Source organism: Chelon labrosus (genome assembly GCF_963514085.1).
Source record: "Chelon labrosus genome assembly, chromosome: 6".
In the NCBI taxonomy this organism is placed as follows: Eukaryota; Metazoa; Chordata; class Actinopteri; order Mugiliformes; family Mugilidae; genus Chelon; species Chelon labrosus.
In genome coordinates this window covers 28,472,800-28,616,978 of record NC_140342.1, presented here as the reverse complement: position 1 = coordinate 28,616,978, position 144,179 = coordinate 28,472,800, and the positions used below count along the sequence as shown (strand labels likewise).

Below are 144,179 nucleotides of genomic sequence, written 5' to 3'. Positions count from 1 at the left end.
TTCTATGAACTGAAGTGCCATCCCATTCCTAACTCATAGAATTCAATATGATGTCGGTCCACCTTTTGCAGCTATTACAGCTTCAACTCTTCTGGGAAGACTGTCCACAAGGTTGAGGAGAGTGTTTATAGGAATTTTTGACCATTCTTCCAAAAGCGCATTGGTGAGGTCACACACTGATGTTGGTCGAGAAGGCCTGGCTCTCAGTCTCCGCTCTAATTCATCCCAAAGGTGTTCTATCGGGTTCAGGTCAGGACTCTGTGCAGGCCAGTCAAGTTCATCCACACCAGACTCTGTCATCCACGTCTTTATGGACCTTGCTTTGTGCACTGGTGCACAGTCATGTTGGAAGAGGAAGGGGCCCGCTCCAAACTGTTCCCACAAGGTTGGGAGCATGGAATTGTCCAAAATGTTTTGGTATCCTGAAGCATTCAATGTTCCTTTCACTGGAACTAAGGGGCCAAGCCCAGCTCCTGAAAAACAACCCCATACCATAATTCCTCCTCCACCAAATTTCACAGTTGGCACAATGCAATCTGAAATGTACCGTTCTCCTGGCAACCTCCAAACCCAGACTCGTCCATCAGATTGCCAGATGGTAAAGCGTGATTCATCACTCCAGAGAACGCGTCTCCACTGCTCTAGAGGCCAGTGGCGGCGTGCTTTACACCATTGCATCCGACGCCTTGCATTGCACTTGGTGATGTGTGGCTTGGCTGCAGCTGCTCGGCCATGGAAACCCATTCCATGAAGCTCTCTGCGTACTGTACTTGGGCTAATCTGAAGGTCACATGAAGTTTGTAGCTCTGTAGCAATTGACTGTGCAGAAAGTCGGCGACCTCTTTGCACTATGCGCTTCAGCATCCGCTGACCCCTCTCCGTCACTTTACGTGGCCTACCACTTCGTGGCTGAGTTGCTGTTTTTCCCAAACGCTTCCATTTTGTTATAATAGAGCTGACAGTTGACTGTGGAATATTTAGGAGCGAGGAAATTTCACGACTGGATTTGTTGCACAAGTGGCATCCTATGACAGTTCCACGCTGGAATTCACTGAGCTCCTGAGAGCGGCCCATTCTTTCACAAATGTCTTGTTTCACAGTCTGCATGCCTGAGTGCTTGAATTTATACACCTGGGGCCAGGCCAAGTGATTAGAACACCTGATTCTGATCATTTGAATGGGTGAGCGAATACTTTTGGTAATATAGTGTATGTTCTGCTATTTCTTTGGGATTAGTATTTAGATTATTGTTTATTCTCAGCGTCGAAATGTTAGATCTTTTTTGATTACGTTTTTCAAGAGCGAAAAAATAACTTGAGTTCCTTTCACCATGTTCTAACCATTTTGCCCTAGAGCGAATGAATGCGCCTTTAGCAGCTTCAGTATATAAATTATCGATTTCATTTTGGAGTTGCAATAATCTAATGTGTTCCTCTTCTGATAGATTTTCCTTATTTAGAAAAGTTTTTAATTCATCCATAATTTCCATTTCTTTTTTGTCTTTATCTTTTTTGATATTTTTGCTGCAAAGGATGGCCATTTCTCTAATTTTAAATTTAAAGTATTCCCATTTCTGGATGTTGTTCATATCATTTTTAGGAAAGATATCTAAAGCTATTAGTTTAACAGAGTTTTGAAAAGTTTTATTTTTAAGTAGGTTATTGTTTAGTTTCCAATATCCCCTCAGTTTTTTGTTATTTTCTTTAGAACCCGTAAAATGTACTGAGATAAGTTTATGGTCAGATAACGGGGCGTATGAGTGATTAATTTCTGAAATATATTGTAAACTTGAAGAGGAGGTTAACCATAAATCAATCCTGGACTGTAATGTTCCTCTTGTATTAGACCAAGTAAACTCTTTACAATCTGGACTATAAAAACGCCATGCATCTATTACTGATAATTCTTGGCTCATAAATTGTGTGGCTTTGAAATGTGAACTTTGAGAAACTCTCCCTGGAATTCTGTCTATTATATCATTAGGAGCATCATTAAAGTCTCCCCCTATAATCAGGAGTGCCTCTTTATTTTTACTTTGCAATTCCCTTATTTTGGACAAGACTTCTGTAAACATAGTTCGGGCTTGTGTTGTTCCATTGTGGCCATATACATTACATATTATGAAAAAAATATTGTCCAGTTTGCATAACATAATACACCATCTACCACTATCAGAGTTGTGGGTTTCTAAGATATCACCTGTAAATTTATTAAATAGTAATGCAACACCTGCAGAATTATGTGTAGCATGACAAAAGTAGGCTTGATCTCCCCATTGACTTTTCCAAAACTTATTGTCTGAGTCGCAGGAGTGTGTTTCTTGTAAGAGGATAATATTTGCATTTGTTTTTCGAAGAAAGAGGAACAATGCTTTTCTTTTTATGTTATTTCTTAATCCTCTAACATTAAGAGAGACCATCTTCAATGAGTTAAACTTGAAATCATTCATTTTCACTGAAAAAAATAAAATATAAAAATATAAGAGCACAATGTCTGGAGAACAGAAACAAATGAGAAAATGTAAGCCTTAAAAAATAGGCTTGTTTGTGCAAATGCCTCGAAAGTGCGAACGATTACAAGTTTAGGCACCGTAATAATCAATATAGGTAACCATAACTGGAATGTATTAAGTAACAAAGTAGTCTAGCAGTCTAACAAGTGGTTTATAACAATCTTTTCTATTAACTTATTTTTATTTTTATTTTTTTTTTCCCCCCTTCATGGAAGAACAATCAGCTCTCTGAAGCTGGAGAGATAGGGACAAACCTATGTGTGTCTTAAAGGGTATCTTTCACTGAAGCAGCGGTGATTCTCTTTCCTTCGATGATCACATCTGGACCACGCCATGCAGTCTTCTTTCCATCTTTGCGGGCTTTTTCAACCAGTGGCCAAAGTTTCTTTCGGCATTGTCTTTCCCCGTATGTCAGATCCTCTGCAAGTCGAAGCCTTTTCTCCCTCATCACGGCGGCGGTCATCGAAGTTTTCTATATTTTCTGCCTGAAGGTGCGCATGGTGAATTGGATTATCACCGGACGAGGGCTCCTGTCATCTCTGGGGCGTCCAACTCGGTGAATCGTGTCGACGAGAAAGCCAAGCTTGTTTTTTTCTTCTGGAGCCATTTGTCCAAAAATCTGAAAGATCTGTTTTCTTAGATCTTCCGTGGACTCATTGGTGGATTCCGGCAGGTTGAAAAGCTTCAGATTCCAGCGTCGGCTGTAACGCTCTGCTTCTTCAATTTTTTCATCCTGTTCATTGAGCTGGCGACTCATCAGTTGCATCTTGTCATTGTTTGTCTTCGCCATGTGTTCGATACCGTCGATGTTTTCTTTGATAGCCGCAATTTCTTCTGTGTTTCGGCTTATCTTTTGTTCGAGAGATGTGAACCTGCTCGTTAAGTGTTGGACAGCTTTTAGTATGTCTGCATTGGATACCTCCTCGTCATCTCTTGAGCAAGTTTTCTTGGAGATAGGGCTTGAGAGAGGAGTATCAGGTAAAGGAGAGCATAAGCTGAGCGGAGAATCATCATTCAAGTCCATCAAAATATTCCCGTTTTTTCCTTTCACTCGTTTTGTCATGTTGTTGTCTCAGCGTTTGGCTAATTAGCCCGTTTGCGTTAGCTCAAAAAAGAGGGAGAAGAAAAAGTCCGTGTATCTTCCCTAAATCGTTAACAAGTTAGACTTTAGCTCTTAAATTGTCTTTTTCATCACATACCAGTTCTTGAAAGTGATGTTCCGTTAAGTTCACCTTAGTTTATGGAGCAAATGGTGCCCAAATTTGGAGGAGTTCACAGCGAAGCATGTGCGCTGGCTGCCATCTTGCTCAGCCTCTACTCTATTTGTCTTGTAAGCGCGACTTGCAACTCGGGAGTGACGTCACATCCGTGTCGGAAAACAAGTTACAGCGGGTTTTTGCGTTCTGTTTTGTACACAACACGACAGGCCGGAGAAAAGATGTTTATAGTGTTTATCTCGTTTACAGTGCAACCACGGCGGATTTCACATGTTCACTACATATTACACAAACATATTTCCCAGTTTGATATCTGAATATTCCGTTTTGATTAACGTTAACGATGCTCCGCTTTCTGCTCAAGACTCGGCATTGTTGTCATAGCAACATGGAGCGTCTCTAGCCAATTTAAACTGCACAAGCTACAAAATAACTTATTAAGCGGTATTTAGCTGTAGCGACATGCCTATTAGGTAACCGTATACACTGCTATGTGCACGACTTCTACATTTGGTTACAACAAAGACAAAAGTGATTAAAATAGTAGAAAACCACAATGTTTACTACGTGTGATGCTCGTGGTAGCCATCTTGGAAACTGAACTCGGGGTCCTCTGAGCCTCGACGAGTTGACGACTTGATTCCGATTGGCCCAGAGAAATGTCAATTAGAATGATCCAATGTTTTCGCAATTCTAGCCCGCATGGTATGCAGATGAAGGGCAGCCCCAGACCCCCCCCCCGAAAAAAAAAACTCTCCGGTTCTACGCGATTCACGTGAATGACCCAATTCACCAAGAAAACGGCGATTGTCGCCGAAAAGCGACAAGTTTGCAGGTATGAGTTTTACAAGTCAGTGATATGTAATATTGGCTCATTTTCCTGATAAATAAATACTCAAGTCTAATATTTCTGTTTCATGTGTCTGACTGGGTTCTCAAGGTTCTCTTTGTCTATTTTCAGAACTTGTGTGAAAATCTGAAGTTTTGAGTTATTTTTATGCAGAAACTTCAGACGGATGCATAATGTTTTGTGTGTATCAGAAGAGAACAGGTAGAAACACAGAGACTTGGTAGTTTAATGTGAAAGAAGCCAGACATTTCAGACGTTGTATGGTGATGATTTTAATTCCCTTCATTGACAGATGCCTTTTAAACACTTCTGAACAAGAACGAAACAAATTCTCTCCTTTTTGCTCTTCTACACATTTTTACATTTTTTCCCACAGTTTCTGAGCATGAAAGCTGAGGCAAAACAAAACACACACAAATGAAACAGCGTTGTACATGAAAGTACACACAGTATAACACTGCACATGAAGCATACACAGTAAGCAAACAACCTGTGAGGCAACCTTGTTATTTGACCTAAACGTCAGAGCAGCCGCAGTAACAAAGAAATCTACGAAAGAAGTCTGGTCCGCTGGGAGACGGCCGACTGTAACAAAGACTAACAGACTCTTTAAATACGTTTTCTCTTCAGCTGCCACAGTAATAATGAAATAACGACGAATAAAAAAAGTATTAAAAACACAAGCTGCTGCAGTTTTCTTTTTTCCATTTGACATGTCACAGAGACGTCGGAGGTAGTGGCGCTGCTGAGGGCCCACAGTGGAGTTCAGGTCGATGGATTGTCAGACTTCAAAAATGGTTAACCAAAAAAAAAATAACAACAAACAAAAAAACAGAATACTTTTTTAGGTAGTTGTACAGAACTCAGTTTGACCCAACTCGAAACCAAACAGACTTCTTGGTCTGGAGTCTCGTTGATGATGAACGTTTATGCTCCGACAAAGCTTTAGTAACAGTGACGTATAAAATCACGTGCAGACCAGCTCAAACATTTGCGTGTCTTGTCTTCGTTGAAAGTTTGAGTCGACGCAGCGCCCTCTAGTGTTTGGGTGGTGTTGTTTCAGAACGAGCCAGACTCACGAGGTATTAACGGCTCTCACCGGCGTAGGCTACGTACGTAGGTTACGGCGTCTATGTCCCACAGCACTCTAAAAGAGCCTTTACTTTTCCTGTCCATCACCATGTAAAGCCCCGCCCACACGATCTGATTGGCCCGGCTGATCTTCTGATCTGGGCGTAATGAATTCTGAACGGAGCGACTCCGCGGCTAAAATTTGGTCGATTAGTTAGTTATTCACAGGAAACATTTCTATGCTTTAAAGAGTGTCTGGCTGGTGTCTGATATGAAATGATGATCCTTACTGATTAGTTTTTACCCCAGGAATGAAACTTATTAAAGATAGAAATGTGTTCAATGAGCATAATTAAAGTTATTTCAGAGATGAAAGAAGGAAACGCTGCTTATTTCAACATGTTCAATCAGACGGCTGCAGACTACAACACCCAGCTCCCTAAATATTCCTAAACATAGTAAAGTAAGTGCAGAAGTTTCTCAAGTTTCAACTAAAACACAGTCCCGTGGCCACAGCTGAAGAGATCTAGCAGCCAGACGGACTGATGCCGTGGTTAATGTCGACTCTGGGAACACGAGAGTCAAAGACGTAAACAGAAAAAGAAAAGCGTCTCCAGACGGTTTGGGGGAGTTTCCTGCCTTCATTTACTTGCTGTAAACATTACATATATAACATTTATCTTTTTAAGTTGTGAGATGGGTTCTTAATAAGGAAAGATGGCACGAAGCACTTTGGAGGACGAGAGCGTGACACGCCAGAGGAGACGAGCTGCTGAGGATTCAGATTCCAGCTCATTCGCTCTGAGTGACTTGGTTAAAGAAGAACAGGAGGAGTTTCAGCCTCGTCAGACTGAGATCAGCTGGGTTTAATGGACGGACGTCCTGCCAACGTGGGAACAAGCGAGACCGTGATCAGGAAACACAACCTCCTCGCGGCCACCGTGACAGAGTTTCAATTAAACGAAGAGAAGGTTTGTGTTTCCATTCCATCAAACTGGAAGAACCTCAGCCTGCACTGGAGCGACCACAACCAGAGCTGAAAACACGAGAAAATGGAACAACTCTGATAATTTTTAAGGAAAAGTACCTAAAACTTCCTGGTTGGGATCTTTTGTCCTGATTATCTTTTGACTACGATCAGTTTCTCTGCATTTACCAAAGCAAACAACCAACAGACGGGTTGAAAAAGACAATTTTCCGATTCAAAGTGCTCTTGATTTGACTTAGTTTGTTTTAGGACAAATCTCACGAGAGCGCGCAGCGAGATGAGTGGACGTGAGAGGACTGGATTTAAAAAGACAGAGAAGAGGTGGACAAACGCATGTGAAAGATGTGAAGCTAGAGGGAGGAGATGGAGGAGACGCCACAAACCTCTGGAACCAATGAGGTCGTTGGTTTTAGTTTGAAGTTAAATACTTTAGAAACTGAAATCTCTTCAAATAAATGAACTGAATCAAATCAAACCTGGAAATCAGCAGCGACACTGAGCCCTGACAGATGAACTTATAACCAGCATCAGTCCCAAACTGTAACAACTGTCATTCTTCATTTAGGATTTAAGGGTCGTTTCATGTCAAGTGCTTAAAGAAGGGACTCAAGATCAAGATCAATAAAAACAATGATGAAAAAACTAAAGCAGACATAACGGTGGAAATAAATCCAATACCATTCTGAATCCTGTTTCTCACTAATGTGACCCCTGGCCTGGGATGGACTCTCAGATATTTGTGCTCCCGCGTTTGTCTACGTAAGAAAAATAAGCTGCACTAGAAAATAAAAGAACTACTGCATGAGACGATTCACATCTAACCTCAGACCTGTGGACGCCTCAGAGGACACCGAGCACACAGCTTCTGCTTCTGTCAGCTACACCGACAGAGGCGGGTGTCCCAAACTAAATCAAGGTGACTGGAGTCCGCCAACAGCAACTTAAAAACACGACACATCCGACAGAGACGCTGGAATGCACATGGAGTTCGGGGCGGAGCAGCTTCCCCTCAGTATCCCAGGTCCAGCTGGATTTTGTGCTCAAATATGGCGATCAGCAGCATGATACAGAAGCCCAGCAGGATGCCGGCGTTCTGCAGGAGGAAGAAGCCGCAGTGGCTGAAGCCGTGGTCTCCGGCGTCGTTGTGCAACATCTCAGGCACCTGGACAGGAGGAGAAGGATGAAACGTTGAAGCACTGTGCAGGTGGAGTAACATCTGCAGCAGGGGGAGGGGGTCAAACATACGGCCCAAAAACCGTCCCACCGGAGGGTCCAATGTGGCCCAAAGTAGAAGACATTAACTGCCAACTTCCAATAAATGAACAGCTAATCCTAATCTGTCCACTAGGGGTCGCACTGCTTTAGTCAGAGTTGCGGACACAACACAACGCTGAGGCCAGAACTAAACAGAAATTTAACTTATTTCTTTTAAGAAATTTGAGTTTATTCATGATATTTTTTTGTTAAAAGATCATTCAAGCTCATTTAAGTAAAAGTAAACATTTAAACATTTAGATATTTGTACTTTTTTTGCACCAAAATGAAGGGAAACAACTGGAGTTGCTGTTATTTATAAGTTATCATGCTTTAAAGGTACGGGTTCGGCCCCGTTGAGATAAAATTGAGCTGTATGTGGCCCCCTGAACTAAAACGAGTTTGACTCTCCTGATCTACAGTAATATTACAGTTGTCTTTGCTCTTTGAGGCCAACGCTACAGAAGTTATTATTAGTTTATTTCCTCTCATTGAGCTGGAAGACGAGCGGCTGAGCTTCATTCAGAGACAGCAGCTCCACAAACTTAAACCACTGCATTATTATGTGTTATTATATTTGGAATTATAAGTAACTAAAAGAAAAATGGCTTCATCCTCAGTATTTCATTCACTGTCAGATCAATTTGTAAAGTGCAATTGGCGTCTGGAAACACTTTGTCGCCATCTAGTGGTCGACAAACACGTCCTTCGATATCAAAGCCGTGTTTCAGCCTCAGCAGCTTCAGTAAAGGAATCTACTAAAGTATGATTACGCTCAGTTATGTCTGACTTTATATCTACTGAATGTGCACAAGTGATTCTGGCAGTCTGGGGTCATTTGTGGACATAAAACAGATCTACAGATCTCAGTTTAAACAGCTGGAGACAGAACGGGGAGATGTCGGCATGAAGTCGGTGTGAACGCTGGATTTCTAGATTTGGAAAGTTACAGAAATACTCGGCTGCAGCTGCTCCTCTCGACTCTCTGATGGAACGTCCTGCAGGTTTAACTTCTACTGACGACTAAACCTCAGACTGGTCAGCCTCTGGCAGATTTAAGAGCGCAGTGCAGACAGCAGCCTCTAGAGGTCAGTAGAAGCTCTGTGATGTTGAGTTGTTCCAGGAAGCAGCTGACGGAGACAGCTCCCCTCTCCTGTGTTTGTGTTTGATAAACCTGAGGAGGAGGAGGAGGCGGAGGAGGAGGAGGCGGAGGAGGAGGAGGAGGGAGGCCATCTGGTCCTGGCAGCCGCTGCTCTCAGGCTGATCTGAAGCACCGGTGAGAGTCGGACTTGAACGTGAACACCTGCTGCTGACTGGACGACAACTTCAGCTCTGACTGACTCACACCACGTAGAGACGACTTCACTGCTTCACTGGATTCATGTCCATCAATCAGTCAGTCGACAGGAAGAGACAGAAACGTCTTCTCTATTCTACTGACTTCAGCTCAGACTGTATTTTCTGTCCAGGTCGTGATGAAGGACGTTGAGTTGACCCCTGATCTGATACTGATCTTTTAATATTTACTATTGGTCATTCTGAGTCCTGATGTCAAAGCTTCTGTCCTTGTCTTCTCCTAGAGTTGGTCTCCTGTGTCTTCCTAAAGTCTGTCCTTGTCTTCTCCTAGAGTTGGTCTCCTGTAGCTTCCTGAAGTCTGTCCTTGTCTTCCTTGTCTTCTCCTAGAGTTGGTCTCCTGTAGCGTCCTAAAGTCTGTCCTTGTCTTCCTTGTCTTCTCCTAGAGTTGGTCTCCTGTGTCGTCCTAAAGTCTGTCCTTGTCTTCCTTGTCTTCTCCTAGAGTTGGTCTCCTGTAGCTTCCTAAAGTCTGTCCTTGTCTTCCTTGTCTTCTCCTAGAGTTGGTCTCCTGTGTCTTCCTAAAGTCTGTCCTTGTCTTCCTTGTCTTCTCCTAGAGTTGGTCTCCTGTGTCTTCCTAAAGTCTGTCCTTGTCTTCCTTGTCTTCTCCTAGAGTTGGTCTCCTGTAGCTTCCTAAAGTTTGTCCTTGTCTTCCTTGTCTTCTCCTAGAGTGGACTGGATTCAGTCCAATAAATCTTTCAGTCAAAGTTAATGTAGTGTGGAGAGGGTAGCTGGTACCTTGTGTTCTCTACTCCAGAAATGTTCTGGTCATCCAACGCTGCCATAAACTCCCTAACCCTCTCTGGATTAAGATGTTTCTCCTTGACGCTGTCTCCAGGAAACTTTTCTCTTCTTTTAAACGTTCAGTGTTTGTTGTTGTTGTTTGGGTGCAGCCTTTGACTGAGTGGACTCCATGGATTCTGTTTAGATGATCAACTACTACCACCTCACCACACATCTACATTACACTAGTTACTGATCAAGAACTTCAACGCTGGAGACTTCTCCTTCTTCTTCTTTGCTGGATTTTTTGCAGCTTTGTAGCTGGCTAACCAAGAAGAAGCTCTGACGCTACAGGGATGTAGTTTTGTTTATGGCAGACCTTAAAGACTTGGCTGAAGCCTCTTTGTGAAAGTTTTTTTTGTTCTTTCACTGTGTGTGTTTCGTATCATTTTGTGGTCATTTAAAGTTATTTGTTGTGTCTTTCTTGTTGTTTTCATTGTCTCATGGTCAAATCTCACCAAACATCCACGTTGCATAATCTATAGATTTCTTTTCTTCCTCTTCTGAGATGTTTTTGCAGCTTTGACGCCAGCAAACCACCGTTAAAACACAGGAGAGGCAGGAGTTATGATGCTACAGCGACGTGGTTTTGATTTATAGCAGACATAAAATAAATAACTACAAAAGATCAGGTTTGGTTGAAGCCTAATATCGATCTGATCATTTTAAACATTGTGTGTTCCTTAGATCTTTTTTTTTTTTTTTCTAACTTATTCTTGAATCCTATGCCAAAAAACTATCACCATGTTTTTTGGCCGCTTTTGTCTTTTTAAGCTGCTTTTTTTCGTTTTTTCTGGACTTTCAGTGCTGAGCTGTAGCGCTCAGCAGAGTGGCCGTCCTTTCGTATACACACGAGAGCAACTGCTAGCGCTGTCCATACCCCCTGCGCTGTTCGGAGCGAGGCCTGAGATTCCCGAGGAACTTAGGAAGAAGCGCCGGAGATGCCGTGCTGGCGCGAAAGTGAAAGAGCGGAGACGGAAATTCAAACCAGCGGTACCATCTGTCCTTATGGGGAACGTGAGGTCTCTGGTTAATAAGATGGACGAACTGTGTGCGCTTGTTAGGACCCAGAGGGAGTACGCCGTGAGCAGTATTTTGTGTTTTACGGAGACCTGGCTGCACGCGAACTTCCCGGACCACAGTGCATCTTTACCCGGCTTCAAGACTCTACGGGCGGATAGAGACACGGTCCTGAGCGGTAAGAAGAACGGCGGCGGGATTGCTGTTTTTGTGAATGAGAGATGGTGCAACCCTGCTCATTTGACTGTGAAGGAGCGTGTCTGTACGCCGGACATTGAACTTTTAGCTGTGGGAATGCGTCCATATTATTTACCGAGGGAATTCACGTCTGTCATCTTTGTGGGAGTTTACATCCCTCCCTCAGCGGACAAGGCAGCAGCGAGTGACACCATCCACGCCACTGTTGCCAGGCAACAGTCCAAACACCCGGAGGCCCTCGTTGTCATTTCTGGGGATTTTAACCACATCACCTTGGACACTGTTTTACCCACTTTCCACCAGTTTGTTCATTGTGCGACCCGGGAAAATAGAACTCTGGACCTACTGTATGCTAATTCAAAGGATGCATACAGTGCCACTGCCCTGCCCCCACTGGGACGGTCTGATCACAACTTGGTGTTGTTAACACCTGAGTATGTCCCTGCAGCGAAGAGACAGCCTGTCTCCACGAGGACAGTTAGGAGGTGGAGTGAGGAGGCTAGCGACGCTCTGCAGGACTGCTTTGATACCACCAACTGGGACGTGCTCTGCCAGCCCCATGGGAATGACATTGACAGCATGACAGACTGCATCACGGACTATATAAACTTCTGTGAGGATACAGTAATCCCTACAAGGACTGTCCGCTGTTATCCTAACAACAAGCCCTGGATCACCAGCCAGCTGAAGGATCTGCTGAACAAGAAGAAGCAGGCCTTCAGATCTGGAGATAAGGACGAGTTGAAGAGGATACAGTGGCAACTCAAGGTCCAGCTGAAGGAGTGTAAGGACGCCTACAGGAGGAAGTTGGAGGTCAAGCTCCAGCAGAACAACACCCGGGACGTGTGGAGGGGCATGAAGCTGATCACTGGCTTCAACATCAAAGCCAAACAACAGGACGGTGGCCCAGACAGTGCCAACGAGCTTAATGTCTTCTTCAATAGATTCACCACTGGACCCCCTGCTGGCCCTCCACCCCCCACCACTCCAGTCTTTACACCCCCCCAGACGGCCAATCAACCACTCACCACTGATCCCTTCCTGCCTATCACCTCTGCTCTCCCCCCTACTCCCACCCCCACTGAGAAGACCAGCCCTATGACTGTGACGCCTGGCCAGGTGAGAAGACAGCTGGAGAGAGTCAAACAAGGCAAGACAGCAGGCCCCGATCGTGTCAACCCCCGGGTCCTGAGGACTTGCGCTTCACAGCTGTCTGGCATCCTGCACTTCATCTTCAACCTGAGTCTGAAGCTGGAAAGGATACCGGTGCTGTGGAAAACATCCTGCATAGTGCCGGTGCCCAAGAAGCCCATCCCATCTGGCCTCAACGACTTCAGACCGGTTGCACTGACGTCACATGTCATGAAGGTCCTGGAGAGACTCGTCCTGGCTCAGCTGAGACCCCTGGTGACCCCTGTCTTGGACCCTCTTCAGTTTGCGTATCAGCCTCATGTTGGTGTGGATGATGCTGTCATCTACCTGCTGCACCGTGCTCACTCTCACCTGGATGGTGGAAAGGGCTCTGTGAGGATCATGTTCTTTGATTTCTCCAGTGCTTTTAACACCATTCAGCCCTTTCTGATGAGTGAGAAGCTGCTCAGGATGGGTGTCAGCTCTTCCATTGTTTCCTGGATTACTGATTACTTGTCTGACAGGCCCCAGTTTGTGCGGCTGGGGGGCTCCCTGTCTGATACTGTTGTCAGTAATGTGGGGGCACCACAGGGGACTGTCCTGTCTCCATTTCTGTTCACTCTCTACACCTCTGATTTCCAGTACAGCTCTGGGTCCTGCCACCTGCAGAAGTTCTCTGATGACTCTGCAGTGGTTGGGTGTATTAGAGATGGACGGGAGGTGGAGTACAGGACACTGATCGCAGACTTTGTGGAGTGGTCCCAGACAAACCACCTACTCCTGAATGTGGACAAGACCAAGGAGCTGGTCATTGACTTCAGGAAGAAGAGGACACCAGTGGAGCCCATCTCCATCCAGGGTCTGGAGGTGGAAGTAGTGGACCATTATAAGTACCTGGGAGTCCACATGAACAGCAGACTGGACTGGAGGGACAACAGTGATGCTGTGTACAAGAAAGGACTGAGTAGACTCTACTTCCTGAGGAAGCTTAGGTCTTTTAACGTGTGCAGCAAGTTGCTGGAGATGTTCTACCAGTCTGTTGTTGAGAGTGCCCTGTACTTTGCTGTGGTTTGTTGGGGGAGCAGCACCAGCAAAAAGGACATAAGTAGGATCGACAAACTGATCCGAAAGGCTGGTCATGTGATTGGCAGTAAGTTGGAGACGTTTGTCTCAGTGAGGGACAGGAGGACACTGGACAAACTGCTCTCCATCATGGACAATCCGTCACATCCACTACACCAGACAATAGAGGGGCAGCGGAGCTCATTCTCCAACAGGCTGATCCAGCTCCGCTCCCACACTGAACGCTACAGGACTACTTTCATACCATTCTCTGTCCAGTTGTACAACAACTCACCTTTCTGTGACAGATAACTCATTGTTATTAATGTTAATGGATACTACTGCACCTTACACCTTACCCTGTATATATAATTTATATTTATATTCTTCCATTTCTTGTACATTTGTTCATATTCTAATATGATAATTTGTACATTTTGGCTTATACTATTTCTATTTTATGTTACTAGATCTTATTCTACTTATTTTTTATTTCTATTTTATTTAACTTAATCTTTTCTTTTTATCTGAGGTTCTTAAGAGTGTGTTTTTTATGACAACTAAGCTACTGTAACCAAGCAATTTCCCTTGTGGATCAATAAAGTTTATCTAAGTCTAAGTCTAAGTCTAAGTCTAAAAATGTCTGAATCGACATGTGGAGACATCCCTAGTGATGATTATCGACAGAAGTTCCTCCTCCAACTTTCCCCAACATTCATGCTGCTCAGATGAAACTGCAACGCGATGACTGATCTAACGATCACTGCGGTACTCACCATGTCCACCAGGGCCACGTACATGAAGAGCCCGGCTGTGAGGGCGAATATCCACATGGAGATGTTTTCCGCGTAGTGTCCGATCAGAATACCGGTCACCATGCCGAAGTAGGCCATCAAGGCCGACAGCGCGTTATAAAGGATGGCCTGACGCACCGTCATCCCCGCCTTCAGGAGCACCGCAAAGTCACCTGGGAAACACAGCAGACAGTCACTTTAACGGTCTGACGGACGTTTGACTGAAGGGAGCAGTCAGGACATTAACACTTTAAAACTGAATCGTAAATATTCATCATTGCTACCAGGTCATTTAAATCCTCATAGGCCCCTCCCACTGCAGCATACATCACTAAAGCATTGTGGGAGATGCAGGAGACGGACAACGAGAGGATGTCTACCAGTCGTTCTGACAACCGTGTCCATTCTGAGGCTTAAGGCTGTTACACACTCCGTGAGAAGTATGTTCTTGCTTCTGTGATGTAATTTTGTTCTTGCAGCTTGTTCTCGACACACATCAACCAGGCAGAACTTTTTTTCTTGTGTGGTGTCCGACAACTTTTGTGCGATTGGTCAGAAATTGGAAGTGGGCTCGATTAATGTGGAAAAGCGGAAATGCTAGCTTGAGTTTCTCGTGAAGTTTAAATGACCTGACCAGAAGGAACTTTTTTTTCTAGTTCTCACAGCCCTAAGAGCAAGAACAAATTTCTCACTTCTTGTGGAGTATGTAACAAGCTGAAGGTGTTATAGGGTTAATAGTTGTCTCAGAGCATTGTAGAGTATGCGGTGGTCTAGTAACTGGACCCTAGACTACTCATTAAATCTTAATCTGTGTATAAATTAGAGTCAATAGATTAAAATATTTAATCGCGATTAATCGTATGATGTTCGTAGTTAACTCGCTTTTTTTAAGGTCTGTTTTTTAGTTCTTCCTGAGGGAAATGAAAACTTTTTCAAAGGTTTTTATACCAGTGAGGGGATTTTAACCAACTTGGGTTTGATTTCACAAAATTCCTTCATAAAACTAAAATTGATTTTGATATTAAATGTTTAGAGAGAAATCTACCGCCGACGGATTGAGGTCTTACCTAATTCATGAGGCAGCTCGTGGCAGAAAACAGCCACAGATGTGCTGAGACCACTGGACAGACCCTCAGAGAAGGCAGCTCCTGCAAAAAGACAAAGAGGACTCATGGCCGACGACTCCTGCTAGCATGCTCACGGTTAGCATGCTCATATGCTTCTTACATTTTGCGTGTTAGAGTCGTTACATGGTAGTACCATCATGGTGCATGTCAAGGCGCTGGCATGGTAAATGTTAGCATATTAGCATGCTAATGAATGCAGTTAATATTCATATGAACCAGAATAAGTATTAAAATGTTTAGTTTAACCCTCAGAGATAATTCTCATCCCTTCAGTTTCTGTTTAGCAGCCAGTTTACTCTCTCACAGTAAACTGGCTTTTCTTGTATTACAGCCTGACGATAACTGGTTGTCTGAGGCGTTTTAGGATACAACGACACAGACACTCCCTGAGTGTTTGTTAGCTTGTTGATCTAGCTCTCTAACATTTCAGGTTGATCCACTTGTCTTCGTGGTCTCTTGGTCTCTAGCTAGTCAGGTTAGAAACAGTCCCTGTGACCAAGTGGATGGTTAAAGCAACTTATTGACAGGACACTAAAGACTCTGAGGAAGTGAAATCAGGGTTTTACCGACCAGGCTGGCGTCTGTATTTCAGCTGAACATCAGCAGCTACTCACCGATAGCGAGGCCATCGCTGAAGTTGTGCAGCCCGTCTCCCATGATGACCATCCAGGCGAGCGTGGCCACGCCGGCCTGCTGGAAGTGCTGCTCCGAGTAGGAGTGGGAGTGGCTGTGCGGGTGGTGGTTCTGGGAGTGGTGGTGGTGCAGGATGTGGTGGTAGTCGTGGTGGTGGTGGTGCTTGCTGTCCGTCTGGCCCACCGTGTCGTGGAAGTGGGAGTGGCACTTGTTCTCGCAGTCCTCCGCGGTGTAGGCGTCGGCGCCTCCCGACGCTCGGCTGTAACCCTGCGGCGACACGACCGACACCTGCGGCGCCAGCATCACCTGCTCCTCCTCGGCCACGCCGCTGCCATGCAGGCCGCCCGAGTGGTCGCCGAACGCGCCGGCGCCGTTAGTCTCAACATCTGGAGACGGAGAAGAGGATCAGGGGTGTCAAACATACGGAACGCCAGAGGATCTGATTTGAAGGCCGTTACATTGTTTTTGCTTATCGGGCTTGTTCTTGACACATCAACCAGGCAGAACTTTTTTCTCGTGTGGTGTCAGACAAATATTCTGCGACTGGTAAGTGGGCGTGGCTAATGCAGTAAAGTTGAAATGCTACTCTGTTAGCTCCCACATGCTAATATTAGCAGTGTGACTGCTAATCTCTCCTGGGTAGAGACTAGACTGTGTGTGGGTGGGGCCTATGACGACGTCCGCGGAGTTCTGCACTTCAGTTTTTCATGAAGTTCAAATGACCTAACCAGAACGAACTTTGTTCTTGTTCTCACAGCCCTAGAAACAAGAACGAATTTCTCTCTTCTCATGGAGAAAGTCAGAGCTGCAGAAATAACAACACAACAAAACAAAGGTAAACATGACATTATCATTATCTATAGGTTATCATGCCGTTGTGTTACTGGCCCCGCCCCCTTCAGATCAAACTGGGCTGAATGTGACCCCTGAACTAAAATGAGCTCTACTGCTCGTGATTCACTTCTTGAGCTCCACTCTCAGACTGAGCTGAAGATTTCCAGGTTCAAATCCCTCAAATCATCGCCTCACCTTCGCTTGGCTTCAGGTCGTTCTCCTCCAGCGCCGGCTGCTTCTCCGGATCTGCTTTGTCGTTCTGATCCCACTTCTTCTGGACCTGTGAAGACGGCAGAGACAAACCCATCAACCTCACCGCCTCAGGAGACCTGCATGTGTCTTATTATTAAACTGTAAAAGCACCAAACATTTTTAATGTCATGCGTTAGACGATGCATCTTTAACCTTCTGTTTCTTGTCCTTGTACATCTTCCCCAGCGTCAGGAAGTGTTCGATGAGAAACATTAAGTAGACTCCACTCAGAGCCGTCAGGCCTTTCCACACGCCGTCCAGGTTTTCCCCCTCCTCACCGTGGAGGTGGGGTCCGTCCATATTCATCCCAGCGTCCTCGTGGTGGTGATGGTGGCCTCCCTGAGACTGATGAGACATGACACATGAGAAGGCTGATTTACGCTAGCGCCTTAAATGTCTTGACCCGACACGAGCGAGGTGTTATCAGTAGGGATGTCCTGATCGGTATCGGCATTTTTAATATTACCGGATTACTTTTCAGCCAAGCCTGATCTTTTGTAGTTATTTATTTTAGGTCTGCCATGAACCAAAACCACGTCCCTGTAGCATTTCAATCCTTCTGTTTTAATGGTGGGTGGCTAGTGTCAAAGCTGCCAAAAAAACAAGGAGGAAGACGCCAACGAGTTTATGGCAGCGTTGGAGAAGACAAGGAAGACAAGGACAGACTTTAGGAAGCTACAGGAGACCAACTCTAGGAGAAGACAAGGAGGACAAGGACAGACTTTAGGAAGCTACAGGAGACCAACTCTAGGAGAAGACAAGGAAGACAAGGAAAGACTGTAGGAAGCTACAGGAGACCAACTCTAGGAGAAGACAAGGAAGACAAGGACAGACTTTAGGACGCTACAGGAGACCAACTCTAGGAGAAGACAAGGAAGACAAGGACAGACTTTAGGAAGACACAGGAGACCAACTCTAGGAGAAGACAAGGAAGACAAGGACAGACTTTAGGAAGCTACAGGAGACCAACTCTAGGAGAAGACAAGGAAGACAAGGACAGACTTTAGGAAGCTACAGGAGACCAACTCTAGGAGAAGACAAGGAAGACAAGGACAGACTTTAGGAAGACACAGGAGACCAACTCTAGGAGAAGACAAGGAGGACAAGGACAGACTTTAGTAAGACACAGGAGACCAACTCTAGGAGAAGACAAGGAAGACAAGGACAGACTTTAGGAAGACACAGGAGACCAACTCTAGGAGAAGACAAGGAGGACAAGGACAGACTTTAGGAAGCTACAGGAGACCAACTCTAGGAGAAGACAAGGAAGACAAGGACAGACTTTAGGAAGCTACAGGAGACCAACTCTAGGAGAAGACAAGGAAGACAAGGACAGACTTTAGGAAGCTACAGGAGACCAACTCTAGGAGAAGACAAGGAAGACAAGGACAGACTTTAGGAAGCTACAGGAGACCAACTCTAGGAGAAGACAAGGAAGACAAGGACAGACTTTAGGAAGCTACAGGAGACCAAGTCTAGGAGAAGACAAGGAAGACAAGGACAGACTTTAGGAAGCTACAGGAGACCAACTCTAGGAGAAGACAAGGAAGACAAGGACAGACTTTAGGAAGACACAGGAGACCAACTCTAGGAGAAGACAAGGAAGACAAGGACAGACTTTAGGAAGACACAGGAGACCAACTCTAGGATGTTTAGGATCAGATCAGCTGATGCTCAAAATTAAAAGATCAGGATCAGATAGATCCACAACAACTTGATCGGGACATCCCAGGTCGTGAGGTAACCAGTGTGAGGGGCCAGTCGTGACTCACGTGGGGGAGGAGGTGCAGGAAGGCGTCCCCGCTCAGAGTGCCCACAGCCAGCGCCACCAGGAAGCTGAGGAGGAACTTGAAGAAGACTCTGTTCATGAGCGGGATGAGGACGACGCCGAGCAGGGAGAGGAGGCTGATGATGGTGATGGAGAGGAACCCGCCGATCCACGCTGCAACACACAAGCCACCAGAGCAAGGAACAGCATTTAAAAGCCTCTGTCAGCAAGACGCACAGATTCAGGATCTGCAACCAGCTTTAGCTGGACAATTTTATGTCACATCCTGTTTCTACAGCATCAACAAACTGAAAGGAAACTTATCCAACTGACACTTGAACATTCATCAACATTATATTAACTACCTAAAATGACAGAAACCATCCTTGAAAAACAAATTATTTGAAGTGTATTTTGTTTTATTTTTTGGCCCAAGCCCCGCCCATTAACATGGAGGGGGTGGAGCTTATGACCTATACTGCAGCCAGCCACCAGGGGGAGCTCTACATGATTTGTCTTCACTTTAGAGGAGCTGTTCCGCCGTTTATATTTATACAGTCTGAGCACTAACCTCAATGCGTGGTCTCGTGAGATTTCTAACAAGAAGACGCAGGAAATGATTTACATTTAAAAAACAATAAGTAAAAGTGGAGGTGTGTGTGTTGCGTGGATTCATTTCAACCCGATGGAGAATTTGTTTCTCCACGGGATAAAAACGAAGCATCTAAACCGATGACGTGATCCCAGAACCTCTGACTCGTACCTGTTGTGAAGTTTTTGCCGATCTCTCCACCGGTCCCCTCACCGTGGTCGTGGTCCGAGTGGTTGTGGTCTCCATGGTGACCGTGATCATGTTTGTGATGTTTATGTTCTGTTAAAAAAAAATAATAAAGAAAGACGTGTTATTACACCGATCAAGACCAAGAACCAAAAAGGATTTGAGCTGATAAACGACGCATCCCTTCCAGGAGCAGAACTACAAAAAAAAAATAAATAGACTTCAAACATTCTTCAGATGATGAACATCTATGTAGACACAGAACGAGGAGACGGTTCATACCTGTCTCCGCATACTCTGAGGCGTCTCCATGGTGGATGCACGCTCCTCCATCGATCTGGTTGAGGAGGGCGGGGCAGAGGTAGCCGAAGTCTCTGAGCGTGACCCCCACCTCCTCGGACATCCCGTGTGAGGAGAGGATGCTGGAGGCGTTCAGACACTGGAGAGAGAAAACACAAGGAGTCAACAATGCACTCACATCGTAATTTGACTTTTAACTGACTATAACTCTACATCAGGGATGGTACGGTGCTGGTTTGGTACCTCTTCGCCGTCCTTGCTGCGGTTATGATCCTGCTTCATAGCTGCTGCCTGCGCCTGGCTTTCAGCGACCGGTGTGGCGGCAGTCGCCCCGGTGGGTTCCTCGCCTGCAGGACCCCGTCCTTCCTGGCCGCTGCCTTGACGTTTCAGCCTGAGCCGGGTGCTGTACGCCGCCGTGGTGCCGCCGTCCTGAGCTGCTGTCGCCGTGGCTTTCTCGCTTTTCTTTCCCAGCACGTCGCCCTGATTTTCGGGAAACTTCGGTGACGGGTCGCTGTGGTTGTGTTTCTGGTCATGGGAATTGTTGTCGTCATGATGATGGTGATCATGGTGGTCATGGTGGTCATGGTGGTCATGGTCTTGGTGGTCATGGTGGTCATGGTCTTGGTGGTCATGGTCTTGGTGGTCATGGTGGTCATGGTCTTGGTGGTCATGGTCTTGGTGGTCATGGTGGTCATGGTGGTCATGGTCTTGGTGGTCATGGTGGTCATGGTCATGGTCATGGTGGTCATGGTCTTGGTGGTCTTGGTGGTCATGGTCTTGGTGGTCATGGTCTTGGTGGTCATGGTCTTGGTGGCCATGGTGGTCATGGTCTTGGTGGTCATGGTCATGGTGGTCATGGTCATGGTGGTCGTGATCGTGGTGGCCTGGTTGTTCGTGATGTTGCACCGTGACGGTCCGGAAACGATCCAGCCCGACATTCTGCAGGAGACGCTTTAAACCAGCCAGAGAGATGGTGCCATTTTCTCCGTATCTGTTAGATTTAACGAGAAAATAGTTTAATGTTGACAGGAAGAAAATAAGCACGTGAACGTCCTCCTCTTAGATGAGTTACTGCCGGGAGCTCACCTGTTGAACAGAGCCTCCAGGTGTTGCCTCCGGCTCTGCTCGGCCCTCTGAACGTCAACCACAGCCGACAGTAATCGCTTCCCGCCGCTGCTCTCCGTCGTCGACGGGCTGCAGTCTAAACTGGACGAACTGTGACTCACGACGAAGAGGAACATCAGGACCAGGACGGTCGGACTCATCTCCCCCTTCATCATCTCTGCAGGCGACACAGGGACGTTCAGACACAGACGAAACTCAGCTCCTATCAGAGTCTGGTAACATCTGGATTTCATTATGAGGCGTTTTTCCAACTGATTCTATCTGCATCAGCTGCATAGTGCTCCAACCAATCGGAGACATTTTAAACTAATTCAAATCCATGTCTCTCAGATACCACTGTTACTCTTCTGCCATTGGCCCGGCAGATTTTTACAGGATCAGAATCAGTTCCCAACTGAGAGACTCCAGATCATTCTTTACAGAGATTCCACAAAAACAACTGCGACACTAAAAATAACACTGTTCATAAAAAAATAATAAGAATACAGTCCCTTTACGTATTTAGAGCAGCCAAAGGAGCAGCTACTGAACACCAGCTTGAAGACGGTGAACATTTATGCAAGGACTGAAACTTTACCTACGTTTTATTAATGGATTTCTGGTTCTCAATCATCCACGTCTTAGTTTATCCAGCAAACAAACCAAAAACAAGGATAACTGGACGTGTAGAGTTTCTTCAAGACATTTCACCCAAGTAGCTTCTCCAGTTCTAAAAGGCTGGTGGAGAGTTGGGGTTTTATCAGGAGCAAATGTGGACGTTACCCACCTGAAAATCTTTTAGAACTGAAGATTCGGATGGAACGTCTTCAGGAAACCCAACAAGTCCAGCTGTCTTTGCTTCAGCTTGGTTTATTTCTGTTTAACCTATGACCTGGAGGACTGAGAACCCTCAAGGACAATCACTTATTTTACAATATATTCTTTTTACAGTAAAGAGTCATATTGACGATTTTCATCCAAACTTCTTCAGGCACTTTGAACAGCAACATGATTCTTTCTACAGAGCACACCCAACAATTTTTCAGAATATGCAACAACTTCTATTAATTTTAAAGTTAAAACATGAGTTGAAAGAGAAAGAAGAGAATTTTAAGACCTTCAAAGTCCAACAATATCAACGTGGGAACATTAGTCGGTGACGTCTGGTTGATTTCTGCTGCTTGTTAAAAGATGATGAACGAAAAATGATGAGAAACTTTCAAATTAATAATTATTAATCAAGAAAAAATGAAAATTTAAAATATAAAAACGATAAAAATCCACCGTTATGAAGCAGTTATGATAAACACTGAGTCATTCCTAAAGGTGACGCAGATATCCAGCTTAACGTCACGTAAAACAAACAGACGTGTTTTAGTCTGGTCATCTATTAGAAGGAAGTGAAACAGACCCTTGACTCAGGCCAAAGGGGATTTTATGTCCTTCCATGGAATAAATCATGATCAGCAATAATACCAGGAAATTATTACCCACTTGGTTTAACACTCTGGCGCTTCGTGTTGTCGTTAAAATATGTAAAACAACGACATAAAGTGTTGAATTAAAAAGCTCCTCCAGGCAATACAAGCGTCTGCATCTCTGGAAAAGTATTCACTTACTCATTATGTCACTACTGCACAATATTTGGTTTATTATGAGAAATATATCCACTGGGGCCAAACTGTGTTCAGTTAATTATCTGGACATATGTTCTAGCACATTTACTTTCACATTTAGTTTTTTAGATTTATCTTTTGCTGTAACACCTACATTTCAATTTGAGGATCAGTTAAGTCTCATTCTAGATTAGAGGTCTTATGAATGATAATTTAATATAGGCAGTTCTGTATATTTCAGATGTTTATTCACATTTTATTTGAAGCTTTTTTAGGATCTTAATCTGCAGCATTTAAATAAACCATCACCCTGAATGACAGATGGAGAACAGATGGTTAAACTTAAGGAGTTAACTTTACTGCACAATAGAGAACAGATATAGATGACTGTTAAACAAAACTTAGTCAGTAAATCCTCTTAAACCACTCAGTGCAGTTTATTTAAAAAAAAAAAAAAAAAAGACAGATGGGAAGTGAATAGATGAGATCACTGGTTTCAACGGTTTCCTGGTTTAATGTGTGTGTGTGTTAAGCCGAATTAAAGAGGAGCTAATAACGATTTTATTACCCTGGAGTTAAAAGCGTTCCTCCTCTGACAGGAGAAGAAATATTAAAATTAGTCGTTTTCTGAACGGAGTTTGGCGTGCGCTTCATTCACACGTTAGCCGCCGCCTGTTTAGAGCGGCAGGTAGCTAGCTTATTGGAGAACCAGTGATTAGAGGCAGCGGTGCGTTTAAATCCGCTGGTAATATTCAGGAGTGTTTTATAAAAACACCAACACGGCCGATGACTTCTTCGGTTCCTGACAGAGAGTTAGCCGGGTTAGCCATCCCGCTAGCGGCGGTTGTTTGGTTATATTTCTAGGGAGGACGCAGACAGACCGTATCTGTCAGGTGGCCGCGGCTCGGCCCAGGCCCGGGCCTCGAGCCGCCACGGGGGCAACCGGGACTGATGGAGAAGTCAAACCACGGGAAAGATCAAATCAGATCCGTGAGGTTCGGTACGAGCCGCCACTCGCGTCTGAGTGTGACCTGATAGACACACCGGAGGTAAACAGTAACACGTTGGGTCTGTGCGCTCTGCACCAGCCCGGTGCCGTGTGCACAAAGACGGCAAAACCCGGAAACTGAACCCAGTCACTGCCGCCGCCGTGCGGGGCGCAGCGGAGCGGACATGCTGCCTCTCCAACCGGCCACGAAACAGACCGAAACCGTCTTTTAAAGGTGTGTGAGCGACTTACATTTAACGTGTCTGCCGCGGTTCTGTCTCCTCTGTCGGTGAGTGAGCGCTTCACGATGCCGCTCCGTCTCCTCCGTCCGGTAACGAAGCCTGATGGATGTGATCTGTGGCGCCTTCAGGGGCCGCCGGAAATCTGAGAGGTATAAATCCCGCGAGGGAGGGAAACGGAAATCATTAGCATATTACTATAAAGCAAAGATTGTCAAGGATAAGGGCTTCTGTTAATGAAACTAAAATATTATTAAAATAAAAAATAAAAACGGAGGATTACGACTTTTCCCTGAGAATTCTGACTTTACCCTGAAAAATCATCTAAAAATAAAAAATAATCTAAATTTTGAAAAAAAAAAAGTCATAAACTTTAAAGTTTGAAAGTCAAACTTTTTCATATTCCAACTTTAATCTAATAATTCTGGGGGCAGAAATATGAATGAAATATGAATTCCGATCGTCATCTCAAAAAGTTGCAAACTTTTAAGTCAGAAAGTCAGATTTTAAAGATTAAAGTCGGCGTTCAGTTTTAAATCTCAAAACTAATTCCGAACTTTACTCCCAGTATTATGACTTTAATCTAACTGTTCTGAAAAAAAAAAAATTATAAACTTTAAACTCAAACAGGCGAAAAAATGGTAAGAATTCATTCACACTTAAATCTCAGACTTTTGGAAATAGTCCAAAAAAAAGTCAGAAAGTCGGAATTTTGCGGGAGAAAAAGTCAGAATTTCAATTTAAATCCTCAGACTCTTACAGTTCAGACGTTAATAGTCACATCATCTTTCATTAGATGCTTTTATTTCCCCAGAAATCACGTGGGGACACTTTTTAAATTTGGCTATTTTGATTTAAGAGCAAAAAAAAAATAATTTGAAAAAAGAAAAAATTTAATGATGAAGAAGAATCACGACTATTTGAACACAAACCAGTTTTTTGCAGAAGGAACACTCAACTAAAGAGCTCACTGAAGAAACCATTGAAGTTAATCATCTGGTTTGGCTCATCTTTGTTGCTTTGTTTTGTTTTTTTTCCATCATTTTATTATTTTTTAAAAGTATGAATACATCACACACCACTTCTTTTTTTATATATATATATTGCCGTCCTGTCCTGATTATTCCTCTCAAAGGTCCAGATCACTGTTGGTCTTTGACTCGACTGCTGGATTCGGACGACGCCGTGTTTTTAGCCAAACTGTTTGGTCCGAGTGCTGCCGTCTTTCTTCCGCGCTACAGACAAAGCAACAGAGCAAACTCAAGGTGGAATCTTGTTGCACATGCAACTATAGACTAGTGGTTCAAACCTGCCCCTGCCTTAGGCACCTTGAGCAAACACTGTACACTCCAAACCTGTGCTCACAGACCTTTGTGTGTGAACAAACTGAACTGTGATCTCTTTCAACACAGTTTTAAAACCATCATTTATGTGTTTTTGTTGCTTCAGCGTGACTCACATGTGGTGGTGTGTGACTCATGACTTGAGTCGTTGGAGGCATTTTTCTTTCCAAGGAGCACTTGAATGCACCAGAGGAGGACCTGCAGCATGCCCCGATGGAGGACAGTACAACAGAACATGTGACTGGGCTTTTGGCAGCATGTGACCGTCCCGCCATGCCCAGGTCTGTGTCTGATGCCCGGGAAGGATCGTGAGGAACGGGATTAGCCGCCATGGAACCGTCAGAGCTTTTAGCGGCTGGGATGAAAGGGTTTTAATGAGTCGTGCCCTCAGTTTGGTCTTTGGTGGCCATCACATTTATTAACATCCCCACTTCACTGACTAATGCTCTCCTGATGAAAAATGAAGGCGACAGGCCCGAGTACAAACCTGCTCACCTCTCCACATGAAAGCAAAGCGGGTCAGACTTGATCTTATAATACGTGGCCCCTCTTTGAGTCTTTTTATGGTTATTTTCTTTCCCTTTGGCTCAGTTTGCAGCGGGTCTGCGTCTATCAATGTTCATATTGTGCGTGTTCAGCGTCCTGGTCGCCTGTTTGAACCTTTTTATGAACCAGAAATGATTACATCCAGATCCACATCCTGGTCCAGGGTTGTAGATGTGGTATTATTTTGCTCTGGTGATCTAAAAGTGCAACAATTATCCACCTTTTATTTTAATAATCTTACAAAACGAGCGTCTGAATCCTACAGTGGTTCTGTTGCGTCACCACCACGGTCATTTGGTCATTTAGCATTGGTTTGCTTTCATTTTGCATCGCTTCTTGTCGTTTTGTGTCTCTTTGTCGCTGTTTGAATCTCTCTGTGGTGGTTTTGCAGAATGACCATTTATGTGCTCATCTCATTTTGTAGCTGTAGTTGCATCTCTTGTCTTTGCTTTTACCTCTTTTGCCTAAAACTAACTAAAACTTTTAACTGAAACACTTAAATGCACGTTTGAAGGATGGTTTCTGTCATTTTAAGTTGTTAATATAATACTGATACGTGTTCAAATGTCCATTTTCTGAAAAACAAATATATATTTAGTTATTTGATGCTATAAAATAAAAAAATGGATGCGATGACTGACAGTTGCCATGGGAAACCGCTCTGTGAAGCGGTCCTTTAGGAACACTGGAGTACGAACGTCAAAATAATCGTCTTGACAGCTTTAATTGAGTGGATAGTGTCGCTCGTGTTCCCGGGACACCAGCGTCAGTTTGACCTGTGACCCTGTGGAGTAGTGGTTCAATCCCTGGTGCATGGACCGAGCTGTGGGTTGCTCCCAGTTCAGAAAAGTCTTTTATAAATGCAACATGGTTTAACGTTTTCCTCTTCTTGTGTCTTTGTGGATAGTTTGCAGCTCTCTGTTCTCTCTTTACTAATCTCTGTCATAGTTTTGTGTTTCAGACTCTTCCGGGCGTCACGGCCTGTGCACTGAAAGCCTCTGATTAAACAGTCTTAGCTGTGGCTGCTGTTGCTTCTTAAACCTGCCTGCCTGTGCTATTGTACCTTTCACGTCAGTATGAAGTGTCTAAGAGTTAAATAATCGCTGCTGTTCCAGTACGTCTTGTGCTAACACATGGCCTCTATCAGCTGCTGAAAAAGCTGCAAAGCCGTCACAGCTGAGATAAAGCCGAACTGAAAACTGAGACGAATCCCTCCCACATCTGAAACAAACGCACCCGCAACACAAACACTGGAGCGGTCGTCGAGCTAACATCTGACCTCAGGGTTATCTGGGGTGAAAACCTGCAGAGAATGAACCAGAGTCACAAACACCATGTTATCTGTGAAGGGTCAAATGAATTAGTTTTGTCATGAGCTGCATCTGGATTTATGAGTCCCGTCAGCCTCGGAGGCATTTAAATGGTCACACACAAAATGAGATTAAATGTATTACTGTCCTGTAGAAGAAGAAGGAGGAGGAGGAAGAAGAAGAAGTGTTTGCTGAGCTCTAGGAGTAATGTTTAGTTAATAGATATATGTCTTTTTCAATATTATTTTATTTCTCAGGCTTCACGGCCGCTATGAAACCCGACAGGTCCAGTCGTCTCAGCGTGTTGTTTTAAGGATATACCATCACCTGTACGACTGAGAAGCTTCACAGACACCTTAAAGCCCCTTCATCTGCCCTTCACACCTTCAGAAGAAGCTGAGAGCTCCTCTCACCCAGCCCTCAACAACAATATTGGTCTTAGTGTTGGTTTCAGCTGCTGGCTGGGTGTGTTTCTCCACACAGTTATCTCCACACAGCAGGTTCACCCGAAGGCCCAAAGACGGATTAAAGCTGCTTGATTCTCACAGTGTTTCATAACTTCCTCATGATTCTGATTAAATTACTGAGAAGTGAATAACAAACTGACGGAAAGTAGAAACTCCAGCTGATATACCTCTGGACAGTTCATGATGAGGTGGTCAGGGTGGATGGTGGGCACACAAAACAGAGAGACTGTTGTAGTTTTAGCTTTTTGTTCCTATAACAAACCAACTGAGTAGAAGAAGTCTGCAAGAAGATGTGGGTGAATTAAATACTAACCTCGAAGAGGCGGGGCTTATGACCTGTGCTGCAGCCCGCCACCAGGGGGATCTCCACATGTTTGGCTTCACTGTAGAGGAGCTGTCATGGCGTCTGCATTTTCTACAACCACAAGGAGATGCACGTTATTAAAAAGAGACACAAACAGATGTGAGACCAGGACTGAACCAAACGGCTACGGACCTGAGGTGGCCCATTTTTCTAATCTTTTGCCCCGAACGATTCTGCACGAGAGAAGGCGTGATTGTTTGGCTTCACTTTTGAGGACCTGTCATGGCGTCCACTTTTCCTACAGTCTATGAGACCAACCACAAAGAGATGAACTTTATTAAAAAAAGACGCAAAACAGCGCAAATGGATGCAAGACCAGGACAGGAACAAACGGCCACGGACCTGAAAACGTAGGTAAATGAAATAAATCTCACTTATAAACGTTTCTTTGAAGCTGATATTAGAGAGGCAAGGGATCAGCTGACACCACACACTCCATAAAAGGGAAGGAAAACTACACTACACACTGAGTCAGAGCTTCACCTGCAGGAAGCTTGCATCAGCCCGTGGTTTCCCTTCAGCCACTCGCCACCATGTGTAACTGGCTGGCTAAAAAAAGCACCGCAGGCTTTTTTATCCGACTCGTTCTGCTCTGCGCCGGTGGAAGCCCACGGCGAGGTCAGTCATGAGGCAGGCTGGCCTTCATCCACTATTAATGTTTAGCGGTGTGGGACAGGTTCGGCCGCTAAGACCCCCCCTCTGCTTTTTCCACTTGAAGGGAACAAGCTGGTTGTCAGCGTTACCTGGAGTGGAGATCAGCCCAAGAACACACAGTCCTCGTACCTGATAAAACCCAGAAACCCTCCCACAACACAAACAGCAGGGCCACTGTACGGCTACTACGCTGTACAAGTCTGTTTTGTGGTTTGTTTACATCTCATGTTGGTTGATTTGAATCTCTTTGCAGTGTGTCTTGTGTATTTCTGGTCATTGTGTGGTTATTGTGCAGCTGTCTGTTGTCATTGGTGGTCATTTAGTCGCTGTGTGTCACTTTGTCGTCCATTTGCATCATTTCCTGGCAGCTTTGATTCTCTGTTGTCATTCTGTGGTTGTTGTGTATTTGCGTCGCGTCATTGTACTCTGCGTCTCTTATTTTGCACATCTCATCTGTGTGTTTTGGGTTTTTTTCTTGCGTTAAAACAGGTGGAGAATAAACGGAAGTCAGTTCAACTACATTTTGAAAGGAATTACTCTCTTATGTTCGGGCACAAAACAGAAATATCTGTTAAACCACAACGTCCATAAAGAGGAAATGAGAATATTACCACAACAGAGTTCAAAACATGTTTTTAGTGGGTTTATGGCTGATTTAACAAACTTAACGGCTTAAATAAAAGCTTGAACACCATTTGTTAGAACCGCAATGCGCCTCCTAGTGGCCATGGTAATTACAGGAGGCACAGATTTGCACTAGGGAGGAGGTTGGGGTGAATGGATGGGTTGATAAAAAGTCTGTTATCAAATTACGGTTTTTCCCACCATGCATATAATTAACTTTCTGTTTATTATGATGATGAACATTAAAGGAAATACTTATTTTATCCTGAATAACTGTAAATCTAACTTTGTGACATCCCAGAGAGCAGTTTTGAAGCTCATTGTGGCAGAGCATGACTCCATCTAACTCCCAGCTAATTCAAAAGCAAACAGAACGTTGGAGCATTAGTGGAGCTGAGGATAAAGACACCCAGCGACCTGTGAGGACACCCACCTGTCTCACCAAGCAGCCACCCTCTTATAGACTGCAGGAAAAAGTGGTCAACATGACAGCTCCATTAAAGTGAAGCCAAATCAAGCAGAGCTCCCCCTGGTGGCCGGCTGCAGTATAGGTCATAAGCTCCACCCCCTCCATGTTAGTGGCCAAACTAAAACACGATTTAAGTCATTTTAGGTTGTTAATAAAATGCTGATGCATGTTCAAATGTCCATCTTTCAAAAATAAATTAGTTCTGGTTATTTGATGCTACAGAAACCGGTTGTGATGATTGACAGTTGTCATGGACAAAGGTTTGAGAGCTACTGAATGAGTAGTTGTGCTATAAACTCACAAGATGGTGCAATACATGACTCCATCTAACTCCAGCTAATTCAAAAGCAAACAGAATGTTGGAGCAATAGTGGAGCTGAGGATAAAGACACCCAGCAACCTGTGAGGACACCCACCTGTCTCACCAATCAGCCACGCCCCTTAATCCTGCATCGCTTTAAGCCCTGATTTAATTCAAACAGGTGAAAAGTTCTTGTCATTAATGGAGAAATTAGCCCTAGCTACTGGACATTTTAACATGATTAAACTTTTAACAACTTGCCCTAAAAGATCACGTATTCCTAAAGATTCCTAGACGTAGATTTGGCTCCAGTGTCCCACTACAAGACAGGAAGGAGGCATGAGGAAATATAGCACAGCAGATAAATGTCTCTTTCTGCTTCAGAAGCTCCTAAGCCTCCTAAAAGTCCTCCTCTCTGCTCTGAACAGATCTCACATTAGGAGCTCTCTGAAGAGCTGAGAGTCTTTAGGAATACCTTTTATCTTTACCAGGATCTACTCTGAGGAAACATCATGATTCTAAAAATGTTCTTAGAGTTTGTCCACTAGGAGCAACTCTTTGTGCTAAGAGTCTTTAGGAATACTGGGCCCCAGGAGTCGTGTCGTCGGCACAGTTAAATCTGCTGTCGGTTCTCTTCCATGGGTCAGATCAGCAGATGGGAGGTATTCTTGTCATTCAGGGTGGAGGACATGTTTCATCTCCTAAAAATAACTGAACAGTAATTGACATTAAGTCACAGTTGAGTTTGCTGTGACTATTTCTGTGACTGATGAGGTTCATGCCGCTGTAGATCTTCTGGATGTGTTTCTGGACAGAGTCTAGATGGATTATTTGTATTTGTATTGTGGTTGAACACTGTTGAACAGTTACAGTGAATATGTCACACAGCTATACTTTGATCCTGTAAATGTGTTTGGACTAAACTGTAGTATTTAATTTATCCACCAGGTGGCGACCAACTCCAACAAACTGCTGGATTCTCACAGCTGTCTGCTCTTATCTTGTTCATCCATAGATCTGATCATAGCGACTTTAGGGTTTGCGCCAAAAATTTTCCACAACAGTTTGAGTTTTTCTGTGTCCTCTTCCCTGAGTCTCTAAAGCGTTTGTTTGGGTAAATCTTCTAAAGATTTCTGCCCTCTCTGTTTCAGCGGTGATCTCTGTAATGAGTAAAGTCAATATTGTCTTAACTGGGCCAATAGTATTTCACAAACAGATCAATGCAACCAAATACTACTGCAGCACAGGAACAGTGAGACATTTGGGTACACCTCCTCCTTCAGTGTGTTATTATTTTCTACGTTGTAGATTAAAACTGAAAACGTCAAAACTACGAAGGAACACGTGTGGACTGATGTAGGAAAGTAAAAAATATAAAACATACCAGAATATGTTTTATATCATAGATTCTTCAGAGTATTAGAGAACGACTGACTGACACCATCTGCTGCGTTGTGCAGAGGTAGGGTTTTTCTGTTCTGCTCCATCTTATGTTAGGGTTAGGGTTAACCGGTCATCATCCATCGTTACTTTAAGACGTGAAGGTCAGTTGGTCCAGTAAATATCAAGAACTCTGAATGTTTCCAGAAGTGCAGACGTGAAAACCGTCAGACCCTCTGATGAAAGTGTCTCTAGCAGGGGGAAGGAAGACCAAGAGTTCATTAGATCTCCTGCTGATCAACAGCAGATCAGATTAGAGGCCACATAAATGTTCAACATCAACTGTTCACAGGAGGCTGAGTGAGTCAGGCTTGTTGGAATTTATTTTGCATTGTGTTTTATTTTTCTGTTATTTCCTGTTCTATTTGTATTTTGTGTTATAGTCTGCTTGCCCTGCCCTGGTTGTTGTGAGTCTTTTGCTTCGTCATTTCGTGTTTTCTTAGTGTTGAGTATTTTTTATTCATCCTTGGAAATAAACACTGTGTGATTTGGATTATGGTCTTCAGGTCGTGCATTTGTGTTCAAGCCTCGTCCACTCGTGACACTGATTAACCGAGCTCCGTCACACACACCACAACCAAAACCACTTTTCCACGAGCTATAACATAAGCTGTGTAATATCATTTGTTACCTAGATCATAAATATTCCCAGTGTGCAGTAATGTCAACGCTGAGAACTGTTTCTCTACTGTCTCCATGACACTGTACATTACCACACTATGGGATTAACGTCATATTTGTTAAAGCCTTGTTCTGGACTGGTTTAGTCAACTTGAACTAACCGACCTCACGCTCTCCACCGTGGGACATTTGAGGGAAGGAGTTTCACAGGATGTCTGTGGACAGAGGAAACTCCTCGTGGCTGAAATAAATACATGTGGTCAAACTAAAATCCAGCTCCCAGAGACATTAGCCGTGGATGGGTATGCAGAAAGCATCCCCACATATGGAGCCAACATGTTTACCCGTTCATGTAGAAGTCAGGTTTCTTAGAGAGCTGCAGGGAGCTTCAGACGTATCCGCTCTGGTTGTGACTTTCCTGTTTCCCTGAATCTGAGGTGGAGAGTGATCCTGGCCCTTAGAGACGCAAAGTGTCACTTTAACGTCTGGAATCAAACAGTGAAGAAGTAGAAATGTGAGGTAGATCCTTCAGCTACCCGGCCTCTCTCCTGAGGAACCAGGCTGAGACACCGTCTCTAGTTTTAAGGTTAGGATCAAAACTTTCCTTCTTGATAAAGCTGATAGTTAGAGGTGACTCATGTGACCCTGAACCATCCATTAGTTATGCTGCTATAGGCCCAGGCTGCTGGGGGACGATGCTCTGAGCCCATGTCCTCTACTCTCCTGTCCCATCTTCTTGTAAGCGTCTCTGGCCTGGAGTTGTTCTGACCCGTAGAGTTTCCATACTACTCATCTGACTCAGCTGTACTCTTGTTTGCATCACGTGTAGATGGTGATGATGATGATGATGTGTGCACGCTTTAATCTCGTATCATCTACCTGGTCGGCCCAAGAAGAGGGGTTCTCCCAGATGAGCTGGGTCCTGCTCAAGGCTTAAAAGGAAGTTTTTCTTGCCACCGCCGTCTTGTTGCTGCGCTGTAGATCTCAGGCTGGGTTCTGTAGCATCTCAAGACTATATAAAAGAGCACATATCTCCTCCTCTATCTCCTCCAACATGTTTCCAAGCTGAGCTGCAGAAGGACAGAAACATAAAGAAGGTAAATTGGTTTGAACGACGACCAAAACTCTGAGAGATCTTAACTTTTATTCTCTCCACAGACTGAGGACTGTAGGAACCAACCTGAGCCGAGAAGGAATAATTCCAGGTAGAGAAGACATGACTCTGAACCTGTGAACACGTCTTTCCACATAAATTCTAAACGGTAAATTGCATCAAGGTGGAATTGCCTGAGGACGTGTTTCTACACCACAGTGACGGGACACTGCTGAAGGAGGGTTTACCAAACTATATCTAACAGAACTCTGCATCCCAGGAACTGTGAGTACTGTTAAGACACAGAGAACTGGATCCTAATGGTTTGGTAGCATACACTAATGAACTAAGAATCTATTACAAATACATACGGCTATTCCTAATTTATCCACTGTTTCAGTCAGAGTAGTGAACAGAACACAACATCCAGAACTAAACATCCAGACAGCAATAAAACTGCACTTTATTTTTTTAAAGAAATTCCACCGCTGCCATGATATATTTACGAGTGACGCCTCCTTCAGTCACTGTCATTGACTCATCTGCTCAGAGCTCTTCCTTTTTAAATTCAGTGTTTGCTAGAACATAAACAGGTCCGTTCGCATGCCAAAAAAGAAAAAGCAAATGAAATCCAGGGTACGTCATTTATCATTTTGTCTGAACGTAAGACAAACTCTCCTCTCTGTTGCAGTGAGAGCTCAAATCAGTGCAACTTCAGAAGACGTCCTCATCAGTTTCACAGCACAAATACAAACACTAGCAAACACGGCACGGCTCAGCACGCAGCACAAAGCACAGCAGAAATATCCAGGGCAACATAAAAAGTGATGAAACAGCTCAGACTAAATGTTTAAATATCTGTAGCCGTCAATCAGCAAATGTATTGTGTAAATCTTCAAGTTATTTCAGTCAACGAGCTGATTAATAATGTGATCAGGAAGTTAACACACAAAATAAAAACTGATCTCCAAAAACCAACACTGATGATGAGCAGCAAACGAGACAAAAAGGAGGTTTGCCACTTTTTTCCCCTGGAAACATTTCTGTTGCAGTTTGTGGTCTCTGGTCTAAAGTTCTTCTTCTTCTTCTTCTTCTTCTTCTTCTTCTTCTTCAGCAGTTTGTTTCCTCCAACACATGATGTTGAGATGAACTTGTCGTCTACAGCAGAGGGAGCTCTTGGACTGATCTCATGCATCTTACTTATCTTTACTTCTTGCAGCGTTAAGCATTACTACAGTAGCTGTTTTCTGTTCACCATGTCACTACCTCATTGTGTTCGGGTGGAATCAGACATCTCAGTGTTTGCAGAGATCTGCAGAAACATTTTGTGTCCAGTAAGACACTTTTATTGTGTGTTGGTGAACACTGACGCCTCACAGCAAGAAGGTTCTGGGTTCTAATCCATTGTCCGACTTCTCCAGCTTCCTCCCACCGTCCAAAGACATGCTGGTTAGGTTCATTGGTGATTCTAAATTGGCCGTAGGTGTGAGTGTCTCTCTGTGTTAGCCCTGTGATAGGCTGGAGACCTGTCCAGGGTGGACCCTCTAGACCAATGACAGCTGGGATAGGCTCCTGCCCAGGACAGTCGGTTATTTACGGTTCATTCAAACACGTCTTTGAAGGTTTTCAGTCGTCCAGGTCATGGTTTATCCCAAAAGAAAACAAGCTGAAACAAGGAGCAACTGGACTTGTTGAGTTTCTTGGAGACGTTTCATCCAAGTCTTTAGTTCTAAAGGGCCAATGATGGAGAGAAATATGTGTGAGCTGAGTCCACATGACGACCAGATCTGTCTTGATCCTATTTTCTTTCTCCAATAATGAACCTTTAGAACTGAAGACTTGGATGAAACATCTCCAGGAGACTCTACAAGTCCAGTCGTCTTAGTTTCCTGGTTGTATTAGACTCTTCTTCTTAATTTCACCAGTACTCAGGTGAGTTTCTGCTGACAGGCCTCTTCACAGAGCCGCTGCTGTATCGCTAACATCTCATGGCCGTCTAGACATCAGCCGTGTTTCCTGCGCCAGCTGTGTTAGCTTTTTCGCCGGCAGTATTTGTTCAGTCTCTGAAAGGCACGGCGCTCATTCCGCATGTGAGAGACGGCACAATGGCTTTCAGCTGAAACTGTCCGCCCACGCTCAGTGTTTCTCAGACGCTCCTCCTGCAGCGTTACCCGAGATATGCACTCAATATGCAAACGAGCCTGACACTCAAACAATTACTCAGCTGAGTGGTTCAGACGCGTGCAGTCAAATGTCAAAGCGAAGAGACACATTCACGCCCGTTCGTGTTCTGTTTGTCTCTTTTTTTAAACTCCTAACATATTTATGAACGTTTTATGATCATTAATAGATGTCAGAAAAACATTCAGCCGCCCAAATCCAGACAGAGTGGCTGTTAGAGAGGTTAATGTGGCGTTGAACGACTGAACAAATAATACAGCCACAGTTTTACTTCGCAATTTGCAAGTAAGTATTTTGTAAACAGGGCAGGATTAAAGCAGTCGTATCTTTATTTTTGCCGAGAAGTTTTAAAGCTCAGTGTTTCTGGTTCATACAACAAACTCTGCTGCTTTATGAAGTGTTTGACTTCTTTTTCTCCAGACTGATGCTGGAATATAAATGTTTAACTTCATGCTTTGCTCTGAAGAAATCGCTGAACTGTTGCAGACACGGTTCAGACCCGACCAGACAAGTCCTTGAGCGGCGGAGGAGAGGCGACGCGGCCGCTGTCGATATCTTTTAGTCTAAAGACGAGTGAAGTTTAATCAGGACAGGTCTGAGCCTTAATGAGACGCTTCCGTGCTTCATCTGCATCCTCCGGCCTCTGCAGGAAGCTGACGTGATGGAGGCTGACAGGAGTCTATTGGCACAGGTTCTGCTTTTGTTACCTCTGTCCTCACTCTGGGGACGACATCTGCTCAGGAGGAATGTAAATTAAAGACCGTGTTCACTGAGGCAGAGGTCCCCACCTTCACCTGCTGCCCAGCTAACACTGCACCCGACCCAGAAGCCTTCTCCTGCAGGCGGTAGGTCAATAGGAAGGTGGTGCCAGGTTGTTCTTTTGGCCTGTCCTAGGTCTGGTTTTGGCTCCTTTTTGGCCTTTCCATTGAAGTCTGTGGGTCACTCTTTGTCTGGCCCTTCACCTGAGACCACTTTGCCTTGTCCCCAGGATCATGGGGAGGGTTTTTGGTGCCATGCCTACAGACTTAGAGACATACTGAAGAGCTTGGATCTTTATAGTTCTTCAGGTATCTGTTGAGGAAGCTTGAGTGTCTTCCTGTGGAGGTTGATCAGGTTCTTGGTTGACCCAGAGTTCTATCTCGACTAGCCTGGACACGCAGTAACGCACTGTAAGAAAAGTGGACGGCATGACAGCTCCTCTAAAGTGAAGCCAAATCAAGTAGAGCTCCCTCTGGTGGATGGCTGCGGTATAGGTCATAAGCCCCGCCCTCCTCCATGTTAGTGTGTGGGACTTGGGTCAAACTAAAACACTGTACATGACACATAATGTTTTTCAAACATGGTTTCCATCATTTTAGCTAGTTAAGGTATAACGCTGACAGATTTTTCTGAGAAGTTTTGTTTTAGTTATTTGACGCTATAGAAACAGGATGTGACATCATGATGACTGACAGATGCCACTGACAACTGCTCCGTGAAGAACGTGAACGTAAACGTTTGTCTGTTTCAAAGCGGCTCAAGTAGTAGATGTAAACTGTGCTAACCGACCTCAAGGAGTGACTTATCTTTTGAGACTGTCAGCGAGTTATTGTAATTAACTAGCTAGCTCTAACAACACTCAACAACGTTAGCTCTGTGGGAAAGAAACTCTCAGTCAATAGTTTACAAACAGCATTAGTCAATATCAGTCAATTTTCCACAAACATGGTGAAGTGCTGCATGATGAGCATATCAGTCCAGTCCAAACAGCATTAGTCAATAGCATTTACAACGTCTGAATCATCCATAATGGTGCTTGGTTTAAAAATAAGTGCAGTGTGCAGTCATTGATAACGTGTCCACTCTCAGACAGAACTGACCAGACTCTAGATCCAAACTCACAACATGGCTCCGCCTGTATACCTGGGATACCAGCATGAGTTTGACCAATGGGAGGAAGTGGAGACGTGTCATCCATGTTTTGTACAGTCTATGCTTGGGATCTCCAGGAAGAACTGTGCTGGCGCCTCAGTGACCTGATCTCAGATAAGCAGATAGTAAAGCAGTTATATTTTAGCACCTTCTGCTACAGTGGCTTCCTGGAAAACAACTCCTATTGAATATGACTTGACGTTGGCAGCTTGGAGGTTGTAGCTGAGGTTGCCAGTCATCACAGGCTGACCTGAGGCTTCTGCCACAGTAGAGTCTTCTACTATTTAATCCTAAAACTTAATACTGTTCTTCATTATCGTTCAGCTGCTCGTCATATTTATGATTTAAACGTAGCAGCGTGTCGGACTCGTATCGTTTCAGTGTTTTCCAGAAGAAACCTCATAATTCTGTTTCATGTGTGAGCTGCTGGTTATATAAAATATCAGATCAGCCTCCTTCCTCCTAATGTGACTCAGTTTACTGAACCCGTCAGTCATTTTTTTAGGAGTCTTTATCGCCGCCGAGCTGCAGAGTGCTCTGAGCCTCTAATGCAGCTCTCCAGCCATGTTATTACCTTTCTTTATCTGGCTCTCTGATCCATCATCACTGCGTGGGCGATTTGTTTCTTACAGGTCAACAATGAATTGCCTTCATAACACGTCGGGAGGGGGGTCGAATCAATACGAGTTGCTTTGGTAAGCTTGCCTTCTGATCCGTGGCTCGGCTAAATCGATTGTCACCAGGAGCAGGAGGAGGAGGAGGAGGAGGAGGAGGGAGCTGGTGGGAGGTGGAGGTGGAGAGGTGATATGACAGCCCCCAAAAATAAAAGCTGCACGGTGGTGCTGTGAGTGGAGAGCTCTGTCGATAACCTCCCGGCTGTATTGAAGGATTAAAGCTGCAGGTCTCCAGTAGGTCCACTTCATTAACAGATCGACAGCCTGATCGAGTCGAAAGCCTCAGTGATGATCAATGAAGAGAGGGGACAAAGGTGCTGTATGGCCACAGGGCAGGAGAGCAGGGGCTGATGGGAAACATCTGCATCACAGGCTGAAGGGAAGCAGCAGAGACAAAAGACAAAAATACACCTGTCCTGTAGTAAATAAATCAAATATTAAAGGAAGGATTTACCAACACAACAAACCAAAAGTGATCAATGGTTTGGTCTTTCAAGAATCAGCAAATGATTTGTTAAATAATAAACAGAGCTCATTTTATTTCCATTTAAAGGACGGTCATATAGAATGAGAATTAAACGAGGCTATGAAAAACATTCATCAGTTTGAAAGTTTTATTTCCTGTTTGTTGAACAACTTTAAATTATGGCCTCTTGCTCTGGCTCCACATGTGGTTCATCTCTTCCTCGTCCCCATGGGTTCCATACTCAGATGGTTGACCGTGACTGTTTCCAGCCAGTGGATCTAGAGTCGAGACGTGTTGATGAACCATAACGTATTTTTTCCTCCAATGCCAGTTTGTGCACATTCAATACATAGCTAGGAACCTTTTGCAAGTACTAGTTTCACGTAGGACCAGTCTGAGTGGAAACTTCATCCTGTTAAGAAAAGCTAACGAACAGGATGTTCATTTGTAAATTAACGTTTTGAAGTTTAGAAGACCTACATTAAAAGCCTGAGCTTATAATTGGATTATAATAGTTGGTTTTATAGTGTATAGTGTGCAATTTGAATTTGTTAATGTATTTGTACATATTTGTTCATTTGTAAATTTGTAAATGTTTTACCATTCATGCCTGTAGTCGCTAAATTATATCTATACTATGTACTATAGACAAATTAAGAATCTCCACTTAATTTAGCATCAGCTTCAAGGGGTTAAACACTACTGCTGGTGCTGAGGTGCTGCCTGTTTTTATACAGGCTGTACATGTCTGAACTGTCTCAATCTGCCTCTTAACAGAGAAAGGAGTGAAAGTATTTTGAATTGCACCAAATTATACATCATTAGAAAGCACCCAGACCCTTCAAAACGAAGTCAATTATAAACCATTTTAAGATGTAAATACTTTGTAGTAAGGGAGCATACTCCGAGAACTGTTGAGTCTTTTTAAGTAGATGTTAACAGGTTCTGTTCCTTAATTATTTTTGATTGTGCTGACAAGGATTCCACTTCTTCCAGGGCTTCTCTTCTTTCCAGTGGGACCAGAGCTGTGCAGACACTCGCTCTGATGTGGCTGCAACGTCCCTTATTGTCTCATTGTCTCTTGCATCTGACGCTGATAGTCGATGACCGGGTCGGGACATCCAGACACCTCACTAGATTCAGGCCTTTACCTCAGAGTCCTCTGCAAGTTGCTCAGAACAAACAGCTTCTACATCTGGTTTAAAGACATGTTTAATGACTGTTCATATCTTTGTGTTGTGGTCTAACATGGTACAGGTGGCCTGGCATAGACAGACCCAACTTGGATTTCATTATGAGGCGTGTTTCAACAGATACAGAGAAAATAAAATAGCTCTGCATCAACTGGCTGGTCCTCCAACCAATCAGAGACATTTAAACTAATCAGATGACTACTGTAATGGTCACATTAAGCCCCGCCCCCAGTCGTTCTGATTGGTCCTCAGATCTTTGCTGGAGCAGAATCAGTTCTCAACGGAGAGAAGATGACGATGAAGTTGAGGAAGCAGCTGCATTCAGCTTCACATTCAGTTACTTCAGTTCAGTTTCAGTGAAACACGTCAGCGTTCCGATCCATCAAGAGGCGACAGTAATCAGTGTCATTAAAGGCTGAACGCCACACAGAGGTTTAATTTGTACATCATCACAGAGTTTAATTGTTGGTATCAGGATGAGATGAAAGGTAAAGTCACAGACGAGCCCCCCCCCCCCCCCCCCCACCAGCTCCCAGTGTCCCCTGTGACTCATCTTGATTCAGTTTTTGAAATGAGATTCATCGACCATTGTGACCGGACAGGTTTTGTGGAAATGCAAATGCGTATTCTTTTTGAGAAGGTTTTCAGCCTTTCAGCTTTCAATTAGCACGGCAGCGCTGTGACAGACGGAGGGGAAGTCATTTCCTTCTCCAGCTCCGATGTGACTTAAAGGACAAGGCCGGAGGCTTCTGAGCTGAACTAAAATGATCTGCTTTAAAATCCTGCTCGGTTCAGTCGGAGGATGAACGATGGACAATTTTTATTCAAAGGTTTACAGAATACGTTTCCTCAGTGACTCTACAAGGAAGGATCACCTTTGTTTGACATGTGTTTTACTACAACTTAAATTATAATATTATATATATATAAATATATACCCATATATATATATATATATATATATATGGGTTTGTCCCTATGCTCCAATGTGTTAAACCATTAAATATCATATGTTGAATAATAACTGAGTTATCCTTTATAAGTTGACAATGCTACAGTAAAGGTTTGGGAAAGTTTAAGCACAAAAAATACTTGATTATATTTAGGGAAAAGATCAGATTACTCGACTGAGGTACATTAACGTCATGATTAGTTGTTGGCCCATCCATCCACCCCGACCTCCTCCCAGCCTGTGGATATAGAGGGCGATGCAGGTTGTAAATATGCACAAGTTCACAAATAGAAAGAAAAGTAGTTCAGTATTTTTCTGAGTAATGACGAAGACAAAAACTGCAAAACAGAAACATTTGAGTCAAGAACAAATAAGACAAGTTCACTCTATTTAATCTTCTCCCACTGAACTTCATTTCCTGCCAAAGCCTCATAAATCACTTAATCTAACGTCTCATTTTTTAAAATAAAAAAGAAAATGACTGCCTCATAAAACCTAATTTATAACGTGTCATTCAAGTATGAAATTTTATGAACAGACTCAGTTTGTGGTCTTTTTTTTTTGCAGAGAACGGGGTCAGCTTATTAAAATGTTATGGCAGTCATTAATTATGTAAAATCAGGCTCCGCTGCACAGGAAGACGACTCTACAGTTACTTTCCTCCACTGGAGCTCGATAGATGGAGGACACAGCTGCAGGCTGGGTGTCCCGTTACAACGCTGTGCAGCTGCACCGGGAATCCAGCAGTTTTCCATAAAGACATACACGAAGGAACGCTGCTTTGTGTTTGTCGATGTTGGCGTCACAAGATGGCGACGACCTTTTCTGAGATATTTTGGCGTCACTTCTTCTGTGTCATGTCCAACTCTACCGGGAGCCTCTTTGTTTAGTCTGTTTTATCTACATAGCGTCATTAACAAATTGAAGGCAATGGTGGCAGGAAAAACCTTGAGCAGAACCTTAAGCTCATATGGAGGAACCCATCTGCCTGAGGCCGACTGGGTAGAGACAGAAAAGAGAGAGAAGAGAGAGGACAGGAGGAAGGAATCATAGGCAGGTTGGAGAATTGTTCATTCAGGTAGGAGTGGACAACTGCAGGAGGACATGAAGACTGGGCAGGCTGGTGAGACCATGACAACAGATGTAGTATGGAGCTCCACAGGAAATACACAACTCCAGGACAGAGATACTCACAAGAAGAGGGAGGAGGAGGGAAGGGTCATGGTATATCCAAAAAAGCGTTTAAAATAAGACAACTGGAGTTGTGGAGTTTTTTGAGAAGACATTTCAGTCCTAAGGGTCTGGTGGAAACTTAAGGTTTCAATAGGAACAATAGGAAGTCCACTTAATGGACACTCGTGCCAGTTTCTGAAGAACTGAAGAAGCTACTCAGATGAGTGGTGAAACATCTCACAAAAACTCCACAAGTCCAGTTGTCTTTCGTTTGAGTTCAATAAAGATGGTGGTCAGCTCCAATGCAGAAGGTCAACATATCTTTGTCATCAGCACCAACCAGTTCTTAAGCAGGTAAAGTGAACCTTAGAGTCAGAGCTTTACGCGCCTGTAATCAACCCCAACCTCCTCCCTGTACGTTTTTTACTGAGACAAAAGGAAAACGCTGTGACTGACTGTGCTCGATGAACGTTTGGCAATTTAACTGAAGAAGCATGGAAGGATTTGTTTTTTGTGGTGAGAATTTGTTCTGGAGTCTCTCTGTTAGGAAAGATCTGCCGGACCAATCAGATCATTTGGGGGGCGGGGCGTAATGTGGTGACAGACAGGAGGGTAGTAAAGGTTTTTGCATCCTTTAGAACTTTCTTTCAAGTCCAGAGAGTAGACAGAGAGAACTCAGTCAAACAAATGAAACAGAAATATACTTGTGCAAAGTGAGCCAATATTACATATCAGAGAGGTGCTCCTCTAGGATCACAAGTTAATTTAAAGGTCCAATCAGAGTCCATGTGTTCAGAAGTGTGTCCAGTCAAAGTAAAGAGACTCAGGCGTCATTCAGTTCCTGGTTTAGTTTAAAAAACTGATTTGATTTGATAATGAAATCAAATTGAGTCATGCTACGCTAGGCTAATATATAAAAGTTGCATGTTTTATTTTATAAAGGCTCATGGATTTGTCTTACTGCATTGTGAAACAGGAGAACTGCCGCAATAAAACTCTCCAAATGAAAAGACAAATTTTTTGTTTTGGAGACAAGAGTTTAAATATTTAAAGATAACACGAGTTAGTGCGACCATGAAACACTTCAGTCTCTACTTCATGACCTCAGAACGAACCGAGACCTTCTGAAGCTTAAAGGAGAGTTTTAAAAGCACAGATTAGGGACATTAACGTGGTTAAAGTCCACTCAGTCTCTTCCTAAATGATGAATGTGACTCAGATAAAGACATGAAGGACGTGACCTGTGTGTCCTCAGTGTCAGAGGCATCGCTGGTTTCCGGGAGAGCCTCAAACCGATCACTGAGATTAAATAGCTCGCTAAGACTTCTTTTTTCTTTCCTCCAGCACTCGAGGGTTTGTGTGGTGATTAGCCTGAGGGTTAAACTCTGTCCCCCTCCCTCCCTCCCCCCCGTGCTCCCCTCTCCGGCCCTGCAGGACGGTTTGGATTATCCTCCCTCCCATCCTGTTATCAGCAGCAGAGAAGGGCGGCTGTCCCCTGCAGAAGAGCTGGAGCTACAGATGGTGGAGGAAATTAGAGTCTGCACGATCAGGATCAGAGCTAAAACCCCCCAAACCAGCCGGCCTCCCCTCAGGTGGAGGTTTCTAATCACCAGGGATGATTCTGCTCTTTGGAAACTTTTCGTCTGACTTTATTCTCTCCGTCCAAGGGTTAATACTTCAGGAAATCTTAGTTTGAGTGAAACCTGAACCCCGGGACTTGCTGCAATTCTAATTTTCCAGATCTGAATGTTTCCTGCTCTTAAATTATCTTGCAGCGAGACGTCCATGCAGCGAGACGTCCATGCAGCGAGACAACAGACCTCCAGTGTCTGTCAATCCGCAATGAACGCAGTAAGCCAATTAGAGATAACTATCATGGAACTTAATCGAATTAGCATCGCCGATTTGCCTTCCCTCTCTTTCAGTTTAGACCCTGCAATCCACACATTCCTCCACCCGTTCCGTCCTCCGTCCCGTCCTCCGTCCACCCTCCAGGCCTCCCGCCAACAGAGCATGTGTGTCCTAAAGCAGGAAGGAAACTTAGAAGCTCATGAATGACAAGGAGACGTGTGCACAACTAATACGAGACGTTTTTAGAATCTGTGTTTTTAACTTCTCATCAAAGTTTCCAACATGTGCATTGAGACTAAAAGCTCCACTCTTCAGCCTCTGCTTTAACATCTGAGTCTATTGAGCAGAAAACAGATCTACTCTGTGTATTCCATCTGCAGATTCTGGATTAAACACTAAGAAAGACGAGCGTGTTCTCATTTCTTTATGTCCAATGGCGTCAGCAACGACTTCCCTTCAGTGTCTGGCTTCTTGGACTCCAGGTCGGCTGGGTAGGACTCAGACCTCAACCTCCAGTAAAAAGAGGGTAGAGAGGTGAAGGCCTGGCTCCTGAGATCCAGAGATTTCTGATAAAACCACCTCTTTCTGTGGGAGGATGAATCTTAAAATCTGATTTTCTTCTATGGAGGCAAAGTGTTCATGGGTTCACCGCAAATTGTTTCTGTCAATTGAAAGAAAATCCTACAGACTATGACCCCGTTCAGACCTTTCATTGACATCCATCCTGAGTGATCTGGTCTCTAGAGTCCAGGTTAAACAGGTCCAGGTGTGAACACTGATCAGGTCTCTAGAGTCCAGGTTAAACAGGTCCAGGTGTGAACACTGATCTGGTCTCTAGAGTCCAGGTTAAACAGGTCCAGGTGTGAACACTGATCTGGTCTCTAGAGTCCAGGTTAAACAGGTCCAGGTGTGAACACTGATCTGGTCTCTAGAGTCCAGGTTAAACAGGTCCAGGTGTGAACACTGATCAGGTCTCTAGAGTCCAGGTTAAACAGGTCCAGGTGTGAACACTGATCTGGTCTCTAGAGTCCAGGTTAAACAGGTCCAGGTGTGAACACTGATCTGGTCTCTAGAGTCCAGGTTAAACAGGTCCAGGTGTGAACACTGATCTGGTCTCTAGAGTCCAGCTTAGAGTCCAGGTGTGAACACTGATCTGGTCTCTAGAGTCCAGGTGTGAACACTGATCTGGTGTCAGTCCACATGTGGAGGTGGTCTGGGACACATGGACCTCCTTCCTTTGGTAGTGTGAACACACAATGAGTCCTGGGTCACATTAAAGACCACCTACTCAACAGGGCTGATCTGAGGAAGAGGAGTTTAACTCATTCATTCAACCACTGTTAGAAATGATCACATGAATCAGTGATGTCTGTTCATTAGTAATGAGAGCCTTTTAAAAGATTCTGGTCTTGGAGCTGAGAATCAAACTAAACAAGGAGCCACGTTGAACTCTTTCATCAATTAGTGGTGCACATGGAAGCTTCTGATGTTCAGCTACAATCAGTTTTATTTGTCTAGCGTCAATAACGCCATTTGTGCAAAGAAACGTATTTTGTGTTTTCTGCTAGCAGGCTAGTTAGCACTAATGTTCACTAGGCCCCCCAGCAGCAAGGGCCTATAGCAGGAACTGGTAGCTGAAGGTTCTACCTCCCATTCATGAAACTCTAGGAACCACAAGGCCTGCACTTTGAAAAGGAAGAGATCTATGTGGACTGGACCATTAAGGACCTTGGACAAAAAGAGAGGGAGCCAATGAAGAGAAGCTAAAACTTTAATAATATTATCTGTCGTACTAATTCCCATCAATGCAGCATTTTGACTGAATTGGAAAGAAGGAAACTCTGTTTGTCTCACACGGCTGGCTTCTTTTCCATGAACTCGGTCCCAGACCTGCGCCGTGACCCAAACCCGTGGCAGGCCCCTCAGGACCAGGTAATCTGTAATTCATTGTTGTGGAGTGGAGACATATGGTGGGAGGAATAATCTGACGGCAGTTTAAACCCTGGACGGACGGGCGAACAAAAGCTGATGAAGCTTAGTGAGTTTTTAAGACAAAACCTCCCGCGACGACAGAACTCAGATCACTTCCACTAATGTTCCACCTACCGCCACTGACGCAAACCACACGAGTGGATCTCACAGCCTCGTCAACGTTTTAAGTTTCCTTTAAAAGTTTCCATGAAGCTCCTATAAAACCCGTCTTTACTGGGTCTCAGCCTCCGTCCTCCCCATCCTTCTCTTTTCTTTACTTCCTCTTCCATCTTTTTTTGGAGCAACCATGAGGACAAGGAGCTGATGCTTTCTGAGACGTGGCCCCCCACCATCAGCCTCAACCCTTGGGTTCCTCTGCCATCACCCATCTACACATTCCTCTCAACCCTCCATCCATTTCCCTCCTGTCCTGTCTACCAGTAAACGTCCTTGCAGCCATCAGGGTGTGGTCTTTGTTGTTTCTTTGTGTGAGCTTCACGTTAAGACTCGTTTCCATGTAAACACACTCATTACTTGCGATTCTTTGACAAACTGCAAGCAAAGAAGAAAGGTTTGGGTCTTTTCTTAAAGTTTGAGGAATCTTCTTCTTCTTCACCACTCTGCACCGACCTGCTGGTCAGCTGAGGTCTGATGCCTTGCTCAGGAGCATCATGACCGTTATTGCTGGGTGGGGTTTTAAACTGGTAGAAGTCTACTGCAGAGAGCTCTGTCTCAGTGTCGGTTGGACGTGAAATAAATCAGGGAGGACTTCTTTATCTCAGCTCCGGCCTCTGTTTCCACATCTTCTGGAAGGTCTTTAACCTCCTCGTCCAAGGAGCTAATCAGCGGAGCCGTGAGTGATTTAGAACGGGCCTGCTCCACTTTGCCGTCTGGCAGGCGGAGATAGCGCCCAGGAGAGCTGTTACAGCCGGCGGCGTGGAACCAAGCATGTCCAACAGCACCGCAGAGGACTCTCCGCTGCCGCCGCTGCTGCTTCCACCGTGTCAAGAAGTCTGAGTGTGATGGAGAGACGACAAACTAACAGCAGCTGGATAAAGGCCTGGAGCCAAATGAGTCCAGTCCGTCTTGGAGGAGAGCCAGCGGCAGCCAAAACGGAGCTGTGAGCCAATCTGAGCTGTGTAAATATTAATCCAGTCAACGTGGAGGGTTTAATGAGCCGTGTTCAGTCCTGTTTGCACAATCAGTTCAGGTATCAGCGGTGATGAAAATCCTTTCTGTAAACCACCAGCGAACAAAAGATCTTTCAGTCAAATGTTGTCAAAGAAAAGATCTGGTTCTGCCTCAAAAATCATTCAGTGGTTTTATTTCTGTCCTGTCCCGCTGACAGGGCATCACATGGGAAGACACTTCTATGTGTCCTCTGAGAGGACATGCTCACATTCACTCAGTACAACTGTGAACCAAGCTGGACACTTGGTTGGGGTTGTGTTCTGAATCAGCGGGTCAGCCGACCTGGAGCAGGTGGAGATACGCTCCAGATCTCAGCGCTCTCTGCTTGAGGTCTACGGGACGCTGGTCCAGACGGTGAAATGTCTCTGAGGACCAGCCACGTCTCTGCAGTGGTGAAGAAGTCAAAGTATCACCTCATGTAGACTTCTTCACCACTATTGTCCAGTGTGTCCTCTCTGGTAGAATCTCTACCTGGTACAGACACGGTGTCATCCAATGTTTAGAGAGCATCTCCAGATCTGCACCAGCCAACCTGCAGGACGTCTACACCAGGACCAGGCTCTATTAGATACTGAAGAAGCTACTTGAATGAAACGTCTTCAAGTCCTTGTTCCAGCTTCGTCTTTTTTGGACATACCAAGACCTGGATGACTGAGAATAACAAACAACAACAGAAAGAGTTCATGGCCACGACTGAAGAGGAGCTTCTTCCTCCAGGCCTTAAGGACCATGAAATACATCCCAACTGGGACGTTTACTGTTTACAACATGAGGAGAGAAGAGACAGGTTGCAAAGACAGATGTCCATTTAATAAAACCGGCGGCTTCTTTTGGTTCCTGATCTGCTGCTGTTACTCTGATCAGTGTCTGGTTTCTGTGTCTCTGAGGTGGAGCTGAGCATCTCTGGGTTACTTTGGTTGTCTGTCGTTAGTAACGTTTGGAACTGACGGCGTCACTTTAAGGCTTACGAGATGATTTAGTACATTTTAGACTGTAAACATCAGTTTTCTGAGAAGAAAAACAAGAAAACGACAAAAAACTAAATGAAAAGGGTGGAAAATATGATATAAACAGACAGTGATCTGACGTCCTGGTAGTTCCTCCACCTCCAAATCATTTTGAACAAACAGGAAACTGATCTAAACGTCACTGTAAAATAAGTGCAAGAAAAAAGAGGAAGAGTCACATAAGATGAGATAAGATGAGATGGGAAGAAGATGGAAAACAAGATTAAATCTAGTGAGGATATAAAACATATTTCCGTTGAACCAAGCTTATGTAACAACATGACTACAATTAAATATTGAAGTAGCCCTGAATAAACATCATGAATATCACGAGACAGCCCCGATAACAAGAGGACTACTCTTAAAAAAACAAATATTGTGCAGAAATACTACTTGAGTTTCACATGTGACCACGTGCACGTGAAACATGTTAAAAACCACGTTAAATACATGTGGATTAGGAATGCTTTCATGGTTTAAATGTGTGAATCCTGTGTATATTCCCATGCAAAACCTTGAAATTTGTGTAATTTACCAAACAGTTCAAACTAAAATAATGATAGAAACTCTGTGTTTATCTGCAGAATGACCTGAAAGAAGGTGAAACAAGTGAGTAGAACAAACTGTTTATGTGCAAAAATGCAGAGTAACCTTATTAATAAAAGTTAGAGAGCAGTGTGGGCTGGACCTGAGAAAAGAACAAACATCTGCAGAGAATGAGACGATGAATATCTACGTTTATTGTCCTTTATTGACAAACTGTCCAGAGGATGATTCTGTGGTGGTTTAGTGGTGGAGGGGAAAGAGTCAAACTGCTGCTGCTGCTTCTCTGCATCATCAACAGTTTATACACAAGCTTCATGTTTTCAGCACATCTGCAGATCTGTTTGTAGGAATCTTATATTTTGGGACAAACTGCAGATTGAAGCTGTTGAGCTAGAGGGTTAAATGCTGGGCTGGGGGGGGGGGGCAGTAACATGTGCTGCAGGGCTGCGATCAGACAGAGGAAAAAAATGTGATCAGCAGGTTTGTGATCTCTGCTCTGACTGCGGCCTTGCTGCGTTTTGTAGGTTACGTTGGTGTGGAAGGTGTGCGTGCGTGCGTGTGCGTTGGGGGGCGTGGAGGTGGGAGGAAGGGTGGGTGGGGGGGAGTGTTGCATCCCTCTCCCACGTGACCAGGCTGCCTCTCCTCTCCTCTCCTCTCCTGCTCAGTCCGGATCTCTTTGTTGTGCTTGCAGCAGCTCCTCTCGTTCCGCGCCTCTGCGTCCTCCTCTGAGCCGCCTCGGAGCGCAGCGGCCACCGCTCTGACCGGGATCCAGGACGCGGAGGATCCAGACACGAGCTGCAGCTGACCGAGCAGGCCTGAGAAAAAAAAGAGAGAGAGAGAGAGAGAGGAAAGAAGCGGAGTGTCGGTGCGGAGGAAGGTACGCATGGCGAGGATGCAGCCGCTGTCTCCCCTGCTTCCACTGTGGACGAGCCACCGGAGCGCCTCCGACGCTTCTTGAATCCGCCGCGGAGCTCCCTGCACATTGCTCCGTCTTCGCCGCCGGCTCTGCTCCGTCCTCTCCGGCCTCTGGAGACCTCTCTGCAGCGGGACGCAGCGTGAGGCAGCGCGGGGTGTTTTCTGCTGCTTCTCCCGGGATTACGACAGAACTGTTCGCACGCCCTTTTTTCCACCTGAACCGAGACCAGAGCCCGGGTCCGTGTGTGCCGGCGTCTGGAGGTCGGATCGTCTCCATCATGCTGTCAGCCCCAGGGAGGTGTCACCCCGGCGGGGTTGTCCGGTGCCTGGTGTCCGCCTGCCTGCTGTCTGTGCTGCTGTACCTGCCCGAGGCTCAGGCGTCTTATTACCCACAGAGCGGGGAGTGTAAAGGCAAAGGGAAGGACTGCACAGGTAAGACTGCTGCTGCTGCTGCTGCTGCTGTGGTGATGGTGACGGCTCTTTAAAATGATATGCAAGAATGATATGCCATTAATCATCATTTGAGGCTGACCCAGCCGTAATGTCTCCTCTGGGACTCCTCTGGTCTCTGGTGACTCTCTGCTGCTCCGTGTTGACTCCATAGTGACCTTTGCATCTCATGAGGAAGCAGGGCTCTAATTATTGAGGCTTTTATGTTTAATGTGGCCACTAGTTCCTGACTGACACATGAAGATGGTACTGGTGCATGTTGAGCGTCAGTGTTCTGGTCCTGGGGGGGTTGGGTCTGGGTCAGATGTTCTTCAGAGTCAAACTTAAATCCTTCATGAAGTATGGAGTGATTCAGGTTCCAGTTTCCTTCCAGGTTAGCTTCTCCTTCTTCTTCTCAATAATAAATCAGTCAGTAGATGAATGAAGTTTAAGAATGCACCAAAAATCTTTGTCTGAAAAAACGAAAATGCACTTTTGGGCCATTTGTTGCCGAAAATTGCTGCGGTTGTTGTTTGCATCATCACAACATCCTGTTTCGGCGATAATGGGCCCGAAAGTGCATTTTCGGTTTTCGGCCGAAAATTTCCGGTGCATCCCTATTGGAGGTGGAAAATAACATCCATTTCTGTTTTGTTTTGTTTTGTCAACTCAATAATTCACTTCAAGGACACAACCACACGCTTGGTTTCTATATTTGAACAGAGCTTTGTTGATTCTAGTTCAGATCAGTTTCTAGTTTAGTTTGGTTCTCAGCTCCAAGGCCAGAATCTTTTAAAAGGCTCTCATTACTAATGAACAGACATCACTGATTCATGTGATCATTTCTACTAGTGGTTGAATGAAGGAGTTAAACTCCTCTTCCTCAGATCAGCCCTGTTGAGTAGGTGGTCTTTAATGTGACCCAGGACTCATTGTGTGTTCACACGACCAAAGGAAGGAGGTCACATGTGTCCCAGACCACCTCCACATGTGGACTGACCCCAGATCAGTGTTCACACCTGGACCTGTTTAACCTGGACTCTAGAGACCAGATGTTAATGAAAGGTCTGAACGGGGCCCTTATTCAGCCTCTAACCTCTAACTCTAACCTTATTGTCAAGTCTTTAACCCTCAGTCTTTAAGATGACACCATAACGTTGGTATTGGCGAGAGTCTGTCCCTGATATAAAAACACCACAGAGCAAAACTGAGCAGAAACAAAGACAACTGGACTTGTTGAGTTTCTTGAAGACGTCTCATCTCGAGTAGCTCCTTCAGTGAATTTTCATGCAGCGACTTACTTCATCCATTTATTAGCCAAGAAAGTAGTGAAGACACATGAAGATGAATGAATGAACAATTTGTCTGTTTTTGACGACAAAAATTAGTTAGTATTTTACAGTGACGTTTAGATCATTTTCCTGCATGTTCAAGATGATTTGGAGGTGGAGGAACTACCAGAACTTCAGACCTGATCACTATTTGACACACTTATATCATCATTACTACTATCACTGTATCACATTACACCCATAATTCATTTAGTTTTTTTCTCTGTTTCTCGTTGTGCTCTTAGAAAACTGATATTTAGAGACTAAAATGTATTAAACCTCCTCCCTAGGCCCAAAGATTTGGATGAAACATCTAGAAACCCAACAAGTTGTCCTGGTTTCCATTTAGTTTTCAGATAAACCACGACCCGGACGACTGAGAACCGCCACAGAAACACAGCCGGAAAGAATTCTGACTGTTTGGTTTTGACTGTAAGAGAAGAACAAAGTTGCTGCATCGTTCGGCAACAAACAACAACATGATGGATCCAATAAGATCCAGATTTGAAGACGTTGCTGCAGCTGTGAAGGAGACGTGACGGGAGTCTTTGTTGGTTAACATGAAACGTGACTCATCTGTGAACATCTGGATCTGAGGAGGTCGGCCAGGAACCGGTGGCTTCTTTGGTTCCTGGTCTGCTGCTGTTATTCTGATCAGTGTCTGGTTTCTGTGTTGGTTTGAGGTGAAGCTGAACATCTCTGGCTTGTTTTGGTTGTGATTCAGTACATTTTAGACTCTAAACATCAGAAAACGACAAAACAACTAAATGAAAATGGTGGGAAATCTGGAATATATAGACTGTGATAGTAGTAATGATGATAAAAGTGTGTCAAACTGTGATCAGATCTGAAGTCCTAGTAGTTCCTCCACCTCCAAATCATAAGCAAATGACATTAAAGTCGTTAGAAATAGATTAATATTTAATTCATTCCTCTTTGCTCTATTCCTGGCTTATAAATTGTTGAATTTAAAGACAATAAATGTCTTTAACCTTGATAAAATGATGGAGAGTAAACCCGAGGTGAGCGCAGTGAGTTGCAGTCGAGTAGCTTCTCCAGACTCATCAGCTGCTCTTAACGTGATGGATTGTGACAGGGATGATAGTCGGCGCGATCCGCGTTCATGTTTGCATCCCGCGGCATTAATATCCGACATTCATAAATTCATTATGCTGTTATTCTGCTCTTCCTCCTCCTCTATGAAATATGTAAAGGAAAAGAACAGCAGTCGTGTAAATGAGTGTTAGCTGTCAGTCTGGAGCAATAACCCTCCTCCCTCGTCTTTTATTCATGAAGCGCCGGGTTGTCGCCGTGTTTGCGTTGAGGAATGGAGCGTTTTCCCCTCACAGAGCAGAAGGCCGCGCTCTGCAGAGGCTAACGACAACGTTCCAAGTCACTAAACAAACCAAATACCTTGATTTCTTTCTTTCTTCCTTTTTTTTGTTAGCTCAGAAAATCTAATTCACTCGCTCTCCGCTCCATGCACGGCAGCAATAATAATAATAATAATTATACCAGATAGTGAGTGAGTGCTCTGCTTTCACAGCCGTCTGAAGAACAGAAGAACACAGGCTTTTACCGTCGCAACAAAGCATGTGCATTTGACTCTTTGTTGGAGGCAGGTCGACTGCTGCGTTCAGGGTCCGGAGGGAAAACGCAGCCCCGGAGAAAACATGAAGCATTTATGGCAAAGCGCCGCTCACTGGTGTTAAGACTGAGCCGTAAAACACGGAGCGTGGAAAAGGTTCATGAGAGTCTGAAGGAGTTTATTTAAGAGAAAGAAATACACATGGTTGGAGGTTAAAGCAGCACATTAAGAAAACAGTGGGCTGCAGAAAAACAAATACTCCAAACCCATTGGGTCCAACTGAAGATGTGCATTTTTTAAAACACTTCAGGTGTTTAGATTCAGTTGAAGAGTTGACAGTGCTGCTGTGGTTGGCTGGAATAGATGGTTTATTCTTCTGTGTTAAGTTGACAACCCAGACACTAATAGCCTGACGTTCACTTTCCCAGAAATATAACTTGGCGTCACAGTCACGTAGACCACAAGAGCTGTGATTGGTCCGTTTGGTAGTGTGTTTCTGCTTTAGTATTTCCAGCTGCTTCTCCAGCTCTGCAGTTTTCAAATTGATTGTTTTGGATGAATAAAGATGGAACACATGGCGGAAAGGTTAACTGAGGAGGTTCAGGGATATAAACATTTGTATAACTCGAAAATTTCAGTCGCAATTGTTGAAAGTGAAGCAGGAAGTAGAAATAAAAATGAACCTGGCTGGTAAAAAACACACAGCGCCGACTAGTGTTTGGATGCTGTTGTGACAGAGCGAGCCAAACTGACGAGTGCACAAGTATAAATGACTCGCACCAGCGTAGGCTACGTACGTAGGTTATAGTGTTTATGTCCCGCAGAGGTATAAACTCTGCAGTGAAGGGTTCTGGGGTCAAACCCACCAAATGGTGATGACTAACATCAGTCATGCAAACCGTGGGTGTGAATCTTTCTTGGTGTCTCTCTGTTACCCCACCTCTCGCCCAGTGACGTTGGGATAGGCTCCATTTTCAGATTGTTCAACACACAAACACATACAGTGCAAATGAAGTTCTCATAGTTCAGGTCTAATCTGAGTCTTTGTCTCTAAAATAAATCAGATCTTAACATGTGAGAGTCTTTCCATCTTGTTCCAACATCTGGATCATGTCTCCAAGTCAACCAGCAGCTGTTGATGGTTCTGATCCAGCGGTAGGTAGAGATCCATTAGAGACAGCAGCTGCTACAATATTCTACTGACCACATGATGGCGCTGCTGATTTACAGACACACACACTGAGATCAGATCTCAAGTGCTGGCTGGGGACGCATGTGGAGACACATTTAGATTAAGACCAGGTGGAGACACGTGGGACTACTTTCAGTCGCTGGTGAATTAATCTCCATATTTGACTTTTGCTTATATTGTCAATCAGTTATTGCTATTGAAAAGGTGAGTTTGTTGAGCAACATGACACTTAAACTTTACTAAAATATACGAAAATCCTGGAAACATTTTGTTGGATGGAAACGCAAGAATCTCAACCTGTATGTCCCATAGCCTGGGGTTTTTTTGGAGGAAAGTTGTTCTTGAGTCTCTCTGTTGGGAACTGATTCTGCTCCAGCAAAGATCTGCCGGGCCAGTCAGATCGTTTGGGGGCGGGGCTTAATGTCACAGTAGTCATCTGAGCGGCGTGGATGTCCTGAGTAAACGTAGCGATGAAGGTGCAGGGTATCAGTTTATTTTCTTGTGTTCCCATGAACGTCTCTGTGGTGCTTCTGTCAATCATGACCTCCACTCTCCACCGCTGGAAACGATTTGATGAAGTGATGTAAACAGAACGAGCCGATCCCGACCCTTTCAGTCACACGTCGGCGAGGCGTCAGCTGTTTAAACATTAGCATGCTAACAGCAGCGGCCCACAGCGGACCAGGGATCAGGCAGGAGTCATCTACAGAGGGAAACCTTATTGACGTCCTGTCCTGCCCTCATGTCCATCATCACCCGAACACTCTGGGAACAAATGAGAGTCTGAAGGCCGTGGACACGCTCCGTCCTCCACGTGTTTGGGATTTTGTGGCGTTGTGAGGTTTTCGTTCGGGACGTTTGTTCTTCTGGAGGCACACATGTTCAGCAGAGCCCTCTCTGTATCTGAGGATGTGGTTTGTCTGGTGTTTGGCTCGATGCTGATCTTTGAGCTCAGAACAAAGCTTCACGAAATCTCCGGCGTGGAGACGTTGGTGCAACGCCACCTTCATTCAGATTTGAGCATCAGCGTCTTCATTAAAGAATTTCTCAGGATTGATTTCTTGGTGAGATTTACAGAGAGTTGACTCCAGTATGTCTTTTTTGATGCAGAATAAACTCTAAGCAGTTCTTCTTTTCAGCAACACGAGAAGCTGTTAGGGTTGATTTTAGTTTCATTTATTAGTTTTTGGAGCTAAACCGTTGTACATTGAGATTTTCTTCTCGTAAACTGACACATGACTTACCGTTACCTTAATAAAGAGGATCAGAACTTTACTCTAAACATCCAATATCGACTGATAAAATGCTTAAAGAGCTATTTTTAATTATCTTCCATTTCCTGTATCCTCCCGTTAGAAATCAGAAACACAACTGGATTTGAAAAGTTTGGCGCTGGAGTCTAACAAGATTCATTGTGAGATTTAAAGACTGATTTGAATCTGAAAATAGATTTTTCTTTAATCCCTGAAGCCAATAGAAATGTTTTCATCATGTCTCATTAATTTTTCATCGTTTGAGTTTGGACCAGAGCTCATTCAGCGATGCTCTGTGATCTTCTTCTTCTTCTCTTTTTATTTTTTGGAGATGATCGGCTCATTTACAAAGTTGAGTTAAAACATTTGCTGCAAGTCGATGTAAACTCGTCCGTGACTGTTGATGACCTGCAGCGGCTCTCTCTCCCTGGGGGGTCGAGGGAGGTGATCTGGTCCATAAATCGGAGCGTGGGACATCCCTCGTCCTCTGTTTATGGGTCTGTTTGGGTCAGACATCTGAAACACTAGCAAGATTCACACGTTAATGTTTCCTGTAACAAAAAGTGGAATTTGAGTTTGAATCCGGTGATTCATGAGGCGAGGAGCTGGATGAAATAAACGGGTCTGTTCAGTAGATTTGAGCAGATTCCCACTGCTCCACTGTAGCCGCAGCTCCTGCAGTAAATCTCCTAAAACGACAGATCTTGGCCGAGTGCCCGGATGAGCAGGAACAGTGTGCAGCCCTGAGGGGAAATCAGCCGAACCCTCCGCCGGTGTTACCTTAGCTGTGAAGTCACCTGAAGACAAGTAAACCTCGTGGCACAGGAGGAAACGACACAGGTGATGGTTTGCAATTAAAAGCAGTCGACTGTTTCCTCACAGGACGAGCAGCAGCAGCAGCTTCACTCGTCTGAGCTGAGTCAGGTTGTTCTCCAGGACGGCGCTCGCTCAGCCTCGCCAAGATAAATGAAATCATACTATCTAATGTGGTCCTCAGCGAGGCCTTTAAACGCTCGCCTCCCGGGACGTCCTTCCTTCCAGAGTCCCCCTCTCTTGCCTGACGGAGCGCGCTCAGTAGATCCTACGTGTTTATCCGCTGAGCTCAAACACGACAAATATACTCGGGGAAAAAGCGTAACAGGCGTGATTAAATTTGCAGCAGGAGCTCTGACGTTAATAGAACCGCAGATGAATATTGATGTTCCGTCGATGCTGTTTACAGCTCACACTCGTTTAGATGTTTGAGCTGGAGCCATCATCGCCCCGTCAGTGGAGGCTGGAGGCGAGGAGGACAACACCAGACCTGCCTCAGATGTCATCAATGGAAACCCATGACCTGCTTTTAGTGGGAAAACTGAACAGGTCTCACAAAAGCTGCAAATCAGTTAACGTTGCCAGCGACGTTGTGATCGATGGCATAGTTTGGAGCGGGCGATTACAGTTTATACAACACGGAAACATGTGAAGCAAACTCATATGAACTGTCACTTGGTGTCGGCAGGAATCGACATCTTTTTATTTTTACCAGCTTCGACTGAACAGTTGTGTATTTGTAGCTTTTGATTGATTGTTAATATTTCAGCTGTAAAGTCAGTCCCTTCAAAATTTGCAGACTTGTTCAGTAAACTTTCCAAGGATCAAAGAAGTGCTGTAACTCGGCTTGACTGATTGGTTGATTGATTGATTGCCTGAATGGTCAAGTGGCTGAGTAGTCAGGTGGTTGGTTGGTTGGTTGGTTGATTCCTTAGTTGGTTGGTCAGGCGGCTGGTTGATTAATTGATTGGTTGAGTTGTTGGTTGGTTGATTGTTTGGTTGATTGGACAGGTGGCCGAGCAGTCAGGTGGTTGGTTGATTGATTCGTTCGTTGGTTGGTTGATTCATTTGATAGTTTGATTTGTTGGTTGGTTGATTGATTAATAGGTCAAATGACTGGTTGGTTGATTGATTGATGCATTAATTAGTTGGTTGGTCCGTCGGTCGGTTGATTAGTTTGATTGGTTAACCAACCATTAAGTTGTTGGTTGATTGTTCGATTGTTGGGTGATGGCACAGGTGGCCGAGCAGTCAGGTGGTTGGTTGATTTGTTGGTTGGTTGGTTGATTAATAGGTCAAGTGACTGGTTGGTTGGTTGACTGATTGATTCATTAATTAGTTGGTTGGTCCGTTGGTCGGTTGATTAATTCGATTGGTCATTGTTTGGTTGGTTGATTGATTGGTCGGGTGGTTGTGTGGTTGAGTCATGACCTGATGAGACCAGTTTTTCTTGATTGTTTAAAGAGTCTGAGCTGGGATCTGGTCTAAATATTAACTGGATATATAGAGCTATACGTATAAATAAATCTCAGGAATTGTTTCAGTATTTTCTGTCATTACTGAACGTCCTTGGAACAGCAGCAGGCGGAGAGTTGGTGCGTGAAACAAACAGAAAGCTGGATTTCGGGTGAAGCTGCGTGATTGTTTTTTTTTTTTGGCGGTTTAACAAGCGTTCTATTTCTCATAATGAAGCCGAAACAAACAGATGATAAACGACAGGATGTTCCTTCTGCTTTCTAAAATATCAATTTATTCACAGGCCAGCAGACAACAACAGAAACAACAACATTAATCATTTTTCTGGCACAGACACAACCTCCTCCAGGATTTTACATATCAGGTCCGTTTAAGTGTTTCCATGCAGATCCTGCTGATGGATGACGCGCTGCCGCCGCCGTGGTCGTTGTTGTTTTATAAACACACGGACAGGCGGCGGTGGGAGTTTGGTTGCTTTGCTGTTTGCACCTCAGAAAACTGTGACTGACTCACGTGTCCATATCAGAGAGTCTTTATCACCTCCCTGCACAGTCACATCCAGAAAAAGACTCCACTTAAAGTTTGTCTGAGGATCTTCTCCAGGGCTGCGTGATTCTGATTTGATTCACTTAGAGAGATTTATTTTTCTTTAAAGCAAATGGTTCCTGAGATTTGTATTTCCATATTTCCACATTCCACATCTTTGCCTTGGTTTTTGAAATCTTTAAAAATCCAATCATGTTCAGGCCTGAAGCTGCTCTCAGACCTGGAGCTTCTGTCATGTTTTAGATGTTCCTCACAAGTCAAATATCTTGTTGCCTTGCTGGAAGCTGGCTTTGCATTACCAAAGCAAGAGGAGGCAGGAAATGTGTATGAACTGCAGCTCAAAAGTATTTTGACTCCTTGTCTCCAGTATCTGCTGTGACCTCCTTGTAACTAAACATTTCTGGTAACTGCTGATCAGTGGTCTACAGCAGCTTGGAGGAATTTTAGCCCATTCCTCAGAACAGAACCACTTCAGTTCTGAGATGTTGGTGGGTTTCCTCACATCAACTGCTTGCTTCAGGTCCTTCCACAACATTTCTATTGGGTTATGACCTTTCAGGACTTGTGTGAACGTCCTCTGAGTCATATTTGTGCATAAATGTAGAAACTTATCGGTACTGGATCTTTGAAATCATCGCTTTGAATCAGTTTCCCAGAGGATGTTTTGCAAAACCCCAAAAGAGAGACATGTTGGACTGAAAAAAATTTAAAAAAACAATATTTTTTTCTCCTTAATTTGACAGCATTAAATGCTTAATTTAGATATAAATACATATTTCCATTTCCTCAATCATTTCTGCGTCATAGCATTCATTTTACGATTCCGTGTTTTAATGACGGCAGCAGCAGTTGGAGCGCCGCCAACCTGAATCACGCCTTTTGTGTTTTACTTTAAGAGCTTTTAAGAGCTGATTAATACATGAATACATGAATTAATACATGAATAAGAACTGAGTCAGCACAAGAGCACAAAAGCCACACAGAATAAACCAGATTTGCCTTAATCAGAAATGTACGTAATTATTATTCGTTACTAAAATACTGCTGCTGATTTCTAGAACAATACTTTAAAAGCTATATTTCTGAAAGTGAAGTTTCTCTTCATGGAACTTTTTTTGATTCTAATGGACAAAACGACTCTAAGATCTAAGTTGTTTATTGAAGCAAAATGTCCCTTAAACCAGCTTCATCAGGTGAATATATGCACTTATATTTGTTAAAGTATCCAGATGTTGAAGTGTGTTCCTGAGCAGAACTGAAACCATTAACAAGCTACTGATTTTCTATCCTTGTCAGTGTTTTGCATCACAGTATGAATATTTTTAGACTCTTCATTAGACAAAACACCTTCAAAGATGCTGAGAAACTGTGACAAGCACGTCTGCATATTTTATTTAAACCAAACTTCAACGACGACTGAGGAAAATCATGTACAGTTTCTTTGAATAATGACGATAATTAGCGGAGGACTTTGTCTGCGCTCCGTCCTCCGAGGTCTCAGAGGACGCATTTGAAAGCCTCGTGAGAGCTGCCACTTTCAGAAGATCTGCTCTAAAGCGTGAAGCACGATTCACACTTTCAGGGTCTTTACGTAATGGAGTCTGGAGGGAGACACTGGGCATGCTCACACAGACCTCAGCTTGTTGTAGTCTGTCTCCAGATTGGTTTTGCTTTCCCTGTTGACTTCTTATTTCCAGTGAAGTGGAATCTGGATGCTCCGGTGTACAATGACGTTTAAGACAAAAAAAAGGACAGAAACTCATAGAATATTGTGTGTCCACATTCTTTGGTCTTTTATTGCATGTGGTGGAGGATACAAGTGTAAATATGGCTGGAAAATCCAACACGAAAGTGCCAATAACTGACAGACATGGACATCCATGTTAATAAGGAAACATGTTTAAAGCCTGGTACAAAAAACTGTTTTGTCTCTACGGAGAGGTAGTTGTCTTCACAAGCTGCTAGCTGTCTGGAGTTAGGTGGAGGTGGGGAGGGTTCATCCACCTTTATACACCATCTTGTGACAGTTCAATGTTCTGCTGGGAAACTTCTGGACCTGGCATTCATTGGTGTGGATGTTACTTAGACATGTAGCACCCACCTAGACCAGACCAGGCACCCCCACCCCATAGCAATGACACTCCTTGATGGCAGCAGCCATCCCCAGCAGGATGCAGCCTGACACAGACACACACACAAAAAAAAAACATGAAGAACAGCACAAGGTGTTGACCTGGCCTCGAGCCTGATGAAGGTTCTCAGTTATCCAGGTCATGGTTTATCATAAAAGCTGAAGCAAGGGCAATTGGACATTCTTGAAGACGTTTCATCCAGGTCTTTAGCTCTAATAGACTAGTGTTGTAACAGGTGACTATCTTGTCATTAACAGATCAAATTCATGTAAGTTTGTGATGGGTAACACCCACAGATGTTCTTATTTAAAGTCCAAACTCCCCACCAGTCGTTCAGAACCCAACACTTAGATGAAACATCTTCAACGTCTCAAGTTTACTGGTAATATCGTCATTCAGCACTTATAATCCTCAGTCCATCTATTACAGCACAAGGTGTTGACCTGGCCTCCAAATTCACTAGATCCCAAACTGATCAAGTATCTGTGGGATGATCCACAGAGGCCCCTCCCCTCAAAGGCCCCCCACTAACAACAGGACACCCTCAGAAGGCCCATGTCCATGGTCATAATGTTATGGCCGATCGATGGTTGCAGTCAAGGGTTTGGTCCAGACTGAATAATCTCCAACACCTACTGGATGCATTACAATTCAGTTTTCTGCAGACACTGAAACTCCCCAGATAAAGACTCTGGTGGTTCTAACAGCAGTACAGTGTTTTATTTTATTTTATTTCATTTTTTATTTATCTCGTGACATATTCAGGTTCCCCAGAGGATGGTTCCTACTAACTGTGGTGGTTTAACCGTCCCCCTGGGGTCTCTGTAACATTGATTTCTGTATTTCAGAGCTGCTAACATGATTTTTTTTTTGCTCTTCTTTTCTTTAACGTCTGTAAATTCCAGCCTCAAATCATTGTAAAAATGTAGCCCTGACTGAGATAAACCTGTGTTGAGATGTCAAGGTTTGTGAGATGAATTAGAGGTGATCCAGGAGTTTGAGAGACACATCCCGTCCCGACTAAGCCTGTAACTAAAACGCCAGGACAGACTGCTTGACTGATTATATTTGTGAAGGACATATTGGATCAACCTGCGCTTCGTCTTACACTGATGTCGGTTCACTTTCTGCTCTCCAGCTGAGGGGGAATTATCCACCGATCGGTTTTACCGGCCGAGTTTAGGGCAAACCAATTATCTGCCGCGCTACAGGGTGACAGACGCTTTTAATTGTCTTTCACGAGGCAATAAAAAGGTGTTTGTCAACTGGCTGGATGTGGACTGTCTACAGCTTGTTGTGGCTCCGGGAGTTTAATTAAGCCTGGAGGATAAATCTCGGCGTAAAGTCAAGGTGCTCTTTGGGTGAACCACAGCTGTCCGTCAGGAAGGAGTCAGCTGAAACTGGAGATGCAGATAAAAACTTAATAACAACAACACGTAGAGACGCTTTCAAAGCTTCATTCTCTGTGTTTAATAGTTCTGAAAGTGAAAGAGGTTTGTTTTGCTTTCAGTAAAGAAAAGAAATCCATGAAGTAGCCGTTGAGATATTTCCTCCCTGCAGCTCTGCCAGTACGGCGCTGAAGAGGCGCTCCAGCAGTGTGGCTTTCCTCTGCTTGTTTTTTTTCAAATCCATCATTTTGGCAGCCAGTGGAGGAATTAAGGAGCTTCTTGTTTCTTGGTGTCACAGTTGTTTGTCAGCGGTGTCGCTTCTGCGGCGAGAAGGAAAGAGAAACCTCTTGGAAGCACCGTGAGAGCCACAGAGCTCTCGGGGACGTCTGGAGCCGACAGGACTGAAGATCAGCCTCAGCCCGAGCAGAGGCGGCTCAACGTAACGTGATCCTGCAGCTCTGCAGGTGTGCTGTAGCCCCCGGGCCCTTCAGGTGCTCGCGGATCCGACACCACGTCTCCGTGTAACCCTGCAGCACGAAACACTGATGTTTGCACTTCAAACGGGGCTAATCTCACCCAGCCGACGCCTCAGATCAAGTTCAGTCCCAGTAAATCTTAACGCCGCCTGACCGCAGGTGTGACGCTCGGTCGCGGCGATTGATCCACCTCTTTGATCTCGCTCTCGTTAGCTTCAATTATTCTCAGGCAGCTGGAACGGGACACCTCTGCTTCCTGTGGGTTTTTTTTTTTCAACTCGCTGTCACCTCCTTCGCTGTGAGGTCAGGGGGTGAAAAGTCAGGGTCGGCTGCAGGAGGGCGTCACCCAAGAGGCCTTCAAACATGATCTGATCACAAGTGAACATGTGACTCAAGATCATGTGGTCAGTAGAATATTGTAGCAGCTGCTGTCTCTAATGGATCTCTACCTACCGCTGGATCAGAACCATCAACAGCTGCTGGTTGACTTGGAGACATGATCCAGATGTTGGAACAAGATGGAAAGACTCTCACATGTTGAGATCTGATTTATTTCTCCTTTATGCTTCCATCCTCAGAGTAATGTCTCTCCTGAGTTGATTCTAGTTCAGATTAGTTTCTAGTTTAGTTTGGTTCTCAGCTCCAAGACCAGAATCTTTTAAAAGTCTCTCATTACTAATGAACAGACATCACTGATTCATGTGATCATTTCTACTAGTGGTTGAATGAATGAGTTAAACTCCTCTTCCTCAGATCAGCCCTGTTGAGTAGGTGGTCTTTAATGTGACCCAGGACTCATTGTGTGTTCACACTACCAAGGGAAGGAGGTCACATGTGTCCCAGACCACCTCCACATGTGGACTGAGACCAGATCAGTGTTCACACCTGGACCTGTTTAACCTGGACTCTAGAGACCAGATAAGTGTTCACATCTGGACTCTTACCTGGACACTAGAGACCAGATCAGTGTTCACACCTGGACTCTAACCTGGACTCTAGAGACCAGATCAGTGTTCACACCTGGACACTAACCAGATCAGTGTTCACACCTGGACTCTAACCTGGACTCTAGAGACCAGATCAGTGTTCACACCTGGACCTGTTTAACCTGGACTCAAGAGACCAGATCACGGTCTGAACAGGACCATGGACGCTTTAACAGGTCAGTGTTTTGACTACTGCCACCTGCTGGTATGTAGAGTTATGTCCTCTCTTCATGGGGCATTCAAGTGCAACTGTTTGGTCCAGACACAGGAGACGTCACAATCAAACCTTATTGTCGGTCGTTGTGCTGTAGATTGAGTCTGTCTCAGTGTCCTTCGTCTCTTTACGTTGTCCAGACTGTCTCCATGTTTGGTCTCATTGTCTTGCGTCACAGTGAGTCTCTGGTGGAAGTGAAACAAAGCAACTCTCACAGACACCTCTTCAGCATCAGACTGAAAACAAGCACCTAACTCATCTTCATCGTTCTCGGCGGTTGTGCGTCAAACCAAAGAACACAAATTAAGACTTTCCCTCCTCGCAGAGAAAATAAAAATGATCTCTGTGACGCGGGCTGAAGCCGTGGGCCGTCGGTGCTGAAGTAGATTAGGTGTGAGTGGCAGGTTTATGAAGCCAGTGGAATTACAGAGGCCTCATTTGTCAGATTCAGAGCTGCTCTACATCAGCAGCACTGACACTCTGTGGGAAATGAAGGCCCGATTCATTTTCACAGAATAACTTGCTCTGTATTCCACAAGTACCTTCACAGAGCTCATTAAGGACCCGACCAGCACCAGTCGTTCATATTTCAGCAATGCTTCGTTGCCTCAGAGTGTGGATAACAGCTTAAACCATGTGTCTGGTTGCTGGTTCTGTTGGTCGTCCATCCTAACGTTGGAGTCCCCTGATACTTCCTCCAGGAGCCTTGAAGCCTCAGGAGCTAAACTGGGCCACGCCTGATGATCCAAGAAGATTAAACTACATTAATCTAAATTTAGCCAAACGTAAACCTGGTGTTAACTGGTCAGCTGATATGCTGCTAGTGAAGAGCGTCTGAACTGTAAGTGTTTAATTAATAGATTGTTATATTGTGAAGTGTTTCCTCCGAGGCAGATGGAAGCGTTTGTTGGAAGAGGAGGAGGAGGAGGAGATGACGATGACGATGGTTTATCATCCGAACAGCTGATGTGCTGCTCGGTTTCCTCTCAGAGCTCAGAGTCCCCCGGAGGGAAGTTTACGGCTCCGAACGCATTTACAGCAGAGAGCATCTGGATGCGTTATGTTCACATTAGGGTGGTGTTTGTCTTCTCTGCTGGTGGAGGCTTTATTTCTTCATGTTCTGATAGAAGCTTCTCCAGCTTCTCTCCAGAGTCGTGGCTCAGTGAAATCAGTCAGATAATATTAGAGATATCACACGTTTATTAATAAACCTCTATAAATAATAGAAGCCAATACATTCACAACCTGCCTCAGTGATAGCGTCAGTACGTCAGGAGCTCCTAATACGTCACGTTTTACTAAATATATTCAATCATAGGCAACATTAGGTCTGGTTTTCATAATTCTTTGCTTCTGTTCATGTAGAAGTTTTTGACGTATTTATTTACACTGGTGAGATTTTGAAGATATTTTGAGCTGATAAATGAAATGTGCTTAAAAGTGTTAGAGGCTGCAGTTCCTCTAACGTCCACTAGAGGCTCCAGCAGCCACCATAGAAACTAGATGATAAATAAACAGAGACTTGTCGTCTGCCCCCTGGTGGATTTATCCATGCTCTGCAGTCAGTGACAGGCTTTTGGCAGCCGTTTCCAAAATGGCCGCCTTCATGGACTTTCCAGTTTTCTGCAGGAAATTTTTTGCTAATTTTGAAAAGGTTACTTTAAACAATATAATTGAATCATGAATATTCTAATATTTTTGTGTGATTGTTCTATTCAGCCTTTTGTTGCGGAGGTTCACTTGCTAATTGTTGAGCTTTGTCATTCACAGTTTTCACCAACACAATTAATCATAATCTATATAATCTTTATTTACGTATTCAGAGAAGAAATTCAGACTCAAACATTAGTTTTTTGTCAGAAACTCTTTGTATTTTCTGCCAAAATGCAAAAGCAAGAAGCATTTCAGTGAAACTATTATTTATATACCAGAAAGGCTTAACGTACTGTTAAATTAAAGGTGCTGTTCCTTTAAGTGACAGGCTGCTAGCTGTCTTTAGCCTCGGCTCCGCCTCTTTGACCATTGTTGAACCAGCTGGGAGTTAAAGTGGAGTCAGACAAAGATGGAGACGCCGCGCTGAGCTTCAGATCCTCCAGGAAACAGACAGCGTCATTCATCTTCATACACGGTCGATGTAAAAACCAAAACCAGGAGCTAAAAGAGGCTAAAGTGCCTCAGAGTGGACGTGAGCAGCATTCATCACGTTAGGTGTAGGTTTTTGATGAAGGCGTCTTAAAATGCGAATACCTCGGCCTCCTGGGATTCATTCATCCATCGGCAGGCTGGGCAATGTGGGAATCGCCATGGCAACAGAGGATGCCTGACACTGTTGTGTCTGCATTAGAGGAGCTCGACTTCTTTGTTTTTTGTCCTCAAAGCTTAAAAAAAAAACCCTCGACAGCACGTCCAGCCGCTGGCTCTGCTGCAGCTCGGCTCACGTCCTGTGTTTTAGTCATTTTCTTTTTTTTGTTTTTGTAATGCCTTCTAAGTCAAGCTGAGGAAATAAATGTCGTCCTGTCGCCTGAAAACCTGGAAAAGAAACGACGAAGGCTTGAAACTGAGTCTGAGAAATGGACCTGAAGTCAGATTACTGCAGCTGAAAGAAAAGAAACTTTATCAAATAAATGACTTTGTGTTTGTTCTGTTAAATCTTCTCCATATGACGGGATACATTCATGGATCTATTATTTATATTTACTGACGTTTTCTTCAAAGATAATCCCATTAACTTCCTTTAATTTTTAATAATGTTTCCCATTCAGTGGAAGCTTTACTGTTTTTGGCCAGTTTTTAATGGGACACTATTTTCCCCGATCTATTAAAATTCTTTTAAATGTTATAATCCGTTTATTCATTCGTCGACTTATTTCCCCCAAACAACCAATGAGGACACTTCAAGGCCGACCACATGGAAAGATGATTCAGAAAACGCTCTATTACATAACAATAAATTAATCTACACTTATTTATTAATCCAGCCGTAATTCAACACTTTTCATTTCACCCTTTAAATAATAGTTTAGTTCTGGCTCAGATTTACTTTATTTTAATCTTTTTCTCCCGTTAAAACCTTTAAAGCGCGAGGAAAACCATTTAAACTACAGTATTATAGTAAAATTAGAGACTAAGGAACCCAGTGGTTAATTGGTTTCTTACTCTTAGGTTTTAATCCCTTAAACAAGGCAATTAATTAACAATAATCCATTAATGTCCCCATAGAGAACTTTCAGCAAATGTTCTGAAAAAGACATTTTTAAAATCATTAAAATGGATTAAAATAGCTTCAAAGGCTCTTCCAGTTAACTTCAAGTGCAGATACGGGGTCACTGTCGTCACTCTGGACGCCACTGAAATATGAGTGATAAATATGAGACATTAATAAAAACAATCTGATCATTTCAACCTTTAGAACCTGAAGGAAACCACTGAAACACAAGAGACTGTAAATAATCCATTCTTTGTGTCTTTTTATTTGTAGTAATAGTTTAGTTGTAGCTTTAATATTCACCGTGTAATATTATCTGATCAGCAGTTAATTAAGTAATTCTTAAAATTTCTATAATGCCTATAAACCGATTAGCCACAACATTATGACCAGGAGATGTGAATAACGTTGACCATCTTGTGACAGTTCAGTGTTCTGCTGGGAAACTTCTGGACCTGGCATTCATTGGTGTGGATGTTACTTAGACATGTAGCACCCACCTAGACCAGACCAGGCACCCCCACCCCATAGCAATGACACTATGGAGCAAAAACACTTTAGATACAACTAAAAAAACAGCACAAGGTGTTGACCTTTGCCTCCAAAGTATCTGTGGGATGCACTGGAACAAGCCTGATGAAGGTTCTCAGTTATCCAGGTCATGGTTTATCATAAAAGCTGAAGCAAGGGCAATTGGACTTTCTTGAAGACGTTTCATCCAGGTCTTCAGCTCTAATAGACTAGTGTTGTAACAGGTGACTATCTTGTCATTAACAGATCAAATTCCCGTAAGTTTGTGATGGGTAACACCCACAGATGTTCTTATTTAAAGTCCAAACTCCCCACCAGTCGTTCAGAACCCAACACTTAGATGAAACAAATTCAGCGTCTCAAGTTTAATTGTAATATCGTCATTCAGCACTTATAATCCTCAGTCCATCTATTACAGCACAAGGTGTTGACCTGGCCTCCAAATTCACTAGATCCCAAACTGATCAAGTATCTGTGGGATGATCCACAGAGGCCCCTCCCCTCAAAGGCCCCCCACTAACAACAGGACACCCTCAGAAGGCCCATGTCCATTGTCATTTCCCCCCATCCTAACTCAGTAAACGCTCAGAAAATGAGTTTAGCAAAAACACCCAAGTGCATTAAGACGTCTTTGAGGCTTAGACGGCGACATCTCTTCATAACGACCACATCCTGTGAGTCAGGTGGAGGGCTGTCCTCTAGACTGAGCGCTGTCTTCATGTGCCGTCACTCTGGTTATTAGCTGGAGGGTAAAGAGCAGCTTCTCGCTGATGGTGATGAATTCCTCATGACAAAATAAGCCACGGAGGCCCGGTCATACATTTATTTATTCTGCACGAATTGATTGGAGCAATACTTCCATGCCAGAGGTGATTCATAATTCAGTGCTTCTGCGTTTTTAATTCTGCAGCCGTCGTACATCATCCTGGCTGTGGTTTGTTGGTATGCGTGTGTGCAGCCTTCAGCTCCTTCTTCCTCTGCAGGGTTTGTTGTGAAGCCATTAGCTGCCGCCGCCGCTGCGCTCGGGGTTAGCTTCCCCCGCCATTGATTGTACAAAGAGCCTCCAACCCGAGCCGGGCATCTCTAAACCCAGAGCAGAGTCTGAAGGCTCCTGTTTCCTCAGAGCCAGGCGCTGCAGAAGGGGGGGGGGGGGCATTTCACAACCCAAAACACACTCCCAGCTCTAGATCTCTTTGTGCTCCAATTAAAATGCATCAAGTGCAAATCACCTGCTGGTTTACGGTTTGAGCTCGGGGGACTGAGGTCTGGTGTCCTCTGCTGTGCCCAGAATTGGAATGGGGCCTGATTAGTCTCGCTTCACCGACTCTTTGGGCGAATCCATTCAGTGCAGCGAGGGGGGAGGAGGGGGAGGTAAAGGGGGGAGGGGGGAGATGCTGTGAGGCTGAAAAGGTACTTCACATATAAATCTGTCAGTGTGTTGGCTCAGAGTCTGGGACCAAGATGATTCAGGCCTCGTGAGGCTGGAAGCTGCTTTTGTTTTGTTTTTAAGAAAAACCTGATATTTCATGTTTTTAGGGGAAACCACATCGCTGTGATCCAGAGTTTGGAACGTGATCGTGACTAGGAATGTCCCGATCGGTGTCTGGGCCGATCCAAGGATTTTTAAAAAGATCGGTTTTAGGCTTCAACCTAGTCTGATCATTAGTCGTTATTTGTTTTAGGTCAGAAACCAAAACCATGGCCCTGTAGCGTCAAAACGTCCAAACGTCTTCTGTGTGGAAGAATTTTACTCTGGAGAATGAAGTCAGCCTCATCTAGGAGAAAATACCAGAAGGCCTTTAGGAAGCATCCTCATTTAAGGTTTAATTAAGATCAGATCAGGAGGCAACAAACTCCACATTCAGTCAGTAAGAGCTCAGGAACTATGACACTGAAGTCGACAGAGCTGGACTCTGTGAGTCAGAGGAGACTGGAGACATCATGGAAATTGACATTTTAACTCCCGTCTAATCAAACAGCTTAATTTTAACAAATATGTAATGAATGGAATCATATTCTAACTGAGTTATGTTGTTTTATGAGACACTGGTGTTGATAAGTCCTTGTGAACGGCCTCCACTTCACGAGCTGGGATTTAATCAAGTAGAGTATTTGTTTTAGAACCTGTCTTTATGACTGTACATTCTCTTCGTTAAGTTACCTGCTCGTTAGCTTGCTAACTGTTAGCCTCTGTGATTTATAGATGCTAACAGTTGCCGAGGCTGATGTAGCCGCTTGAACGTTTGTCTCAACATCTCAACTTTTTTTTTCTCACCGTTGTCATAAATCCATCCTTCTCGACGATCTGCAAATAATCTGGTCAAGACAAATCTGTGACACGAACTTCAATCTTCTCAAACTTCTCAGAATCTGGATAACATCTGGATTTCATTGTGATTCAGAGAACAAAATACCAACCAGAGACATTTAGTTGTAAACTAACTCAACTCCACAACTCCACATCATCATCAGATGACGTCTATAACTGCTGTTACTGCCCCGCCCCTAAATGATCTGATTGGCCCAGCAGATCTTGAAGCTGGAGCAGAATCAGTTCCCAACAGAGAGACTCCAGACTCTGACTTCCTGGTTAGCATCATTCAGCTGCAGCTAACATTTATTTTCAGCGTTGATTAATCTGCTAAGTGTTGTGTTGATGAACTCGTCCTACGCTGGATGTCCCGGGTAGAAGGTAGCAGAGCGCGATGCTTGTTCCTCCTATGAAAACAGACGTTGTGTTTCTTGTTGTCTTTGTTTCTGCTGCAGCTCAGATGTATTTAGGATCCCAGAAAACATTTAAACTCGCTCTCCTCAGATCTCAGACGTCCTGGTTGTCACTAGGAGGACGTTAGCGTGCCGATCGTAGCAGCTAGCCCTCAGAGTCGTCTCACACAGCAGCCAACACGACCGTTTAACAAAGAGAGACGACTGTCCGACGCTAATCTCGTGATCCAGCGCTGCTTTCCATCATAACTGCTCTCTTTGTCTCCAGTCATGCATCGTTTCCGGTGCGGGAAACAACGATCCGGGAGGATGAAGCGACCTCGGGGATCACAGCTCGTATTAGTTTAAGATGTTTGAGGCTGTTCCTCCGCAGACCGTGTCCACATCAGCTGTGTCTGTGTGATGCAATAAATCTGCTTTGTTTTTGTGGTGAAGTGCTGCTTTTACTGTGGAAAGCTCTTCAGAGCGAGCACACAGAGCCAAGCCCGGCCTGAGAGGGGCTTTTGTCCCCTCCAGGCGTTTCTCACAGACTGTTTACGGCCCCCGTGCATGTTGGGACTGTTTATGAGGCCCGCGGACGCCACGAGCTCGCCGCCAGCCCCGAATCTGTCGCAGGCTGAAGCCCGGACAAAGAGTCCAGCCTCACGTCAGGAACAATGCGTTTAGAAAGCTTCATTATGAAAGAGGTTTGTTTAAAGCAGCTGTCAGGAAGTCAAAGAGACCTGACAGCCGCACACGAGGGTCGCCCTGGTTTTTCTGGATCTGCTCTCGCATTTGCATTTTCAATTTCCAGCTCTCAGGATGTTTTTATCTTCCTCTCAGCGTCTAATCTCATCCTCTCCCAACACAAACCAATCACATAAATCTCACCGTCGCCGCGTTAACGACGCCGCTCGGATAGAACTCTTCTCATCCTGCGATTGATTCTGAAGCGCCGTCACGCGACACGATGTGAGCTTCAGTTTGAGACATGGCCCGTCTCCTCAGAATCAGAACACCTTAGCTTTAAGGAAATTGTTTGGTTGCAGTAGCTCCTATAAAGTGACAGAGTAAAATGCAAATAGAATAAAGTTTACAGTTAGCAGAGGATGAGAGCGAGAGAGAGATTTAGCCGACGGAAGCTGGAGGTAGAAACTCTACCCCTGTGCCGCGTGACGTAAACCGCAAACACACGGAAATCTGCACCGGCGTCAATCAGACTGAGACGGGATTTTAATTTAAGCATGCTGCGTTTAAGGTGTAGCACCGCTGAGCTGACGGTGCCGTTGTTGGTTTTGCAGATTTGCAGAAAATGAAAATAAGTCGACAAGTTAAAGTGTTTATCTGATGATGGAGCCGCGGGAAACGTCTCCAGGACTGATCCTCTGTGCAGAATGCCGTTGACATTTCACGGCATTTTTAGACATGTGCATTCAAAATGGGATGCCTACATCACCCACAATGCATCACGGCGACCATCCACTGTGCATTTGTATTTAAAGATGTTATTTTGATGGTTTTGAGTTTCAGGTTTGATCCACATTTGTTCTCCTGCTTCAGCTCGGGCTCAAGGTTTTTCACTTCTCTCCAGTGGTGATCAGATCCTCTGCAGGTTGATAAAAAGATTAGAAATAGAAATCATACGTATGCCGGACAAACAGATGAGATTACAATTCAATCAAGACTTATTCCAAGGTTCAGGATATGTAAACATCTAATAGGTGTTGGGGACATGGTGTTGATGGTGTCCAGTGTCTTTGTGTCTCTATTGTGTATCTCAGTGTCCGTTCCCTGGACGTTCACCAGACGATCAGCTGAATCCAGTGGAAACGATAAAATCAGCTCAGTGGATGGTAGAGGAAGCGGCCGTCGGCTGCAGATGGGCAGTGATGATAATCCAAAATGAACCTTTTTTGTATTCCCTTTCTCCCTGAATGAAGCTTTTAGTGATTTCACATAGAAACCAGAGCGGTTTGAGGTTGAAGTGTTTTGGAAGCTACAATTAAACTCCTCCACCACAGTCCAACTAAAAACCCCACGCCGACGCACCCTGAGCCGCCGCAGCGTTAATTCACCGCCCGTCTTTGTATTGAGACAAATGATACTGTAAAAAGGCCGTGGCGCCGCAATTATGCAAATTACACGGGCGGTTTGCGGGGATGGAGAGGAGCTGCAGGAAGGAGGTGAGGAAGAGGTTGGTGGTGAGGAGGCTGCACCTCCGGGACGGAAACATCTGGAGGAGGAGGGAGGTCGGCAAACACTTCCAGCCAACACTAACATCTACTATCAGTGGATCAGATGTATCTGTTACGCTGGTGTCGTGTTCACACTCTGGTTTTATTTGGACTCAGTCCCACCAGAGCAGCCGATGCAGATTAATGCGCCGCTGAGAATAGTCCCAACAAATGAGGCGGTTTTAGAGGTTCTCTGATGAGAATGCATGCAGCCGAACACAGATACCGATCACACGGTGCGTCTGAAGCTGCTTCACAAGGAAAATAACTTTATTCTGACTCATTTCTGGGCTTCACAGTGCAAGAAGAAGGTTCTGCGTTATAATCCAGGTCGACTGGTTCCTTTCTGTGTGTAGTCTGCATGTTCTCCCTGTGTCTGCGTGGGTTCTCTCCAGGTTCTCCAGCTTCCTCCCACCGTCCAAAGACATGCTGGTTAGGTTCACTGGTGATTCTAAATTGTCCAGGGTGGACCCCGCCTCTCTGAAATCCAGTAATAGAAGAAACTAAAAGGAGTCGTCTCTTGTCTCTGAAAAGTCTCTTCATCTGTCCACTCTGAGGGACAACTGGCTACGACAGGTAGATGTTAATCTGCGATGAAGCTCGGCTGCTGTCTTTAGCACCTCTCTGATATGTAATATTGGCTCATTTTTCCCGTATAAACAAACACACAACTCTAATATTCCTCTGCCGTGTCTCGCTGGGTTCTTCTTCGTCTACTTTTCATGCATCGTTAGCGCACACACTTGGAACAAAGTGGAACAGCTGTAGCCCCGCCATCTCTCCTCTGCAGTAAAATAAATACTTTATTAAAAAAAGAATGAAAACGTGTTCACGGAAATAGAATCACTTTAGCGTAGAGACGCAGTAAATAAGCTTTTAATAACACAGTCATCCAGCTGGAAGCAGACGTGAGGACACATTCACAGCAGCTTCCACTGACGGCGTCGTTCTTAATGACGTTAATAAAACATTACAGTGAGCTCTGAGGGGTTTATACGTGTGTGTGTCTGCAGCTGAGGCGTTGAGCTGCAGGAAACTTTACTTTGTGGTTAAAGGGATCGCTGCCACCTTTGAGGGGGAAGAAGAACATCATAGAGAGACAGAGAGCTTTAAAATGTCCACATTAAAGACAAATCTGAGCCCGTCCACTTCCTGCCTGCAGGCCCCGCAGGCCGCCCCGCTCCGCTGAGGCCTCCAGTCAAATTGTCTGAGAGGTGCTCACCGTCCTGCAGCTTTTACTGCTCATAATGTGAGGCTGCATAATGGCAGGCAGGCAAAACAGACCCTCGCCTGCAAATCAGAGAGACCCAGATTTATAGCGGGAAGTGCTTTATGTCTGCAAATAGCTTTTCCATTAACAGTAACAACAAAAACACAGGGACTCAGAGCATCAGCAGCATTTTGTTGGCGTTTCTCTTTATTTCCCTCAGCGTTTTAAAAATAGAGCTTTAAAAGTCTAAAATGGCTTTTTGGAAAAACATCTTAAATGTGAGTGAAGCGAGCAGAAGCCGTTTGACCCTGGCCGCCTTCGTTTTTATGAATCAGATAAAGAGAGTAATTAAAAACGCTGAGCCAGATGCAGACACAGTTTAACTCTCTGTGCATCTCTGCGTTCAGACTTAGGATGAGCAGCACCGCTGGGCTCGTGAATAAAAGCTTTCATAAAGAGGGAGGGTCTGAGGCGAGAGGCTGATTAAAGCATCATCAGAGCGACAGGAAGCAGGTGAGCGAGGCGGAGGAGAGAAGGTGGAGAGTTTCACTTCGCCGGATAACGAGCGCCTTCGTCGGGCTCGTTTAACGCCTCCGTCTGAAGTCTGCCACACCTCAGCGGCTGTTTCTCACCTCAGCGAAGAGGAGGAGGAGGAGGAGGAGGAGGAGGAGGAGGAAGGACGCCAGGGCTCCCTCCAGCGTTCTCAACCTAATAACTCCAAGTTTAGGAGAACTATGTTTAGGAGAACTATACGGGACATGCATCTTCTGAATTTACTCCCTCCCTCACATTTTGGTCTGAACTCGTCTGTTTTAGGTCCAAGATTCATCAGAATTAAATCAGACAGGAAACGATGCAGATCACTGAAGCCACACAGGAGGAACATGACCAGGTTCTTAAAACGAGAGCACATTTAACCCTAGAACACTAACGTTGGGTGATTTTCACCTGATTGATTGTTACCATGTGGTTTCCGTTGTGTTGCTGTGAGTCCTTGGGAACCTTTAATCTGTTTATTGGCGTTATCGAAGCTAGGAGTGTTTCTTTGCTCCAATCCCTGTTTTTTTTTTTTTGTTCTACTGACTCGTGTTCGTTAGTGTTTGTGTATTAAATCAGACGATGATAATAACCTGCAACCAGATTTGTCTTATTTAGTGGAACGCTCGTGAATAAATATCATTTAGTGGTAATTTCCAATGGAATTCATTTGGTCCAAAACGTTTACAAAAGTGCCATTTTTGACTATGTCTCCTACTGTGATGCAGGAAGACTGTGTCTTCATTGGACAAGTCTCACATGTCCCAGGAACAGGTGGACCAAAGTTCAAGTTCCTAGCTCCATTATTTATTTATTTTTTAGGAGCTATTCGTTAAAGATTCTCTATTTTTTATCAAATTGTAGAGTCTTTTTATATCCTCAGGTTTTATGAGACATTTTATAGTTGAAAATGAATAAAAGTACTTCAATTTACCATATATTGTTGTACTTTACTATATTTTGATGAGAAGTTCTTTTATCAGGTGAAATATGGTGTTACGAACAAACTATAACACTGTCAGAAGGAGTAGCATCCCCAAACTTGGTGTAGCTCAACATCAACTTACTACAAGAACGATGAACTACAACTACAACCAACACATCTAAGAGCCAGACTCTCAAGGTGAGCTCCCTCCAGAGGAACAGGGACCAGGAGGAACCAGGAAGCCAAAGACACCGTCTCAAGCTGAAACTCCGTCTACAGCGACTGCTGCTGGAGTCTTGACCCGTTTATCTTCCTCCTCCATGCACCTTGGTAGCAGGTGAAGGCACCGCCAAAATAAAAGCCTGAAACGATGTGAGCATCAAACAAAACACCAACTCACTGCACAAAGCAGATGAAAAGCCTCCAGGTGATTAATGAGTAATTAGCTCACTGGTTGCATCCTGACTCATTCGTTGGACTCTTTGCAGCCGATCTGAGGCTTTGTTGTCTCGTTAGTAACAAAGTGAAGAGTCCACCGGCCTCGCTGACCCCCCTTGTTAGAGAGCCTTTCCCTGGAGGTCAATTACTTCCTGCCGCCCGTGCGTCAGACTCCAGGATGAACCTGGAAGGAGTCTTTGTGTCGTTGGAAATCTGTTGGACATGAATAAAACATCAAAGCTGTTATCTCTGCGCTGCACTCCCTCCGCTTCCCAGGTGAAGATTAGTCTGCAGCAGCAGCAGCAGCTGATGAAGTCAAACGAGCCGAGCGTCCGCCGACCCTCAGGCCGCTCGCAGTTCGCTCTGCGCTACAGGAAGGATGAGGAGGATGAGGAGGAAGGCCGGGTCGTAATGAGACAGCAGGTCATTCTGCAGCATCTGCTCTGTGTCACTGCTGAGGTCAAAGGTTCAGTGTTTTCACAGGTTTCCTGCAGCTGGTTGGCCTCAGTGTCTCTTCATCAGATGGTTACTGAGCAGAGGATGGTTTCACGTTTATGAATTCCCACGTTTGAGTCCAACAGAGCAAGAAATCAAATCATTTCAGCCTGAAGTAGATCTGAGAACAAGATGAAACAAGGAGGAGTGGACTTGGAGAGTTTCTAGATGTTTCATCCACGTAACATCTTCATTTGTTGATATAGATAGAGATCTCTTTATATCAGAGATATACACTAATATAGTGCAGGTCTCCCTTGTGGTGACTCATCAGAGAATGGACATGGGCCTTCTGAGGGTGTCCTGTTGTTAGTGGGGGGGGGCTTTGAGGGGAGGGGCCTCTGTGGATCATCCCACAGATACTTGATCAGTTTGGGATCTAGTGAATTTGGAGGCCAGGTCAACACCTTGTGCTGTTCTTCATGTTTTTTTTTTTTATTGTTCCTAAAGTGTTTTTGTGTGTGTGTCTGTGTCAGGCTGCATCCTGCTGGGGATGGCTGCTGCCATCAAGGAGTGTCATTGCTATGGGGTGGGGGTGCCTGGTCTGGTCTAGGTGGGTGCTACATGTCTAAGTAACATCCACACCAATGAATGCCAGGTCCAGAAGTTTCCCAGCAGAACACTGGACTGTCACAAGATGGTTTAAATGTTGTTCACTTCTCCTGTCAGTGGTCATAATGTTGTGGCTCGATTATTATTTTTTTTATCCTTATATACAGTATATGATGTTTTTACATATATCCTTGTATATATACTCTTATAAATCCATATCTTCTTCATACTTTGATTTTATTGACGTCTGACTCTGTACTGATGCTGCTGGAGACTGAACTTCCCACAGAATCAATAATGAATCAATCAGTCTATTCAGATTGATTCATCCAGCTCGTAGAGAAGTGACTTTTATCTTCTACTTCCCTGAGTCTCACTGATGGACGTTACTTTTTCCACAGTTTTCCTTCTTCCATCATAAAAACCCACCTCACTAAAAACTTCCTGAAGGCCACGCACACTGACGAAAAACGTGCAAAACATTCAGGTTAAAGACATCAGCGTCCCTGCGTTGCCCGTGGCAACAAGGTGGAGGAGGAGGAGGAGGAGGAGGAGGAGGAGGAGGAGGAGGCAGCCAATGTTTCATGTTTTATTCAAAGTACAGAAGAAGAAGAAGAGTAAAGCTCTTCATGTCTTCATCCAGCTGCTGCAGGAGGTCGAGACAACAGCAGCGTTTAGTCTTTATTAGAATGAACTGAGCTTCACGTCCTCCATCACTTCATCTCATCGCTCGCTCTGCTTCTTATCTCTGGCCGTGGAGGGCTTCGCTCATTCAGGACGTCCTCTTTAAAAAAAAAAAAAAAAAAGAATCTTGAGATTCATCCAAAAAAGATGAAAAATGAGTCGACGCTTTGATCCAGACCCCGGTCTGAATTTTAAAGGTTTGATTGTAAAGATGAGACAAACACCACCACCCACCATCACCACCAGCCCCCCCACCATCATCACACTGCTGGTCTCTAGTGGACGGTCCAGGCTCTGGTTGCCTTGGTAACCCTGTTGTGTATTTCCCACCACAAATGTTCCTGAGAAAAACCGTGGTGTGTAAGTGTTGAGACTGAAGCTGGAGCTGAACCATCATTACTTTATTAAAGGAGTGTTGGTGTGGTGGTTCCATAGACGGATTTCTTGGCAACGTCACAAGTGTTTGCGCGCGCAGACAGGGGGCAGAAAGACGTCTTTTCAGAGAGTGTTGATAACGGAGGAGGACTGAATCTTTGCGTGTTTCGTTTAGTAGTAGTAGTAGTAGTAGTAGTAGTAGTAGTACAGTCAAAATACCAAGGAGTTGTTGTGTTGGCTGCGCTAAAAGAGCCAGTGATGAGTGCCAGATGTTTAATATTCCTAGGGTTAATCATACTTTTGGAAAAAACCGGAGGAGGTTATGGCTTCAGGCAATAAAAAGGGCAGATTGGGGTCCAGATGGTGTTTTGTTTTAGAGCTATCTTAATTCTCTATCTATGAGTTTAAGTTAGCACTGCATACTCGTTCACGTTCATTCATTTTAAAGTTTAACAAAGTTGTAAACAAAAGACGTTGCGTTCAGTAAATCTGTTCGTAGCAGGCAAGCAGCTAGCGCTAGCTAACTGATATCACGTTTGCGAGTGCTAATGTTGTTATAGCATGCCAGTTGGATCATTACTTCGGAGATATCCCCTTTCAACTTAACTACAGGTTGTATTTTAATACTTAAAACACGAAATACGTAAACATTAGCCAACATATCTTAGCATAGCCTGCACGTCAAATGACAAAGAGCTCGAAATCTACAAAAATGTAAATTCAGCTAAATGTTCAAGATATGTGAGCAAGCCAGGTAAGCTCTGTGACTAAAGAAAAACGAAGGGTTCTTAACTTTAATTTAAAAGTAAAATCGGGCTGTCCGATTGATGCCGCTGTTAAAATGGGCTACGTTTTACATTACCCGCCTAACATGATAATTACAGCCATACATATACGGTAACATTGCAAAATTAAAGATGGACAAACAGATCCAACTAAAATCACGTTTTATTGAGTCTGCAGTTGTGCATTTATATACAAACAAAACAAAAAAGCTTCAATACTTAAGATTGTTGTCGTAGGGGACCAATAAGTCAGTCTGGCTTTCTGCCCCCTGGATGCGCGCGCACCCAGTAATGTTTGTAAACAGGAAACCCGTCTATAGGACCAGCCGTTACAGAAAATGAATGAATGAACAGAGGAACACTAGAGGCAGCAGCGTGTCTCTGATCGTAGAGGTGACGCTACGGTTTAAAGCTGATGATAACGGGAGGAAGGCGGGACTGACTGGAAAAATTCCAAACCCGTCTGCCACCCGGGTCCCACGCAGAGCTCCATGGATCCATCAATACTCAGTGAGCTGCAGATATCTCAGAGCTGTGGTCGAGGCCATGGATCCAACCAGCACAAATCAATGAGTCAGGCAGACTGATCCATCCTGTACCCCAGCTCTCTCTCTCTCTGCTGCCAGGGGACGGAGAGGGTGGGGGTGGGGTGGGCAGGTTAACGAGGGGAATGTGTTTTGGCCATTTTGCTAACAAGGAGGACGACATCCCACCCCCCACCACCCCCCCTCCAATCACCTGCTGATCAGGCTGTTTGGTTCCTTCCATCTCCAGAGCTAGGACAGCTGACATCAGCGTGGTAATAACCTGAAAGCCTGGTGGGGGCGTTGGAGTTTAACTAGGATCATCTGTAGATGGTGACCATTACAAACCCACATGACTAGAGTCTGTTAAGGACCAACCAGAGGAGATTGATCAGAATAACCTGACCCGTTAATGACCAGGAACTTCTTTGTAATCCACCTCCACCGAGTCTTCAGAGACGACTTCTTTTTACTCCTCTTTCAAACCATCTGTCTTCTCTAATGTGGACGTCCTGCAGAGACGTCCTGGATTTCTCTCTGAGTGTTGGAGAAGAACCAGTTTTATTTAGTGCTGAACACAATGATCCATGGACCAGAGAGACCTGGAAACTCCAGATGTTGCAGATGATTGGTTCACTCAAGGACAAGAAATCCCATTAGGAGAAAGAACATTAGGACTAAGACTAACTTTGTGTTTTTACTTTTAGACGACACAATAACAGAAAAGGTTTATAATTTTAATTCTTTAGTTTTTGGATTTAAAAAACAAAATCACAATTGTTTTTCCAGTTTTTGTTTCTAGTTTAAAACACTGAAACGATGCACGGACCTCCTGAGTCCTGGCCTCCGGTGTGAAGTGACTTTAGTGTCGTTCATTAAACCAGAAGCGTTTACTGTTAGTGGATAATATTTTAGTTTGTTTAATAGTTTACTACATATTCCACGTGTGTTCTCTCACAGTTTGATTGACAGGGTGTGATCATTGACTGGTGCAGAACCACCAACAGTCCGATCTACGTGTTGTTCAGATTCCTCCTCACCGATCTGAAGGCTGGAACGTTTGTGTCTCTGAGCGTGATGGAGGTTTGAGGTCCCATCATGCATCAGTGGCGTTGATATTTTACATGAATGTCACGCCGCCTCCCTCTCCTCCTCCAGGACTCTGCTCAGGATCACTTCTCCGCTCTCAGGGAACCGAATCGATACGCCACGGCAGTCCTTGAGGAGTTTACTCTTCTTTATGAAATGAAACCCTCTGTCTGGAGATATCGGCCTCTCTCTCTCTCTCTCTCTCTCTCTCTCTCTCTCTCTCTCTCTCTCTCTCTCTCTCTCTCTCTCTCTCTCTCTCTCTCTCTCTCTCTCTCTCTCTCTGGTTGTGTGGACCTATCAAGGTCTGGTTTCTTTGAAATGATCTGTTGTCTGTCAGGAGGTGAAAGGAGGAGAGAGTATTCTGCAGCGCTCAGATGTTTGTTTTTTTACCGATGCAGTGATCTAAACGTGAAGCAGTGAGTAGCATCGATTATCTGGTCCTCTCAGCCTGTTACTGAGGGTTAGAACAGAATTTAAATAGCACTACCTGAGACATCAAAGACATTTATGGACATTTTAAAGTCCTGTTGACGCAGAGGTAGTTTAACCTGAGGACCTCCAGTAAAATGTAATAACGTCAGACGTAGTCTTTAGTCCTATTCTCACAGGATCAGGTTTACCTGTGGACGTCCTGTGATTCAGAGACGTCTGTGTTCCATGTGGCGCATTCACATAAATAAATCAACTAAAAATGTGTTTCACTCTAATCTACTGTCCATCGTTCTGTCTCTGCTGCAGGTCAGAGGACGTTTTACACTTTCTGACAGCTTTAGTTTAGTTTGCAAATATATTTTTGAGACTATTGATCCCTGTCAGTATTTAAATCAGCCCCACTTTTACCGACGAACACATTAATGCTTGATTTAATGATTTCATCCGGGTGAATGGGTGAATGTGTCAGAGACATGTCCACTCTGCAGCCTAACATCTGTCCAGACTTTGATTTACAGAACATTCTTCAAGACAAGAGGCAGAAAAACAGAAGTCTCAGATTAACACAGGATTAGTTTTATACGGGATTAAGATCACAGATGACCTCTGACATTATTATAAAACACTAGAGGTCCTCAGGTAAAACTAGTCCCGTGTGAATAGTGTTTTAATCTCACGTAATCAACCATGTCTGTAATCTGTAAAGTAAAAATCTCACCTCAGATTATCAACCATGTTTCTCCTAACACAGACTAATCCATCTGTGAAATGGAGGAGGAAGAGTTTAGTTTGATTTTCAACTATTTTTTAATTACCTCTATTATGAAGGCTGTGTTATAAATCAAAGTGTGGACAGATGTTAGGATGAATAGTCCAGATGTGGGCGCCTAGCATTCAGACCGTCAGAAGAACGACGTAATGAAGGAGGAGGAGATGTGTGATGGAGTTTATGTAGTGATGCATTCATGTGTTCATCTCCTCAGTGAAGGTGGAGCTGGTTTATAAACTGACAGGTAGATCAGGATCAATACAGCCTCATTATTATTTGTTATTAATATAAATCTGCACAGGAACTAAAGCTGTCAGAAGGTTGTGGAGATATAAACGGTTTGATATTAACGTCTGATGTGTAGAGGAGACGTCAGGACCAGAGATCAAGTCAGTAAATATGAGTGAAACACAGGAAACAGGTTTAGTTTGTAAGTCCAGATAAAACTGATCCATGTGAGCAGAGCTTAAGAAAAAGTCATCGTTAAACAGGAAGGAGACGACAGAAACTAGCACGGCATCTTCAGGAAACACAAAGACGCTGCATCCGTGCACGCCGCCATCTTGTTCAACTAACAGCACCAATGTTGGCGATCACAAAATAGTCTGAAAGCGTTGAGGGCGTGTCGGAACGAAAACCAAACAAAGCTCAAATCCAACTTTTTAACGTCTCGTGTCAACGTCTCCCACAAAGAGATCCAGTATCGTAAAATAAAACCAGTTTCTGTGCCGAGAGGCTTCAGAGACCGGCTGAAGATGAGGTATTGACGTCGGCCTCCCGGAGTCAGGGCTGCAGTGGAGGAGGAGGAAAGAAGGGGAGGCTGAGGGGGGGTAGATAACGAGTCGGCGGCGGCGGCGGTGGTGGCTGGGTGGCCATGACGACCGGGCCGAGCTCGGGGGATTTGCTAGGTGGATGTGCCTCCTGGGCGGCGGCTGCTGCTGCCACGCTCCGTCAGCTTCTTTAGTTCTGCTAAGAGGGAATCATGTGCATTTCAAATCCCTGTTTCTGTTGTAAAATGGATGAAGGCAGCACGGCCGGGGTCGACTACAAACAGATACCACGGCGTGGACACACTAACGTCTCAGACTGGAAACAGACGTCTGCAGATGCGTTTGTCACGTCGTCAACGTTACCTGCAGACAGGAAGCAGCTCGCGCTCATCTCACATTCAGCTGACGGAGCGGCGTGCGTCGGCCTCCGGGCTGCTGATGGATGAAACCGCTGCTCGGACTTAATTAGCCGTGAACGAACTGCAGATCAGCACAGAGCGGCCGGACGGGCTGCTCCGGTCTGAGCTTTAGAGTGATGACGCTCTACGTAATAGGTTAATACCTGGTGAGATCTATAAACAGAAGAAACCATCAGACAGGCAGAAACACAAAATGTGACGTCTTCCTGTCTCATCATTTTGACATGTCAGCTCCTGTTTTTGACCTTTAACCTCGCTTTAAACCATTTCTCATTTGATTTTCAAATAGCAAATTAAAACATTTAGGATTTTGAGCTTTTTATTAAGATATGCAAACATGTTCCATTGCTCGAAATCGTGGTTTGGGAAATCAGGAAGTGTTCAAGCAGCAGCAGTAGCGCTGTGGAAAGCAAGCAGAATGTGAAGTGTGGTCGTAGTAAATGATTTGACCCTGCAGAGGGCAGTGTTACGTCCTGGAGTGTGTACACTGGCGAAAATCCTAAAAATCCCAGAAGAAGAAGAAGACCGTAAGGAGGAAAGAAATGAAAGAAAGTTCAGCTTCTAATGTCTGTCAGATGTTTCTCTGCGTTTACACGCGATATGAACTTAATCATGAACTGAGTCATGGAGCTTTCTGATCCAAAGATTTCCTTCCAGGTACATACATAAAGCAATGATTAGATATTTTAATCTGTGACATCCCTAAATAAAACCATGAGCTGTGGTTTTATTTTCATCAGCAGTCCTTTTGTTTAAAACACACTGGATAAGCAAAGAACCGATGATGGTTCTGTTGTAACTGGTTGAGTTTAAGGAGCTCCCTGATCCTCGTCCTGTTAGTCCTGGATTGTTTTTTTCTTTGAGCCTGAAGGTCAGTTTTCTTGTCTGAAACCTCGGCTGCAGCTTCACATCTCTCCGTTCTTCCCTCGCCGGCTCAGCTTGAGGGTTTTTTTCGCGGGCGGTTGTTGCTGCGGTCACCCGCGGCCATTTTTAGGAGTCGGGGAGGTCTGCTGGTGCTAATTACAGGCCGTTACACAGCTCTTCAAAGGCCCCTCAGCTGCTGCTGGTGACGCCGACACACGAGCAGGAAGCTGTGGCGTTTATCTCAAAGTAAAAGGAGCTGCACATTTGTGCGGCGGTGGAGGCCTGTTATTATCAGACATCGTTCCGGGAGTCGGTCCTCCAGATGAGAAAACAACCGTCAATAATCGCTTCATGACATTTTATTAACTGATCAGCTGTAAAACTTTAAAGGCCAAAACTGATTCAGGATAAGAACCTGTTCCGAGATTAGAAACCTCAGCGGGATCCGACCTGAAAGGAATCCTCTGGCATTTAGTTTCTACCAGTGTTTATTTAATACTTTGTTAAGAGAACTTGTTTTTTTACGGCTGTAGCTGAGTGATTGGACCAGTTTGTCCATTTAACTTAAAATCTCACGACTGTGTCCTGGATGTGTTCACACCTGGACGTTTAACTGACCACTTGTGATCTGATCGTTAATGTGAACGGGTCTGAACCGAACCATCTGAATAAAAGTGAAGCCAAACCAAGTAGAGCTCCCCCTGGTGTCTGGCTGCAGTATAGGTCATAAGCCCCACCCCCTCCATGTTAGTGGGCGGGACTTGGACCAAACTAAAACACTAAAATACACGTCAGATATTTTTTTTCAAGGATGGTTTCTGTCATTTTAGGTAGTTAATATTTGAGTTAGTTATTTGAAGGTGTAGAAACAGGATGTGACATAATGGTGACTACCAGTTGCCATGCCAACCACTCTGTAATGTGGTCCCATAGAACCATGAGAGGTGTAAAACATGTTTTTAAACAAGTACAGAGTATAATCCAACATTTCCTTGTAACTGTTGGAGGTAGAGCAGAGCGTAGTATTAATTAAACTACAACGTGAGTGAGTCTGGAGGAAGTGTGGGCGGGGCATCGTTATCACAGCTCCACGTGGCTCCGCCCTCAGACCGTACTGATCAGACTCTGGCTCCAAACTCACAAGATGGCGCCGCCCGTATCCCCAGGCAAATAGCGTAAGGTTGACCAATGAGAGGAAGTGGAGACGTATTGTCCATATTTATATACAGTCTATGCTCTGAATGGGTCTTAAAACAGGTTTCACGATGGGTTGGCAGGTGACAATTAAGCACCAGACCAGTGGCTGAGGAGGAATCGTGGAGCCAGCAGAGAACACCAGGACCATTTACATAATTAGACTTGAGAGTGCAGCACACTGGGCTGTAACATGCCTCCACCACCACCACCTGTGATCTCCTCCGTGTAAACTCACCTCTAGTCCACGAGGTCTAATAACCCGTCTCTGCTTCTGTTGTTGGACGTGCTGCTGCTGCCTTGACTGTTTCTTTATTTAAATCCTCTGCTTTTGTCTTTGTCTCCGCTGTAGATCTGTCAGAGAAGAAGAGTGACCTGAGGGTCTGTGACGACTCCACCTGCCGATACGGAGGCGTCTGCAGAGACGACGGAGCTCAGCTCAAATGTGTCTGCCAGTTCCAGGTAGATGACATCCGCTTCTTCTTCTTCTTCTTCTTCTTCATTATTTCTTGGTCATTTATCTCACACTTTCAAACGAGAAACAGATGTTAAAAGACTCATTAATGTTCAGGGAAGCTGCCCAGTGTCTCATGTCCACCTGGAATCACGACAGACGGAGCCAAAAGAAACCAGAGCAGAGGCTGAGATGTTTGAGGCTGAGATGTTTGAGGCTGAGATGTTTGAGGCTGAGATGTTTGAGGCTGAGATGTTTGAGGCTGAGATGTTTGAGGCTGAGATGTTTGAGGCTGAGATGATGATGATGAATAGAAGTGAAACCTAATGACACAGTCAGAGCTGCTGGAGTCACAGCAGGTCACACAGGTTTCCTATGAAGTGAAGTGAAGTTTCCAACAAGCTCCAAACATGTGTGAGGAGTTTATGATGTAACTCAAAGTGAAGAATGTCACATTCACCTCCCTCATTAACATTCAGCAGTCGCCATGTGGATGGTGTGAAATACTCCAAAGCTGAGAGGAGCAGAAATACAAAGCAGTCAGTGTGTCTATGGACTCTTCTCCGTTAATCCTGCTTCATTCATACCCAGATATTAGATATATTCTAGAGTCCACAGGGACCTTTGGATAAAATGTCCACACTAGGCTTTCTGGACACGCTGCTCTGCTAGCTAAGTTGGCTAATGCTAATGGAAAAAGAAAGAACAAGGGAAATGATGGGATGCTAGTGGAATGTCTCTCCTCCATAGTTAAGACCAGATGAGTAGCATTCAGTTAGATCAGGAAGTGATCGTTGTAACGCTGTGGAAAGCAAGCAGGATCTCAAGTGTGGTCGTAGATAGAGTCATGAACACATCATTTAAGTTCAGTTGTTTCCAGTGGGGGTCCCCTACTGGGCTGGACCCCCTGTTGACGAGCTACACCTCTGGTTTTATGAGCTAAAATGAGGAGAAACACCGTGAAGTTGTGTCTGACGAGATGACCTGCCGGCAGCGCCTTCCACCGATACGACAGAAAATAGAATTACTCTCTGGTCGGTCGGTCGTGTTTGTTGCAGATCTGAATAACAGCAGCAGCAGCAGCAGCGTGAAGGGCAGCGTCTGGAAGACAAATTTACCAGCGAGGCTGTTTAACGCTGGCCGTCACGCTCTGTGATCTGAAAGCTAAACCTGAATTCATTCACAAAGAGAGGGACGGCTGCACCCGGCAGCCCGAGAGGAGAACCAGCCTGAAGCCTCCTGGTCCTCAGGAGACGTCCAGCGCTTTGGGTTCATTCACATTTAAACCTCGACTGTTCTCTGACTGTCTGACAGTCAAAAAAGTCTGACGTAGTCACCCTTAAAAACAAAGAGCATGTTTAACCTCTTCTACCCTGGAACAACACAACCGTCTACTAGCGCAGTGACTTCAGTGGTGTTTGTGGTGCTACATCTGTGTTGCATTGAGTTTGTTGGAGTTGCAGTTTGCAGAAAAACAGATTCAGTGACTTCTGTTGACTCGTTGCTGTAAAGCTGCTGTTTAATCTGCAGCTTTGGTCCAGTTTTGACGTCTCTCATCCACAGAGCTGAGACTTTTCTCTTCCGCTGAGTCGTTTTGATGCCGTTACTGACTACATCTGGCAACTTTTTCAGTTAGAAGTTTCCAAAACATGTCAGTTTGACGACGTTTGCAGCTTTGGGTCTCTTCAACCTGTGCACACCTTGGTTTATTTAGTCTGAACTCTTCTGCAAGGACAGTGAATCTGCATCCGCTGTTTGTCCAGTAATCAGATTTATTGATTTTACAGCAAAGTTACGAGGTCTCTAAAGATATTCTCTCTTCTCTCTTGCTTTTATTTTGAAGGGTCTGCATCTTTTTGACGGCGGTGATTCTGCTCGTAGCATTTTCAGCAGTGTGAAAGTAAAACGTATCTGACAGCTCAGGTCGGTTAATGCAGACGTATAAATCTGAGTCTACGCCCCGAGTCAGCAGTCTGCAGGAGATTTATCTGACAGCGTGTCTGAAGATTAGAACTTGATAGTTATTTTTTTCTGCAGGTGTGTGTGTGTGTGTGTGTGTGTGTGTGGCTGCAATGTAAATCAGTCACAGTTTGCACACACACACATTTCCCTGTGTGTGTTATGTTTTATCAAAATGACAGAGTCTCATTAAAGTCACTTCCCGCTCTGATAGCAGCTCTTCCTGCCCCTGATGGAGACTCCTTCCATCTGCTCCACCCGCCCACCTGCCGGCAGGGCCACACAGCCACAAAATCAAACATCCACCTCCGGCTGAAGCCTAACACACGCGTCATTTAAAGCAGTAATCTGTTAGATTTTCATCTAAATAAATCACTACCTGCTGGAAGCAGCGGGGCTCCGTCTATTTCCTGATCATTAAAAGTTCAGTCGCTGCGAAACGAGCAAAGAAGCTTCTGTTGAGCTGATTAGTGCTGGAAATGATAATGAGCTCGGGCAGAATGTCACATTACAACAAATATTAACATTTTAGCCGAGGAGAACAGAAGCACATCTCTCTGACAGATTATTTTAGAAAAGTGCTGATAATGCAAACAAAAAAAAACCTGACAGGACAGAAAAAAATAAAAATAAAAACCAGTTCTCTTCTGTCAGCTGGAGTCTGAATGTGAAGGACATGTGAGCCGCTCAGTTCTGTGTGCTCCTGGTTCTGTTTCGGTGCCGTTATCTTTTTAATAAAGACGTGTTTTCTCTGTCGGATGTGAATCTGAACTGTTTGTGTGGTGCGTGCTGGCCTGGCTGGAGGTCAACGGGGGTCAGACCTGTGGGGGTGGTCCTGCTAAATGATTGATGGCTGTGAGTTAATAGAATATGGATTGTTGAACACTGATATGTGTCCTTGGCAGCAGAGTGGAGCTAGTCCACGCTAGAAACCAGCTCACATCTTACTTGAGGCTAACTGATTGCAGATGTGGGGCTTGTTTGAGCTTCGTAAAGCATTTTCAGATGCCACGCTGTAAAACGTCACAGAGGAATCGCCCCCATGCTTTTCCTTTGAAGGGGTTCCCATGTGTGCTGAGCTTCTCAAAGCATCTGAGCCTGGTTTAGGTTTAATGACCATGAGGAACTCCATCCCTCAAACAGCCTTTTCATAGTCTGGAGGACCTGATGGAGAACTGCTGAAGGTCCCAAACCAGATGGGATGGTGTTGTCTCTCCAGGACATGGTGGTTCCTCTCTAATGTCCATTACTTCTTCTTCTTCTTGATCTCTCTCAGTTGTGATTTCTTTGCAGCAGTTTGATTCCCACAGTGTTAAGCTGAGCTCTAATATCCAAAAAATCAAGCTGAACCGAGAGCAACTGGACTTGTAGAGTTTCTCAAAGACGTTTCACCCAAAGTAGCTTCTTCAGTTCTAAAAGGCTGCTGGCTGGTGGAGTCCAGATACTGACCTGTAGCTGGAGCTGGAGGAAACCGTTTTAATCAGAGCTCTGATCATGTTGCTTTCATCTCCTGGTCTTCTCTTTCTGTGGCGGCACAAGAAGAAACTTTATTGAAATGCTCTCTACAGACCGACCTTCATTTATTCCTGCAGTAAATGAAGGAGAGCAACAACATGTACGATAAATGGAGGATGTCATCAGATCCCTGTGTTTGTGTTCATCTCTAGTTATGTCCATGCTGGAAAATGACCCAAAACAAAGCCTCAAGTTGATTGTCAGAAGTTTTTAGAATTCTTTAGACACTGACCTAAAATAGACGCTTTTGTAAAGACTAAACTGTTCACAGCACACTGCAAAAAATGAGGGATAAATTATTTAAAATAATCAAAATGATCTGCTAATAGAACTAGCCCACAGATAAGACAGTAAACATCGAGTAGATTTGTGTTGACACGAGGAAAATATGAACAGAACAGTTGCTGCACTTGTTCATGTAAAACCTTTAGAGTTGTGTTGGTTCTCTTGGTAAGAAAATATAGGAACAAAACACTAGAAGCGAGTCAAACGCTCACAAACACAAAAACTGTCAAGTAAGAAGAGTTTTCTTGCAAGATTAATAAACACAAGCCTTGATTTAAGATATTTCATCTCAGTCAAATTTAGAGAAGAATGAGCAACTCACCAGAGAACATCCTTGGAGTCGTTGTTGTTTCAGACAACATCCTCCAGAGCAGACGCTAATGGAGATGCTAATGGAGATGCTAATGGAGATGCTAATGGCAACGCTGCTCTCCAGTGCATTCATACGTTGGCTATACTCTGAAAATAGTTAATAGATCAGGGGAGAAATTCCACCAGGTAACGTCTGAATAGTCTTTAACAGACGTTTGTATGATTGAACGTTTGTCTGGTACTGTAGGTTGTGTTAATTTCACATCAATTCAGCTCTGTTCTCTTGTGTTTCTGTTATAAATATGCGTGTTTTGCAGAGTTCCCAGCATGCATCGTTTGAGACTCACGAGAATCACGTTGAATTTCATCTGCATCGACCACATTTATTATAAAACTAGAGCTGAGGAGGGCAGGACTCCTCTTTCCGGTGCCGACTCTCTGAGCTGGTTGTGATTTTTACCCAACTAACCATCGACTGTGTTTGATTTCCAGTGCCACAAAAACTACATCCCCGTGTGCGGCTCCAACGGAGACACCTACCAGAACGAGTGCTACAGGCGACAGGCGTCCTGCAAACAGCAGAGGCTCATCTCCCGGGTGTCCGACGGGCCCTGCTCCACCGGTGAGTTTGGTTCAGGAAGTACACGGTGCCGACGGACGGAAGGAATGATTGATTAACTGATTGTCTCGCTGTAAAGGTGAATTCTAACGCTTCATTTATTGATATTGAACCGTGGCTGTGAGGGCGTCCATCGGTGTTTAAAGAGTTCAGAGTGTCGCCTCGTTTAAAGACACACAGCCGGTCTCTGCTCATGTTGGAATGACGTTTTTTAATTGAAACTGTGGAGATAAGACTCAATCAGACACTAATGACATGACTGTTATTAAAGAGAAGACACAAGCTCGGCTCCGGCTGGAGGGAGAAAGTCAGTGTCATTAGTATTTAAATGTGAAGACGTGGAATATAATCCAGGTGAGAACAAACCGGTTCAAGTGCTGTGTCTCGTGTTGTTCGTCCATGCAGATAATTACCAGCCTATAGACTCTAAAACATCTGCAGCCTGAGTGAATAAAAGCTGGTTAATTATCCAGTTCCACATTCATAGCTTTAAGTTCTTAGATGGAAACAGTTACTCAGGAAACCAAACATTTATTATGATGCAGATTATTGTGAATGTTTCAAAAAACTGATTCTGACTGGAAACATAAAGAGTTGGCCTGATTAAAACTTTGGGCTGGTTCAATCTGATTCTGGTATCTGGACCACCTGTTACTCACCTGTCCATCATCACGTTAAGCCCCGCCTACATGATCTGATTGGCCCCAGCAGTTCCTCAAATGTCCACTAGAGGCTCCAACAAGGAGTCAATCCCACAGCAGAAATAAACATGTTTACAGCCTGGTACAAGAACAGATTTGGTGTCTAGAGCTAATGTCTCCATTCATGTTGATGTTTTTTATAGAACTCACCTGTTTAAGTTATATTAAACCTTAAAGTTCTGCAGAATTAAGGGGCGTGGCTCCTTTGAGTGACAGGTGGGCGTCCTCGCAGGTGTCTTTAGCCTCAGCTCTGCCTCTTTGACCATTTATAAATTAGCTGGGAGTTAGGTGGAGTCATGCACTGCCAAGATGGAGACGGGGGGAGACGCCACGCTGAGCTTCAGAACTGTTCTCGTGACGTCGTGGAGGGTTCATCCATCTTTATCTACAGTCAAGGAGAACGTCTGCTCTGCGTCGCTGGTGTTTTTAATTACACTCCTGTAGTCGTGGTGGCTGCAGCGGCTCGGTGGCCTTTAGGTTCAGTGTCATTATGTTTTTAATCGACTGAACATCAAACGCTGAGAGCTCGTCCTCGATTTTTTCCTCTGAACTCTGCACAACGTCACGAGTCGCATTGATTTCACAGAACGAGCCGGTTAATCAACCGCTGATCAATTTTAATTAGGAGCCGTGGATGGGACTCATTAAAATCCTCCCAGAGCTTCTAAAACCGGAGACCGGGGACCCGGCAGGGGCCCTTCAGGGGCTTCAGGAGGGACCAAAGTGAAATTAGGATTACTGTGACTTCACTCAGCAGCTCTTTAATCCAGGAGACAGTCTGAGGTGTAATATTAATATAGTTTATTATTAAGTTCTTCATCAGGACTGAATCAGCAGCGAATGACAACAAGACGTCTTCAGTTCCCAGGATCCCAGTGTTGTTGTTGTTGTTGTTGTTGTGTAGACATGATGGAGGTTTGCAGCGAATGCAGCAGTGGTTGATGTTTGAGAGAGATGGTGGCCGTGATTAAATATTAATAAAGATGTTTGTCTCTTTTTATTTAGCGTTGAAGTGGAGCCCCATCGTTCTTTGATCCTAAACAAACCTGTTTGATAAAGTCTCTACGTGATGACATTATTCTGCCAGACTGGATGCTACGGCAGAAACACGTTAAATAAATAAAAAATTTATCTTCATGTCAGATAAATACATGAAGTAGCAACATTTTCTCATTAACGCTCTCGGTTCAGGCGAGGATCAACGTTTGTTGAGGAGGCTTGAGCATGAAAAAAGTGTTTTGGTTAAACTGCAAACAGCTGCCAACAGTCTCGACGCTGCACTTTAGATTCTGCTTACTTTCCACGATGTTCCTGCTGCTTCGTTGCTCATAATAACAGAACATGTGTCGGTCAATCATTAGAATACGTTGCGTTATGTTTGATAAAAACAGCTGAAACTCAGATACCTTTATTTCCATCAGATTCCATCTCATTTGTTCCTGTATCTGCTCGCCACCACCTCCTTTTGCATCACTTTAATCATTTTGCTCTCAAAGCCGGTGCAGCCTATTAGGACCTAAACCCCCCACACTGAGGTTTAATGGATCAGATCACGACAATAATCCGATTACTTAAATTCTAAGTTGTTTTTAAGACACTTAAGATTCCAGTCAAATGAAGTTTACTGCATCTCTGAGAGAGATTAGAAAGGCTGACATATATCTCTGCACCGTATTTAAACCGTCTGGGATCCAGAGAGGTTGGAACTGAACGTCTGAGCGCCACAGCGTTCATTAACGTTGAGCAGGAACAGAATCTTTCCTCCAGATGTTGTGTGGTGGAAAATCCAGATATCTTCAAAAAATGCAGAGTGAGGTTTCAAACCAGCTTCACTGTAAAACATTTAAAGTCAGTCAGTTTCAGGCCGGATGTTGTAAAGTGTCTTGAGACAATGTGTGTTGTTATTGACGCCAATAAAATTGAATTGAATTAAAACTTAGAAACCAAAGTTCACCTGCTGCCAAGAAAACAACTGGTAACGATCATTTCTTGTTTCAGCTTGATTCTATGAATTAAATCAATTTCTTAGGCACATTATTGACTGAAGAAAACTCATTTTATTTAAATCAACTCAGAATTCCTCACTATTTCTACTCACATTTCCAAGTTAAGATCAATTTAACTAAATTCAGTCATTTTAAGCTGAGAGCACTAATGTTTCTACTCAGATTTCTCATCTTGACGACTAATGGCAAGTTTTAAAGTTTATGTAAACTTCATCTCACGTCTAGTTCCAGGTCGTTTACAGAGGAGGACATTAAATTTTGCTCGACCAAAAACAGCCTCTTTTGAATTCATTCCTGGTGGAGAAACAGCTTCTAAAACCCGCCCATCCTTTACGCTTACGATGCCAAGATGTTTGCTGACTTTGCAATACTGAGGTTTAGGTTGAGTTTTATTTCAAAGGTATCACCGTCTTACAGTAATAGTTCTATCTAATTAAAAAATTAGAAACTGGCAGCAGCCCCTGTGTTTCCCAGTATTCATATCTTATCACCCTCCCTTCTCCTCCTCCTCCTCCTCCTCCTCCTCCTCCTCCTCCTCCTCCTCCATCACTTTTTTCAGCTCAAAGCTTAAAGACTTGAGTTAAATGAACATCGACCACACAGACAAAACTCACAAGAAGTCAAGACAAAGGATTACTTTAAGTTTAATATCAAAAACTTGTCTGTCAGCATTAACTGAGGTCTGGTTTAATGCTCCACAGCTGGATTAGCTCCAGCCATCAATCCCCCTCATGCTAAGGCGCTAACAGGTTAACATGTTTCTGGTCAAACCCCCGGCGGACTCTCTGGATTCACTCGTCTCTGCAGGACGGTCAGGGTTTATGTTCTCATCCCACTCTGGAGAAATGAGTTAGGGAAACTTCCAGGCGGCGTCGGAGGTGGCGGTCAACTCCATCTGCAGGGGCAGTGGCCTAATTTCCCAGGAGGCACCGCCTGGCGCTCTGCTCTTATTACCCGTTACACCGGGGGATCTGGTGCCACTATATGCCCTCCACTTCCCTCGCCTCACTCCTGTCCTTCTGCAATTTCCCTTCCCGAGATTTATGCTTCCTGTAATTGGAGCGTTCGGCGGCTGTGAGCCAAGACGACGGCGTGAATACGCCGCTGAGTTTATTTCCCCAAGCAGGAGGAGAAGCAGGTGGAGTTGGAGGAGGAGGAGGAGAAGGAGGAAATGCAGCAATTTGGAGCTGGCTGGGAGGTTATGTGAGGTGGGACGGCCGGGAGTCCTCGCTGTGATCTGATCACAGGTCAGCGATGAGGGACCGGACCTCCACACCAGCCTCAGGCCACAGTTAGTCCACTTTAAAACTCCTGTCGTTGGATTCCTCTTTGGTTCATTGGCCAGAGAGCAGGTTGGACACAGCTGGATTAGAAGAAGATGATGTGACTATAAAGATCTTTAGAGTCTGAACTTCACAAACCAGATTTACACCATCAAACGAGAAACACTGGAGCCAAGGATTACTGATCGATGCTCAGACTGTTAACATATGGCCTGGAAGCCAAACCAACTTTCCTGCCTACAAACATTTAGCAGTGTAAAGTTGTTCTGGAGTCTCTCTGTTGGGAACTGATTCTGCTCCTGCAAAGATCTGCTGGACCAGTTGAATTAGTTTACAGCTAAATGTCTCTGATTGGTTGTAGATGCATTATTTTCTCCGTATCGACTGAGATCTCTGCAACTCCACCCCTCACAGTTCAGGTCTAGACGTTCAGTGTTGAAAGTGAAGTGAAGGAACGTCAGGATCTGATCCTTGGTCCCATGATTTGTGAGGGTCCCCTGGAAGTGTCTCCTCTGTCCTTTGTGTTACTTGTATAGTTTATTCTGTATTTTCTGGTCAAACGTCCTGATGAGGACATTTTCTTAATTTGCTCGTGATTTGTCTTTTTGCTTGTGTGTTCTGCTGATGTGGAACTGGACAAATTCACTCCAGAGACCAGCACTGTCTCAGCATCAGGCTGTAAACCTGGATATTTTGACATGGAGGTCTGCAGGGACTGATTCCAGTGGACACTAGAGGACACTTCCACTTGAGCTCGACATCTGCAGCTGCTGCATTTATGAACGTCTCAGTTGACTCACCTCAGCTTCTTATTGCGTCACTAGTTGTGCACTGAGCTGACGGTTCATTCATTGTCGACCGTCGCCACAAAGAGCCCCGCCCCCAAATAATCTGATCTTTGCTGGAGCAGAATCGGTTCCCGACAGAGAGACTCCAGGATGTGTCTTAGAAAGCCTCGTGGCACTGAAGATGTTTCTGGACCTTTTTTTTTTTTTTATTTATTCAGAAACACCTTCAAAGTTGCAGCAACTAAACTTTCGCTCCTGTCGTTGTCAACTAACAGACAACATAATGAAAGTTGTGTCCTTGTTCGACTCCTTCAGAAAAAAAAAAAAAACTCCCAGAGAGGTTTTCTGTGTCCGTCTGAGAACGGAACGGAAAATTGAACGTGGAATTGGATTACAAGTGACCTTGTGTTTGCTTTGGGGAAACGCTGCTGAATGATTTCTTTTATTTTGTTGTTGAATTGAAGCGTCACAGCTGTCCAGATGTTCAGAGTCCAGACTCCTGTCCTGTCAGCCGAGAGTTTAGAGCAGGGCTGTCAAACTCATTTTAGTTCAGGGGCCACATACGGCACAAATATGTTTGTTTTGATGAGCTGCACCTGACAAGGTAAAATAAATATACATGATTTTAGGTGAAATAAACCTTCATATGTTCATATTTGCAACCTATGTTTAATTTTTCATGTTCCAAACCTGTTCATTGAGCATTTTCATGGTTTTTATTCTAATAAGTAGTGTTTTTTAGTTCAGATTTGAGGATCTTTGTGTATTTTGAGGCCCAGTATATTAATGAAGTAGGTTAAAGTGAAGCATGAATTATCAGATCATATAGGCGACGTTGTGCTGAAAAGAAAGACACCGAACATGGACATGGAAAACATTTATGTTAGCTTAATGTCTTCTATGTAATTTTCACACTTCTGCAAGGCCACAGTGGACCCTCTAGCGCACCGGTTTGGGCCCGCGGGCCGTATGTTTGGCACCACTGGTTTAGCCTAAGAGCCTGCTTCATTCTTCAGCTGAGACGTTAAACTGAAACGGAGTGAACGCGTCCACGCCGTAAACGGACGCCTCCGTGCCGTCAACCAACCTGTCCATGCCGTCAATTAATGCGTCCATGCCGTCAACGAACGCCTCCACGGCATCATTGAACGTGTCCACGCCGTCAACGAATGCTTCGTTAGCAGCGCTGCAGTCAGACGTTCTCTCAGGTTTTTCTAGAACATCTCGTGTTTCCTGTCCTCGGAGCCGAAGCTGTTTTCTCATTTAATCCACAAACTGTTTGAAGTTTATTGATCAACAGAGTTTGTCTCTCAGATCTACGGCCCAGCTCAGTTACAGCCTCTTTTAATCAGACGCATCTTAACTTTAAAGCGTCCAGCCTTCACTTCTGATAGACTCTGCCTTGTTGTTCGCTCCCGTCTGTCTGCCTGGAGGTTTTCTTTTTCTTCTTCAGGTTTGATCAAATCAAAAGAATAAACTCCTGATTTGCCAACAGCTTTAAGAGCGGTCTTTATTCCTGGTCGACGTGCAGCTCATTTCACTTCAGTGAAGCTCTCTAATGTTTTATTAATTTGTCCGTGAGCACCGTGGAGTTTGATTGACAGACGCTCAGTTTCAGCTTGGTCCTCTTGGCTGCGTCTAGTTCTTCCTCCAATAATCAGATTAAAACCTCAGACTGATGGATGAGGAGGAGAGGTGGAGGTGGTGATGGTGGTGGTGGTAACCATGGTAACCTCTACTCATCAAGGTGAGGGACAGAAACATGGCGGTAGAAAAACAAGATGAACCAAGATGGAATCAATGTGGACAGAGACGATGGAGACGTGGAGACATCTTGGTCGTCTTCTAAGACTCTAGACATTTAGGACAGGACATTAAGTTCTCCTCCTTCTTCTCGTCCTCCACTTTCATCTCGTCCTCCTCTTCCATTTTGTCCTCCTTCTTCTTCTTCTTCTCTTTATTATTATGATTCTCTCCCTCTTTCTCATTTGCTCCTTCTTCTTCATCTCTTTCTTCTTCTCCTGCTTCATCTCATCCTCCTTTTTCTTCTTCCTGTCTTGCTTCCCCTTCTTCAACTTCTTTTCCTCCACTTCCCCCCTCTTCTTCCTCTCCTACCTTTCTTTCTCCTCTTCCTTCATCTCCACCACCTCCTTCTTCTTCTTCATCCCTTCCTTGTTGTCTGTATTCTTCTCCTTCTTCATGTCGTCTTCCTCAATTTTCTTCTTCTGTTTCTCCTCTTCTCCTTCCTCATCTCCTCCTCCTTCTTCTCTTTATTCTCCTTCTCATACTCGTGCTCATCCTCCTTTTACTTTGCCTCATCCTCCTCTTCATCCATCTTCTTTTCCTTCTCTTCCTCCTCGTTATTCTCCTCCTTCATGTCGTCCACCTCTTTTTTCTTCTTCTCATTCTTTACCTCTTTCTTGTTCTCTCTATTATTATTATTCTCTTCCCCTTTCTCCTTTGCACCTTCTTCTTCATCTCTTTTTTCCTCTCATCATCCTTCTTGTCCTCCCTTTTCTTCTTCCTTCCCCTTCTTCATCTTCTTTTCTTATTCTTCCTCCTTATTCTCCTCCTCCTCCTTCATGTCGTCTTCCTGTTTTTCTTCTCCTCTTCTTCTCCTTCTTCTTCTTCTCTTTCTTCTCCTCCTTGTATTTCATCTCATCCTTCTTGTTCTCTTCATTCTTCTTCTCCTCCACCTTCTCCCCATCCTCCTCTCTCTTCATCTTCTTCTTCTTGTCCTCTATTCCCAGTAGATGTGATGTTCCTCTTCATGGTGTGAACTCATGTGTCTGATCGCATCATTTGATTCGTCTCCATGGCAACAGTTCATCTCTGATCAGACGTATTGATCAGCCATCGTCTGTAAATCTTAAGTTTCAGGCTGAGCCTCCTCGTCCTCAGTAACTGAAGGAGGTGAAGGAGGAGCAGTTCTTTCTCGTCTGGAGTTTAAAGCTTCAGTTTGAAACCAAACTCTTAACGTTTAGTCAATAACCCGCTGACACGTCCATTAATATCTCCGACTCTCTGCCTCGTGTTCCATGAAAAACTCTCTCATCGTGACTTTGTGAAGAAGTGCAGCAGCCAAAGGTGACATTTAATTGAACACAGCAGCCGGTGTCCATTTCTTAATGCAGCGGCCAGCCGCCTGCCAGAAACTCCAAACGCTCCGTCCATTTCTTAATTCCGGGTCTCGGCGCCAAGTTTTGTGCCGTCGCTCCATTTCCTGATGGAGACGCAGATCTGAGCCAACGGGACGTCCTGCAGCCGTCCACCAACTACTCTGACTCCGTCTGCTGCTGCGCCTTCAGAGAACGATCCAAGAGATAAACGTCAAACCAGAGTCACTCCAACAGTTATTCATTTATTGCCAATAATAATAATAATAATAATACGTCAGTGAATAATGTTGACCCTGTCATAAGAAATAATAATCTGAAAACTCTGTTTTAAATTAAAGGTGCTTATAGGACAGAATGTAAAAAATATTTCCATAATAGGTTTTTATTTTACTTTTATTTTAATATTTAATATAAGTAAATACAGTTCACTGCATTTTGAAAATTTGTTTTGTTTTAGTTAGTTTTTTCCCCAATGAGAAGCTTGTTTTTGATGAGGTCAAAAAGACAAAGATGGAGCAAAAAAAATATTTATTTAATATTTTATTTAAATATTTGTTAAAATAAATGTTGACGCATGAAATAATGGAATAATTCATCTGTATTTAATATATTTAGCATGTACTGACCACTATTTTTATTTTATTTTTTTAAATAAAACTGCCAGATTTCTTTATTTATAATTTATTCATAATTAATGTATTATTTCTTTATTTAGAATTAATTAATTAATTTATTAATTAATTTTTATTAATTTTTTTATTTATGATTTCTTTATTTAGAATTAATTAATTAATTAATTTATATTTTATTCATTTTTTATTTATGATTTCTTTATTTAGAATTAAGTAATTAATTAATTTGTATTTTATTTATTTTTTTATTTATGATTTCTTTATTTATAATTTATTTATAATTCATTTATTATTTCTTTATTTATAATTTATTTATTTATATTTTTGAGCTGAAATAAATCCAGTTCATTGTATTTGGAACATTTCTGCAGGTTTTTATTTTCACATTTTACTCAAAGATGGACTGAAAAACCAGTAACAACATAAATAATATTCTGATTGTAACCTTTTAAGAATTAGCAAAGAGTCCATGAAGGCGGCCATTTTGGAAACAGCTGCCTAAAGCCTGCTGTTGCCTACACTAAGGTTTAATTATCCACTAGAGTTCATTGTGAAGGTGTTGTCTACCCTGATGAGGTTCACTGGTGATTATTAAACTATCTGAGGCGTCGTTGTTTTACCTCCTCTATCTAACACTCTCTGAAGCTTCCCACACAGCTGTCTCAAAGGAACATGAAGACTGGAACGCGGTGCAGTTATTTATAAATGATCAGAAAGTCTAGACTAGTTTTAATGACGTCTCAGTAACTGATGACTGACGGCTGTCGTGTCTCTTCTGTCCTCACAGATCCTGGTTCTGGCTCAGGAGACGGAGACGGTGAGTTGGCTCTACCTCTCTCTCTCTTTCTTTCTTTATATAAAGATTTCATTTCCTGCTTCACTTCTGCAGCGACTGAAAGTCAAACACGAATCAATTGCCGCCGAGTCTTTATCTGCCCTCCTCAAACATTAGCTGCTGGTACGAGTCCTCTCTGATATGAAGAATCACCAGCGAGGTTGAAACGAGGCTGAGCGCAGCTTTTATTCGGCCTCTGTGTCTCTTTTCGGACCCCGACCCCCCCCCCCCCCACGTTGAACATGCGCTCCTCTAATAAAGGTTGTGAGGAGGTTTCTTCAGCCGCTGCCTTTAACTCCTTCCTCTTCTGTCCCGTGGGAGTCGAGCTCAAAGCCGTTGCCAAATTTAGCAACAGAGACATTTTGCAACCATCTGCCGACGAGCAGCGACCACAGTGTCTGTTGTTTGATTTGGCTTCGGGGGGGGAGGGGGGTAATTGGAGGCGGCTGGCGGAGAGAGACGCCACCTCCACCATCTGCATGTGGGTGGAGTCGATGAGGCGGTGGCTCGGCTGCAGGCGACGCAGATGAAATATCAGAAGTGACTTCATCTCTCTTCTGTTTGTCTTCTACTTCAAACGTGTTCTGTCGACCGTCCACCTGTTTGACTCCCTCCACTGGAACAACTCAATCACTGGTAGATGCTATAACTTTACAGCTGCTCCTTTCCATTGATTTTATTCCCTCACAAATCTTTCACACGAATAATTTATACTATGATACTTTGGCAAAGTCTGACCGACTCAAAATCATTTGACTGTAGAAGGTTAACTCCAGGGTTTCTGCAGACTCAGATCAGTTCAGTTCAGTTTTATATCTGTAGCATTAATAATAACTAGGAACCGTGACGAGATGCTTAACCGATGCTTAAAACTCTTTTTATAAAGTACGTAACTATTGGAGTCTTAAGCCCCGTCCATATGTAAACTGACTGTTGGTCTCTAGTGTGCAGTCTCTGGTTGCCTAGGTAACCCTCTTGGATATCCCTTAATGAGACAAGCATAAAACTATTCCTAGAGTCTAGACAGAGCTACTTCATCTTCTATTTGAAAAGAAAATACCACAGACTGTATAAAGATGGATGGCATAACTGCTCCTCTACAGTGAAGCCAAATCAAGTAGAGCTCCCCCTGGTGGCTGGCTGCAGTATAGGTCATAAGCTCCACCCCCTCCATGTTAGTGGGCGGGACTTGGCCCAAACTAAAACACTAAAATACACGTCAAATAATACACGCCCGTATCCCCGGGAAAATAGCGTCAGTTTGACCAATGAGAGGAAGTGGAGACGTGGTGTCCATATTTATAGACAGTCAATGGAAAATACCGTCAACAAGGATGCTGCTGCTCCATCTGGGTTCACCCGACGCTATCATCACGGTGAAGGTGGTGGTGGTGGTCGGAACCAAAATAGGGGACGGTGTTACGATTGGTCGTCTCTTCAAGTGTGGTACCCGCCCACTTTGTGTCCGTAAAGGTTTCATGGTGTCTTGTCGCCACGTCGCTGCTATTACAGATAAATTATTCTGGATAAAAACTGTATTTAAAATCAAAAAGAACATTTAACAGAAGAACTCTGTCTCTAGGGGACATCCCAGGCTCCGGTTGCCTAGGTAACCCTCTTGTATTTTTTTTCCCACCATAAATGTTTCCAAGCAGAGAATAAAAATATTGCCGCGAGGTAAATCTGGTGGTGGGATCCAAAGTGGTGGATGATGTCTCCTTCGGGTAAACGTTTGGAGGGGGGGGTCTTAGTTCAGTTTTATTCTCCAGTCATCACTCATCTCTTCCCTGAAAGACGCTTATAAATCCTGATTCAGACTGGATTCAAGTCATTTAAGAGGATCATATTTGCATCAATGAGTTTTGAAGAGATTGTTCATATAAGTTCCCTAGAGGAGGACAGATTTTAAGAAGTTATTTTACTTTTTATTTTAGTCTGGCATAGCCTTCAGTCTATTCTCATCAGAAATAGAGTCTGGAAACTTATACTCTTCTGTCCATCACCACATTAAGCCCCGCCTCCAAACAATTTGATTGGCCCAGCAGATCTTTGCAGGAGCAGACTTAGTTCCCAACAGAGAGACTCCAGATAAACTTCACTCCTGCAAACAGTCAGTCTGGTTTCCAGACTTGTATTTTTCAGCTAATAGTTTTAAATGTTTCCTCATCATTTCCTAACTAAAAGCCGGTATTTAGTCCTGAATTATACAAAATATTGTTCATATTAATGAGTCACTTAAATGAGTTTACCAAATCGGTGTCAAACTGCAGCTGAGAACTGCAGGCTAGAGGTAAATGAATGTTAACTGATTCATAATGTACAGCAGGAGCACACATTCATTTCCTCTTTTCTAAAGCTAAATGTGGACTAGACGGAGCAGCTAACTGTCGTCTCTTTTAGAAGATTATGAGGAAAGTTTTCACCAGATTTTTCTGTGGAAATGTTAGTCTTTTAAAATAAAAGTGCCAGATTCCCTCACGGCTCAAATAAAGCCCCACATGTTTATGAAAACGGCCCAATAACAGCAGGCCGTCGCTGCTTCCACATCGTTTCTCAGGAGGAAGACGTGCATCTGTTGGGCCCTGATAAAAATGAGGCCTGACATTCACAAACAGAGCAGTTAAACAAGCTGTGAATAATTAATGCCGTGAATAATGTCTGACTTCTAACGGCTCGTAGAAAAATAACCGCTGTTTGAATGTTTAATCTCTACAACCTCATTCACTTTCTGGGGACAGTTTAGCCGCCGAAGTCGCTTGATTAGTTGACGAGACTGAGAAATGATCACAAATCAACTAATTAGCAACAGGAATGTTTTTAATGTCTTAATAAAATATCAGATTACACAAATCTAAGCCTGTGGTGCATGCATTCACACAAACTGCCTTTAACAAACAAGAAAAGCTTTGTTTTAAATCGCATTGAGATCCCGACGTCTCTGGAGAAACCAGTCCTCTGTAAATAGGATGTGAATGCGGTGGTTTCAGGGGAAATGTGGCGTTAAATATGTGTGCAGAGCTCCGTGCTGATTCATGTGTGGTGACGTTCTGCTCTCCATCCTGAGCTGTCAGTTTGATCCTTTAACCTTTTCAGCTGACGTCTAATTAGCCTTCCTCTGCCTCCGTAATGTGAAGTTTGTGTGTGTATGTGTGTTTCCTTTCCTTCTGTGTGTGTCGTCTCTATGTTTTAGCCTCAGTGCCTCCCTCTCTGAATCTGAACAGATGTCAGAGATGTGACGACCAGAGAATCTCTGCAGAATTAAAACCTGGTTCTGGATCCAAAAGCACCTAAAGGCTACCCTAGTGTAGCCACGGTGGCACCTGTCAATCATCATGATGTCACATCCTGTTTTTATAGCATCCAATAACAATAAAATTGACAATTGAACATCCATCCACATTATATTAACTTCCTAAGTCTGTGAAGGTTCTCAGTCATCCAGGTCATGGTAAATCCAACAAAGGTTCAAAAAAGGCAACTGGACTTGTAGAGTTTTTTGAGAAGACGTTTCACCACTCATCCGGGGGGGACAAAACAGTCCCCCCCCCCGGATGTAAGTACCCAGTCGTTAATGGAAATTAGCTGCACCAGTTTCTGGTTGTTAGCGTAACAAGCAAGTTTCTCAGGAAGAGTTCCTATTTAAACCTCAGACTTCCCACCAGTCCCCTAGAACTGAAGAAGCTACTCTGATGAGTGGTGAAACGTCTTCTCAAAAAACTCTACAAGTCCAGTTGCCTTTTTTGAACCTTTGTTGGACATTAACATCTTCTGTGAGAATTTCGGGCTGCAAGAACCGAACGCCATTTTGTTCTCGCAGCTTGTTCCCGACACATCAGCCTGGCAGAACTTGTTTCTCGTGTGGTGTCCGACAACTATTCTGTGATTGGTCAGAAATTGGAAGCAGACGTGGTTAACGTGAACAAGCAGAAATGCTAACGGCCACTCTGTGAGCTCCAAGATGCTAATATTAGCAGTGTAACCGCTAATCTCTCCTGGGTAGAAATCTGCCTCTCGTTGTCCATCTCCCACAATGCTTAGCGCGTGTGACACATGCTGCAGTGGGAGGGGCTTATGAGGACTTCCCCGGAGTTCGGCATTTGAGGTTCTTGAGAAGTATAAATGACCTAAACAGAATAAATTTCTCGCCTCAAATATCGTCAAATTTCTCGCCTAGTGTTTCAGTGTGTCCCAAGTCCCACCCACTATCATAGAGGGGGTGGAGCTTATATGACCTATATTACAACCAGCCACCAGGGGGAGCTCCACATGCTTTGGCTTCACTTTTATAGGAGTTGTCCTGTCGTCCATATTTAATATACTGTACATGCTATGAATGAACACAGAAGAAAGCATTTCATTGGATACAAAATCAGTACACGCCCCCATGTGCACAACGAGTCATCAACACTTTTCCAGATAATGACTGATTATGACCTGGAATATGTTTAAATTTTGCTCTTGGCATCAAATAGGAACCGTGTGAATATAAATGAACTGTGACAGGAAATGTTTCTGCAGCAACATTAGCGTCTTTAGACAGACAGAGGACACACCATATGTCCACAGATGGGTGGGATGTGAGGAGCGCTGGGTCGGCGGTGTAGCTGTGGAGCGTCGGGGCCGTGGGTGGAGTCGGTGAAGCAGCAGCGTCCTGCTGTCAACAGACGCAAACAGAAACAAAGAAGCTTCTCTGCTGCGGATCCTCGTCAATCGATCGGCTGCCTCCGAGAACCAAGCTGAGCTCTCCATGTTCAATACATCCACACTCAGCAGGCCAATCTGTCAGCCAGCGGGCTCTCTCCCCCTCTCCCTCTCACACACTTTGTCTTCACCAGGCTTTTTAATCATGTCCTCGCTCCTAAAGTCATGTGTTTCTTACAACGAGTGAGAAATACGCAGAGCGAGACGGCTCCATCTTTAACCACGACGCAGCCCCGTGTGTTGGACAGAATAATATGAACACCTCCTCAGTTTATTTTATTTAAATCTACGCGTTTTGTCATTTAATTTAGTTTCATTTTTGCTTTAAAACTGAAAGAAAAGGACAAGACAATGAAGCAGTGTTTCCAGATAAAGAGCTTTTTGTATCTTGTCTTGTTGAACAAAAGAAAAATACAGAGCTTCAGGTTCTGGTTCTTGGAGTTGTTGGTTCCTTTTGTCTCAAACTAAAACTACAGCATCAGTCTCTTATTCAGAATGACCCACATTTACATCTACAATAATTAGTCTTGTTTGTTTGACGATAAAATGCTTTAACTGAAATGAAACGATTTAGCCTGGTGATTCCTTATCTCCACGTCTCAGACACTGTGTGATTTTTATTAATCTTGTGCGATGTGTTAACTCACGCTACACATTTTAATCACCGTCCTGCAGCCTGAAGCTGAACGGAAGCAGCGAGGCCTTTGCTCACGTTGCCTGCTGACAGTTCAATAAGGGTTATTCAAACAAGAGGTCCTCCGTGTTGACAGGAGGACAGAAAGGCAGCGTTACTTTGAGCAAAGCTGAAACTAAGTCACTGGATTTAATGCTTCATTTAGTTTCTTTATCAGTCTTCCTATGACCGCCGACTGGATGTAAAGACGATTCATCATCATTTCCTCAGAGATTTAAGGAAAAATTATTTGCACTTGTCATCTCCATCCTGGAAGGGATTGTCACAGATTAATTCAAAAAGGCAACTGGACTTGTAGAGTTTCTTGAAGATGTTTCATTCAAGTCTTCAGTTGTAAAAGACCGGGTTGGGTTGGGGTTTAAATAGGAACATATCTGGGTGTTGTCCACCTGAAGCTCACATGACTGGAGTCCGTTAACAGTACAGTCTGAACATCTGTCCCAAGATGGAGTCTCTGGACACTAAATGGCTCATTAGACTATGGTTGGTGCTAATGTCCTGGTTCCTGGCTTGGTCTGGTTCTGCGGCATCTGGACCAGGACAATTAAAAGTTTATACGTCCTTCAGATGTTTCTACATTTCTTCGTAAAAAATGACTCAAAACAATTTTTTCAAGTCCTGAAGGTTCTCAGTATCCGTCCGTCTGCCGTTTGGTCAACATCATGTGGACAAGACAGAAGACTATTGGGACAATGTTTAGTGGACAGATGAGACCAAAGTAGAATAGTTTGGTTTAAATGAGATGAACCAACACTGCATCATTCCAGCATCAGAACCTCATCCCTCCATCAAACATGGGGGTGCTAATGTCCTGGTTTGGGCCTGTTCTGCTGCATCTGGACCAGGACGGCTTGTCCTCATTGATGGACCAATGAATTCTGAATTCTACCAGTGAACTCTAAAAGAAAATGTCAGGACATCTGTCCATGAGCTGAATGTGAAGAGAAACTGGGTCATGCAGCAAGACAATGAGAACCAAGAACACAAGTGGTTCTACAAAAGAACGGTTAAAGAAGAACAAGATGAATGTTTAGGAACGGCCAAGTCAAAGTCCTGACCTTAATCCAATAGAAATGTTGTGGAAGGACCTGAAGCAAGCAGTTGATGTGAGGAAACCCACCAACATCTCAGAACTGAAGTGGTTCTGTTCTGAGGAATGGGCTAAAATTCCTCCAAGCTGCTGTAGACCACTGATCAGCTGTTACCAGAAACATTTAGTGACAAGGAGGTCACAGCAGAGACTGGAAACAAGGAGGACATGATATGAACACATGATTCATTTTCTTGATAACTGCACAAGTATAATATTTCAGTTTCATGTGTCTGATTGGGTTCTCCTCGTCTGCTTTCAGAACTTGTGTGTAAATCTGTTGATGTTTTGAATCATTATTATTCATAAATGTAAAAAATTCTGAAGGATGCAAAGATATGTAAGCAGCGCTGTAGATTAAGTTCCATCTTATGATATAACTAAATGATCGCCTCTTGTCAGAGTCAATTTTTACAGGATGTTACTTTGCAGTGGATTTTATTTTATTTTTTTTTTTTTTAAGAAAAACAAAGTTAGGTTCTTCAGGTTGGATGGCTGCAGCTCTCAGGACGGTTGTTACATTTCCTGGTGGATTAATTTCCATCCCCAGAGCTTTTCCTCTATTACATGACAAAATTACCCCCTGATGAATCATGGAAACGGCTCTGGTGATGAAAGGCAGCCATGAATAATCCCTGCGGCTCTTTGATATTTGATGCTGTGGTTGTTACCGGCTCATCTCTGCTAGAAAATGGACGCCGTCATGCGAGGTGGTATTAAACGCATCCCCTGTAATGATGATAATAATAATAATATCATAAGATGATAATGCTTTTCCATTTGGCCGATAAGCTCCAGGAGTCTGTTCACACACTCGGCTGTGTCTGATAGAAAAATGTGTTCGCCGCATCGAAGCCGACGTGAGATGGAGATGAAATCAAGTCGCTGTTCTGGAAAAGAGTGCACAAAATAATAATAATAAAGGCCGATTATGCCGTTCAAGGATGAAAGGTCTGAATATTGAGAGTCGGTAGAGCAGCGCAGACAGCGAGGTTAAATTAAAACAGGTTTTTTTAAAGTGTTGGAGGAGAAAAGAGTGATTACAGTCGAACCCGATGCAACAAGCAAAGTGTCAGAGGTGAATAATGACTCGCATTTCTCTGAACGAGGACTCGGTTTCACTGTGACTTTGTCTCTCTGAGGGAGCATCTGAACTCCTGAATTAAAGTCTGTTTCCTCCTGAGCGGTTCTGTCAGTGAACACAGCACATTAATTTTTTTGTGCTTTCTCTCTCCTTTAGTTTCATTTATTGGACAAACAGCTCCGCTTAAGTGCAATGATTCAGTCAAAGATTCATTAAGGCATCACAGTTTCAGACAGCAGAGGTCCGGTTAAAGGGGTTTTAGGAAAAGAAATGTTTAAAGAAGATCAGAATGATGTGTTTAGGAACGGCCAAGTCAAAGTCCTGACCTTAATCCAATAGAAATGTTTTGGAAGGACCTGAAGCAAGCAGTTGATGTGAGGAAACCCACCAACATCTCAGAACTGAAGTGGTAGTAGAAGACTGATCAGCAGAAACATTTAGTAAGGAGGTTACAGCAGATACTGGAAACAAGGGTTCCTGAAGGAATAAATGCACAAGTATAATATTATATATGTTAAACGTCACAGTTTCAGACAGTAGAAGTCTATTTAAAAGGTTTTAGAACATGGATTCATGTAGATTTCTCTGTTTGAAGAATAAATCTTTGTATATGTCACAAACCTGGATGACTGAGAACCTTCACAGACACGTTATTAATTCAGTTTCTTCTCTGTCTTCCAGATGACGAGGGTTCAGGCTCCGACGTTGGGAAGAAGTTCACCAAGTGCAGCACATGTAAATACGGAGCCGAGTGTGATGAAGACTCGGAGGACGTCTGGTGAGAATTCAGTTTTGATATTAACCCGGACAATCAAAGAGTTTGCTTTACTTGACTCCGGATACACAATATAACAACGACCAGAAGCCCCAGTGTTCGTTCCTCTGTGAGCATCGTGGCAGAAACGTTAACATTTGTCTTTGTTTCCTCAGGTGCATATGTAACATCGACTGCAGTGGCCACAATGAAAACCCGGTCTGCGCCACCGACGGCAACTCCTACAACAACCCCTGTCTGGTCCGAGAGGCGTCGTGCATGAAGCAGGAGCAGATCGACGTCAAACACCTTGGCAGGTGTCCAGGTAAGACAGAGCTCAGTGAATTGTTTACACTGTAAAACGGCAGCATTATACTTTAATTTGGGGACGTCCTGATCGGTAACGGGCCCAGTCCGGGCATTTTAAAATGATGGGAAGGGAATCAAACTTCAGCCAAGCTTGATCTTTGGTAGTTTTGTCATAAACTAAAAGCACGTCCCTGTAGCATCAAAACTTCTTCTTCTTCTTCTTCTGTATTAATGGCGGTTGACTAGCAGAATCAGTTCCCATCAGAGACTCCAGATCAGAGACTGTTTTCATAGGCGGATTCATTATTAAAGTTTTTCCTTCCCTTCTTACTCGTTTTATTCGTTTCAGTTTTGTCTTCTTTTCATGCTTGCTTTGTCATGATTTATATTTTTCTCTCCGTCTTTCTTCCTTCATTTTTAAAACTCCTTCCTACAATATTTAGATTCATCCTTCCTTCATTTTCTCTCTTTATTTGTCTCCATTTATTTCCTCCTGTAGTTCTTACCCATTCTACCGTTCTTTTTCCTTCATTCCTTATTTCCGTTTTCCTCTTCTATTCGATGTGCAGACGCAGTTCATTATTTCACATTATCCTGCTGACGTGGTAAAAAGCAGAAATGATGGCGACCGGAGACTGTGACTGTTTCATAAATCAGCCTCGTTATCGAAGCCGTGTCGGACAAATGAATGCGTCTAATCACCAGTGTTTTCAATTAAGGCCCAAACCAAGCGTGCAGGAGCAGCGACATTAATCCACACCTTGTTAGCATCGGTGATAATCTGACACCAACACAGACTGCAGCTTTAAATCCAATATTTACCTTTAGTTGGACGTCGCATTAGAGACCGGGGACAATCAGGGCTGGAAAAGGTTCCAGATCTTTTACTTAAATCTGTATTAACTGATTTGTTTTGGCAAATACTGCAGCGGAACCTCTGCTAATGTGCTCATGTGTCAGCTGTTCATTTTCACATTCAGCAGTAGGATCCTAAGGGGAGACGTTTGTCACTTTATCTGCTAAATGCTAAACGTTGCTCCCCGCTGTGGTTGAAGTCACCACCGGGAGGACGTTGACAGTAAAGATGGAGCTGCTGTGGATCAGGCTTGTTCCAGTTCATCCCACAGATACTTGATCAGTTTGGGATCTAGTGAATTTGGAGGCCAGGTCAACACCTTGTGCTGTTCTTCATGTTTTTTTTTTTTTAGTTGTTCCTAAAGTGTTTTTGTGTGTGTGTCTGTGTCAGGCTGCATCCTGATGGGGATGGCTGCTGCCATCAAGGAGTGTCATTGCTATGGGGTGGGGGTGCCTGGTCTGGTCTAGGTGGGTGCTACATGTCTAAGTAACATCCACACCAATGAATGCCAGGTCCACAAGTTTCCCAGCAGAAAACCCACAAATTCATGCGAAACCCACATAGATACAGAAAACCACTAATGCTCTGGTGGTTTTGGGATTTGGGTTCTGATGGGCTACACCCATGCTAAACTGAGGCTAACAGTTTAGCACACTAATGACTGGGTAATCACATGCAATGAAAGTGTTCTTCCGTCAACAGGGCCCAGTTAGTTCAGTTTCAAAATTTTGAATTCTACATTTCATTCTTAAACACGCTGATTTTGATGAGGAAGATGAGTTGTTCACTAGTTCTTATGATCCATCAGGGAGCGACTCTTTTTCCTCTCAAAGGAGGCGAGAGTGTTTGATACAAACCTCATTTGCAGTCACAGTTTGCTGTCGGATGTTCTTCAGCGTCTGTGCCAACACCCAGAGCTCCTGCAACCCCCCCCCCCCCCCCCCCCCCCCCCAAAAAAAAGAAGCTCAGTCTCTCCTCAGCAATGATTCATGTTTATAGACTCACCTTGAATCACAAGGTGTCATCAATGCTGGAGATGTACTCTCTGCGGTTGTTGGCAGGAGGCCGTAACCCAGCAGAATTTCTAGTTTTAATGTGGCCAGAGACCAAGCGTCTGATTGGCTCAGCGACATGGTTGGTGGTAGGGGGAGGTATGTGGGTGTCTAGCTCCCTGAGGTGAAGAGCACCTGCCCCTGGTCCTGATCTGCCGTTGCCTCCGGTCATCGGTCCAACACTGTGGTTCACAGAGCACCTGAGATCTAATTCTGAGGTTTAAAAGTGTTTTCAGAGGAAATACAATCAGTTATTTTACTGCTGTCAAAAATCAAACCCTGAACTTTAGTAAAATCCCAACATTTAATCCTGATACTGCCTTCTCTATATACAGAAAATTCATCCATGCATGAGTCACTAACCGTCAGATGTTGTAACTCAATCCCAAATTTGTTAACCCTTAATCTTGATCATTTAATAATCTCCTATCCATTTTTTAATTATAATTTTTTGCATAAAATACCTGCCACTTTAAGATACATTATTTTACAACAGTTATGTTAGAGTCGTCTTCATTGTTCAAAATAAATTAACAGTAAAGAAACTAAAACTATAGTGATTAAAAAAACACATTTATCCTAATGGAGAGTGGGCCTGGTTCTATTTTTACTAGAACCTTTGTGGTATTTCTCTAAACTCTTGGTCCAGTTCTAGTCAAGGGGTTAATGAATGAGTTCAGAATGATATCATTGCTATCAGGGTGTTTTCTACTATCTAATCTAGAAGACATTTTAGTGTATCACTAATTAATCAGACACAATGTTACTGACACTGAAGTCTGACCTATCCATAGAGACCAGGGTCCATGGAGACCAGGGTCATGAACATGGATCCGATGTTTTATTTTAGGTCTATTTTTTTTAGGCGAGCTTTAACTCCCTTCACCCTAGGGCATCAGTTAGATTCCACTTTACAAACTGACTCCATTGCTCTCCCCGTGAATTTCTAACTTAGTGTTCTTAGCATTGTACATTAAATTAAACCCATTATCCAAAAGCTCTTTTATTGTGGTTATTAATCAGGTAATGTAGTTAAAAATAATCTGTACTTCCGTCTGCTCTACATCTTGTTAACGAACCAATACAGTATGTAAGACAATAAAAACTTTAAACTAGTATAATTAAATGGAAATTAAATTACTAAGTAAAATAACATTTTAACACACAGAGTGTCTGAGCTTGGTGCTTTAGTACGGTACAGTGAATATGATGTATAAATAAATATACAGCTTATACAGCAGCGTTAGTCAGAGATACAGGGGCGTCCATATACTTTTGGTCGTCATACACCATTAGATTATGCTAATTGGATATTTGTCTGTTTATGTTTTTTGTTACAGCAACAGATTGTTATGTAGTCACTGTATGCAGGATATTATGCAGCATTTTTCTTCTCAGTCAAACAAAGACAGAGCAAGAAAAGAAAAGAAAAGAAAGAAAGAAAGATGAGATGATGGAGGTATGGAGAGTGAGACAAAGAGAATGAGAGCGAGAGTTTTGTCAATATTTCCTCTGGAATGATGGAGCATTAAAAATGGATGAGTGTGTTTGTTTCTTACCTTCCTGTCACTGTGTGTACGCGAGCACTTATATAGCTATCTGTGTGAGGACGGGTTTGAGCCGAGTGAGGACATTTTGTCTCGTTCTTACACTCAAACCCAAAGTGCAGCTGTTCAAGCCTTTAAGGTTAAGGTTAGTATTGGTTTCAGTGTTTGCTTAAGGTTAACGATAGGGCTGAGGCACTAAGTTGTAACGGGATAGGAAACGCGCTGTTTCAAGGACTGTCCTCTAGAGGGCAGCGAGAATAACGTGTGTGAGTCTGTGTTTGTATGTTAATCAATATGAGGACTTGTGTAGTTGAAGACCTTCTGAGAACATGTTTGCCAGTCCTCAGTTTGGATTCGTTTTCAGGTTAAAATCAGGTTTAGGCTAAGGAGACATGTCACGTTACTAAGTGACATGACCACTATGTCTAAAATGTTTGCACTGCTGTCAACAATGTACATGCTCAATATTACATCTACTCTATTCAAGCTGTTGTGTGTATTGACACCTGGTCTTAATATAAATGTGTCTCCACATGCGTCCCCAGCCAGAACTTGAGATCTGATCTCAGTTTGTGTGTCTGTAAATCAGCAGCGCCATCATGTGGTCAGTAGAATATTGTAGCAGCTGCTGTCTCTAATGGATCTCTACCTACCACTGGATCAGAACCATCAACAGCTGCTTGTTGACTTGGAGACATGATCCAGATGTTGGAACAAGATGGAAAGACTCTCACATGTTAAGATCTGATTTATTTTAGAGACAAAAACTCAGATTAGACCTGAACCCTGGAAGTTGATTCTAGTTCAGATTAGGTTTTAGTTTAGTTTGGTTCTCAGCTCCAAGACCAGAATCTTTTAAAAGGCTCTCATTACTAATGAACAGACATCACTGATTCATGTGATCATTTCTACTAGTGGTTGAATGAATGAGTTAAACTCCTCTTCCTCAGATCAGCCCTGTTGAGTAGGTGGTCTTTAATGTGACCCAGGACTCATTGTGTGTTCACACTATCAAAGGAAGGAGGTCACATGTGTCCCAGACCACCTCCACATGTGGACTGACACCAGATCAGTGTTCACACCTGGACTCTAGAGACCAGATCAGTGTTTACACCTGACGTTAGGGTTATGTGTGGTCAGTCATCTAGTCTCGGCCAAGAATTAATCACCTGACGAAGCATCCACATCTCATCAGATATAAACACTGAGTGGTCTGCATTATTAACTCAGGGTTGGGGTGCTGCAGTGTAAACAAACGTCCTCACAAACATGGTAGTGTGTGCGTGTGCTGTTTAATATTCTCAGCAGCTCCTCCACCAGACAGCACGAAGACATGAAGCCTGTCGACAGGAAAATAACCACAGCCACTCACCAAAGCAAACGCTGCTGCTGCTGCTGCTGCTGCTGCTGCTGCTATTTCTCCATTTGTGGTATTTTTGGCGGCCGCCACCACCACCACCACCACCACCGCCGCCGTCTGAACACAAACACACAGTCAGGCTCAGATTGACCCTTCAACGCCTCGGCTCTGACAAACAGAGCGAGACTCAGGCGGCGAGTAAACATCCCCCGACATCCTTCACTTCCTTTAGTCTGTCTCCAAGAGTAAACAACACAGTCAATAAACGGTTTAGAGAGAAGACACGGTACGAGGCAGCAGACAGGAAGTCAGCCGGTCAGGCGATGGCAGTTCAAACCGAGAAAATAAAAATGAGTACTAACCGATGGATGTAAAGAGCGGAAATCTGTTCAGTAATGGGATGGAAATGACAAGTTGTTCATTTATATTTAGAGAGAGTCTAAACAAGGCTGCCATTCTGTTTCTCCCACAGCTGATAAAGAAAGACTGGGCAAGAAAGACGACAGCAGCCCTTACAAAGTCAACGTCCTAGGTAAGAAAAGTCCAGAATGGACAACTTTCACTGATAATAACGTTGTATTCTGCGGCTGTTTCCATCATGTTAACGTTCAACTCTCCACTACCATTGTTGAATATGGGCACAAGCTTCCTGTTTCGACTTCGGATTTTTTAAAGTCGACTAGTATGTGGTGAAAGTCGACGGCGACTAGTCGTATAAACACAGTAGAAAGTAATGACATTTATATTTTTGACCTGAATACACATTGTAGCATCTCACACAAAGGAAACTAGGCTTTTCTACAAGTTAATTGAAGCTTTGAATGAACCTCGGCAAAAAACAGCAACAAAAACAACCACAACAACAATGTCAACTAATAGAACACAACAGAACTGAACATAAATTTAAAAAAAAGCAGTATATCTCCAAATCATTCTCTGTGTCCTGCAGCTAAAGGTCTAATAACTTTATCAAATAGTTGATGTGCAGCCTCCTTCTCTCTGTTACCACAGGACGTTTGGTGAAGTTGTTAACTGACTGCTGTCCAGAGGATTTGGACCGTTCCTTTGCTAGCATTAGCGTTAGCCTTTTCAGATGCATTGCAGTAGTACTTTAGTTGTATTTCAGGACTGACATGTCATAGTAGTACGGGCTTCATCTTTAGTGAAGTATTTCCACACACTTGATGAACCAACAACGACCCACTGGACTCCTCACCTGTCTTCTAGGAGGCGTCCATGTTGGTATTGTCATGTGATCAGTGACTAGTCGACTTCCTGCTTAAACCTGACTAGTCGGTACAACCCTTAATCAGAACCATGAACAAATGTTTGCTTGGTACGCTTCATGACCTGGAGAATCGATTCATATTCTGGAACAAGCTGTAAAGTCTCTCTGGGTTGAACCTCGGTACCAAACTAACTCCAGAACCAGATTTTTAAATCTTGAAGGGTGTATTCGGGGATAACTCCTGGAAGTCTGAGCCCAGCTCTAGAGGTCGTTGACGCATTAAAGAAGGGAAATACAACAGGCTGAAATAAACCAGAATAATTATCTTCTACCAGACGTCTCCAGCTGGAATGATGTGATGTTAAGGAATAAATCATCAAACCAGCTCGAGATGAAACCGTTGTGCTGGTGTGTGCATCAAACTTGATTGGTTTTGATCCATTATTCTGGAGTTTTCCGACACATCTGACAAACCAATACGCTCTCATGACCAGGAAATGAAACTTGAAATGAAATCTAAAGAATAAACATAACTTCTCTCTGCACCCCAAGTGGCCCTGCAGGGACAGTTGATGTGTCGTTGGGTGGTTCATGGGCTTAGTAATCAAAATAGTAAAAGGACGTGGTTGGAAAGGCATAAGACGCCACTTTTCAGCTGCACAGGCTCACCATGCGTATTATAAATCTGATCACCAAATGAATTAAAGTTCATTCCGACTTTGACCTGGAGTATTTCACTCTGAACCGTCCACAGGGCTAATCTCTTAGAGACTCAGAGACTTTGTGGTTCGCTTTTTCTGAGATTACGTAACATCATTGTGAATCCACTTTATCAATGGAGCTGACAGTAAAACTTCCCGTGCCCTTTCCGCAGCCCGTTAACCGGCGTCTGAACCGGCTGAGGAGCAATAACTGCAGGATAAGACCTCATGAAAGTCTCCTTAATACACAATAATGTTCTAACAGGAGGAAAAACAAAGCTGCAAACACTAAACACTCACATCTGTGAGTCTGATGCTGATCCTAGCGGGACGCTGTAATTTCTCCAAAGTAAACACAGATTAATGGAGCAGAACGAAGGCGTTTTCAGCGTCGCACATCGAGCTGCGCGATGCAAACGTAAAGCCTGGAGATCAAAGAGGAGATGAAACTGAATCCTGGGGTTTTTATTATCTGCAGCGCTCCCCGTGCATCGATATCACCGACTAAAACGTCTCAGGGGGAACGACTCCTCCACCGGGTCCCTTCCCTTGGAGTTTTCATTCAGACAGACAATAGGAGGATTGGATTAACGGCCGCATTGTCAACATGACAAACAGCGAAGGACACGTTTCTGATAGTGTGAGAGAAGAGCTGAGAGAGGCTGCGTTTCCCGTCGCCGCTTCGTCGAGGTGACGGCGGCGACCTTCGTCAAACAAACGCCCGTCCTTCACGTAAATGAATCGCTCAAAACCGGTGACAAATGAATCAAACCACCCTTCGTAACCTTCGCCGCATGCTTTCATCACTTACGCTTCACAAACACAGACGCTTGCAGCTAAAGGTTCACTCTGAGATTAATGCAGTTCCATGTGTGGAGCCTTTTTAAACACGACAAAGGGCCCTGTGCTGTACGGTGGCCGAGAGCTTAAAGCACTGCAACTTTAAAAAAATAGACGCTCAAATACACAAAAGAAAAGTAAGAAAAGATTTTCACAAGGTTGACAACACAAAAACAGAAACGAGCTGAAAGCAGCAGGAATGACAATGGTAATGTTTCCACGGGAAGATTTATCGACTTTTAAATGCGCGTTTCCTTTTATTGTTTTCGTTTTTAACATCCTGATCACATGATTCCTTCTAAGCCTTTATCTTTTTATTATCTTAACAGTTCAAATAATCTGACAACTCCTTCGCAGATTGACGTCGTTAATAATATTTAAACATTTATTCATTCCAAGCCTTTTCATCGTTTTTTAGAGATATTTCCATTGTTTGTCGTTTTCTTAACTTGCTCGTGTTTCGTCTATTTGCATGTGTTTTCTAGAGGCCTCTCAGGCCTGATATTAACATCCGTCTTGAGTTATCTGATCATTAGCAGCGTTGACAGATACAGCTGATTGGTTTTCAGCCCAAAAGCTGCTCAGGAGCCTCCAAAACGCACATAAAACCGCCCAATACACCAGCTCGATATTCCAGATGGATTACTCTAGTGTAGCCAATCATAAAATATAAAGCAGCCGAAGCGTAGAAATCACACAGAAACCACCACAACTACGGCGTCGTTTCTCTGCGGCCGTCCAGTCAGGATCTGATGGCGACGTGGAGAATAATTTAAACCCTTGAGTGAAATAACAGCTTCACGTCTTGGAGTTTTTCTACATAATAATCTGTTTCTGACGATTTGACGCGTTCCAACGTTTGATCCGACACAACTCCACACGGTATTTTAAGCTCTTGAATCCCAGAAATGTCACAGCTGTAGCCATGAGGAGCGAACGTTAAAACCTCCACGCAGGGTTTGTTATTTGGAGCTTTCTTTATGTTAATGTCCTAATTCCGTATCAGTCACTTTAACGAGCAGCACAGATCGGTTTGTGGGACGTTTCTGTAACGCTGCGGTGAGTTATAGCGCAGAGAGACGGCTCGGCGTGATGGAGGAATCCCTTCATGTCAGAGCAGTTTCATTTTGTGATTTATCCGCTCACACTGCGGCGCAGCTGACGGAGGATAAACTCAGTTTGTGGCAGAACATACATCATATACATCAGAGCCTTATTACTCTTGTCACAAAAATAATATCTTTTATTTACAGTTTTGCCATATTCATAGATTTATTCACTTTTAGTCTGACATTATCTTAAAATGAAAAGATGAAGCATAATGTAGATTACACACTGTTATAATGAAATATGTGCTAATTTACACAATAATGAATTAATTAATGTGATTCAGAGCTGCTCAAAAGATTATTTTCTCCTTCAGAATTTTAAAAACATCAGCAGATTGGTTCATATCTGTGAGGTCCTAAAGCTGAAGCCTTGTTTCCAGTATCTGCTGTGACCTCCCTGTAACTAAATGTTTCTGGTAACTGCTGATCAGTGGTCTACAGCAGCTTGGAGGAATTTTAGCCCATTCCTCAGAACAGAACCACTTCAGTTCTGAGATGTTGGTGGGTTTCCGCACATCAACTGCTTGCTTCAGGTCCTTCCACAACATTTCTATTGGATTAAGGTCAGGACTTTGACTTGGCCGTTCCTAAACATTCATCTTGTTCTTCTTTAACCGTTCTTTTGTAGAACCACTTGTGTTCTTGGTTCTCGTTGTCTTGCTGCATGACCCAGTTTCTCTTCACATTCAGCTCATGGACAGATGTCCTGACATTTTCTTTTAGAGTTCACTGGTAGAATTCAGAATTCATTGGTCCATCAATGAGGACAAGCCGTCCTGGTCCAGATGTAGCAGAACAGGCCCAAACCAGGACATTAGCACCCCCATGTTTGATGGAGGGATGAGGTTCTGATGCTGGAATGATGCCGTGTTGTTTCATCTCATTTAAACCAAACTATTCTACTTTGGTCTCATCTGTCCACTAAACATTGTCCCAATAGTCTTCTGTCTTGTCCACATGATGTTGACCAAACTGCAGACGGACAGATACTGAGAACCAGTGTTCTCCTGATGGTGGAGATGATGGTGACTCTTAGTCTACTTTGAGGACTTGAAAAAATGATGTTTTGAGTAGTTTTTAAGAAGAAATGTAGAAACATCTGAAGGATGCATAAACTTTTAGTTGTAAATCCCAACAGAAACATTGTCCTGATACTCTCACCTGTTGCTTGTTCAGCTGTGTTAATCTTCCTTTTTGCATTTCTTTATCTATTAGAAACCACAGGTCTGGATCACGGAGATGGTTTCTACGCGGGGATGCCGATCCCCTGCGCCGACAGCGCTGCTGGATTCTGCGTTCACGGGAAATGTGAGATCAAATACAACATGGCCACCTGCAGGTTTGTGAACCACTTCCTAGCTTCCTAGCCTCCCAGCTAATAGCAGCTCTTCCTAGCTTCCTGGCCTTCAAGCTAACAGTAGCTCTTCCTAGCTTCCAGGCCTTCAAGCTAACAGTAGCTCTTCCTAGCTTCCTGGCCTTCAAGCTAACAGTAGCTCTTCCTACCTTCCTGGCCTTCAAGCTAACAGTAGCTCTTCCTAGCTTCCTGGCCTTCAAGCTAACAGTACCTCTTCCTAGCTTCCAGGCCTTCAAGCTAACAGTAGCTCTTCCTAGCTTCCTGGCCTTCAAGCTAACAGTAGCTCTTCCTAGCTTCGTAGCCTTCATGCCAACAGTAGCTCTTCCTAGCCTTTCAGCTAATAATAGCCTTTCCTAGCTTCCTAGCTTCTCTAGCTCTGCTAACGTCCTTCATTCACCGTCCTTCACGTTTTCGCCTCAGGTGCGACGCAGGTTACAAAGGTGAACAGTGTGACGAGCCTCAAGACTTCAACATCCTGTACGTGGTTCCCAGCGGACAGAAGCTTCACTACGTCCTAATCGCCGCCATCATCGGCGCCGTGCAGATCGCCATCATCGTCGCCGTGGTGATGTGCATCACAAGGTACGCCAGCGTCCGCTAAGCCGTCGAGTCTTTAAATCTGAAACCTTTAAAATGATTTAATCAAAGAACAACTAAAGGATGTGTTGATGATTCTAGGGATTTATATTCAGTGTTAGTATTTGCTGTTTACTCAGCTTCCCCTTTAACTCTGGTTAAACGTATTATTTTCTAGAGAGTCCACTTAATTTTTTGCATCTTTCCATTATTTACACGTTAATAGTTTTTCCTGAGCTGTTAGTCAGCAGGACGTCGATACAGAGCCCTCCACTGTGAACTTAATCCTTTTAAAAACTAGTTTGTGTCTGCTTCCATCAAACCTTTAAATCAAACGTGGGCTGCTGGGATTGTGCATTAGTTCTGCAGCGCGTGAAAATTATATTATGTGTGTTGGTTCGACAAGTGGCCTAGGGGGGAGGGCCGTGCACGATTTCATTTATTTACTGCTGTGATTTTGTGGTTGATTGTAGCCGTGGAGGGTTTTATGTGAACAAGAGGACAATAAATTACATTAAAGAAAAGTAAATATAACTAAGATTGTGTTTCTCTGTTCAGGACTCCAGTCACCAGTATGTTCAGGTTTTGTGGAACAGATAATCCAGGTCAGAGAGACTTAATAAATGTAAATTCTCTGTCCCGTCTCTTCAGGAAATGCCCGAAAAACAACAGAGGTCGCCGACAAAAACAAAACCTCGGACACTTTGCGTCAGACACTAACTCCAGGATGGTATAGCCGCGTCCGTCGCTGGTTCTTTTTTGATAACTTTCTTTCTTACGGCGTGGGAGGACCATTTTTTAACAGTAGGTGTGGTGATAGTTTATTTTTTATTTTTTGCCTCCGGGGATACCATTAAAAGAAGGATATTTATTTAAGGGGCCTTATTTTCCCTCCTTTGCATTCTTTTTTTTAATGGATTTATTTTGCATTTCTTTCTGCAAGACCAAGTACGAGGAGCCGAATTAACACTTTCCATGTCTTAATTATCTTTAGCTGCTTCTTTAGAGGTTTTGTTGAATGCTTTAAGGTCCTGGCTAACGTCTGGAATGTGCTGTTTGTTGAATATTCCTTTGCCCCCTCTCCTGCTCCTCTGTTTTATACTAATAATGTGCAGCTGATCACCAAATGCAGTTTGTTTTTTAATGTTTTGTTATTTAGGAGGTGAGAGGGGCCACCCAGTCACATAGAAAAACTTATTCTTTGGTATGAAATTCATGTAAAGGCGTCTTTTTTTTGTGCTCAAACAAACTAATAATTTATTTTCGATCATTCTTTCCTTGGAAGTAGTTTTTAACTGGAGCTTTTTGTTTTAGCTTTTATTCCAAATTCTAGTTCCTGTAAATTCGCATGACTTGTGAAAACTGTTGTACTGTGGTGTAATTTTAACTTTATAAAGGGAAAACAAAACAAAAAAAAAGGGACGGTGATCGGAGGAAGACTCTGAGGAAGGTGTCGTTCAGTGTTTTTAAAAACAGGAATGTGTAATAGAAAAAAAAAAAAAAAAAAAGACGAACATTTGGAAAAACCACGGCCACCGAGACTCCGAGGCCGTTCGTAAATATGAAGTCAGAAGAATGTAAAGGATCGACAAACGGAGGTCAACGGTGTTTTTCATGTAAGTCTTGGCTGCAGTCTTTGACTTTTTTCTTTGAATGTAAGAGAATCATTTCATCTTTTTCTTCTCCAAGCAGAGAGGAGCTTATTAATCGAACACATGATATAAAAATGACCTGAAGAACCCATTTCCTTTAGTTTTTAAGAAGTTGAGGAAGAGGACATTCAAGATCTCAAAGTCCTTATTACCAAACAGCGGTAGACTAATTGGTCTAAAACTGGTATTTGACCAAGAGTTGTGTGGTTTTTAAGGTAAATTCATTCAGGAAATCAATGGGACACACGTCTGTGAAGGTTCTCAGTCATCCAGGTCATGGTAAATCCAAAAAGCGTTAAAGAAAGTCAACTTTTTTGAGAAGACGTTTCATCTGAGAAGCTAGGGACTGGAGGGAAGTTGAGATTTAAACGTGAACATCTGTGGGTGTAGCCCATCATTAAACATCAACTTCCCAACAGATATTTAGAACTGTAGAAGCTACTCGGATGAAACATCTTCTCAAAGTCCAGTCGTTTTTCTTAAACCCTTTTCAGACTCAATGGGACACAACAGAATGGAACCATTGGTCTATTGGCGTCCTGTTTTAATTAGATGTGACACCAAACCCCCCGTTATCATTAGAGAAGTTCTCCAGTCATTTGATCTTTTCTGTGAATGCAGAACAACAGGACGATAACAATCACATCGACGTCTCGACGGGATCTTTTACCTCCGCTGAATCAAAATGAATGAAGTCTGTGTTGTTTCTCTTGTATATTTTTGTAGGTAAAGTTATTTATTTTTCTTTGTGCGTGTGATTTATATCAGTTGTGTTCAACGAGGACAACAGCTGTTAACATTAACGGTTCATTTAATATCATTTATTCTCACAGACAGATATATATAGTATTAGTTATGTTCATTATTCAGGAGGTTTATTCAGTCTCTTTATAGCGATATTTAAAGTTAAAGCTTTTTTATCATTTCCTGGAATCAAACATTCCCCAAAAACTAAACTTTTTTTTGTATTTGCTTCCTGCCCACCCCAGGTAACTATGCATTCTTTGTACCGCCGTGTACTCGAATTCACAACTCAATAAGTAGAAGGCCTTTCATTTTAAAACTGAGGCTGATGAGCAGGAAATAGCAGCTCACCGTTGTGGTAGCTTAAATGCTTTGGCTACTTTCACACTTGCAGCAGTTTTGGACCAAACTGGAGCCTGTTATATTTGTTAAGAATACATTTTGCAGCATGTGATGTGAAAGCTTCTCATCAAAACCACCTCTGAGGACATAGTGTCTATGGTACGGCCCCCACTAAAGGATTGTTCTATATTTGAAAGCATCTAAAATCAATTAGAAGTCACAAATAGAGCTGCAACTGCATAGATTTGTATAGACACTTGAGAGACGCTTGTTGTAAATAATTGTATCCTGCAGAGGGCAGCAGTATGAAACCAGCATCTCTGAAGAAGAAGTCAAAGTGGTCGCACACTTTCTAAAACTGAAACGACTCCTGACTGCAGCTGAGCTGAAGAATATTTGAACTATTCCAGTGAGTTTAGTCTGACGGTTGGTTGGTGGTCAGAGCCTGGGAGTGTCCTCATCAGTTGTTTTAGGCACAAGAAGACATGCTAATGGTGACGCTAATGGTTAGCATGTCAGCTCTTCTTTGCAGCAGTTTGTTTCTGCTCAAATAAACCACCTCTAAAGCTAAACCAGGTAGATTCCCATGAACGTTCAGCTCTAAGTGGGTGTTAGCAACCTTTAGCAGTGGTTAGCATCACAGCATGAAGGTTGTTGGTTCTAATCTGCTGACCTGCTGGTGTCCCTACCATTTTTCCCTAATTACACTCAATAAATCTGAACTTTTGTTGAATAGAATCATTTGGTGAAACTTCAAGTTTGAAATGGGTTCTTCACTCATGGATATCGTGTTCAAACGTGTGGGGTAAAGTTCTGTTAATATTTTAATAACTGATGGATTAATCGACTAATCTGGAAAAATAATGAATTTGTTGCAGCCCTGGTTGTAAAAACTAAAAAGGTTTTTCTTCTCTGACACTTAAGAAGCGTTCATTGGTAAAATTATCTCAACAACCTGTGCACAAGGACGTGGTGGGAGGGGCACGGTGCAGAAACCTGAGTATTACCTGAAGAACAGCTAACCAATCAGAGCTAGCAAGTTAGCATGTTTCCTGCAAGCTAACATTTTACTTTTTTTTATTATCGTCCTATCTACATAACAGTTCTGTTGGAAGCTTGGAGAAATGTGTGAATAAATTTGGCATTGCCACTTCTTGGATGTCATCAGCAACTAATCAGCCCAAACCCCCGGAACCTGAAGCCAGAGATAATTCTGCAAACGTAGAGTGATCAGTCCATAGCTGGTTAACTGCATACCAGTGATGTTATCTGTTAAAAATGTCATAAAACATTAATAAATTCTTAAAAACGAGGACGACTGAGGACGAATGGTGACGTCCGATTTAATGAACGCAGCATTTTAAACAATGTACGAGGCGTCATGGAGGTTTGTCTTCTCTGTATGTTTATGATTTGAGTTTTCTGTCGCAGGATTTTTATTTTTTTGTATCGTCTTAGTCTACATTTCCAGGTCGTAGGTCAACCCCCCCACCCATCACCCCCTACCCCAGCGACCGATCTGTTTCTACTTGTTGTCAACCATCGCTGCCGTGACTTCTCTAAATGTGACTAGAATGTGTTTGACATGTTAATAATATTCTGCATGTAGACTCTGAGGGGCTATTTTTGGTCTCTGTCAAAAATAAAAAAAAGGAAAATGTTTTTTTTAATGTACGCTGAGTCCTGTGAGGTTTGTCTTTGATTCGTCGCTCTCGTTTCACGGCGCCCTGCACATCCAGAGATGAATTAACAACGCTTTTTAAAGGAAAATGTGTGTGTGTGTGTGTGTGTGTGTGTGTGTGTGTGTCAGAGCTTTCCTGCACAAATACAAATTATTGAAATGACCTCTGTGATCACAGGAGACATAAGACAGTTTTGTTTTTCCTCTGCAGAGACACTATGTCCTAATTCCACGCTAAACTAATATTATACCAATTTCTCGTGTTGACACTGTTCATGTAGCAACTTTGTCCACAAATACTAAATATTATTAATATTATAAGTCAGTAAATGCTTTGTAAATGCTAACTACCGATAGCTTTTTTCCCCACAGAGCTAACGTTTGGTGTTGTTTTAGCTAATTAAGTTCAATTAACTAGACGGAAAGATTAGTAATTAAATACCCTGAGGTCAGACGGCACAGTTTTATAACACAACTTCTCATTTATTAGCTTTAAAGCAGACGTTCCTACTTCGCTTCACGGAGCGGTTGTCAATGGCAACTGTCAATCATCATGATGTCACTTCCTGTTTTTATAGCATCAAATAACTAAAATCAAACTTCTCAGAATAACTGACACTTGAACAAACATCAACATTATATTAACTACCTAACATGTATTTCAGTTTGGCCCAAGTCCCGCCCACTAACATGGAGAGGGGGTGGAGCTTATGACCTATACTGCAGCCAGCCACCAGGGGGAGCTATACGCGGTTTGGCTTCACTTTAGAGGAGCTGTCATGGCGTCCACTTTTTCTTCAGTCTATAATTTGATTCTGCTTTCTGTCTAGTATCCATGCACACTGAAAAGCTAACACTGGTTGGAAGTCGTTGCATTCATGACAAGGAGGACGTTATGTTGATATCACCTCTCCAAGGTCACTATCAGAGGTTATCCTTGGTGCATTGATCTAGGTCCCATAAGTAAACTCAACATGCACGGTGTTTGATCTTTGGCCTCTACATTATATGCTGCCCTAATTTCAGTTTTCAAACAAGACAGGTGAGGTTTAATATCGGCCTTCGTTATCAGGCCCCGCCCACCTGTTAGAGGAGAGGCTTCATCATGTAATTGTCTAGTTAAAAACTGCTCGCCGGCAGAAGCCAGATCAGGAGCAGAGGTCGCCGCCTCATTACATGGAAATAAACCAACTCCGCTGTGTGTGTTGCACATTTCTGCCGGAGGCCGGGCCTCAGGCACGCTGGCCCAGTTATACATATATATAGAGTTACAGCCTGGAGGCGGAGGAGGTGGTGGTGGTGGTGGTGGGGTGGGTGGAGGGGATGGGGGGGTATTCATGGACAGGAGCAGCTGCTGACTTCAGTCCTAGAGATTCTGCACTCAGCTCCAAACTATAATATGAATGACCTGAACATCCAGCAGGATCCAACATTCATTCATTCATCAGGCTCTGATCCTGACGTTGTGCCTCCATCACATTCAGCTACACCGAATAACAGTGTTGAATACTAGTGAGTGTAACAATACAGTTCAGCTTTGGAGGCACGGTTCGGTTCCCTCTGGGTGTAGGGGATCCTGGCAATGCAAAGAACACTAGATTCACTTTAAATAGTAAAAACAATAGATTGAATTAAAAAATACATCCAGAGATTAGTCTGGTTGGTTGGTTGAGTTATCAAACACACAATACGCGTGAGCTAGCTGGACTTCCTAGCTAGCAACTAGCAACTCTAGCTAGTATAGAGTTACAGCCTGCTAGCTCACAGTTAATATTACACAGTGTAGTGTAATTTAAAAAGTATTTTGATTACCACTAATAATGAAAAATATAAAACTCTCTTGTCTTGATGTTTACTCTTATATTTAAATAAGTCTAGTTCACGTTGAGATTTTGGTTCCTTTCAGCTGCAGACCTGCGTTAGCCTAGCATGGTGTTTCTGTGACTCTAATGTTAACTGTAGTGCTAACTGTGACTTTGCATTTCATACACCTACAAGTTACTGGGTCCTTAGCTTGCTAACTATTAGCCTCAATTAGCAGTGTCTCTCTTACGACTCAACATTAGCATTTCAAGTTTCCACGCATGTGATTAATCTGAGGGAATTTTTACTATTTAAAGTAACCTACAAGTAAGCTAACATTAGCTTTAGCGTCGTTGTATTTTTACTGTTAAGAGCAGGAATGAAATGAAGCATTGAGAGTTAAATAAAACAAAAGAAGCTCCATCTACTTCTTTAAGCAGTCAGTCTTGTTGGCTAGCTAGCAAGAAAGCATTTCAGTCCTCAATCAATGCTGCTGTTAAATTATTTACTGGTCACTGTGGCGTCCAAGTACTAAATTATTAATTAATATTCAGGACCTCTTATACTTTGTGTCTTACGCCCAGATCAATACTGTTTTAAGTAGATTGACTGCTCTGGATGTAATCTTTGAGGCGATTAAATATGTATGATGAATTTAAACATGTGAAGGAAATGTCAAGGGATAATAAAACTAGGCCTCCTCCTCAGAAAAAATTAAATAATAAAATGAAATAATAATGGAGGACACCCCTGGAGGCAGGTGAGGGTCATAAAGTTGACCTGAGACTGTTGCAAAACTTTAGCCGCTGACAACAGGTAAGTCTGAATTAATGAACGTGACACATTTAATGCTAAAGAAAGTTTCTGACTTTTGTTTCATGCAGTCATACTGACACATGTAATCCTCTAAACATAACATATTAACAGACGTGTACTGTATTGCATGCATGCAGCAACCGTCCATTAAATAAACCGCTCTGAGGAGTCAGTGTAAAAATATTGTGACTCTGAGTCTCCTCCTCACGCTCTGGAACTGTCAGTCATCTCTATAAAGAGCTTCAGATCTCAATCTCAGTCGATGTGTGGACTCTGCTGCCCAGGGGAAAGTAAAAAGGGCAGAGCTGCAGCGTTTAATCCCCTGAAAAACATTCCGGCGCTGTGGCGTCGATGCATCTGTCACTGCAGCGCTGCGGCACGACTCCCGAGCTGTTGTTGATTTACATGTTTCACAGCTGCGGCGTGAGCACATGTGCAAATAACGGAAAATTATGAATCAGCCTGCATGTGTCTTAACAAAGCAGAGCAGGACTTGGATGGGGATTTCCATCAGCCCCTGCTTTGCATCTTCCCAAAATGTCAGAGTGTCTCCTTACAAAGAGTTTTTATTTTTAGTAGGAGGGGGGTTTCGTGTGAGCACTGCCGCTCCCCTCTGGGTTTATCGGCTGGCCCTCGTCCCGATGAGGGCTGAATTCAGGTTCCCTTTGGATCCTGAAGCCTTTTTTAAAAGAGGTAGGTGGAGTTTTCCCCTCTCTCCTGTCCCCAGACCTGAGTTTGGGTCACAGCGGTTAGGTGTTGCCATTCTCCTGTCTCCCTGCTGGTAACCACCTTCCCCAAAACTTAACAACCGATCTGCAACTTTTATACAACAAATCCAAGAGATTTAAAGCTTGTCTCAACGAAACACTGCAATGGATCAGCACAAGTATCGCACGGCGGGCGTCCAGGAGAAGCTGGAGATCATCGGGGTGGAGGACGAGGCCGGCAACCCAATCAGCGCCCTAACTATCCTGTCTCTGCTGGAGCGCGTAGCCGGCATCATCGACAACGTCCAGTCCAGCCAGCAGCGCATGGAGGAGCGTCAGCAGGACCTGGAGAACAACATCAAGGCCATCCAGGGGGACGTCCTGAAGCTGGCCAAGGACCACACGGACACCAGCGGCACGGTGGAGAAGCTCCTGCAGAAGACCCGCAAGGTCAGCGCCAACGTCAAGGAGGTCAGGGCGCGCGTCGAGAAGCAAAACGTCCGAGTCAAAAAGGTGGAGTCCACGCAGGATGAGCTGCTCACCCGCAACAAGTTCAGAGTCGTCATCTACCAGGTAAGACGAGGTCCAAAGGGTCAGCATGGTGTGCATTTAGGGGGGAATTAGCAGAAAGAAGGATTCTGCTATAATTTGAGATCTTGAAAAACTGAAACATATGCAACCAGTGACAAAGGGTCCCAAGGAGACAAAGCTATGGGGGGAAAGGTAGAGATCCACTGGATTAATTGATAAACTTATAATTAGTTAAGTTCAAGAATGATGCTGAAAACTTGTCTTTAAATGTTTGTGCTGTAAGCATTTCAATCCAAAAGCCTCCCTCACTGTTCAGGAAGTCAATGAAAACTAAATAAAACACTCTAAAGAAATCAAAGTTGCTGTTTACGAGCAACCGGGGCACAATTAAAGTATCAGAGATAAAGGAGAGTACAGCGTGCCCAGCCACGAGATCTCGGCTCAGAGTCCATTAGAGCGGTGGACGCAGTGAGAGGCCGAGCAGCAACGTAAGGAAATGAAGGCGGATTAAGTTCAAACTCTTAAGAGCCCTCCGCTGTGCAATGCTGGCAATTTACAGAAAAGCATGCTCGCCGCCGCGTTGAGAGGCTACGCTCTCATCCAGAGTGTGGACGACCTTAATCAGGTCGACTGAAGCGTGGCACAACAAGGTGATTCACTTCAGAGTTTTAATGGCCATCGGAAACACTTGACTGAACTCTTTTAATTTTGGAGTGATATTAGAAACCACGGTAACGTTGGACTGAGCAAATACTCCCGCTGAGGCTTTTAATGCGAAGGGTCTGGAGATAAATCGTCTCAGAGCGACTTCTGTAAGAGTAAAGAATACGCCTCGAGGTACTCGTGCTGAATAACGGCGTTAAATTGGAGGGCCGCTGTACGTTCTATGGAAACAGCTGGTTGGATGACGGACAGAAAAAGACAAACTGAAGGGTTTTCTAACGGTGATCAAAGACATTGTTCAACCAGACGAGAGGAGAATAGCGCCAGAAATGTTCTCCATCAACTTTTAGAACTGGAATAACACAAACACTCATATTTTTACCCTTAAAGCTTGAGGTTAAATAAGTATTTGTTAAGGTAGCAGGAGCTCCATCAATGTGGTTGAAAGAAATCACAGACTCCAATGTTTTGTCGACCCATCCATCCACCCTGACCTCTTCCCTCTATTGGACTTTTATTTGACTTCATGCCACACAGAACCTACTCCAGATATAAATAAATTAGCAGCAACAATCGGCAGCTGGTCATCAGGTGTAACAGGACAGTTTGGGTCGATCATATTTTGGTTCGCGTCCACTCAGTAAATCGTATTTCCTGTCATCGCAGACTAAAGCCCTAAAACGTTGTCAGCGTGGTTTAAAAGGTCACTAGTTGTAGTTGGATCTACATCTCAGTTTCTGCTTCAGTAGATCTTGGAGAAAATCTGGAGAGGACAATGTTTGTCTGAAACGTGTTCATGTCTGGGATTTCAAGGTTTTCTTGTTGTGGCTCATTTGAAGCTGGAGCTGGAGGATAATGTTGTTTATTCATTGATTTTAGCTTGAAAGCGTCTTTGAACGGCTCCCTGTTTGTTGCTTCTATAAAGCTGTTAGTGTCTTTTGTTAAAACTATTATTACTATAATCATCATTAGACTGGACTTGATTTGAAATCCGTGTTAAGATGGCGTCAGGTCCTCACTCAAAGCCGCCGGTAAAACTTGAACCCTCGATGGAAGTCAAAGACGTACGGATTAGCGGTCATCTTTACGCTCCGAGGCCGCCGGCATTAGATGGAGCTTCTGTCTTCACCAGCGTCTGGATAGTTCAGAATAGTAACCGGAGCTCTATGTGCAGCCAACAGCTGCTGTGGATCCGTGACACAGGCTCCTATTCTGGGATCCCAGCATTCTCCCTCGCTGCCAGCGGGAACAGGCCATAAACTGCTGTCAGCCTGAATCAGGGTCTGAAATGGCAGCTAATCGTCAGGGGTCAGAGTAGAGAGAGTAGAGAGAGAGGCGGTGTGTCAGTCAACCTGAGCTGCTGCAGCTAAAACTACATGAGAGATGTTTGAAAAAGGCTGAAGATGAAAATCAGTCATGAGAGTTATTTGACCGAGAAGAAGGAGAGTGATGTAGAGCTCAGTCACAGACATAAATTCAACTGGAGATGTCACAAGTAAAGCTAAGAGGTAGAGGTAGGACTCATTGTTTAATTTAATGAGGAATCACAATGAAAGTTACAAATAAAATCCAAAAAACAAAACAAAAAGAAGACCACTGTTTATGATATAATGAAATCCTGGTTTCTCATTGGCTGACAGGACTTCATTCATACCCTACTCCATCCAGCTCCTCTCCTCTCTGTAACAGATAACTCCATGTTATCCATCCATCCATATTACTGCACCTTATTAATATATCTATTATCTATATAGTATATAATTACTTTTGTCTATGTACATATGTAAATTTGTAACAATATATTTTATTATTATATGATTATTTATTTTTTTTGCTACATTTTTACTTTTATATTATTTTATTTATTTATTTTATTATTATAATTTTTTATTTATTAATTTTTAACAATTTTCACCCAGTTTTTATTAAGCTTCTAAATCAGCAATTAGTTAATTTTTTTTTTTTAATTATTACCATTATTATTTCCATCGTTGAGTCTCTGAAGGGCCCTTTAGTAATTAGTAGCAATTATTTTTCACAATGGGTGACAATTATAACTTTTTGATTGATCAATTAAATCAAACTAGATGAGTCCCTGTGAGTCATCTATGGGTGAACACATGAACACATGAACACATGAAGACGTCACTGAGTCTAATTTAAATGTCCCGTGTGGACTTCCTCCACCAGCAGAGTCTGCGGCTGGACTGTGGAATGAGATTTATTCCAGACCCGGCTCGTCGTCCTCGTCGTCCTCCGTCGTCCTCACCAGAATGTGATTCATAAATCGTCCCCAGTGCTGAACAGATGCTCTGGTGTCAAAGTCCAACCCGTTCTGCTCAGCTGTGGCGACGGGACGGACAAATCTCCATCAGGGAGGTCAGGGTGGATGGAGGGGTTGACAAAACGTCGCTCTTTAACAGAGAGACACAATGTTTGCTTTTCCAGGTTTTAAACCCAAATAGTTGTTTCTGTTTTAACCACAAATCATCCGTAGACCACCGCTGACCACCTTGTTTGTTGTGGTAACCATGACAACGGAGCTCCTATAAACTTAATTACGAGACTTAACTAACTCGTGTTTTAAAGGGTTTGTGTTATTTCAGTTTTAACAGTGAACAACAAACATCTCATTCACTCCCCCGAAGGTTTTTCTGATTGAGATTTAAAATTTGACTTTGGATTCTTGTCCATTGTCAAACCACATGAGTAATCTAATTACGACAAATAATTAAACAAAACATGCTGCCTAAATGCTTGTACCAAGGTGAAATATCGGCTAATAAGCTAATAAAGCTAATCAGTTCCCAGCAGAGCGACTCCACGTCGACTTTCCACTGTAAAAAATATTGCGTGAACATCTGCAAACTCATTTTTTCTACTTTAGTTTGAGCTAACTGTGAGCTAACTGAGAGCTAACTGAGAGCTAACTGTGAGCTAACTGTGAGCTAGCATCTGTGTTGTTCTCAGTCCTCCAGGTTTAAGGTTTTGTGTTGAGACGTCTTCCAGAATCCCAACAAGACCAGCTGCCTTTGTTTCGACTTTTCTTTTTTATTTAGATATCGACCTTTTAACAGTTTCTTCCAGCCTTTATGCTAAGCTAAGCTATGTGACCCTATGCCTTGGGCCTGTAACTGTACTGGACAGAGATTTAAAGCTGGCTGACTCTAGAGTACAGTAGATAACCCTGTACTTCTGTAGCCTGAGTCCAGGTTTAGTCCAGTCCTGCTGCAGAGGAGACAGTTTCAGTGTTGAGTTTCCTCATGACTGATGTGCTGTCGGTTATTCTGAGGCCTCCGTTCATCTCCTAATATAGAGCTTCAGCCACGGCCGTTTAACCAGGAAGCAGCGGCCGCTTTGTTAGAGACGCTCGTCGCCAGCGGTTGAATGATGACGGACGTCCGGAGGGAGGGAGGGAGGGAGGTAGAGAGGGAGGGTGCAGTAATAAGAAAAAGATAAATGGCTCCAGGTTTACACCAGGGGCCTCAACTGTTTACTGTCCCGGACGTTAGAGGACGAGGTGTAATTTTACATGTTAGAGGAGTTAATAGCTTCTGGTTGGTGATATTTGTGCGGTGCAGCAATGAGACGAGATGAGCAGTGACGGGTTGTGAGTTAAACCTCCGCCCGACAAACACAATTAAAGGAGGTCACCCTGCAGAGAGCTGTAATATGACTGCTCCTCAGAGTTATCTGTCAGCAAGGTTCAATGGTTGTTTAGTGTCATTGTGGCCTTTCTGAATAGTTTTGGATCTCTTTGTGGTTGTTTTGTGTTATTTTGTGGTTGGATTGGGTCACTATGTGTAGTCATTTCCCATTTCTTGTTGTTGTTTTTTTTCTTTTTGTGGTCAGTTTGCAGCTGTTTATAACCATTTTATAACCATTTTGCATAGTTTTGTGTCTTTTATTTCTTTGTGTCTTCTTTGTGTCTTTCATCGTTGTCTCATGTCTGTCTGTAGTTGTTTTGTGTCGCTGCGGTGATCTTTTGGGTTGTTTTGTGTCTCTTTGTTGTCCCATTGTGTAGTCATTTCCCATTTCTTTGTGGTTGGTTTGTGTCTATTTGTAGTTGTCTTTGTCTCTTTGTGGTTGTTTTGCAGTTGTTTGTATCCATGTTGCATGGTTCTGTGTCTCTTTGATGACATTTCAAATGTCTGTGGTTGTGTTGTGTCGCTTTGTGGCCATTTTGTGTCTTTTATGGTTGTTTCGTGTCACCAAATGATATTTTGGGATAGTTTTATGTGTCTTCGTGGTTGTTTTGTGTCTTTTTGTGGTCAGTTTACAATAGTTTAGTCTCATTTTGTTAAATTCTGTGTCTCTTTGTGGTTGTTTTGCAGTTGTTTCTATCATTTTGCATAGTTTTACGTCTCCTTGGTGTCACTTTGTATTACTTTGGAGTTGTGTTGTGTCTCCTTGTGGTCATTTTGTGTCTCTTTGTTGTCATGGAGTATTTCTTTGTGGCCACTTTGTGTCTGTTATGGTTGTTTTGTGTCACCAGGTGATCTTTTGGGATAATTTTATGTGTCTTTGTGGTTGGTTTGTGTCTTTTTGTGGTCAGTTTGCAGTTGTTTAGTCTCATTTTGCATAGTTTTGTGTCCTTGTGTCCTTGGTGTCCCTTTATATTTCTTTGTGGTCATTTTGTGTCTCTTCGTGATCAGTTTGCAGTCATTTAGAGTCATTCCGTACAGTTTTGTGTCTCTCATTTCTCTCTGAGTCTTTGTTTGAGGACATCAGGTGATCAGGCGTCTCTCAGTCCGAGGCTTTGTTCCGTAATCTTTCTGTGATCAGTGTAACGAGAGTTTGATGAGTCCCTCAGTTGTTCTTAACATAATTACGGCCTCTGAACTTCGCGTCAGTCGCTCCCGCTCCGTCCTCCGTCACCAGCGAGGTTATTAAAACACTCTTTGACCCACATTCCCTGCCGCTGTAATTATTGTGTCTGGACGCGCTCTGACGCCTCCTCCCTGATTAATGAGAGCGATCATCGCAGGTGGCCACAGCTTAATTAGGATTAATTGGCTTTCACATCAAAGTCACCTGTAGGGCGCAGCAGGTGGAGCAGGCCTGCCAGGACTGGATTTCAGTCGGCCATCAAAATAAAGAAATAAATAAAACAGTCCAGCTTCTAAATCAAGGTCTGACTTATTATTTCAAAACAAAGAAAGAAAGAAAAAGGAAATATTTGCAAAAATCAAACGAGGATAATTGTGTCAGTATGAATCTTATTTTAGTGCATTAATGTTAATTAAAAATATATTAATGGTAAAAGTTGTGAATCCTTTCAAAGTAAAAGTTCTGATAATTTTACAATACACATACGCTCGGGCCAGTTTATTAGGTACACCACAGTCTAATGTAACAGTCCTGCACCATTTAAAATAACAGATAGATAGAGGAGAAAGATGGATAGAAGGATGAAAACAAGAACAAAAGAAAGATAGATGGATGGATGATGGATGGAAGGAAGAAAGAAAGAAAGAAAGAAAGAAGGAAAGAAGGAAGGAACGAAGAAGTGATTGATGGGTCGAAGAAAGGAAGGAAGGAAGAAAGAAAGAATGATAGAAAGAAGGGAGGAAGGAAGGAATGATGGATCGAAGAAAGGAAGGAATGGAGGAAGGAAGGAAGGAAGAAAGAAAGAAATAAAGAAAGAAAGAAGAGATTGGTGGATCGAAGAAAGAAACAAAGGAATGGAGGAAGGAAGTAAGAAGGAAAGATGGATGGAAGGAAGAAAGAAAGAAGTGGCTGTGGAGTGTACATGTATTGTACTACTGAGCAGGTAATATACTTCTATGTAATCTGTTGTTGTTGTATTTATCACAGAATAATGAACGTCCTTGTGTCAGAGTCTTATTATTAAACTTTAATAGAAGCTCAGTCCAGAAACCAGAGAGAAGAGTTCTTCTTGTTATTGTCCCTGCCTCCAGCTTCCTGCCTCACTGAGCTTCAGTTTCTCCTCATCTGTAAAAATAGAACAGCTGGATCTGGTGACGATGGCGGGCTTTGGTTTTCAGATTCTGTAGGTCAGATCTGACCGCCTCTCTGAGGAATATCATGTTTGCTGCCAGAGCTTCCATCATCTCAATTAGTAGCACGGTAATTAATCCATAACGGACAGGAGAGACAGGCGCATATCGGTTTCATGTGTGTGACCAGAGCACAGTCGGCCCAGGCGTTATCAGAGTAAATGATCTGACTGGGCGGGGCAAAACATAAAGCCAAAACAAGTAGAGCTCCCCCTGGTGGCTGGCTGCAGTATAGGTCATAAGCTCCGCCCCCTCCATGTTAGTGGACCCAAGTTTACCCAAGTTTACACAACCACAAATGGTCTACAATCTCTCTGTTGGGAACTGAAATATGTGCCAGGCCAATCAAATCGTTTTGGGGCGGGGCTTCATGTTGTGATGGATGGACATCATCTGAGCTGAGTTGAATTTGTCAACAACGAAATGTCTCGGATTGGTTTGAGGACGGTCCAGTTGACGTACAGGTATTTTTCTGGGTTGAAGCACCCTCTCATAGTGAAATCCAGATGACGTGCTATGCTACGCTAGGCTAACTCTCATCAGTAAATCAAACAAATCTCCAGATGTTGTTTAACTTTGCAACATCTGTGGTCTGAGGTAAATCTCCAGATGTGGACAGGAAATCATATATCTTCCTCTTTCTCTTCGTAGGGTGAGACGGAGATCCCATCAGTGGCCGTCACCAAGTCTCCCAAAGGACCCGGCCTGGAGGGCCTGGACATCGAGCCCGACAACTACGACATCCCCGCCGACCTCTCCTCCGATGAGGAGGCCCTGAGCGCCGATGACGTCGACCCCTCCAGAGCTGCTCGTCTCAAGAAGTCAGTGGTGAAGAGCACGGAGTCCCTGAAGGCCGCCTTCTCCAAGGAGAACATGAGCAAAACCAAGGGCAGCCTGGGCACCAAGTTCCACAACCTGGGGGAAAAGGTGATGCCGCCCGAAAGGAGGGAGAAGATGCACCAGGCCGGCGAGCGGCTGAAGCAGTCTGGCGGGCGGCTGAAGGAGAACATCGCCAAGAAGGCTCCGACCAAGGAGACCTTCCGCATCAAGCTGAAGAAGGAGAGGGCCGTCGCCGAGGGCCAGGAGGGCGCCGAGGCCGAGTCCGAGCTCCAAAGCCAGGCCAAGGGCGTGGAGTCGGGCGGGATCACCTACACCGAGGTCGCCATGGAATCCAAGAGGGAGGGGCCCGTGGAGGAGGCCGGCGCCACCAGGATAGCAGAGGAAGGTTACAGGAAGTAGAGGAGCCACGACGGGACAGCTCTGACATGAAGGCGAGGCGGGACACTGGACAAAAGTTATGAACGGAGTTAGAGAGAGAAGGTCTGGTCCACATCCAAGAAGACGGCGCTGACATATTTAATGTTTTAGATTCAAAGTTCCCAGAGTTTGTGTGTTTGACTAATTTGTCCTGATTGTGAACAGGTGCAGATGAGTTTGGGGTTGATTTGCACAAGATGGAAAAAGAAAGATGGCAAGTGGGTTGACTAAGAGAAGGATGACGAATGTTGATCTTTTATGTGGATGTACATATAACGTTATAAAAACTGGGAAGGCGAACTTGGCCTCAGCTGGTCTCTGAGAAGCCTGGGAAGTCATAAAAGAAACTAACACGGGCCTTCAGACCTTCACACTAACATCCAACCTGGGTAGAGTCCAAGTGTGAACACTGATCTGGTCTCTAGTGTCCAGGTTAGAGTCCAGGTGTGAACACTGATCTGGTCTCTAGAGTCCAGGTTAGAGTCCAGGTGTGAACACTGATCTGGTCTCTAGAGTCCAGGTTAGAGTCCAGGTGTGAACACTTATCTGGTCTCTAGTGTCCAAGTTAGAGTCCAGGTGTGAACACTGATCTGGTCTCCAGAGTCCAGGTTAGAGTCCAGGTGTGAACACTGATCTGGTCTCTAGAGTCCAGGTTAGAGTCCAGGTGTGAACACTGATCTGGTCTCTAGAGTCCAGGTTAGAGTCCAGGTGTGAACACTGATCTGGTCTCTAGAGTCCAGGTTAGAGTCCAGGTGTGAACACTTATCTGGTCTCTAGTGTCCAAGTTAGAGTCCAGGTGTGAACACTGATCTGGTCTCCAGAGTCCAGATTAGAGTCCATGTGTGAACACTGATCTGGTGTCAGTCCACATGTGGAGGTGGTCTGGGACACATGTGACCTCCTTCCTTTGGTAGTGTGAACACACAATGAGTCCTGGGTCACATTAAAGACCACCTACTCAACAGGGCTGATCTGAGGAAGAGGAGTTTAACTCCTTCATTCAACCACTAGTAGAAATGATCACATGAATCAGTGATGTCTGTTCATTAGTAATGAGAGCCTTTTAAAAGATTCTGGCCTTGGAGCTGAGAACCAAACTAAACTAGAAACTAATCTAAAGGATGGAAGATTCCTTCCTTCCTCACACACAAACTGAGATCAGATCTCAAGTGCTGGCTGGGGACGCATGTGGAGACACATTTATATTAACACCAGGTGTGGACACAGGGACTTAGAGATGGACCAGATGTAGATCAGATCACTCAGGTTGGATGTCGATAGAAAGTCTGAACGGGGTCTTGGAGTCGACGACAGACTGGTTTCTGTACGCAGAGTCGTGGGAGGAGGTGGGGGAACCTCGTGGTGCTAGGAAGCAACATCAGTGAGCGGTCGGGTAGAAAGGTGAAGAGCCTTAACTGGGCTTCAGGTGAGGCTTTGTCCGTGTGGACGAAGACGCTCGTTGTTCCAGCTCTTCATGTTTACAGTGGGTTAAATGTTTCAACCAAATCCATTTTCTGTCGCTGTACAAACACATCGAATGGAGGAATCCATGGGCGTCCATCAAGTTTAACCGACTAATAAACTAGTAAAACTTTGCATGAGCTTCAGAGTAACGCGGCGACACTAGATAGACTGTAGTTACTAGAGTGAAAGTGAGTGTGGTAGATTTAAGGTGGTCTGAGCTTTTTTGGGCACTTATGCTTTTTGTTGAATGAATGTTTTATTTAATTTATTCTTTTTGTTTTTGCTGCTTGATATTTATAGTTTCCTTTAAAGTTCTGCGAGCACGCTGAGGCCACCACCGTTTGAGACTTTTAACTCGTCAGATGATATATCGTTTAGAGGCTTTAGCTTTCATAGCGCTGCTGCTAATTAACCTTTAGTACAGAGTCTTATTCTGAAAATACACTTCCTGTTTATCTTCTGTGTCATTCATACTTCTGTATTGTTGCTGCTGCTGAGTGGATTTAACAGTAGTTTGATGGTATCTGGGTTCATATTTAATAATAATTTGTGTCGTCGACATTTTTACAGTCGTCGGTGTCAAACGCTCAGAAGCTTCAGACTGAAACGTTTTTTTTTTCTGCCTGTATTCTCCCAGTTTTTGTATAAATAAAGCTCTCACATAACCTCCAGGAACGGTGACGGTGACGCACCATGTGACTTCTATTTTCTGTTATTTTAAGTGTTACGATAATTAACACCTTTTTGCTTAATCAGGTCGTCTCATCGAGGTCGAGATCTCTGAAGAGACGAGACAAACAATCAGCAATCAACAGATCTGGGACACATCAGCGAGCTGTTAGTCAATAAAAACTCCAATTAGAGTTAAACTTAATTATTTACTCTTGTTTGTAGAAAAGTCCTAAGCTCTTGTAGCCAGACTTGATCTTTATGTGGTAACTGGATTTCATTATGAGAAGTGTTTCAGCAGTAATTGAATGCTGTTGAGGCTGTTACGTACTCCAAGACGAGAGAAATTTGTTCTGCAAGAACAAACTAGAGTCATTTTGTTTTCGCAGTTTGTTCTCGACACATCAGCGGGGGGAGAAAGTTTTTCTCATGAGGTATCTGGTTACTATTCTGTAATTGGTCAGAAATTGTAAGTGGGTGTGGTTAGTGCAGTAAAGCGGAAATGCTAGCAGCCACTCTGGCTGTGTCTCAAATCGCGTACTTTTGCACTTACAATACCTAATTTGAGTACGTGAGTGCGTTCACACTGAAAATTCCAACGAGACGAAGTGCACTGCAAGTACCCGGATGGTGTACTCATAACGGTCAAAAAGCTGAGTGTGGAACGCTGCACACTTTCCACCCTTAACGGTAGCCATCTTGGCTACGTAGCGGAAGGGGAGGGACTATCAACCCAATTCAAACTTGCGATAGTGGCGGCTGATATCGGCGGCAGTGATTTGGAAGCGGTGGTGGAGCAGTTTTACAGGTCCATACAGATGTAAGTTACAATATGACATTTAATGAAAATGATCTATATTGCTGTTTTACACGTAGTACTATTAAATTGCTGCTCGATATACGCTCGCGGTCAAAATCAAAATACGGCGTTAGTCATTCGTCATTTCCGGTAAGTATAGGCGTAGCACCCGATTTGAGACGATACTACCTTTTTGAAAATTACGCACTACGGACGTAAGTGCATAGTGCTCATAGTGCATGATATCGAAGTGTACTGACGAAAGTACGCCATTTGAGACACAGTCTCTGTGAGCTCCCAGATACTAATATTGATGTCCTGGGTGGATGCTGAGTCCGAAAATAATAAGAAAAGTGCTACTCCCAGAATGCTTAGCGATTGTGATGTAAGCTGCAGTGGGAGGGGCCTATGAAGACTTCCCTGGAGTTTGGCTCTTGAGTTTCTCATGAACTATAAATGACCTAGCTAGAACGAACTTTGTTCTCGTTCTTGCTCATCTCAAGAACAAGAACTAGAACAAATTTCTCTCTTCACACGGAGTATGTAAGTGGAAACTAGATGTGACTTTGCTCCCCACATGGTCTTCTTTAATGTCATAAACCTTTTTAGAAAACCATATAAATACGGGAAGTCAAATAAAACTGTGACTTGGTTATGGATGTGTGCTCGTATCAGTGACATGTGTTTAACGGCAGGGGTGGGGGGAGGGGCTTATACCGTCTCCTTGAGCTCATCTGTTCACGGCTCAAATTAAATCACCGACTCGATCTCGAGCTCAAGTAAAAAGCGATCGCTCATCTGAGTCAGCAGAGTCCCGCGGATTCATCCCTGCGCCGGCCGCGGCCTCTAAATGAAACGCCAATCATTCTCCTTCGCTCCTCGGGGGGATTTACTGTCCGACTCGCTCCTTACGTTCTAACCCCGGAGGTCGCAGCAGTTTGTCAAGTCTGGATTTTACTGCGTTTATTACAAACACTGTGGCCCTTATTTCCTAAAGGAGTCCAGTCAAACGGCTGCAACATGAACCCTGTAAAAGATGAAGGAGAGTGAATGCTCTTTTTCTGTAATGTGTTCCTTGGAAATAAAATAAATTATGGAAATCGGACGAGGAGCAGGAACATACGGCGCCCCCTTGTGGTATTCACAACCTCTTAAATGGAGATTTCCAGAGAGGTCAGAGGTCACGGGTTTCAGTGAGTTTTTACAAATATTTAATTATTGACATTCCCATAACCTCATCCTTTCATTACACCTTTGCATTTCCTACACTGAGTTACCTGGTTGTTAGCTTGCTAACTGTTAGCCTCGATGGCTCTCAGGCGCCAACAGTTCACACTAGTTGCTGGCCTTAGCCAAATGTTTTGAATACACAACTTCTGCATCGTGACTACGAGCAGCAACACTATCAACTCGGACGCAGCAGCCCATATTTCTAAAAAGCTAAGCTAATGTAGCATGATCAGCTGATTTCCTTCCAACCAGACGTCATTAAGACGGGATGAGTCAGGATTAATGTCGGTCTTGGTGTTAACCATAGACAGTATAAAGATGGACGGTGGAACAGCTCCCCTAAAGTGAAGCCAAACCAAGTAGAGCTCCCCCTGGTGGCTGGCTGCAGTATAGGTCATAAGCTCCACCCCCTCCACGTTAGTGGGCGGGACTTGGGCCAAAATAAAACACTAGAATACACGGTTACAAGGTAATGTTGGATTATTCTATTTGTTTTTAAGAATTATTTTTACAACTTTCACGGCGTCACGGGACCGCTTTATGGAGCAGTTGGCATGGCAACTGGTAGTCGCCATGATGTCACATCCTGTTTCTGTATCGTCAAATGACTAAAATGAAACTTATCCAAAATACTGTCACCTACTGTCATCAACATCATATTAACTACCTGAAATGACAGAAACCATCCTTGAAAAAAATTATTCAACGTGTATTTTAGTGTTTTAGTTTGGCTCAAGTCCCGCCCACTAACATGGAGGGGGTGGGGCTTATGACCTATGCTGCAGTCAGTCACCAAGGGGAGCTCTACTTGCTTTAGCTTCACTTTAGAGGAGCTGTTCTATATTTATACAGTCTATGGCCATAACTAAATGTAAGACCTAGTCCTTGTGTTGTGACCTGTTTTGTTTTCTACATAAACTGTGACTGAGCAGAGCAGCTGTGTGCAGATGTTTCTGTCTGAATGTGATTATGAAGCTGAGTAAAGAACCTTTACAAACTTAGAAAGATGACCCCAGGCCGCTGCAGAGTCATAACCGACGACGGGGCACATGTGCTTCACCGGTTACCGGTCTGGCAGATCTGTGACTCCGAGCCACGCGGTAGTCGTGTTGCTCTGCGGCGTTCCTCCTCCTCCTCCTTCTCCTCCAACAAAAAAAAAAATAACATAACTCTGATTTATTCCAGCGCTCCGGAGAGAAAGACATCGAGACGCCCGCTCCGGAGTGATTGCAGCCGACTCCATCTGTTTGTTATGCATTAGCCGAGCACAACTGAGCTCTTCAAGCAATCTGCTGGAGAGACGAGGCCTCGGGTGAAGTATTAAGACGTTTTCATTTTCTCCTCCAGAGTGTGAACACTTCTTCTGGCGCCAGAAACACTTGAAACAACTTGCAGAGATTTATCTGTTTGTTCTTTTGTTGTTGTTGTTTTTTTCCTGAGGAGCTTCTCTGAGGTGAACTTGTCCTGATGGCGAGGTGATGTCAGAGTCAGTGTCTCCTCATCTGACGTAAAATATTCTGCAGCTTCTGGAAAAACGTCGCGTACATGAGTGACATGCTCCAGAAAATATGACAAGATGAGAAATATTAAAGCAGTTTCCTCCTTCTTCTTCTTCTCTCTTCCTCCTTGTTTTTCTCTTTATTCTTCTTCTCCTGCTCCTTTATCATCCTCTTCTTCCTCCTCCTTGTCCACCTCCTCCTCCTCCTTCTTTTTCTTCTTCTTCTTCTTCTGTTCTATTTCCAGCAGTAGATGTGATGCTCCTCTTCATCATCCTGTTCCTTTTCCTTCTTCTCCTCCTCCCCCTCATCCTCCTTCTTCTTCTCCTTCTTCGGTTCTATTTCCAGTAGATGTGATGCTCCTCTTCATCATTCTGTTCCTCCTCCTCCTCCTCCTCCTCCTCTTTCTTCTGTTTCTTCTTCTTCTGTTCTATTTCCTGTAGATGTGATGCCCCTCTTTATCATCCTCTCCTTCTTCCTCCTCGTCATCCTGGTCCTCCTCCTCTTCCTCCTTCTTCTTCTTCTTCTTTTATATTTCCATTAAATGTGATGCTCCTCTTCATCACTAGTCTTCTACAGTGGTTGATGTCTTGATGCAAACACACGTATCTGATCACATCATTTTATTCGGTCTCCATGGCAACAGTTCATTTCTGATCACAGTCATTGATCAGGCTGAAGAAAACAACGTTTTACTTTTAATAAAGTTTCTTATTTTACTAGTGACTTTCATGATTTGTGGGTAAAAATAAAAAGAACGGATTATGTCCAGTAATTAATTAACCTTTCACTTCCTCCAGTCATAATGTCACCGCTGGGCTTCCGTACAGTCTGTCAGAGTCAAACAGTGAGACGTATCTTGTAGAGACGTCATTAGAAGTTTAAACTCCGGTGTTTCCGTGAACTGCCTCCCCACTCGGAGACATCACCCGTGGCCATGTTCAGAGCCGCTGTGGAAACGCTGCAGAGTGTGAACCGACTCCACTCAGTGAGTGGGAACTAATAGCTTTGCCTGTCAGTCAGTTTTCAGGGAACATAATGACTCATCACGCCGGGAAGGAAGGAAAGGAGGAAGGAAGGAAGGGAGGGAGAACGAAAAACGACAAAATCAGCCGTTTGATAGACGCAGCATCTTCTGTTGGGGAAATGGGAGGAAGAGGAATGAAGCAGTGTACAAATCACACAAATCCTGCTTCTTTACTGACCTCTGTCTGCCACAGGTCTAAACTGCAACTCCACCAAGAGACTCTTTACAGAATACAATGATTTTTTATCAACTATTCCTCTGAATCTAAATCAAAATCTTTATTGTCAAGAACAACGAAATTGTATGCAATTACATTCAGTCCAAAGAATGCAATCTGACTAATTTGGTCAATGGGAGGAAGTCAAGAGGCGTCGGTTGGTTAGCTTGTGCTAAGCTAACTAATAAATAATAAAATATTACACTAGAATAACTTGCATCATGTCATCGTTTCATTTATTTATTTTTTAATGACACTCCTGTCAGCCTCAGCTGGACTTTAGTGTATATTGTGCTAATTAGCATGCTAACATCCCAAATGCTGATTATGTTAGACATGACGCCTGCTTTACGTTAGCATATTAGCATAACCAGCATGTTTGTACACTAGTCTTAGCATTTAGCTCAAAGCAGCGTTTCTTTTGTGTAATTTCCGGGCAAAGCGAAGCTAGCAGTTTCCTCCTGCTGCTCACGAGTTGTGACGTACTTGTTTTCAAAAAAGGTGGAGCCTGACGAGAAGTCAATATGTTATAATTTAGTGATATGTGTTTTTTTTAATACAATGAAGGGAAAAATAATCCCCAGCAGCCTCGTCCATTCATTACACCTTTGTATATCCTACATTAAGCTAACCGGCCATTAGCATGCTAACTGTTAGCCTAGGGGGCTTCTAGATGCTACAGTTGCCTAGCAGCAATGTTAGCACCTAGATGCTAACATTTCGTGTTTATTTCCTTTTTATATCCTGTTTTCTTTTCTAGTTTCCAAGCAGCTTAAAGAGGTTAAAGTTCACTGTCTCGTTAAAGAGCTATTTCTTATTGCAGCTTTAATTGAAGATTGACTGGAAGCGTTAGCTCCTCACCACCCTGACAAGCATATCAACCCCCACACAGGCTTTTAATGGGGCAGAGCTGTAAAGACGTCACCTATCACCTCTTTTATAAAATATCCAGTGAAATAATGACTCTCAGATAACAGTTATTTTTGTGGAAAAAAAAAAAAAAAAAAAAATAGTGTTTGTGAATGACGCCCAGCAGGCAGATAAGCCTCCTGCTGGCCCTCAGGCAAGGACTCCCAGCAGCACCCTGCGCTCATTACCACCTCGGTTAGGTTAAGCCGTAGATCCACCTGCCTCTCCTCCCAATTACCTCCCCATCCAACACCGGCAAGCCCGGAGAAGGAGGCCAGGCCACGGGATGACACGCTGTCCGGCTGCAGAGGGCCCGTAATCAGAGGTGAAGCTGAGTTTCTTCTTTCTCCGCAGGTTGTTTAAAGTCGGGAGGAGATTCATTATCAGCTGTGCAGCCTCCGTGTGAAGGCTGGCAATTAATTCTCAGCTTGATTCTCCACGTTGACGCTCAATTTAGGGCAGTAGTTTACATTCCCAGTCAAAATACTCAACACATGTTTGGATTATTTGATCAATTAATCGTCAGCGATCCACATTTTTCCTCAGACTCACTCCGCCCATCGTGATTCAAATACCTTTGGTTTTATTGAACACTGATGTTATCACGCAATTAAACCTTCACTGCATACGTTTAGCTCAAAGCTAGCAGTTTCCTAATGCTTCTCTGGCTTATGCTAAGCTATGCTAGCCTTGTATTTTTATGGACGCCACCATATTTTGGGTTTGGAGTCTGCTCAATTTTTTCTTTTTTTTTCTACAGGGCTGCTTCGGGTAGTTGTTGTCATGGCAACACCAAATAACAAACATTTGTACATATGTATATTTTAGTGTTTTAGTTTTGGCCTAGTCTCATCCACTAACATAGAGGGGGCGGAGCTTATATGACCTCTACTGGAGCTAGCCACCAGGGGGAGATCCACACGCTTTGGTTTCACCTTTAGAAGAGCTGTCATGGCGTCCATGTTTTTTACGGCCTATGCTAGAGACTCTGTCGGAGAGTCCGTCCCCTAGTGGACATTAGAGGAAGTGCAATTTTCCGCGCTTAGATTTTTCAGACCCAGAGGTTTTTGCTCGACTTAAAGCAGAGTTCAACGTCCCGAATCCATCTAGTTCAGGATACACATGCAAGAAACCCACACTGACACTCTCACTCAGATATTTTCCAAAAATGTCTCCTTTAATATGTGTGCGTCACACCCACGCCTGTGTGTTGTTGCACGTTTGTATGATTTCATCCCTCGGTTCGGATGAGTGAGTCGGATTGCAGAGCGTCATCATTGATGCAGCAGGCAGTCAGCAGGCCCGTCAATCACACCCAGTCACCAGGGAGCTCCACCTGTGTGCTCACAGACAGACAGACAGACAGGCAGGCAGGGAGCAGCATGCAGATGAAACAAACACCCCCTCCCTCCACACACAGCACACTGCACCATCGCAGATATGAATTATTCACCAACACACATACACGCAGCAGGTTAAAAGTGTGCGGCACGCTTCACTAGAGAAGGTCACAAGGTTGTGTTTAGTTTGAATATGTAGAATATATTAAGAAATTCAAGGAGTGACAGTGATATATGAGCATTTTACAATAACATTAGCATCACGTAACCAGGATTTATGGTTTAAACTGAAGGTGAAACTTCATTTAATTAATGTTTAAAGAGTTTTAAAGAGTTTTCTAAGGATGGAGCATTTGTTGTGTTTCATTTCTGATGGATCTAATCTGGTAGAGCTGCAGATACAGATTAGATTTAGACTTAGACTTAGACTTAGATAAACTTTACTGATCCACAAGGGAAATTGCTTGGTTACAGTAGCTTAGTTGTACATAAAAAACACACTCTTAAGAACCTCAGGTAAAAAGAAAAGATTAAATAAAATAAAATAGAAATAAAAAATAAGTAGAATAAAATCTAGTAAGATAAAATATAAATAGTATAAGCCAAAATGTACAAATTATCATATTAGCATATGAACAAATGTACAAGAAACAGAGAAGGATAAGAATATAAATTATATATACAGGGTATTTATCTCATCATAAAATTATAATATATGTATAAAAAAAGCTTGAGAACTTTGTTTGAAGTTAAGGAATATTTATTTAAGATGCTAAATAGATGCTTTGTCAATATTTATCCGGAAATTTGTGCGGACTGCGTATAAACTTTTAATTTGAACACCGGAAGAAGAAGGAAAAGAAGACTTTTATTCCGAAGGTCCCACCGGAAGCGCTTGTTTTCGGTTTAAGCTAACTGTAGCGCGTAGCGGGGTCACTTTATAGGATTTAAATGCTGTAGTTTTAAATCCAGACGTGTCTCTGAGCCGTAGATCAGCTGAACGCTGATAAAAGTCTGATTTAGATGAAGGAGAAATGTTAATCTGAGTCTGAAACGTGACGTCGCTAGCAGCTAATGCTAGTTAGCCACCTAGCGCTCGGTTGCCTGACAACGGAGAGGAAGCCAAACAAACCCAGCTCACAGCTAGCGGCCTAGCTAGCGCGTGCTAGTCACAATTAAACAGGGGACAATAGATTTTTGTCTTTTTTTTTTAGAGGTTTAAATAAATGGCGGACGACGGTAGACGAGGGGAGGAGGACGAGCGCGGGCCCGGAGCGGCTCACCAGGTGTTTGTAGTGATGGAGTGTTTACTGGAAAAGTTAAAGGTTTTAAACTTTGAGGAGGAAGTTCTGGCCAAA

At 43.7% G+C, this 144,179-nt stretch overlaps 4 protein-coding genes across 6 annotated transcripts in view; 3 read left to right on the top strand and 1 right to left on the bottom strand.

Annotated features, from left to right (window-relative positions):
- Positions 1 to 4,753: 4,753 nt before the first annotated feature.
- Positions 4,754 to 24,169, bottom strand: slc39a6 (solute carrier family 39 member 6). 2 transcript variants are annotated; one of them, XM_084546691.1, is made up of 12 exons: positions 23,883 to 24,169; positions 21,009 to 21,204; positions 20,166 to 20,913; positions 19,905 to 20,061; positions 19,608 to 19,715; positions 18,849 to 19,018; positions 17,230 to 17,421; positions 17,020 to 17,104; positions 15,972 to 16,376; positions 15,298 to 15,378; positions 14,213 to 14,403; positions 4,754 to 7,800 (listed from the first exon to the last, which is right to left on the bottom strand). In XM_084546691.1, the coding sequence occupies exons 2-12, from the start codon at positions 21,200 to 21,202 to the stop codon at positions 7,648 to 7,650; spliced, it is 2,484 nt and encodes an 827-aa protein (XP_084402817.1). In that variant the 5' UTR covers positions 21,203 to 21,204; positions 23,883 to 24,169; the 3' UTR covers positions 4,754 to 7,647. The 2 variants fall into 2 exon arrangements, with proteins under 2 accessions (XP_084402817.1, XP_084402816.1); XM_084546690.1 differs by lacking the exon at positions 23,883 to 24,169 and having other exon boundaries at positions 21,009 to 21,395.
- Positions 24,170 to 48,897: 24,728 nt separating this feature from the next.
- tmeff1a (transmembrane protein with EGF-like and two follistatin-like domains 1a) lies at positions 48,898 to 121,818 on the top strand. The gene is made up of 10 exons (XM_084547115.1): positions 48,898 to 49,564; positions 84,044 to 84,153; positions 88,709 to 88,838; positions 98,152 to 98,181; positions 106,450 to 106,546; positions 106,699 to 106,847; positions 112,119 to 112,178; positions 116,740 to 116,863; positions 117,299 to 117,460; positions 118,106 to 121,818. Exons 1-10 carry the CDS (start codon positions 49,411 to 49,413, stop codon positions 118,188 to 118,190), a joined length of 1,101 nt encoding a protein of 366 aa, XP_084403241.1. The 5' UTR covers positions 48,898 to 49,410; the 3' UTR covers positions 118,191 to 121,818.
- A 3,546-nt stretch (positions 121,819 to 125,364) lies between these two features.
- On the top strand, positions 125,365 to 133,652 carry cavin4a (caveolae associated protein 4a; the record flags this gene model as incomplete). Its single annotated transcript, XM_084547355.1, has 2 exons — positions 125,365 to 125,772; positions 133,065 to 133,652. The coding sequence occupies 2 exons, from the start codon at positions 125,365 to 125,367 to the stop codon at positions 133,650 to 133,652; spliced, it is 996 nt and encodes a 331-aa protein (XP_084403481.1).
- A 10,020-nt stretch (positions 133,653 to 143,672) lies between these two features.
- The window catches only part of ift57 (intraflagellar transport 57 homolog (Chlamydomonas)), an 8,454-nt gene continuing 7,947 nt past the window's right edge, over positions 143,673 to 144,179 (top strand). For both annotated transcript variants that reach the window (XM_084545689.1, XM_084545690.1), the window contains exon 1: positions 143,673 to 144,179. This exon is cut by the window's right edge and continues 23 nt beyond it. In XM_084545689.1, the coding sequence (XP_084401815.1) occupies positions 144,048 to 144,179 (132 nt within the window). In that variant the 5' untranslated portion in view covers positions 143,673 to 144,047.

Excerpts from the sequence above, each read along its gene's own strand:
- slc39a6 (XM_084546690.1), bottom strand. The coding sequence starts at position 21,280 with ATGAAATCCAGATGTTACCAGACTCTGATAGGAGCTGAGTTTCGTCTG. Across the intron at positions 19,716-19,904 it reads CTCAGAGTATGCGGAGACAG|AACATAAACATCACAAACAT; the intron begins GTATGAACCGTC and ends TTTTTTTAACAG. Across the intron at positions 14,404-15,297 it reads CGAGCTGCCTCATGAATTAG|GTGACTTTGCGGTGCTCCTG; the intron begins GTAAGACCTCAA and ends TGTGTTTCCCAG.
- tmeff1a (XM_084547115.1), top strand. The coding sequence starts at position 49,411 with ATGCTGTCAGCCCCAGGGAGGTGTCACCCCGGCGGGGTTGTCCGGTGC. Across the intron at positions 112,179-116,739 it reads TTACAAAGTCAACGTCCTAG|AAACCACAGGTCTGGATCAC; the intron begins GTAAGAAAAGTC and ends TTTATCTATTAG. Across the intron at positions 116,864-117,298 it reads TACAACATGGCCACCTGCAG|GTGCGACGCAGGTTACAAAG; the intron begins GTTTGTGAACCA and ends TTTTCGCCTCAG.